Consider the following 144,179-nt stretch of genomic DNA (forward strand, 5'->3'; position numbering starts at 1 on the left):
TCCTGGAGCTTCCAAGCTCTAAAGTGCCAGGGAGCACCACACAGTTCTGCAGTTGCTAGCAGGATTGAACTCCATGCTGCATGAAGCTGACAATGCAGATGTGCTTAGGGTGACTTTATTTCCCATCGCTGTCAACTGCCACAGTTGTATAGCTTTACAAAGAGACCGTTCTCATACTATTATTGTTTGAAATTACTCTATTCCAGATCTGTTTTGTTCAGCTCTCTGTTTCAATTTCTGGCTCTGCCTTCAGCATCTCATGTCATGTTTACTTACTGAAGCCAATCCTAGTCCTGGTTCACTATGAGGCTAGTGAAGTGAACCCTTTCAAAGAGATAAGGGGAGAAAGATCTCAATGTAAAGGCTTGAAGCTTCCCAAGTTACATATGTGATTATTTATTGGGTTTGAAAGTTATTTTCTTGGAGTGTGTTGGCAGAGATCGTGGTCTGAACTGTTGATCTGTTAGGAGGAAGGTGAGCTGCTGCCTCTGAACACAACTATGTCACAGTTGGCCACAAGTGAAGCAGGGATCGGAGGAAGCCAGCAGGTGATGGCAGAAGTTGGTTTGTGCTACAGGATTCTGTGCCCCTTTCTTAGGGTGCTACTGGCCTCCTTTCTCCCTCTGGCTTGCTATAGGAAAGTGTGCCTATTTAAACGACTTTGCTGATAGAAGCTAGGCAAGTAGACTCTTCTGGATTAAAAAAAGAGAAACTTAAATAGAAGTTAATAGATGGTTAATAGATGTTTTTTCCTAATAAGTGTAAATCTTCATGGATCCTGGTAGCACTTCAGCATCATTCACAAGCTAATGAGCTGCTAATTATCAGCCCTACCCAGGCTAATTAGTTCTGTTAAGGACTCTAGGCAGAGTTCTGAACTAATGTAGCTCTGCTGCTTCTAGGACTTGATATGGTCTCTGACTTTGGGCTGTGTGTACAGGCTCTAACTGTAGTTTCTCCCAGCAGCTGTGAGAGCTGTTCGCCCCCTAGCATAAATCCCATCTCCAGCTCCCAAGAGCTTGCATGCATTTGACCGATTTCCCCAATTTAGACATACCTGCCATGCACTCCCCTCAAGCATGGGGCATTAGGAATGGAGCTTCAAGAGGGAGAGATCAGAAGGCAGCAGACTCAGTGTGACAAAAGTCAGCCACGAGTCACCACCTTATTGCACTACAAGGTGTAGAAACCCCTCTGCCTCCTCACAGGTGTGAGTGCAGGTGGGTCAGTAAAGCTCTTAAATAGTTCTAGCCTTAAAACCCTTTGCTATTGTGATTTTTGGCCCAGTGACTCAACAGCTTGGATGTAAAGATCTGCAGATTTGTGCTGGTGCAGGATATGGTATAATTTGTTTTGCTGCTAGGATGTATTATCATTCTGGGGCTTAGGTTGTCACGTGGTTTCACATAGGTTCCTGGTGATATTCTAGAGAGAAACTCTATGTGCAGCACTCTGCAACACTGATTTATTGAGTAAATACCATGGTACTGTTTATGCAGAGAAGTAGGCAAAGTAGCTGCTGTGAAACTCATGTTGGTTTGCAAAAATGTGGAGTGCAAGCAATCTGGGATAAAAATGTAAACTATTTCAGGTTGGTTGACCTATTTTTCTAACCCTTTGTTTCTCAGCTTTTTCTTACAGCCCCATGGAAACCTGTGCTAAGCATTCCCTAGGTTATTCCTTAGGCATTTGATGCTGGTCAGTACCACCTCTCAGTGCTGCTTTCTAAAGCTTGGATAATAAATAGCATCACTTTGCTTTACCTTTATCCTGCTCTCTGCAGTTTCCAGTACAAGAAGGGATAATACACAGAGTCACAGACTGTGAACAACAGAAACCTCAAATGGGTTCCTCATGCACACTAACATCAGTGTCAGATTAAGAAGAAAGTAAGCTCAAGGGGAATGTGACTGTGAGAGGGCTGATTTAATTAAACGTATTTATCTAGGGAAAGGCCCTTTTATTACTGACTTGATGTTTTGCTTTGCTTTACAGGTACTCTCCATCACTGTGAGCTTATTTCATAGAGCGACTGTAGCCCACTTGAATGGATGTTAAGTTTCCCATCTGAAGACAAGTTGATTTGGTTCCTTTCTACCACTTAGGATTGTGGTTGGTGAATGTATTTGCTCCACCACCTCAAGTTAATCATGTGCCAAGGACACGTGCAAAGCTGCTCTTTCTCTGGATATTAATGGTGGTATCTTAATGCATTGTGACGCCTCAGGCTCACCAGCAGCACAGGATATGGAGGCTCTTGAGGTTGATGACATTAGCCCTGCCTTGGAGGTGACTGAAGAGTTTTTCAATAGTTTTGATACTAAGCTTGAAAAGATTGTGCAGCCCTCTGAGGTGTATGGTGTACAGGAGGTCCCTGAACTGGTTGGGCATGAGGTATTTGATCAGATAACAGAGAGTAGGAATTTGAGGAACGTCACCTCCTTAGCCAAAAGTAGCTTCCTCTGGGATCATTGCAAAAATGGCCTATTGGAAACCAAAGCTCAGACAGCATTCCCTGCCAAAGACCAGCACGTGATGCAGAGGGGAACAGCTGCTGACAGCCTTGGTTGGGCAGGGGAAGGGGAGACAGCAGCTTTTAACATCTTCAATATCTGCCAGCGGAGAAGAGACAGGCCTCGCTCAGTGAACGACATCCTGGTGCAGAACGATGAAGCCTCCACATTCAAGCCAGGACACCACAGATCACGCTCTGATATCAGCCATGTGAACTGGGGAGTGGTCTTCACAGGCACCTACCTGCAGCAGCCACCTGCGCCTGGTCAGGACAATAACTGTGCTCTACTCTCTTACCTGGCATTAACCAAGGGAAAGGACATCCAAGGAAACACAGGTTTGTGCTACTGCTTTATTATTTCTGGTTTTAATATTTATCTTGAAAGAGAAGTGGCATCTTTTGGAAAAAAAAAAAAAAAAAAGAAACACACCAAAACCCAAAACCCAAAAAATCCAACTATGAAGTAGGTCTTAAGAGGATAGAAATCATCATGGCTTTGTTGTCTTTGATACAGCTCTGTTTGCCTGTCTAAAGATCTGTTTTTAAACCAATCCTGACTTCTGTTCCTTTCATGCTTTGAAAAAACTAAGCTTGTTTTACATTTTTTCTTCTGTTTTGTTCAGTTTGACATAGGTAAAAAATAATTTATGTATTTTTGATAATTTCCTTACCTGATTTTCCTAAACTAAACTTTGAATGCTAAAGCTTTTAGGAGAATGGCAAATCCAAACAGGAGGTTTTCATACAAGTTAAAAAGCAGCCATTAAAAAGAGGGCATACAAAGCTTCCCTATGAGACCTGAAATCTCTGCTGTTTCTTTAGGAAATGATGACTATTCAGTCCATAAACAATTAACCCAAAAACCCAAGCATGCAGTTTATACTTGTCAATATTAAGGCATCTCTGCCAGCTTTGTATGGGGTACAGAAAGTCTTGTTAATCTGATTGAGGCAGGTGTCTGCAGTGAGCCGTCTGAAGTGATGTTTCAGCAAGTGATGCTTTTCCTGTCTCAAGCACTGCACTGGAAGAGGTTGTGTTCAGGGCTTTGTAACTGATGACCCAGTGTCTCCATCTCTATGATTTATTTTGCAGGTGCCAGAAGTGGACGGGGCACTTATGGAAAAGCAAAGCAGTTATTTATAATCTTTTCTTAATTTAACAAAAGAATTTAGAAATCAAAAGGGTATGAGAGAGTGCATGTGGTAGGGTAGCTCCAGTTATGAATAGGTAGCCTGTTTAGGGTTAAAACATGCCTTTGGGGTTGGGTTTTCCAAGTGAGTCAGGTATTTTGGAGCCTGAAAAGCAGATGCCTAAATATTTGTGGATGCATGCATATATAAATCTATCTATATATAATATATAGGTATTATGTATGAGGTTATTGTGTTATGCTGTGATATAGATGCTGTATCCCAAAGAAGGATGCTCTTGGTTGACAAAGGCAAGTATAGCTGCTGTTACTTTGCTTAGGCAGGTATATTGCTTCCTATAGAGTGAGGTCTTTGTTGGGTCCTTTCCGTGGAAGGGGTGCAGAACGGGAGCACACCTAGAAGCCTAGAGATAGAACTCTCAGTTTTCATCAGCTGTATCCTTGGCATCTCATGGGTTTAACTTAACTCTCAACACCTGTATCTGCCTACAGAACCATCATTAATATATACATATTAGAGGTCAATTTATGTCCTGGTTTGGCCAGGGCATGATTTAAGTGTAATGTTTTTGTCTCAATTTCCCCACACAGCTCTCAGAAAAGGGACTTCTGTTACTTACACTGTTTATAGTAAGAAATACCTAAGCCATTCTGTGTTTAAGACCTGTTCATGGACTTACTCCATGGGTTTCCCCAGCCTGCAAGAAGCAAGTCACCAGACCAGCTGCTGCTGAGCAGCAGAGTCAGAGGCCAAACCAATCTCCCTTCTGTCATGGGGGTGTACCCTAATGCATTGCACCTCTGGCTAGGGTGAAGCAAATTACATTCCCCTCTCTCTTACACACAGCTGCAAGACAGTGTGATGCAGATGTTCATGAAAAGAAGCAGAACAAAAAATGGAAATGGTGTAGGTTTTTGTTCCCTTTCAGGCAACCAAGGAAATTTTGTTAGGAACTGCAGTGCTGGGATGCCATTGCTTCCAAGTCAGGGGCTGCATACCATGGTCTCTCCCTCTCCTCAGTGAGCATCTGTGCTTTCAGACGTGAGGTTGTCTTCAGTATTGTCCTCCTTCAACTGTGGCTTCCAGTTCAACTGTTCCACTTTGCGTAGACACAACAAACCCCAGGGGGAGATGCATCAACCCTCTGGAAGCTGACCTTGCTTATCCAGAGACACTGGAGCTGAAATGAGAAAAGCAGAACAGTAGGTGTTGCAGATATGTGTATCTGGGATGGGTCATTATTTTCCACAAAACACCAAAAAATAGATGTTAAGGTTGGCTAAAAGCTGATGGAGTGGTTGAAGGGGTTAACATTACCACAGCCCGTGGAGGCATCCCTTTACAGGGCTTTAATACAGATTAAATGAACACATACTGGGACACTGAGAGCAAGTTCAGCCATGCCTGTCAGTCCCCAGTGAAGGACTTCCTGGTGGAGCCTGCAGAGGTCTCCCAGTCCTCCTAGGCTGTTTACTTGCTGCAGAGATCAACTCTTCACAGTTTTTTGTCCTTATTTTCATAGTGTATTTATTACTATGAGCTTATCTCTTCTTGCTGCTTGCTTGTTTGTAATACAAATAAAATGAAACAGGATCCTTCCCTGTGCTGTGAAAGAAAAGGATCTGTAAAGAAGCTGTGCCTTTCAGGGCAGAGTCTAGGCATGCTGGCAAAATCGCCTGTGTGCTAGAAATCAGCACTGTGTTGGGGAGCAGCAGTACATGGAGCTAGCTGAGACAGAAGTTGTAAGCAAATCCAAGGCAAGCTTTTGTATTTCTGAGCATGTGGCCTGGCAAACAAAGGGAGAATGCTGCTTCTGTGGTATCCAGCAAAAGCTTGCTTAGATGATTAAAACACAGTGTGTGAGCAGTTATCTTTGATAATCATGTGCATGTTTTCATTCAGACACAGCCACTCCCCAGAATGTGAGTGCTGCAGTACTTTTCCTTGGTAGCTGTTTTCTTTGCCTGCCATGCGTGTGAGCTTGGGGAACTCTAGAGCTGTCATTGTGCTGAGCACCTGCACACTGACAAACTCTCCTAACTGCAAAAGGCTGGCACCTTGTGCCCCCTTCCAGCAAGCAGCTGTGGAGATCGTCAACCTCATTGATTTTGCACTACACTTTGTCAGGAAGCTGAGCCTATGGGGTGTTTGCAGCACTGTGTCCTGGCAAAACAGACATGTCAGAGAAAGATAACTGCCTTAAAACTTCCCAACAGGCCCAAATTTTTCTGTGTCTGAGGCCAGGATTTCACCTCCTTCTTTAAATTAACTGGTTTTAAAAATGCCTTTTCTTCCCCACCCCTCTCCATTCTCTTCACATGTTTTTATCTGTCTGGAAGCCTAGCCATCATTTGGGACACTTTTGATCTTGCACTCAGTTATACAGGGCATGTTTCAAGCAAGGCTTGGGCCCCTCTTTATATTGCTCTTGTATGTATTACATACTTTCCTAGTGTTTTTTTGTAGAGGTAAGACCATCTAAATATGTGTTCATGAGCAACACACCACTAATTCACAATATGAGGACTGGGGGTGATCCTTGAGTTCTGAGGAGTCATTTTACAGTGCTGCATTCTCTTATTCTAGCAACCACACAGACTTTATGTCACTTCCTTAGTTTGCCAGATACCCTCACCTTTGGCAGCAGTAGTGGTGGCTGGTACTAGCTCTATGCCTTTGATGTTGGCTCGTGCAGCATTTAGGTGTGTGCTGAGCAGGTTTGTGGTGAAACGTCATCAATTGCTGCTCTGCTCCTGCTCAGGGAGGAGTTGCAAAGACAGCTGGAAAGGCGAAGTGTGGCAAGTACTGGGGCTATTGTAGAGGTGGCCATAGATCCAAATGTTCGAAGTGTGACATGCAGCCTTCCAGTGCTGGCCAGGTGAAGCCTATCTCCTGTCCCATCCATCTACTGGGGAGGTTTCTGAAGCCTAATTGCCTTTTGAGATTTTGCAAGATGCCCCTGTAGTACTGTCTTTCGTCTGTGGTATGTAGATGCTGCATAGCCAGTGCAGACCAATAGGCCATTAATTGCCACTGGGATGGCTGAACATTATAGGTCTGTGTACAGAAGATGATGTTGCTGTCATCTGAGAGGCAGGTGTGTGGAAACAACAGTTCTGCACCTTCTCTGGAGAATAAAAACCCTCAAACTACTTGGAAATAATCCCAGAGGTGTCAAGCCACTTGGAGAACTTCCCCTGTAGTGGCAAATTTATTTTCAGCATTAAAAGGTAGTCAAGAAACAGGTAGCTGTACTGTAGAGATCTGAGGGGCCAAAAATGTTATTTAAAATAGAAAGTGAGTTGGATACCGGGAGTCTCTAAGCACCAATGACTGTCTGCAAATCTAGCAAGAGACAGCCCCTTCTCCCGAGAGATTACGTGTTAGATACACCACCACAGTAAGGGTGAGTAGGGACAAAGAGAGGTGAGGTGCTTTGCCCAAAATCAAGTGTTAGTATAATTTGTAGAACCTGACTTCAAATTATCTGGGTGATAATTTCCCACTAACCTCTTCAGCTAATTCAGGGAGTGCAGCACTTGTTCCTTGCAGGTTCACTCCAGTTCACTATTTGGATTTGGGCACTGGACCTGCAAGGGCCAGGGGGCTAACAGAGAGCAGCAGAAGGGAAGGGGCTAGGATGGTCAGCTGAGAGGAGGGAAAACTGACCTACTGCACTCCCTTGCCTGGGAGGCTGTGGGAGGGTGCCCTGTTGGAGAGGGGAGTGTGGTGGGAGGCGATAGGAGTGGCTGACATACAGTGAATAAATTCACAGTGCAGGAGGATTACAGTTAAGCAGTGAAGCTGTTCTTGTAGGGAAGGTTGTTTGCTATGGAGATTTTTTGCTCTGGAGTTACAGCACTCCGTAAAGCTAAAGAGCCACTTTTCATCTCCTGTGGCAGTACTGATTCCTTCCAGTGATGTTGTGATGACTTTCACAACTGAATTTTCAGGTTAGTCACTATTATTCCCTTAGTGGTGTCAGCTAACTCTCCTAATGTGAACTGACCCTGTTTTCATAGCATTGACAGTCACTTTATACTCTGTCTGCCTTCTTTCTAAAGCCGAATTAAGCAAATTTGTAAAAAAATCATCAAATCCATCTTTATTTGGTATTCTTGCTTCTTTTGCACAGTGTCAGTATGCACAGGGTGCTGGTGCTCAGCAAACACTATGCGAGTATTCAACTTGGTACAGAGGAGCAAAAAAGATTGGATGGAGTGGCTGGGCAGCTGGGATCCTGTGGGCTTCAGCTGGTTCTTAGATGTTTCTAAGAGGCATGTATACAATGCCTCACTTGAAGGGAAAGACATAAAGAATAATGTGTTCAATTTCTTTATACGTCTGTGTAGGCAGTTTGTTCAGTGAAGGGCTTATTTTTGGTGAACAGCTAAGCCAGTCTTGCTAGCAATACACAAATCTAAAAGTAAGAGTTTGCAGCTTCAACGTTTTCGAAGCAGGTTTTGCTTTCCCTAAGCCTAAAGAAAGATGGAAAAGAGTGCATGTCCTGCTGATGGGGAGAGATATGGTGGTTTTTAATATAAATTAATGCAAGCTGCTACCTAGTTACAAGTCCTGATGCTGTAGTGGTCACTTGAAAAGAGGTGGCACTGGGAGAAGAAGCCAGATTTGACTCCAAGATAACCAGCTGCTGGAAATTTGTGGGTAAATACCAGGGCCATTGTTTCAGGACCAAGTGGAATCAGAAATACTTGCTTGAAAGAAATATACCTACAGAGCCATATGGGAAAATTGATGGGAAGACTGTAGTTTTAAGTAGAAGAGAAATGGACATTGTGGGTCTGAGTCACACTGGCTAAGGCACAGTTTGTCCTTAATCTAGCAAACCCCACCAAGCAGGTGACTACCCCATTTTAGATCTCAGAGATTGCTTCTAAATTCTATGGAAATCAGAGAGGATGACTACTAACGAAAACTCTGTAACTTTATCTCTTATTAAACATTAAAGAATTCAGAGAGGAGTGCTACTTCAAATGGCAAGCCTCTCAGGAACTAGGCTTCTCTGCTTCTCTTGTCTTCTCAAAGTTACTTGGTATTACTGTCACTAGAAATGCTTATGGTGGAAAACAAGGCAAGTTCTACTGCCAAACCAACAGGGATGCAAATACAGTCAGTTGTTCAGGACCATATATCTTATGGACATGCTGAGACAACATTTGGGCCTCCTCTGCTGTGGTGCTGGATGCACAACTGCCCCCAAAAGTTGAGAGGGTTACATGTATGCTTGCTGCAGACTTCCTAGCTGAGACAAGTGAGCAGTTGCCAAAGGAGAGAAGAGACACTGAGGAAGATACTGCCCTGTTCCCAGCTGCTGAGTCTCTCTTTGTTTCCCTCTGTCTTCTTCTCCCTCTTCCCTTGAAATTGTAACTCCAAATGGCTCAGGCGTGGGCCATTTACTGTGATTATGTCCCTTTTTTCACTCTTCTGCAATTTACTCTCCCTGTCCTATAGGAGGAAAAGAGCTGCAGTTTGTTTGGAAGGTGGATGGAGAGATGGTAGCATTTGCTCTCTGAGTGGAAAGGTATTATCTGGCACACTGTGCATCAAGGAGATGAAGGGGCAGAGGGCTGCAAGGTGTGTGTGTATGTGTAGCATATGGATTCAACCTGTCTCTGCCAGCATCTATTACCCTGACCTAAACAATATGAGGCATTTGAATTTTAATCAAGTTGGCTGCTGTTTCTGTCCCAGTTAGAGCAAGAGCCAGTGGAGCTGATTCACAGGAGCTTGAAGGGAAGGAGTGTGATTGAAGGAGAGAGAGGGAAGTGCCTCTATGAAAGGCAGGAAAGATAGCCTTTCTCTAACTTAACAAAAGACAGCAAACCTGTGTGCACATGAAGGAGGGGTGGCTGGGGGAAGGTTACGAGTTGTCTTATTATGGAGAAGCTTGAACTGTCATCTGTACTTGATGGAAGCGAGAGAGATTGCAGTTGGAGCTGCAGAAACAGTGCATCCCTGACTGGCTTAATAGAAAGGGAAGATGACTCTAGAATGGCTGCCCATTATCTGCACTACAAAGAGATTAGTGTGGGTTTCAAAGAAATTAATGGCTTTGGAGTTAGTGCAGAAATACTAATGAATGGATGGAGATGTATGGTGAATAAAGTTGGTTCTCTTTTTGTGTGTGTGTTTCTATCCATTTGGGCTATTAAAGTGTGCTTTATCTCTACCTTTTTGAGGTTTAAATTGGGCTTTCAGTTTTCATATTTAGCTGAAATACTCTCGAGTAGCTTCCTTGTACCCAAGATATAGTTATATTGATTTATTTGCCACCTTTTCAGACGTAATGCCAAAGCAGCAGTTTTTTAATTGTTGTTATGATTTTAGTCTTGTAAGCAGGAAATTTTTGTAGGTAAGGTGTAGAGTACTCTGAACGTGGTATTACATTCCGGCTCCATTATGCGTGTGAGGGTGACAATGGAAAGCTGAGGCTGAGCTGGCTAGGCAAATTTAAGGATATAAACCAGTTATTATGTATGTTCATGAAGTTCAGCTGAAACTTGTCTGCTTAATCCTTACAAGTCCTTAAAGTTGGTCTTCACTGAAAAGCTAAGCCAAAGCTTTTATGCTGTTACTGTCCTGAATCCTCCTCCTGCCCCTATGTGAAACACAACCAGCTACAACGTTTTCAGCCAAGGGCAGGAGTATCTCTTTAGATTGTAGGTTACAGCCCAAGTTCTCCTTTCTCACCAACTGATATCAGCAGGCCCTTGAACAGTAACTAAATCCCTCAAATATGCATATCCCTGACTGTCCTTGTGCCCCTGGGAGGCTAGACAGTCTCACCCATTAGCCAGTGGCAAGAGCAGCTTTGCCAGCAGTCCTAACCGTGTTATCCTCAGTGCAAATGGGGATGCAATAGCTTCTTACAGATTCCTCTCTGTTTCCAAGCTCCATCAAGCCCAGGTGGTTCTATTCTCACAGCTCTGAACTGAAGACATCCTAGATATACTCAGAGGTGATCATGTTTAAAACTTGTCACAGCATGGCCTGTTAACAGTAGTAGCTGGTTAAGCTGAAATGCTGAAAGTATTTTGTGCCTCCAGCTGTCTAACCCTATTACTCTTTCAAAGCTTGAGGGCAGAAACCATAAGTGAAACAGCTCCTGTATTGCTGCAGTTTGTAATGCTGTGTGTCAAAGTCAATTGAGTTTGGTTTGACCTAATTGTGCTGGGCAGTGGATGAGGAGCTGTTCCCAGGTGGCTACCTCGCTTCTCTTTCAGGAATAGCAGTGTGCAAGGGAGATGGACAACTGGAGGCAGAAACCCCTTCAGTTGTGTCTGTTAATTCTGTCACTGTTCAGCAAGTCAAGGGCCATTACAGATACCGTTACTGGAGAGGTGAAGTAGAAGTCCAATGGGAGCAAGAATGTGCTCCTTAAGGCTGTGTTGTTTTGAGGTGCCAAAACAGTGAATGCCACTGAGTTTTTGCAGGGACCAACAAAAATTGCTTAGAGCTATATGTCGAGCCCAAGGTGAAAATACAATGCTTGCATGTATTAATGGTGGCTGAAGTGGTACAAATCAGATTGGAACAAATCTTGTACAGATATCTTTTTTAAACCCCAGATATATTTTTGATTAAATTTCTTTTACATTCATGTCCATTTGGTGCCCTCAGTGACTTGTGTATAGCTGGTTTTCTGGGGAGAAACAAAATTCCCTTCAACTTTCCCTTGGGCCTGGGTTTGTAAAAGGGTCTGCTCCAAAGCACCTGAAATGCTGAGGTGCTTTGATATGCATGGTTTCCTCTTGCTTTTCTCTTTTGGTCATGCCTGCTGGTCCTGAGACTAATTTTCACAAATCAGCAAAGCTCCTCTCTAGTAAATGGAGCTGTGCAAAATGTTCTGGGTCATGCCAAAATGTGGTAAGGGTCTGCCACAACTGGGAATAGCTCTCCATTCTTTGTGTTGTGGTAAGTCTGGGTGCCAGGTGTAGTGCCAGGGTGTTGTATGTGTTTCTCAATGTTGAAACCTATTTTAGTTGGCAATAGATTACTTGCTAATATTGTTCTCTTCTAGACTGGGTTCTGGGAGACTCTGCTGGTTTGAGGCCAGCCAGAACATCTCTTGCCCCGAAAGGGACAAAAGAAGCACACACGCAAACGGATTGGAGAGTGATGGAGAGTTTAAATGGAAAAGCAATTGGTGAAACTACAGAAAAACTACACAGCATAGTGGCAAAGAACATCCTAAAGCATACAGAGTCCCTTACATAACACCCAAAGGCTTCCCAATCCTTCCCTCCTCCCACCTGAGGGTCTACCCAAATCCCCAGGGCTCTTCCTTCCCCCCCTTCCCACTGCTAGGCAAGTCTCAGGCTGGCCAGGTCTGAGACTGCCCCCCCCTCCATTCTCCTCCTGGCAATAGGCCTAGCCAGGCCTAAGGGGCCTGAGATACTCCCCCGGCATTACCCGATAAGAGAGGACATCTCCCGTGGGAGCAGAGAGGGAAGAAAGAGGAAGAGAATGACTCTGCAGATGGCCTTATAGGGCACAGGATTTATGGGTAGAAATACGTCGTTTCCTGTGTCCACCCCTATTGGGTGGGCACCCAGGACACCAGAGGTGTATCTCATGCAGCAGTGGCAGGGGGCACCCAGCCTAAACTGCCACAGAGACTTGCATTGTTTTATTGCTCTGTGACTATTCTCCTGGATAATCTTGGGAAAATTGCTTTGTTTGTCTGTCTCTCTTGTTTCCCTGTCCCCTTTTTGTAAGGAGTTTTGGTACCTCTGGGGAAAAAAAGTGCTGTGTTCTCATTGGGTCAAATGTACAATCAGTGCTTGTGTTTGATAGTTGTAACCTATTGGGTGAAGGCTATTCCTGTGATTCTATCCTCTAGGAGTATCGTGTATGGGCAGGGGAGATGCATAAACCAGAAAGACAGAAATTTGAAACAATTATTTTAAAAGAATTAATGGTAATGTTCTCATTTTGTTTCCTCCAGAACACAAGCCAATGTTCCCAAATATTCTGAAGAAGGGATACTTAGAAATTAGAAGAGACAATGACAACTTGTGGCAAACCTGTTATGCTGAGCTCTCCCCATACAAACTGTACCTGTATTACTTGGACAGCAGTGGCAACCAGGCTCTTCCCACCGTGTACCCACTCGTGCATTTTCAAAGGGTCACTGTTGCTGGTTGCATTGAAACAAAGGTTGTGGATGCTGTCATGTCAGACAACTCACAGCTGCAGCTGAAGGCAGAGTCCGCTTGGGAGGCTTTGGACTGGGGACAGAAACTCTGGGAAGTAGTACGTGCCTCTGTGCCTGCTTTTACAAGACAGCAGGAGAAACTGGAGAATGTGCCAAAGCCCGAAAACAACAGCGACCCTTCTCAAACCAATGGATTGTTAGAGAAGCCCATGGAGCTCTTCTTATCAATGAATTTGACTGAAAACACTAAAGACTACCAAAATATTCTCAAATCAGGGACTCTTTATAGGTTAACTGTCCAGAATAACTGGAAGGCATTTACTTTTGTCTTAAACAGGTCTTATCTTATGGCATTCCATCCGGGTAGGCTTGATGAAGATCCTCTGCTGAGCTACAATGTCGATGTGTGCCTGTCAGTCCAGACAGATACTCAGGACGGCTGTGACTCTTGCTTTCAGGTCATTTTTCCTCAAGATGTCCTCCGCCTGCGTGCAGAGACTCGTCAGAGGGCCAAGGAGTGGATGGAGGCACTGAGAGCAGCAGCCAATACTACTAGAAGTTCAACTCTGAACCCGCAGGTTACACTTAGGAACAAGCCTGGAGATCGGCCCTCTGGAAATGATCTTAGAAAGAGCAAGCGCCAATCTGTGACCACCAGCTTCCTGAGCATCCTGACCACGCTGTCTCTAGAGAGAGGGCTCACAGTTCAGAGCTTCAAGTGTGCAGGTAAGCAACCAGGCTGCAACATCTGCACCCACTTCTTTTCAGCAGGTAAAGAAAATCACTTGGAAGAGCGTGTATGTGTTTTAGCAGCACCTAGCTGTTCCCTACCTCTCACACTCTGGTGTGCTAGCTGTTCCTTGCTTCTGTAAAACGTGGAGAGGGCTGGAGCACCTCTCCTGTGAGGACAGACTGAAAGAGTTGGGGCTGTTCAGTCTGGAGAAGAGAAGGCTCCGAGGTGACCTTATTGTGGCCTTCCAGTATCTGAAGGGGCCTACAAGAAAGCTGGGGAGGGACTTTTTAGGATATCAGGTAGTGACAGGACTAGGGGGAATGGAGTAAAGCTGGAAGTGGGGAGATTCAGGCTGGACGTGAGGAAGAAGTTCTTCACCATGAGAGTGGTGAGAGCCTGAAATGGGTTGTCCAGGGAGGTAGTTGAGGCCCCATCCCTGGAGGTGTTTAAGGCCAGCCTGATCTAGTGTGAGGTGTCCCTGCCCATGGCAGGGGGGTTGGAACTAGATGATCCTTGTGGTCCCTTCCAACCCTGACTGATTCTATGAAAAGCCTATGGGATATTCAGGGATTCACCTGCATTTGGTGAGCAGCACTGAAACATTAGATCCTGCACAGAGAGCACTATGTAGGCTGGGGCTGTCTTACCAGGTGGCTGAACTGTTTCCTTGATTCAGGACACTGGAAAGGTGTTCCAGAATCAGAAGTGTCCAGAATTCTCATCCCTTTGATTCTGGACATGATATAACTTTCCAGCTTCATGCACTTCTATTTTCTTTTATTACTGTGTGTCCTCCAGGTCATTTTTGGAACTCAGTTTTAGCTCTGGGCTTTCTGGGAAGACTCCTCAAAGCATATATTCTTCTCTGAAACACCATCATTTGACAACATCATTTGACTAGCACTGAGGTTTAGGCATGAGCTTATCTTCTGGGTTCTTCCCTTGAGGCAGGGGTGAAAACATCACCTTAAGGCTCTGCATATAACTGTAAATTTCAGTTAATTTGAACTGACTCTAGTCCTAGGCAAGATCATGATTCTATTTTAATTTCCTTCCCAAACTGGATAAAAAGGACCCATGTCAATGCAGTTCATTATCCTTTGTGGAGCAAATTTGGGCACCTTATGCCTAAACTACACTTTCTGTCTGGCTTCAGTTACACTCCCTTAGACATTGTCAGATATATCAGAAATAGCTTTTCTGGAGGATTTTCTTTGAGGGTCTGCCTCTTCCCCACTCCCGTCCAGAGAAAACCTGAGCCCCAGAAGTACTGGATTACCCTCAGACCTGATTGTGGGTGCAGCTGGGTGTGTCTCCTCTCATAGTCACCCACAAGTGGTGTTCCTACTCACTTCTCCACAGTCCATTGCACACCTGGTAGCCAGATCGTTGTAAAGGCTGGCAGTTAATGATTTGGTCACAGTATTTGGGCTTCTGTTCTGCGCCACAAACTTTCTTGGCTATGTGTCAGGTTTTCTTGGGAGTGATTATGTGCTAAGTGACTGCTGAAACTGATGATGCCTGGGTCCTAGGATAATTCTTGATTACTTGGACACTCTTGGACAATGGACACTCTTGGACAATGGCCATGTCTTACTTTTAAGGATAGTTGTGAGAACTGTGGGGAGGCTCTGGAAATGGGTCAAATAAGTACCACCAAGGTGGATCCAGCCCAGTGTGTTACCCAACAGCCTTGTGAAACTCTAGAATAGAGCAGGATTAACAGCCTCATTTTAATATTAATGCCCCAGGTGACATAAAAACTTTATTCCTCTCTCTCACTTCTTTTAATTCAAAGCTCAGTAGAGGAAAAATTTGTAATTTTGCTTCATCCTCTGACTGAGATCCAGGAGAATTTCAAGTGAGCATTTCCAATGACTTCCTCAAAAATAGGAGCAGGCCCTGGGATAGCAATTATGTGATGTCTCCAATGTGAAACAGATTTTAGACATGCATGATGTAGCGTGGAGCAGACTTTTCTGTGAAAAGGGTGAATTTCTTCTCCCAAACACTGGACAGTTCATCTGCACTTATTTACGTTTTCCCTGCAGAAATACGATGCTCTGATTGTGTTAGAGTTGCATGGAATTTTCTCCTGATACTCAGGAAGCATTCCCAGTGCTGCTGTGGCCTTCTTTTAGTTGGCAAAACTGATCAAACACTCTTTTATAGAGAAAAGTGAGTTGTGGAGAGTCCTGTGAGAAACCAGCCACAGGGATTGCCTGTACTGGGGGATGGGGATAGGCAGCACTTACTGTGGGAGCATACCCTTAGTGGTCTGCCTGAGACCCTTGGAGCACGTCTTGGAGAGTCGACTGAAACTTGTAGCTGTTACCACGGTGCAAAGAAATTAATAATTGTAATTATAACAGGGAGAAGCTGAGGAAAGTTGCCTGGCTCAGAAAAGTTTGTGCTGATGAGACTTTGGAGGCACACCAGCATGCTGGGACTCCCCTTGTCCCTCGCTCCCTGCAGGCAGTTTGCTGCTCCCCGGCATGGGCTGCTGTGTAAGCTGAGGGGCCTGCTGCTGGTAATTACAGCTTGCGGGCATTGAGAGCAGTTTTCCCCAGGGCTGGTGGGAGGGGTGAGCTTGGAAAAGGATGAAGGGGGGTGGGGGGAGAAAAGTTCTGCTGTGAATTCTTCAGCCATTTAGTGCAAATTCCTGTAATTACCGTCTTTGTGTCCTGTCCCAATGGCACATAATACAGCAGAAGCCTTTCCTAATTGAGACCTTACAGGAGGTACAAATCCCTCCTTTGTTCGGCTTGACAAATTAGTGCCAGAAAGTGGCAAGGTCCGAGTGGGAATCAAAGGCAAGCAACACAAAGATGGAACTTAAGGCTACAGTAATAACCCTCTCTACTCCTACAGGGGTAGGAGGGAAGGAAAAGTAATGACCAACGAAAAATGAAGTTTTTTTTTTTTTGTTATAAATTCCCTTGACATGACAGCACCTCAGGGCTGCTTTATTTATTTAGGAAAAGTGATTAAATAGTAATACAACAGGGCAGACCATTGTCTCTCTAGCTACCCCCCCTTCCTACAGACCCCTGCTGCCTCTGCTAATTGATTGACAATGAACCTCTGATAAAGAAGGTTGTTGGGAGGACCTGATGGGGACAGGGTTGTTTTTTTACTTTTTCTCTTTGCAGTCTTTGTGGGGTTCCCCTCCCCACAGATTTTTTTTCTGTTTGAAATGCCCTTTGCATCCCCATTTACTTCCCTCCCTCAGTAAAAGCTTTTCAAGGGGCTGCTCCCAGACAAACAGCTGACACTCACAAGCAGGTAGAGGAGAATGTGAATGTCTGTGCCTGCTACTGACAAGTTTATCTCTGAATCCAACCAGCTTTTTTCAGCTTGTGATACAGGCCAGGTCAGACGTAGTCATGGGGCAGGGGGACAAACTGTTGATATGCTGGAGTCAGAAGGGCAGTTTGAAAAAACCTTTTCCTCACATTTGTCCTTATCTTACCAGTGGAGCAGCATGGTTTTTATAGTTAATTTTACCTTTGCTACCATTATTTACATTTTTGGCTTGGAACAGCAACACATTTTAGAACATGGGGTTAACTAGAAACTGCTGGCGCTGGAATGGCAGCCTCCTCTGTCCTTTGCACCTTCTGTGGTGGAGCTTGATCTTGCCCGGTTGCTGGGGTGTAGCAGTGTTCCCCTGGGAAGTAGAGGGGGCTCTGAGCAAGAGTGGCATTTGAGACTATCAATCTGCTCTGGTGAGTCTTTGGAGGGACCTACCACTTGTCTTCAGATGGATATTAAGTGAGAATTATTTGCTATTCCAGGCTGGTAAATACAAAGTTTTATGATTTGTTCTTTAATATGTGGGAAAGTGGGAGACATAAAATATGTTAGCATGGCCTGGTGGCAGTGTGTGTTGTTATTTTTATGTCTTCATTTCACCTGCATTCAAGAGAAATCCCCAAACTGTTTATGTTACAAATTTGAGATGGCTTCCGTCAAAACATGCTTGGCAAGTGCAGCGTCTTGCAGACAGTGGAAGCTGGTTGTAAGTACTCTAGTGGTTGACTTGTTGGGTCTTCTATAGGCTCCTGGGGAAAGCCAGGTGTTTCTCCTGGAAGTCTGTAAGAATCAGAGGTCCTCGATCGCCCTTCGCTGTTGCTAATCCCTTGGCATGTGTGTTCATATTTCAGTAGGTGGGGAATACAAATGGCTTCTGCCCTTGCATCCTGCTTTTTGCATTCTTTTGATGTCTCTCTTTCTTTTCACCTTTTATTTTTCTCACCCTGTCCTTTGTTAACACATTTTTTTTTTTTTCAGAGAAGTTGGTTGTTTCTGCCAGGAACTTTTGCTGCTTGTGCACAGTCATAATGACTGTTGGAATTTCTGCCTTCTGCAAGATGTGCTCTACAACCTCTTATTTGTCTGTGTGGCTTTCCTTGCTCTTCTTCTGGGGGGCCTTCTGTGTTTTCCTCCCTGCCTTGTTCATGTTTCCTCACTTGCCAGAAGAATAAATACTGTTATTAGGGCTTGTGTCGGTGTGAGCTCAAACCATCACAGGGCTCCACTGACATGGCTGGCTCACCTAAACACTAGGTGTGGAGAAGCCAAGATTAGTCAGTAGGGTGTTTTCCTGAGCTTGCAGCCCTGTCAAATTGAGCAGCAGGTGGAAAACTGTTGGCTTTCGAGAAGTCATTCTGTCTCTAATGCTGTGATCATGTGTGTGGATGGGAGAACAGTCCAGTAGTGCAGCATGCCCAGTTTGTGCAGCCTTTGCTCTAGCAGCCCCTCCTGTGGTAAAAATGAAGTTCCTTTCTTCCCTCTCCCTCCCATCTCCCTCCCTCCCTCCCAGCAAAAAACTAGTATTTACTTAATAGCTTGCAAGCCAGAAAGCATGATTAAAAAAAAAAAAGAAAGAAAGAAAAAAAAAAAAAGAAGAAAAATTAGCCAGGTGCAATATTGACTTCGTTCAACTTCTCCAAAAACCATATAGTTCTCAAATCCAGATAGTTGAAAAGCATGGGTATTGCTTCACTGAATTTAGCAAATACTTTGTGGACTGTCATCACACTCAGCAACTATTTGCAGCATGCCACCAAAATAAAAATACTAGGGGACAACTCTTGTCAAACATACTACAATAATAAAATACCAGAAGATCCTTTGGAAGGCTGTCTGCACTCTTGTCACATTTTTAGTATCCAGTAACAATTGTCCTCACCTGTCCAGGGCTTTTAGGATTGTGGTCTCTAAGTGCTGTATGTATTTTGTGCTTGGTTTCCTTTCAATTGATCTCTTTGTTCCAGCAGCTTTTTGCCTTCCCTATATTTAAGACTCTGCAAAATCCCCTGAGAATGTGTTTTGCTCTCTAAAGGTTTTATCTAAGTATCTTTACTTCAGACTACAGTCTTACAGTCCTGTCTGTGAGTTGCAGGCCCTGTTTCTATTGATTCCAAACTCAGACTTCCACTGTCAGCAGTGGTACTGCTAGCCAAAACTGAAAAAAACTGAGATGAAAAAACATATTAGTATTTGGAAAATACGCTGTGTTTAAGCAAGGCCACTGACTTGTTGGGAGAAGTGGGGGGAAGGTTTACAGACAAGGATGACTTTAATTTGTGCAACAAGGAGTCCTTAATTTGTAGCAGACCTACGTGTTCCAAAACAGGAGATGGCTGGTCTGCAGTGCTTTGCCATGTGACAGCTCTTGTTTGGAGAATGATCAGAAGATACTGCGTGGTGTCTTTTATGCTTGCTTGAGTTGATTAAGCCTGTTATCAGTTATGATCACAGAAGCCATTTAATCTGCTGTGATAAAGTGAGCTCTTCAGTTTTAAGATGGCTTGATTAGGGAAAATGGCAGTGAAAACTATTAGCTTTGTCTAAGGTGGTAGAAGTTAGGTCCTTCATCTTCCTGGGACTGGGCTGGCACCTTTGCAGAGTTGAGATTTTCCCTTTCACAGGATTTGGTTTGGAGTTGGCCTGCTGATGCCCAGAAGGGTAGTTTAGATGAGTATTTGGCCATTTCAGTGTCTGTCCTGCACCCAGATGTGCACTTCACAATCCTCAGCTGTTTTACTGACTTCTTTGCCTCAGCCCTGCAGGTGGAACACCTGATACAAGTGGCTTGGCTGATGAATCTGCACAGGCCTCCTGGCAGGTTTAGAGGGTGCCTGTGCTGCCTGTGTGGGGATAGGTGATCTCACAAGCTCTAATCTGTCTCTCTGAATGACTCTGCAGCTTTTCTGTATGTTTTCTCTTTTTTTCTTTTTTTCCTCTTTTTCTTCCTTTTTTTTCCCATCACAAATAAAATATTTGTGCTTATTTCTTTTACTTTTATGAGCAGAAGTCTATTGTATGTGAGCATGTCTCTACCCTCAGCATGGGCTCTTGTTTGTCCTTGGCTATGCTGCTATTTTTCCTGGCTTGTGGGTATTAGGTATCAGTTCCACTGCACCCAAAGAACTCTTGGTTGCTTGAGGATTTTTTTGGGTCCATTTATTGTCTGAAACTACTTTTGATGAATCTTTTGGCATAAAGAAGAGAATGCAAAAACCAGGGAGTCTAAATGTCCACCTCACCCCTTTTTTGCGATGGAAAAAGCTATATCTGGATGAAAGGAAGCGTTTAAAGACCTGAAAACTCTCAGTACACACACATGCCACTTCTGTAGAGAACTCAGTGATTCCTCATGAATTGCATTACAAGAGACTGCTATATTTGTTGGGCTATCATCTTTTAAGTCACTCAAGTCAGCTTTTGCTAATAAAGGCCTCGCAGTCACAGAACAGCACAGGCAGGGTACATCTGCACGACACTTTTTCTGCAGTTGCAGTTTATAACAGCTCCCTATAAGCACGGCTGTTGAATCTATGTGACTGTTTTAACAAAATTTGACAGAGAAGAGGTAGCAAAGATGTGGGAATCTTAGAGGTTTCACAGTAGCCAGTATCACAGGGAGGCCCTCTGAGTGCTGCTCTGGAAAAAACCCACAGTATGTGCTGTGTGTTTGCTTGGCATCTGTGTCAAGCACAGTGTCTTGCAGGTGTACAGCCTTGAGGGACAAATACAGAAGGAAACGTGCTGCTTTAGGTCCACTACCACAGAACTAGGGCATTTGTGTACATCTTAGCAGGGCACCTCCCCTTCTGTCACATACCAAAGCTGTGTGTTATTTGCAGAGTGATTACATGTGGATCGGATAGGGGGAATGTGAAGGAATTTAACAGAACAAACCACAGGCCAACTGGTGGAAAGGCTTCAGGTTCCAAGTCTGGCCTTTTGCAGCAAGTAGACTCTGATACATGCTTGTGCTGTGTAAATCTGAATAGTGCACGTGCCCAAGGTAGTGCTGTGCTAGTGCAGCTGAGAAGAAATACAGCCAAACAGAATTGGCAAAAGTTGGAAAAAACCCTACACTTACTGCACAGTTGTTTCTCATGTTAAAAGAAGTTACAGAAACAGAGCTGATTGTTTATAGATGTGTTAATAACTGCTGTATCAAGTAAACAAAACTTATCCTTGTAAGTAAATGCTGAGCAGAAATGAAAACTGACTTGAGACACTTTTTGCTACATGACTTGGCCACAGCTGAGGATGCTGGCACCAGTATTTGCTGTGATCACGCTAATGGCTGGCCTGCTCTTTGCCCTTGTTCTACCTTCTCAGTTTGTATTTATGCCTGTCTGACAGACTTCAAGAGCTGGCCCAGAGTGTGTGTTCAGTTTCTGTCCCTTACCAAAGAGCTGATTAATTACTGAGTCCTGCTAATAGGTCATTCCACAGGAGCTCCCATTCCCTTCTGTCAGGCAGTGCTTCAGAGTCATAATAAAGCACCAGAAACTGCAGAGAATAATGCTTATAAGGGCATGGGGGGAAAATAGCAAATTAGGTTGAGGTGTATGGTCTTCTTCATGTTGTCCTGGGAATGGGGAGAAAGGAGTTGAAAGGATGCAGTAAGAGAATGCAGACTAGGAGAATGCATTGAAGAATTCACAGTGCATGAATTGTGCCGTCATGACTGCTCATAATTCCCTTAGAGCAAGTTCTCTGGGAAGGATGGCACCTCGTCCCTTCTCAGCATTGACACTAAGGGTTAAAGAGCCTATATTCTGGTGAAAGTGGGGAAATACGAGCAAGTTGCAACCATTTGACATACAACTAGTATTTTTTGGTCCCAATTTACTGATAAAATGTTCTTCTTGATGAATGTATGCAAAGTGCAAGCTTACATTTTGATATTTGTGGTTTTTTCAGTTTACATTTGCAGGCTTAATTACAACTACTTTTATTGGGGAGGCAGAATTTATTTGTGGAGCCTGCAGCACACTTATGTGCTGTCTTCTACAAAGGATAAGTGTAATACAAACACACCAGGTGTTGCATATGCACATACATGTCCTATCACCTGGCTTGTTTCCACCAGTGATTGGGTTTTATCTTGATTATTCATCATCTTGAAGAGAGTCACAGCTTTGTGTATTCAGCTTGACTGATGTAAAGGCTGTTGTTTACTTCACCTGCCACTAGCAGTGCAAATTTTGGATGTGTGCACTGATGCAGTCTTCACTGATTGGAAGAAAGCCTGGGTGTCTAGGGGACGGTTCATCTGAACTGCCTTGGAGAGATGCTCTGTGACAGTGTGCCTGTGAGACATCACTAGGAGAGCAGGCTGGGTCACCCTGTAGAGTAGCCTATCTGGCCAGCGCAGGCTTGAGCCCATAGCCAGCAAGCCTAGACTGGGTAGCTAAGTTAGCTTATCTGGATTGTTTGAGACAGGAAAGACAGGGTTATGAATTATATCTTCAAATGGCACTAATTAAAATGGGAAGGCTGTTAATTTAGGTCTTAGCTCTAAGCTCCAGCTAATAGTCAAAGTTTTCATTGATTTGGAACAGCTGACCCATCCTTTGGAGTCTGGGAAACCAAAAATGAGCCTGGGAGTTGGGGACTAGTGAACCGTTCTTTATTTCTCGAGGACCTGATCTAGATTAAAATTAAACTGTGATCTGTACATTGCTGACAGAAATAATGTGAGATTTGTATGGTGCTTAGATAACTGGAGAGGGTCAAATCCACATGGCTTCAACAGGAAATAATTTCTGCCATTACTCTGTTAAGGTTTTGTTGTTATTGTTTTTTTTTTTAAGGCCATAAGAAGCTCAAAAAAAGTAGGCAAGGTGAGTAAAGTGCCACACTTTGATTGGAGATTTATGAGTTTGTTATTATTTCTTTAGAAAGATAATTGCTTTGAAAAACAAGTAATACTGGGAAAAGGATTGTGTGTAATGCAGATTCAAACCTGGGCAAGTGTGAGGGCAACCTGAGCTTGTTAGTGTGTCCTCCTTGTGAGTTTGAGTTTTTCCCATGGCGAAATGAATTGGAATAGGTGCAGAGAAATTCAAGGCCAAAAACTGAAGTAATTCTCACCTTTTTCTGTTTGTGCTGAGCAGCTAGAGCAAGATTGCATGTCTGATGTAACACTGAAAATTTGTTGCTTTGCTCCTTCTGCTTAGTCTACTTTATGGCTTTATCAAGCTAAAAGCTTTTGAAGTCTTTGGGTCATTTTCTTTTCTTCATAATGCATGTTGCTTCTAAATGAATTAGCTTCTCAGCTAACCTGTCACAGATTTAATTGTGGTACGCAGTTGTGAAGGAGTTGCTGATACTGAGCAAGGAACTTTACTGAATAAGGAAAACAGTTGTGTACTTAATTCTAGTTTGGTCTTCTACTTTCTCTGTTTCCCTGTGGAGCCACTCCAATATTTTCTTGCTAAAAGATTAAAGAAAAAGGTATCTGCATTAAAAGAATAGTTGTATGTGTCTCCCTTCACTGTTAGAATATGCAACACCCTGAAAGTGACAGAAATTATGTTTTCTGTACTTTGCAAAAGAGGTACAGTATTTAAGTATCTTGGATTCCTCCTCCATACTGTCCTCACTACCACCTTAAGTCAAGCAGGGAGACTTGTTACAACTTTCTAACCTCATCTTCCTGTACTCTTTCTTCCCAAAGTCTTAGCACTTGGAGATGAGCATCTTTATGTTAGTACTCCTGCTCTGCTCACAGACATGTTGTTGAGAGAGGTTCATCTGTGCCCAGCAGCACTTTCTTGCTACTATTTTTAATAACCCCTATTTTCTTTGCTTGATTCTAAGGCTGTTTCGTTATATTTTCTGTGATGAAAGATTTGGGATTACTCTTTCTGTCACTTTGCTAACAGTATACCTGCAGCTACGCTTCTTCCTTCTGTAGCTTGCTCCATAACATCCTTTAGGTAGGGATGATTTGGGATAATAGTAAATATCACATTATTCTCCTTGCTCTAGGCTCGGAGTTTACCAGACCTTTGTACAGGTGTTACATGGATACTATTCAGTGTGAGCATTGCAAATAGGTGAGAGAGGCTACTAGCTATACTTCTGGTAAACATAATGGCAAGTTTATATACCTGAATGTTCAGGTGCAGAATCCCCAAGGGCATTAAGCCACAAGCTATTCTTTCCTCCTCTTCTTTCTCTCTCTTGATCTGTTTTTTTCCATCTTAAAAAAAACAAAGTAGCATAAGTGGTCTATGCCACAGAAATATGTTTGTCACACTACATCACTTTGAACTGCATAACATCAAAGAAAATAAGTGCTTTGATAACTTGATTTGAAAGGATTGTAGAAATAGCCATCATTATGAATCACAACAGACAGGAATGGAAAAGATGGTGATTTTCAAACAGCAAAGCTTGTAAGGTAAGGGAAAATGTAAGGTAGGTGCCAGTGCCATATTCTCATCTAAAATACCCCAACCTTACAACTCTTATATAGCTTTGCAGAATATAATTTACGTGAGGATATGAAGAGGAATGAGAATACTCTGTCTAAAACTATGCCTCTGAGGAAAGAAAAAAGACATGGGCTCATAGAAGAATAAGAGAGAAAGCAATGCAAGCTATTTGGTTAGGAACTTTATAAAACCACCCTTCTTGAAGGGGAGGGCATTCTAGGTTGTTTGATGAGACCCTCCTCATCCCAGAGACCTTCGGTTCTTAAGGGTTGGACACAGGGAGGAGGAGGAAAGCCCTCTGAGTACTTCTGTCCTTTGTTATTCTGCTCCTGAGGAAACTCTCTGTGAACTGGAATGAGTTTCTGGCTCTAGGAAGTTGCAAGTCATTAAGCCTTAATATGGTGGCTTCTCAACTGCAAATGTGGTTTAGAATGATGGCAATTCAAATTGGAGTTTACCTTATTCTTGACTTCAGCCTCGTGTATAGGAGATGAGGCACTAAGACAAACTAGCAGCCTGTAGGGTGGCAGGAAGTGCACAGTGACCATTAGGTGAAATCAGTGTGTCCTGCTCCATCGCCATCCTCATCTCCCAGACCAGTAAGTGTGACTAATGGGAAGTGTTTATAATGGTTTCAGTGGCCTTGAGTTGGGAGACTTCAGTCTCATTCAGACATAGATTTACCCCTGGGACTTCATCAGCAGGTCCAAACACATTGAGCTAGAAAACACTGCATGTCATTAAACAGTTTCTGTTTCATCCAGTGTGAGAGGTGTGTGTAACGAATACTCAAGCTGGAACCAGTTGAGGTGAAAAGACAGATGCTTCAGTGATTTTCATTGATAGGAAGGTCAGCAAGACTGGCACAGAAGAACGTGCTGTACTGAGGTACAGCTAACATAAACATCCTTTCTGAGAGCCATTCCCATTTAGCTTGGGAAAAGGGGGGGATGCTCTCTTTCACAGACCACTTCATCTTGATATATGAAGAGAGGGGTGGGCATACTTCTGTTTCCTTTATAGAGGGGCAAGATTTACCTTTGTTGTGCTTTTTGAAACATGGGCTCCATAGCAACAATGTGAGTACCTCCTGCATGTGTCTTCCAGGGCTACTAGTCAGGTGAACAGGACTGGTATTTCATCTCCTGTTAGCTGTTGAAAAGCTTTACCTTTATGAGTGAATGAATTTTTTAAATTGAAAGAATAGTTCTGTATGTACTGCAGAGCACTGGTACTGGGCTTACTACCAGGCATGCCTGCTGACTTCACCTGTAACAGCATGATGAAGCAGGACTACATGGAAATTCTTTCAACTGATTGGTCAGAAAACTGCTTTTTAAATAAAAGCACGAGAAGGGAAAGGAAAGGCAAGGCAAGACAAGGCAGGAAAATGTGTGCTTTGCACTGAGGGAAATACAGAGATGCTGGATTCTAAATCCTGATCCCAAGCCACAGTCATAGGTTGACTTTTTTTTGGGATCACACTGATGGATTACTTGAATGTGCTTTATCCCTATAAAAGGCATACCTGTATTCTTTCTGCCCTAAAAATACTGCTTTGCAAAAAGTTCTGTTATTTTTTTAACATGCAAAAATTATTTCTACAATTAAACATGACTGTAAACTATTATGAGTTTTCTATTTGATTACTAGCTGTGATCATGTTTTTGCAATATGTATATTGTTATACCACTTGAGAGATACGTTTATGCTTATGCTCTGATCTTATGAGTGGTAAAGGAGGAGGCATTAGCAGAAGTATCTCTTTCATCAGCTGAGCGGTTTGTATGTTTGCCTTTTTCAAGAAACTGCATATCCTCATTTCAAAAGAAAAAAAAAAGGGAAGGAGGAGAGAGAGGTAGTGACATGTTATATCCCACACTGATGCATTTGATAGCCATATGGCTCTGGAGCATGGAAGAGGTGGAAGTGAATTAATTTTGTTGGTCAGGTTATTCTAATTATTTTGATTAAAGCAGAAGGAACATGATAGCGTCATCTAATGGGTAGAAGGAGTTCAATTTATGCCTAGAGTAGTTGATCTGCAACCTCTCCTCAAATCAGGATAATTTGTACTGGAGAAAATAAAGATGTCTTCACTAGGGGAAATGATGTGATTATACTGAACACAACCAGTTATACTCACAAAAGCAGTCAATCAGTTGACTTCTGCCTGAAATGTTTTTATTTAACTAATACTTTTGCTGTAAAAGTGAATGTACAAGGATTCTGTTAACCATCATTACTAACCAGCTCTGAGACCATCTAAGCATACAACATGTGCCAGAGTGGGGCTCTGGTGCTTATTGTGTCTATAGATGTACATTGAAGGAAAAGCAGAAATATCATTATGTGTGCTGTGTTAGAAAGGTGTTAATAACAGCCAAAGACATGTCATTGCGTCGTATTCAAATATTTTTAGCCCTACTTCCTGAGCAGGTTGTTTAATGTGACTGTGCTGTCTTCAACTCTCCACTCTAGTATTATTTCAGCCTGTTGGCTTGATTTAGCCACAGTTGAAAGACAGAGGTGTCAAATACGGAGAGTTTCTATGTATTTTGTGAAAATAGATGGTCAGGTGAAGGAGAGCTCTCTGTATTTGTTCTTTCCAACTAAAGCAGTAACTTTTGCATATGCTGGTTTACTCTGAGGACTCCATAAAAGACAGCGTAGGAAGAGACAAGGGATCCAGCTGTTAAAAAAAGTGTCCTTCAGACCTTGTAAGACAGAGAGTAATTCAATCAGGAAAAAAAAAACACCTGCAGAAAACTGAGCTGAGTCACTTCTGCTAGTCAAGGACTACTTGTTCTCAATGTGGCTGTTGCCCACAGTTATTCATGGTCTGTCAGTGGTTTGCCTTGGCTGTGCTAATTCTGTGGCCAAATGACTTCTAAATGCCCAGTGTCTCATAGTTGGTCTTCTGCCTTTGTTTCTTGAGAAGTAGTAAGTATCCTGTTCTTTCTGAACTCTTTGTCGTAGGTGCCCAGATTAGTGTATGCTTGTTCAACAGTAGTCCAAGATTGCTAGTATTTATTCCTCTATTTCTAGGGAACAAGAAATGGCTCATTGGTAAAATAAATAAAAATTTTAAAGGGTCTCAAATGGGGAAATAATTACTGCTTTTCTTACTGCATCCTGAGTGTGTACCTTTGGATGGTGTGCAAACCTAGACTTTTTCCCCTCTCTCTTTTGCAGGCTGTCAGCGCTCCATAGGCTTGTCCAATGGGAAAGCCAAGGTGTGTAGCTACAGTGGATGGTATTATTGCAGCACCTGCCATGTGGATGACAGCTTTCTCATCCCTGCACGAGTGGTTCATAACTGGGACACTTCCAAATACAAGGTAATCTCCCTGCAGGTCAGCTTGGTAGCCAGTGAAGTGAATTGCTTTTTCAATAGAATCACAGGCACTGCAACAGGTTGAAGGTTACGGCCATTGACTGCTACTCCTCTCATCTTTGTCCCTCTTGCCAGAATGAGCCATGCTGTCTCAACAAGACAGATGTTCTCATCACAGTTTCCTTATCCAGGCCTAAGGAATTCCTCCACAGAAGCATCCATGCTCTTCTTCTTTGATGGCATCTTTTCCGTCATTGCTTATCTAAACGCTCAAGAGACAGTGAGGGATGGAACACTGAAACCTCTCCTGTAGCCCAAATCTTTGCAGTTGTTGGGCTGTTGAGGAGTACCCTTTTTGTGAGCACTAGGACTATGGATTGGCACTGCTTAGTGATGGATGCTAAATTGTGAACACTCACAGGAAACTGACATACTGAAACATGATGTTTGCAAGGCCCAGTATGTGCTATCTCTTTGCATGACCATTTTGAGGACACCAGGAGAACATCGCAGTTGTTTGCACCAGAGACCCAAAAGTAACATAAAGAGAAAATTCTACAGTTCATCTGCCACACAAGCTGCTTTTCTAAAACTTCTGCTGTTGGCTAGTCTGCTATTGGCTGCTGCCTTGGTGGCTGGCTGCTAGAGCCAGGGGTAACTGGTTACATGTATCAAAGCATTATGCCAGCAAACATGGCAGCAGTGTTGTTTTGCCATCTCAGGGAGCATTTGCTGAAACGATAACAAACTCATAAGGAATCCAGACCATGCTAGAGCTTCAGACCTAGGAGACACTGTTGGGAGAGGCTGTTTGATGTTTTATGTTTTATGTCTGCGAATATTATTATTATGGGCTATTTGAAAAGACAAAAAATAACCGGTAAGTGCCCTATTAGAGGAAAAATATCTTTCTTGAAGATGAAAATCTGTCAGATGGAGGGATTATTAAAAAGTAGCCAGAGCCTGCCATCAAGAAAATTACAGTCTTGCATCACGAAATGCAAGATTCTTCATAGCTACCAAGCTCCTGCTTGTGGAGACAGAACCCCTCTCTATCCTAAAAACTAGGAATAAATATATGAGTTGTTTCTTTGGATGCTTTTATCAAGGACTAAACTTGCTGGCCCATGGTAGTGTAAGTGGCCCTAATGTTGGGCAAGTGGATGGTAAGGCAAAGACCTCATATCAAGATGTCATTAATATTGCTAAGAAAATAAACAGGTTTGTTTTCTAAACCTGCAGGGTTAAAACTAAGCTCTATGTCCTGATTCTTGTGGTCTTGGCAGAGGCAGCTGAAGCACAAAGAGAAACAGGATTTTCAAACTTAAGCATTAGTTGAAACTTACTGTAATCTTAGTATAATAGTGAGAAATTATCAATCTTCACTTTTCTATGACATGGCATGGGAGAAGAAGCAAATTCTCTGTGGATGCTTTGTACCAAAGTGCTCAAGGAGATGGATTTAAGAAAGGAACACCGTCCTTTAGCAAGGAAAACACTACAGCATCCCCAATTACTACAGCAGACAATAAAGCAGGGGAGGAAGGAGTGTTAACAGAAAGGATCCTGCAGGAAGCAGCATATACTGCATTAGATGGTGATAACTGAAACAGGACTTCAGTCTTCAAAAGCCTCTGTGTTTCACGCCATCTGAAATGTGCCTGACAGTCCACCAAATGGAATCAAAGTGAATGAAGAGTTTGAAAACTTGCAATCCTTCCCCCTGCCTTCTTTTCCCCACCTCTGCAGGTGTTTCTGAGGTCTGTTCTCTGTATCTTTGGCAAAGTAAGCAGCAATAGATACTCAAGGACATGAGCTTTTCTGATAATAAAGTGTAATTGGGCATGCTTCCCTTTTATGTTTCATGTATTTCTAGACATCTGAGCAAGACCAGCAAACTGTTGAGTCAATCAAGTTTTTCAAATGGGGAGGTTCTTCTCTGCTTTTGGCAAGATGAGTCATGCAAAAAACCAGAATCAGTGTTTCAGATTTCTGTCTATAGAGTTGTGTCTTCCCATATGTAGGATCCTGAAAACCAGCAATGCACTTAGCACCTGAAAGCACAAGAGTATGAAAAGAAAAATCACCTTGACTGCAATTAAAAAGCAGTTAGGCACCTTTCTTCTGTCATAACCAAACCAGCATCACTTTTTTTCCCTGTCTCTACTTTTTTTATATTTGTGTTTTCCACATGTTTTTTGTGAAGGGAACAGAAAAGAGGCCATCTTGTGAACATACTTTCTTCCTTTTACTTTGGCCAACTGATTTCCTGTTTGTATGCAAAAATCAGTATTACAGTGTGGTTCAGATGTCTTCCAGCCTGAGCAAAACGTCAGACAAACACAGCAGGAAATGGACTCCATGTGCCAGAAAGCTTCAAGGGAGGCTGACTTCTGGTAAATTGAATTCTGAACTGTAAGTTTGCAGCCTCTAGAAAGAAAGGTCTGGAAATGTTGGCATTGATCCTCTTATGACATTTAAAGCAAGAATCGTGTTGCACTTTGCATCTTCTCACACCTTCTGGCTCATTTAATAGGATTGTCTGGTGTGCCCAGTAAAATCAGGTGACTGTAAGTACTAGAATATTGTCTGGTAGCAAGCTGACTTTATGTGACTGCTGACCCTTCCCATTACAAGACAGCATTTCAGCTTCTTTGCTGTGGTTGGCAGTGTGAGTCACTGTTTTATGTGACTTGTGTGCCTGTGTCAGGCATGCAGAGTGAACAGACACCTACTTGTCAGGCAGTGATGCTGGGCAAAGCCACTTTTCCTGTGACCACCACTCCACAGGTACATTGTATTAGTAAGGAGAGAGAGAGGTTTGCTTTGCTCCTTTCTCTTCAAAGGCTGCATTCAGACCATACAGCACCAGAGCCACATAGTATTGTGGTCACGCAGGTGACCTCAATTCTGGCATTTTTTGTTTCTGTAATCTTCATGTGGCGGCCTCAGAGGGTTTGCCCCATAGAGGGTGCAAGTGTGTCCGGGGTGGAGGTGTGATACTTAGACAGTAGCTGCCCTTTGGTTCCCCAGACAGCTGGGCAGGTGGATGAGGAGCCCATCACTTCAGCAAGGGTTTAAAGCACAGAAGTAAGGCCACAAAGACATCATTGGGCACTATGTCCTCCTGGTGGAAGGCGCTAGATGCTGTGCCAAGAATTCCTATGCCTCCTAGGGAATCACTGAATATGTGGCTTAATTTGCCCATTTGTGAAAGAGGAAGATACAGTAGTCAGGGGATTGCTGAGATATTACAGCCAAATAGCTTAAAGATTGTAAAAGCAGGTTATTTAACTGCAGTCTCTTTTGTGCACTGCAGTTAGCATGTCTAATGAAACATCAACATTGCTAGTGCTGGGAAGCTTGGCATCTTTGAGATCTGTAGAATTTTGTTCTGCAAAATCCAAGTAATTTGTGCTGCTCCTTATACAGCACGTTACTTGTGCTTCCATTCAGACAGCACAATTCCTTGTATATGCATTTTTTTAAAAGAGTATTTAATGAGTGGGATGTGTTTAGTACAACTAATTGAAATATTCAGTACAGCTTCAGGGCCTGGGAAACCTGTGGAGTTATGGTCTGCTATATTGAAATTATATATTATATTACCTGTGTAGGTATTAGCAGGAAAGCTGGCCTTAGCATTATTGGTTTTACTTGTATTGTGCTTTGTGAAAAGGTTACATTTGGGGCTAGCTTTCCCTGTAAGTAGCTAGTGACTCCTGCAGCTAGTAACTTGTGCTGATTTTGGAAGTGGTGCCATTTATAAGGTTGAATATTGCTTTTACCTGCTTCCTATCATACAGCACCAGATTGGAAGTAACATTTTAAATCTCAAGAGGCTGTGGTATGCCCTTTCTCCTTTTGTTAGCCTAAGTCATCCCTCCCTGGATGCAGTGTAAACAGTGATTTAAAGGTCCAGCAGGACTAATTGAATTGTGGAACAAATAGTATTTCTATAGCACAGTTTGAAGTGATTTCCAGATCGTTTCAGATAATCCCATCTTCTCTTTTCCAGCTGTGTTAAAATGCGGAAATAAGGAATGAGAGGGATTTTGGCCTTCTTACCTCAGAAACAGGAGTATCTTTTCTAGTGAGGACAGAAGTTCCATTAATTTGTCAGGATTACAGTAGCTATTTGCAGGTGGAGGCAGAACAGAACACTATCATGAAAAAGGCATAAACAACATTTCTTTCAGACGAAACACTGGGAGTGAATAATATCAATGAAATTCAACTTTATTAGTATTTAAAAAAATAACAACTTGATAGATATGCTTCTGATTATTTTTACATGACTTTAACTGTATTGGCTGAGCATGAAACAGATGGGAATAGTACTTTACAATGGAATTTTATATTCTGGGATGGCACAGTATGACTGGATTTGCATCATGTGTGTTTCCTTTTGTAATGTTGTTCTCTGGCACTTCCCTAATCACTTGCTTGTTGCCAGATGGAAAACAGTGAACAAACAGAAAAATATTAACAGGGAAGAAACTTGGTAATCAGTTTTTAGACCTGAAAAACATCTAGTAAGCTATGTTACCCTGTGGTGATAACATGTGTGGCTGCAAATACTGCTGTACTTGGTGTAAATAAGCTATTAAATCTCATACACTGACGCAGTTTGACTTAGCTATAATCAGAGATGATTGAATCTCTCTTAGGTATGTCTTTTTCTGTGATTGATAGCAAAGTAAGTTTTCAGATGTAGAGAAAAGGTGACAGATCACAGAGGGGAAGATCTACTTTAAAAGATTGGGGAGGAAAATCTATCTAAACTGGTCGCTTTATTTTTCAGGTATCAAAGCAAGCCAAAGAGTTCCTGGAATATGTTTATGAGGAGCCATTGATTGATATCCAGCAGGAAAATCCCATGTTGTACAAGCATGTTGAACCTCTGGCAACTGTTGTCCGCCTAAGACAGCAACTAAAGTCTCTCAGAGCTTATTTGTTCAGCTGCAGAGCAGCAGTGGCTGAAGATCTGCGCAGAAGGTAAGAGCTACAAACATACAACATGAGAGTGTAGCTTCCTTGTCATGTTGCTTTTGTCCTTTTATTGTTTTTCTTACAATCTAGTTCTGAAGGTGTTACTCGTTTAGAAAGATACTGTACTTCCCTGGGCAGCAGGGTTATCTGCTGCAAGAAAATGGTGTTACAGGGTTTGAATATCTGAAGTTGTTCTTGACAACTGTTAGCCCAGGGGGCACACATTGTGCTGTGCATCTTTTACTCCTCTGACAGCGTGTCTGTGCCCGAGTGAAAACACCCATGCACAGCCAGGCTGTCAGAAGAGTAAAAGGTGCACACCACATTGCATGCATTGCAGTGTGGTAGCCACGGTTGGGACCTTTGAAACACCTCACAGTATGATAAAGCATGAGAGAGGCTGGAGTTAACCACCTGTCCAACACTTTTGCCCTCTTCTGCTATAGGATCTCACTCAAAGGCAGAAGCTAGCTGCAGTCCCCAGGTACATGAACCAACATAGGATTTATGTGACATCCGAGGATTTTGTGCTCTTGCTCAGCCACAATATGGCTGTGCCAACTGTTTTGTTTGTTGGAAAACACCTGGTCACAGCACAGCAGATGTTTCAAATTGAGTTTTCTATGGTGGAAACAGTATTTTTATAAACAATGAACTTCGTTTTGCAAGTGCTGTATCTTAGTCCATTCAGCTGCTGCTGCGTTTTTTTAACAAGGAAAAATGAATAATCCTATTAAACCCACCAAGCCACACTGTTTACCTTAAAAAAAACAAGTGACTTTCATCATGGATCTCCAAAAGAGATGGGGAGGTGTCTCTGCACATGCCATACTGTGAGCTGAGTGGCTCTAAATGCATGCAGCTGACGTGATGGTAAATGTATCTGTAAGCATTTGCAGGAGAGGCAAACAGGAGAGCAACTGCTTTGGAATTAGGAGCTGCCAAAGGGAAAGAAAGCAGATGACATTAGTGACAGTATTTTGGGCATGGTGTTTTAGAGATGGGTGGCTTGAATGCTCTGGGAAGGAGGGAAGGCTGCACCTGCGTCTGTCTCAGGTAAGAATTGAGGTGGTCTGCTATTCATACGTAAGCTGTCTCAATGTTTTGATGAACTACTTAGAATAACTAGTAGAAAGGGATTTTCAAGACCTGTCTGGATGTGTTCCTGTGTGACCTGCACTAGATTATATGGTCATACGGTCTTGCTCTGGCAGTGGGGTTGGACTCAATGATCTCCGGAGGTCCCTTCCAACCCCTAACATCCTGTGATCCTGTGAACAGATTTCTAGAGGGCACTGCTGAGTTCTTGTGTCAGACCCATATGTGTGTTAATATGCGTTTGTGTCTTACTGCTCGGTCACTATTGTTTGATAGTGTGGTGGGTTGAAATTACCTCCCAACTATTTGGAGAACTACCCCCCAAAATAAAACTGAACAGACCAGGTCAGTTTGGGATGGAAGCAAATGAAACTGTATTTACAAGCAAACTAAAATCTGGCAATATGAAATGCAATGAATATGTACAAAATATACAATATTTACATATATATTTACAATTTATGAACAACACAAGGACCCGTCTGGGCAAAACCAGTGGGTTACCAATAGCTTCTCCCTCTCCGCCCCCCTTCCCTCCTGTACTAGAGGAAAGGGAAGAGAGAAAAGCAGAGAACAGCTTGTTAGTTACTTAGCCACAAGAAGAACACAGCCAAGGTCAGCAAGAGCCAAGCAAAAGCCACCAGCTAGTATCTGCTAGAGCAAAGAGCCAAGAAAGAGAGAAAAATAATTTGTACAACTAACTTTGTTAGTTATCAGACCAATGGGATTACTGAGACCTTACCATTATTTTCCCTTTACATCCAATGGTAATTTATTTACATTCTACCACTTTCTACTCAAGATCTTTGGTAAGTTTCCTAGGCATCAGCCTAAAACTGCCACAGATAGGACAGCTTACAGCGTTTTAAAAATTAGGATGATTCTTCTTTTATTCTAGATATTAGAATATTTTATTCTTTTTTCCTAGTTATTAGCTTGCAGGCCTGTTTTGCTATTCAGCTATCATTTCCTTATGCTGCCATCTTTCATTGCAACTAGAGTGAAAGGAGAGTAAGATCTGTTCAGGAAAAAAGTGGCAGGCAAGCAATTATCCTTTCTGATTAATGCTGAAGGAAAGACAAATGGACTCTGAATGTACTTGGGTAAGAGAATGAAAGAGGAGAGACTAAAGGAGGCCTAGGCAGAGAAATCAATGGACTAGAGAATTTGGGATGAGGGAAAGTCAGGAGGAGGAGATTCAGCGAGGGGGAGAGATCTCAGGAAATTAAGAATTAAGAAGAAACCAGGACAAAGGGGAAGCCCAAAAACCTACCTCCAAAAAGGAGAGCTGGGAAATGCTGAAGAAATGCAGAGAAGAGTGAATGGACAAAAATAAACACAGCAGTTTGATGGGGGGAGGAGAAAAACCTCTGCATATCAAAATGAAACATCCAGGATGGCAGAAGGGGAAAAGGGGAAGTAATCCCAATGTGCCCTTTTCTTATCTAAGGATTCCTTCACAATGTCTTAAATCAAAGTTCTCTGGTGAAGAGGAGAATGCCAGACCACGAAAGGTACTAGGGAAGCAGTTTGGTAGGACTTGTTAAACAAGTGCTGTAAAGGACACTGATGGAATGTACAGAACACACCTTAGAGTTCAGCTCCCTCTTGGTCTGTGAAATCTCTTTTAGGATGGGTTTTGGTGATCGGTTTTGGTCCCTTGGATCTTCCCTAAGAGATGAAAAGGAAGAAATGTTCATTTCCCAGAAGGAGTTACTTGCTGCTCAAAACTGGCTTTGCTTTCTGCATGTGGTGTCAGAATGTGCCAGCAGTCTCTATGGACATGATGGCTTTACAGTGGAGCAGTAAAGGAGTCCACAATTTAAATTTCCGTTTGGCTCATCACATGGGCAAGTTGCAAGGAAAGGAGGAGTTTAAACAATACGGTGAGACAGCATTCCTAAATTTAGTACTGTTTCTGAGCTAGAAATGAGAGGCTCAGGGAGAGAATCCAGTTATCTGTCCTGCTCTAAAAATACTCTTTTTCTGCTTGGTCTTCACCTTAGAATTTGAATGGCTATTAATCACAAGGAAGTGGACACGGCATCTTGAAGACCTGTCAGACCTGTATAAACAGACTGAAACAAACTGTTACTATTGCTGTCTAGGGAGAACTAAAAACAGACTGATTAATTGTATTGGCACCTTGCTGCCTTTGAGGCACTGATAGAGCCTGCCTTATTAGGAAAAAGCAGATCACTCTGAGGTTTCTTTTATTAATACTATTTGCATTATCATCTTCTTTAAATCTATACCTTGCTCTTGAACCCAGATTGCAAAATGAAGATGGCAATGAAGTTGGAAACTCTTGGTGTCCTCTGGGAAGACAGAACTGTTTACAGTGCTTACAAGTTACTGTTTCTGAAGAATTCCAGATGGCTATAAACCAGGTTAGCTCAGGATTCAGTTGGTTTAATGTAGGGATGTTATTTATAATGCTTGGTGTGCACAAGATAGGTGTTTTGGGAGCTTTGAAACTTGGCATCCAGCAGAGATCTCCAGGCTAAACCACATTATGAACTTTGAAGAAACGAGTGATTAATTAGGAAGACAAAAAGGAAGAAAGGAAAAGATGCAGGAGAAATCCTAAAAGTAGCTAGAAGGCTCACAGTAAAAGCGACCTTCATCAGTTATAATGATTTGTTCTCACCTATTACTCCAGTGTATTCTAAGCTCTTTTTATATTTGCAAAGGGAAAAAAAAAGGAACTGAGCTTTGACTGGGAGGAGGCATAAGGCCCTCCACTGGTGCATATCATCAACGTTCCTCTGAGATTAGCCAGAAGAGACTTCAAGCCTCTTGCTGAGCTCCCTATTTTACAAGGGATTTTGTTATGCCTCGTTTGCTGTATTTGTCACCTCAGTATTGCAACAGACATAATTTGCCTCAAGTGTCCTTACTCAACAAGTTGTTGCTTGTTTTCATTGCTTTGCTTGCGTGGATGTCTTATCAGCTCCAGAACAATACATCAGTTTTACCCTAGCACAACTCCAGTGCTGGATACATTACTTGGTGTCTTGCACGAAGACCAAGTTAGAGCTTGCTGCTGCAGCAGAAGCTTAATGGTACACCTCCAGTGCCACAAATGTGTGGTCCTGGCTGAGCCTGCCAGTCCGTCAGCATGATGCGAAATAAGCCCAAATTCAGTTATGCTGAACAATAGAGTCCTGTCACTTCCTACAGTGAGGCCTTAGACATATCACTTCTGACACAGGAGCAGGTTACTTTCAAAATATTTGTGTGGCAGTTGGGGAACCTGTCTAAACACATCACAGGAGTCCTGATTGATCTTATGCAATCACTATAGCAGCAAATAACACACGTATGTGAAGCTGGGGCTATGTCATCTTTCTGACCAAGGACAACAGAAGGTCATTGTCATGTCCAGGCTGTCAAAAGAGACTTTTTCTCCATTTTCTTTGCAATGGGTAGGCCATTTGGACAGTGAAAAATACAAGAGCAGGAGAACAAAGACACAACTTGTGAGAGCAATAGACTACAAAAAGGAAGTTTGAGCAGGAAGAGAACAGAAAGGTGTGGTTTCATAGCACTCAGAGCTCTGATTTAACAGCAAGACTAAGAGAAGAAGGAAATTTGTTGCATTAGTGTTTGGAAAGAGGGTGAGAGAGAAACTCATTCAAACTAGGAGGATCCGGCATTAAGACCCTAAAGTGAGTAAAGGTGAGAAAATTCTAGAATAATTAAGGTTGGAAAAGGCCTCTATAATCATCAAATCCATCTGTCAACCCAGCACTATCATGACCACTAAACCATTCAAATAATTCATTTCAGGTGAATTAGGGGATCTAAGATATTTGATTTGCAAGAGAAAACCAAGGAAGAGTTTACCATGCCACATGTATTTGGGATGACTGGTGGTTCACCAGTCTGTACTTTTTAAATCAAATAGGAACTCAAAATGTGAACTCTCGTCAGTGAGATCAAAGTGCACACAATTCCTGCCCATGAACTATGCACACAGCCACACTGTTGGTGGTGCATGCTGTAGGGACTTCCAGAGGTCCTCTTGTCTAGGGGGCAAAAAATAAAGAAACAGTGGTAATCAGGATATGTTTGCCTTTCAGCTGCTTTAGTTTGTGGTGTGGTGCAGTAGCTTAAAAGTAAATTGGTAATGATGTAAGTTGTAGTGCCAAGGTATGAACTGTGCTGGCTGAGGAGATGGACTTGGTACCTGTGGTGCTGTGCCAGCTGTGGGTGTAGCAGCTTCCTGAAAAGGGGTGGAGAGGACGTCTGAATGTGGCTGCGTGCTAGACTGGTGCATCTGCATCTCCCGCAAGTCAGAGTTCAGTCAGACAATTCTCAAGCTAGTCAAACAAGACACTCCTGACTGGCACATGAAATCATAGTACCAGCTTTCCCTCCCCTTTCTCCTCCTGTCCTAGGTTTCAACAGGCTTTTTGGTACAAAAGAAACTTGGTTGTGCCCATCTGCCAGCTAACTTGATTTCTTTTGATTGTGCTGTAAAAAGAAGAGTTCCCTCTGCTTATTACGTTTGTACTTTGGTTATAGTGTCAGGCATGGGCAGATTAATTGGTTGTAGCTTTAGAAGAGCTGTCAGGGTATTTAACCCGTTGGAGAAAAACTATCTAAACTGATGATAAACAGGCTTTAAATGCAGAGCAATTACTTAGTGCTAACGAAGCACCATGACTACAGACTTTGTCCAAATGCAAAAAGCAAAGACTTATCAGCGGTTCTGTTTGCAGAAGGACATGAAAAGATAACCTTTGTTTGTGCAAATACTTACCTGATGTGATCATCTGAAAGGGAATGGATGAAATTTCTGCTTCTATCTTGGCTGAAGGTTATGCTTCAGATAGTATCAAACAAACAAACAAACAAAAAAAAAACAATCACAAACTGACAATGTTCAATTCTTTTTAGTTTTTCAGTCTCCGGTGGTGGATTTCTTTCCTGCTTGCATTGATTGCATTTATATTGAGCACATAACAGCAGTGCAATTTAGAGACCTTTAACCAACAGGACTTTGGATTTTATTGTTCACAGGAACTGGCAAAGCTGGAGGGCTGGTTAGTATTGAACTTGGTTTGTTCTTTGCAGGCTTAATCTTGACTGGTAGTCAGGGTTTACAGCACAGCAATCCTGTGAGTCACAGCTTCTCTGTTCTGCATCAATGGTGAAACTTGTTGGGGAGTTTCCAAACTTCAAAATCTTAGGAGGTGCTTTTAGATATTGTTGCCTGCTGAAAGGTCACAGGTCACATTCTGAAGTAGCAGTGGTTTGAGTTTTTATTGTGATGAGACTTAACATCTTGTGTTTGACTTAATCTAGCTCACTCTAGGTTTTTTCTGTTGAGATTTGACTGAAAGGACACTGTTTATTGAAAGCTTTTAATTGACCACCTTTTAAAACAAACAAACAAACAAAACCCCCCAAAAAAACAACAAACCAAAACTAGTTTGTTATAGCACATCAATCAAAAGATTTACAAATAACTTGCCAGAGATTTCCCATTTGGTGTTTGTAAAGGACCTTTTCATCAAGGAAAAAATAAAATGTTCTTTTTGGATCAAGGCCTTATATTAACCCAAGCACGCTCAAAGATCCATCTCATGCAGAAAGTAAATATGTATCTTCTAGTGAAATGTTTCTAAGTGTAGTTATCTTAGCCTACTCTGTGGCTTGTGCTGGATTTTTAGACATGAGTGTGATTTTAGATTTATTTGAATGCCATGTTGTATGAAGACTATGCAATGGCATGGTGTTTGTGTAAGCCCCACCTTCCCTGCTGCACTCTACTTACTGGCTTTGGCTTCCTTTAGCCTATTTCAGTTGCAGTTGACAGGGAAACAGAGATGGGAAAGACATTATGTTCCCACTGGTTACATGATAGAAAGTGTCTGAGCTGAGAAGCCAGAGACTCTGAGTTATTCCTGTGTGCCCCCTGCTGTGAAAAAGACTATATAAGCCATCATTTCTTCAGGCTTGAAGAACCTATGCAGACAAGCAAGCTGTTGTCAGAAGCTGGCTGTTGGAAACCAGACGTCGTTCGTTTTCTTGCTCATTGGACCACTTGGTCTGTGTGGATTGCCTGCCCCAACTGATCTGCTTCTTTTTGTGGTGAGGAGTTTTCTATGAAAATGTATTTGAGTTTGATATTCGTGTGCCTCCTAAGCTCTGTTTCATGCCTGCTAGAGACTGACAAAACTGGCAATAAAGAGATGCATTTTTGGGGAGGTGACTTCACAAGTTAAGTTCAGGTAGCTGTTGAGTTCTGGGTTTTCTGCCCAATATGACTAATAGAAGTTTTCTGGAGGAGGTTTTAGTTGTAGAATTATAGAATTATTTCAGTTGGAAAAGACCTGTAAGGTCATCAAGTTTAAGCATCAACCTAACACCACCATGGCCATTAAACCGTGTCTTGAAATGCCCCATCTATATTATTTTTTTAACATCTCCAGGGATGGTGATTCCACCACCTCCCTGGGCAACCTATTCCAATGCCTGACCCCCCCTTTCAGTAAAGAAATTTTTCCTAATATAAAATCTAAACTTCCCTTGGCTCAATTTGGGGCTATTTTTCTCATTCTGGGGGAGAAGAGACTCAGCCCCATCTCAATACCACCTCCTTTCAAGTAGTTGTAGAGAGCGAGAAGGAATCTCCTGAGCCTCCTCTTCTCCAGACTGAACAATCCCAGTTCCCCCAGCTACTCTTCATAAGGCATGTTCTCCAGACCCTTTACCAGCTTTGTTTGCCCTTCTCTGGACACCTTCCAGCTACTCAATGTTAATCAGACATGCAGCACAGCAAGATGTGTTTTTGAAACAGCTGCTGAGCTCACCACAGGTATGGTGAAGTGTTGGGAACCATACAGGAACTGGTCTGGTTGCTTTGTAAGAAATTTGGTAAATGCTGTTGCACATGCAAGCTCTGGCTGCTCAGCTGTTTTTCTGTGGTCCATCATAACCAAAGTGTGATATTTTTGAGTGAGTAGAAAGATTGCAAATCTGAAGCTGGACCAGCCTTAACTTACTGAGGGGTTTTTAATGCCTCAGTTTCCATAGCAATGGAAGTAAGCACTCCTCTCACTTGAGTGCTGGGTAAGCATGTGTATGCATGTGTGTCTTGTATAAGACTGAGAAGGCAGTACATTTTTTCCTGGAAGTAGATTTGAAAGGAGGAGGAGTGTTGGCTCTGCAGAGCTGATGATGCAATCTAATATATCTCAGGGAGGGGGACAGGTACAGGGGAAGGATGACTGTCACCAGAGCCTGTGCTGGCTGAGACATCACATCCCCCACAACATCTCCTGAAGGAAGTCCTTCAATCATGAGTTAGCTTTTCATCTGCACACTTAGGAGTTAGAACTTGCAGGAAATCAGATGCAGTTCTTGAAGGCAAAGGAACGTGATGTTAGTTATCAATACTAACTCTTGACAGTTTCTGCATTATGGGCTATCCAGGCTATTTCCTGAAAAAGGAAATCTTTCATTAGCTAATTATTTTCTTTATCAGTGCTTTAAGGACATCAGCAAGTAGCACAGTTCCTGGCAAAGCTACTGTGCTATTTAGTGCTTCCCTGTGTGAGCAGGGGAGAGTGATGGGGAAATTCTGTCAGATCTGAAAAATACTAATGGATTCAAATTGCTGCTCAGAGCCAACTCCTTAGAAATCAGTTTTAATAAATCTTCTATGTGCAAATGATGAATCCTAATGTGATATGTAGTCTGTTGTCTGGGTTTTGACTGTTTTCTAGTGGTCTTTGACATTTTGCTAAATGTATTCCGAAGACGTGATGCAGCAGGGCCACTGAAACATTCACCTCTAATAGAAGCAATAGTATACCCTACAGAGTGAAAGGGGGAAATGCAGTATAACAGTGAAAATGCAACTGAGAATTAGGTGGGTAGGGCAGACACGCTTGGTGAGTTAGGAGAAAGGCCACAGCCTTTCTCCAGAAGAGTGCTGTAAAATTGGCAGTGCCCAGCTGTCACTGCCTTCCTTGCAGGATTATTCCTTTCCCATCCCAGTAAAACTTAGGGTTTTTTTTAAACAGTAAAGAGGAGTGTCAGACTTTGTACCACTGAGTTCAGCAGCAGTGATCCCGGCTGATCTGTGGTGTAGCTGTTGTCATAGCTTCTAGCAATCTCTTCTTTCAGTCTCAGATGATCATGTAAGGTCATAATAGGCTTTCGGCACCTTTGTTTTTTCTCACGTGTGCCGTGATCTTTGTGTTTGCTTGCCACTCAGTTCTACCATTACAAACCAGTCTTTGCCAGACCTCTGTTTGTGCATTTAATAAAGTCAAGGATTTTCTTTCTGTGTTGCCTTAAAACTGCATGATTGTAATGTAAGAACTGAGTTCACAATTTCTTCTCTAAGCAACATGTAGTGTAAAATAATTGTGCCTCTTGAGATATTTGGTTGCTTTTTTCACAAGAACGACATGATTCTCCACTCCTCATGACATCTTAGCATGGGGTTATACTTGTTCTGTGTGGATGGAAAATAAAGCTTGTCAGCTGGATGTTGATCTGTGCACACTAAGTTTAATTAAATGCACTTTTTTTCTTTTCCTGACATCATTATGGCAGATCCATGGGTTTTCATAAACTTTTCTTGCTAATATCCACTTACCTTTACAAGGTCCATTTTTCTCTGAAATGCTGCTTTAACCCAGTTTTCCATTTGACTGCGAGTCACTCTAATTAGGTTGTCTCTGTTAAGGTTTCATATTATAGCTTTACTGAACAGCTGTAATGGATAATCAATGGTCTTGCCTGAAACCTTAGTTTATGTAAGGAAAAGATGCCTTTCTCAAATAAGTCATTATAAAGTCTATGCCAATACATGTATTTCTGTATGCAGAAGGGAATTGATATCAAGCAGCTTCATGTTGGAAGAGCAGTATCTGCTTGACATTTTTCCCAATAAAGTTATTACAGTTACAAACCAATAAATCACATCTGAAATTAACTGTTACAGCTTTCTAGCAGACCAGGAATCTTGCACTAAAAACCATAAGAAATATTTGTAATGTGTTGTTTGGGTGACTTGTTTTTATTACTGTGTTGCTTGTTTAAAGAAACACTGTCTCTGCTCAGGATAAGCTTTCAGTGGTTGTAAATGTCATGGTACATGCTTACCTGCCACTTGGAGAATTACACTGGCACAGCATTCACTTTTATTGTGGAACTGTTGTGTCCATAAAAATGCTGTAGAAGTAGCTGGTGCTTACAGAGTGACATAATTCTAGTTTCTGACAAGCTCTCTCTCTATCATCATTGTTCTGCAGTCTTTTGATAGGGAAATTTTTGTTTCCCAGTCAAAAAAGTGTGACAAATATCCATTTTTCTCTTTTCCAGGATCTTTCCCAGAGAGTATCTTCTCCAACAAATCCATCTTTATTCTCTTGCAGACCTTCAGCAGGTAAGTTTTTTCAGCTCATTCTATCTGTTACACATCAAGCCTGTTCTCATATTCAGTGCTAATTGTACATTCCCCTTTCTAGCTAATCAGAGCATAAATTACTTCTAAGCTATCTCCGTGGTTTATAGTTTAATATTAAAAAAATGGATAAACAGGGGCACTGATTAGGGATGAGAGGGGTGGCCTTGGATGTTCAGTGTTGAAGTGGGGCTGGAAAGAGAGCCACTGCAAAAGAAGACTATAGTCTGCAAAGACTATAGTCTGCAGTTTGCTGTGAAAATTTTTTTCTGGTCTGTGAAGGCTTATTTAAGGCTCAGTTTACAGGTGACAAGTAGTATTTATTTCTTTGCTTGAAAGAATAGTTATTTAGTAATTTATGAGTTCACACAATCCCATGCTTAGTTACAAAGGCATTACCCCGAGAGGGGGAAAAATAAAATTAAAAACCCAACAAAACCCAAAAATGTTACTGACACTGTGAGCTGACCTGGGTGCATCTGTGTTCAGGGTGCATCTGTGTCCAGACTCTAATGCTATTGTCAGTGATATGTAGAACACATTATTGTAAGCTTCTTCCACTGATATTTCCTTTATCTGGTGGTGAGTTTTCTGAGGGATTATAGGTAGCATAGTCAGTTGAACCAGATGAGATCCTTGAGGTCCCTTCCAGCCTGATATTTTATGCTTCTGGGTATTCAGCTGACACATTTAAGTTGAGGTAATTCAGATGCCCCTTAGAGGTGGAGACTACAGAACTGCAGGAAGTGTGGGTTTTGTTGGCTGATAAAGTCACAGGGTAGAAATGATCCATATATAAAATAAAAAGGCCAATCATCTGAGGTCTAAAACTGTTTCCACATCTTTTCAGCATGTCCTGCTATCTCATCTTTAATAATCAAGCCAAGAAAAAGCAAGCTACTTAACTCCAGAGCTGCAGTGTCCCTGGTGGGCCTGTCTATTAGCCCCCAGTGCTTTGTAAGCTGCTTAATCAGTTCCTAACATTGGTAGTAGAAGTTTTAGAAGCAATCAGCAGCTTATCAAGCACCCTGTGGGAGGGAGGGTAGAAGTCAGAATTCACCCATTGACATAGCAGTTCCCTTAGTGTGTTTTATTGTGTTTGCCAGGACACCTTCTCTTCCCCTGAGGGCCCTAGCCCTAAACTTATACTTAAAGGCAGTGTAATTTGATTGCCATTTCTGCTAGGGTGGGTTAAATTGCATTTTCTTTTTAATCTGTCTGTGTCCTTGTTGTCAGCCTGGAGAGGGTTTTCCACATTTCAGAAGCTCCGAGTTTGAAATCAGACTGCCTGGTTTTGTTAAAGTGGAAACAGTGGAAAGTGAGGAGACCCCCATTGAGAAAATGAATCTAACAGAGAGAGAAATACAAATACCCTCTTAGCCCTGCCACCTCCCTGGTTTTCCCCTTGTCACTACTTTCTCCCGATTGCTCAGCATTTTCTATTGAGCAGTTTGGGTATGTTTTAATCCTAAAAGTTTTCCCTGCATTTGATTACATTGCTGCCCATTTCCTCATATCCATGGGCTGCTTTTGCACTGTATCCTGCTGTCATGTAGTTTGCATGTGTTTGGGGAATTAACTAAAGATTTTATTAAAGATTAATGGAAAGATAAGGCATGGTGAGTGAATTAGAAAAGCAGAGAGGGGTAATCTGCAGATATAAGCAATGGTTAGTCCCAGCTCAATTCTGACTTGTTTCCAAGCCAAGTTTTCTTTAATGAGTCTAGAAAATAAGGGTTGTTTAATACTGAGCAGGTGAATTTCAAAGATATTGTATGAGGGTCTGTTCTTAGGTGCAAAATAGTCAAAATGCCTATTTGCCAGTAGATGAAGCAGCAAATAATACTATTCTGAAATGAAACCCAGTTTAATTCTTTTTCCAAGCTTAACAGAGCTCCATGCTCACATCCATACCTTGTGGATGTGGTAGAGTATGTTCTTGAGCTATCTGATGGTCTGGGGATGGTTGTCACTTGGATCCACTTGAACAGTGCTCTGCTGGGGAAGACTAAAATGTGAGGATTAAAGCAGAGTGGAAAAAAATGAAACACAGTGTCCTAATCTCTGGAAACACCAAATCCTGGTGATGTCGTGGGTTTGCTAGTATTTTACTCATTAACAAATGCTTGTAGTGCAGATATGAGTAGACCTGACCTTTAGCCAAAGAGGCAGGAAGTGATGGTCTTTATTTGTATGTGTGTGTTTATAATCACAACCACACATACCTATGTACCTCAGCCAGGTTTCATGGCAGACCAGGGCCCCGAGAACTACATTAAAGTTTGCAACAAGTCTATGTATGGGCATTCCCATGGGGTACGTGTTCTTAGAATCCTCTTATTGTCATTGGAGGTGTTGGCAGATGAGATAACTAATTAGGTACATTCAGATTTAACAAGCAGAGACACAAAGTGTGACAGTTTGCCTGGTCTGTTCCATTGGCTGCACTTACTTTCCTGTCCAACTCTCCCATGCATCATCTACCCAAAGAGCAATCTGTCCTGCACCACCCATAACACCACTGCATCTCTGTTAGTCAGCTTATCCAAGGCTATTCCTGCCACTCAAAGCTTTAAAAAGGGAGATCTCCAGTTGTTAGGAAGCAGGTATTCACTCCTGAAGTTGCTGGCTTTACCAGACTTAGTACACTGGAAAAATGGTTTACTCTTTCATATATACAATATAGTCTTTGATGGTGCAGGCACAGTCCAGGGCAGCTTCACATGAAACCTGATGGAGGTGTGAATTCTGTGCTCTGCTGATGTTACTAAAGGGTATATCACTGGGTTTTTGGATATGTGGACGCAGTTCATGCAAGTCACAATTAAAAGCTGTCCATTCATTTTATGTGACTATCGGGCTGCTTTTGGTGAGACTGACAGTTTTTACACTGTTAAACATTGATTTGGACAGAAGCTGACTTGGAAGAGGTTTAATTTTTTTTAGGAAAATAATTCTTTCTTCATACACTAGATTCTTCATTGATGGGAGCTTTTAAAATAGAAGTCTTGAAGTGGCTATTTTCATGAGTTTAAAATTCAGGTGCTTAATCCACACATAGAGGTAACTAATGTCTTACCTGTTTTTATGTTAAATAGCAAGTGTGCAAAGATTATTACAGCGATGGTCTTTATTGTAGAAACATTCTTAATCATTATTTCTTAGTCCTGCTTATACTACCTCCAAAAGATATGATAAAGCTAAAAGGATCCATTTAGCAGCAGAAATGACTGGATGTCAAGGATGGAAATTGTGAGCAAGATGGGAGATTTAGAAAGATGATGATTTGAAGACTTGTCTATGTGGGAACACTCAGGGGGAAAAAAAGTGACAAAATATGGGAATTTAAAATAAGTTGAATTACATTGAATCACTGTGTAAATACTGTTGTTCAAAATATAAGTGGCTTTCATTTGGTTTATCTCCATTTACTTTGGAAGCAAAGTGAGCTAAATTGTATTAGGGCCATTTTCATTCTGAGTCTGTATGTCCATACGAGGATTTAATGTAGTGTAATTTATCCGTTTTAATATTATAGATAAGGTAATCTGTTAAAATTTAATTAAAACATCCATTTACTTCTGGTCAACTTTCCTGACTTTCTACCTGTAGGTGAACCCACAAGCAACGTGAAGAACAGTGTAGAGAAAGGATGAACAGGAGATCCCTGTTCTGACAATAATATAGCACAGATCATACAGTGAATATGAGTGGCACATAAAATTTCTTAATGGAAATGCTTCTTTGCAGAACACACAGCAAGCATGAGGAACTTGATGCAGCATTACTGAGGCCAGAAGTTTATCATCCTGGAGAGGATTAAGTACCTATAGTGAGAATGTCCACAGTTACACTATATAAAATAAAATTATTATAAGGCTTTGTAATAGGCGTATTATTTACTGAGGGGATTAGGGAGATACCTTCCATATTGACAGATTGATAATTTTCATTTTCCTCTGATGTATATAGCACAGATTACAGCATCTCATAGAGTTTTGGACCAGGTGAATAGCTGGCACAATGGAAGTATTCCCATTATGAAAATGTTAACGGTTCTGTTCAAGATTTTGTGCATATAAAGTTGTCTAGCAAAACTGTGATGAATAAAAATGAACTCCAAAGGTAAGTTCTATGTAATTTCAGCCTAGTATATTGTATAGATCAGGAAGCCTTAGAAGAACAAAGAAATTATTAGGTCTCATTCACTTTTCCAGATTCTAACCGATGCTGTACTTTCATTGCACCTGCTTTTCCAATGTCAAAATGGGGTCCTCCCTATATTTTCCTATACTGAGATGGAAGAGGAGACTGAGCATGCTCTTTCCAGCTTTCTTCCCTGAGCAAAACATTAAATTGATTTAGAAAAGTTGTTTTATGTGTCCCAACAACAACAAAGACTGCAAGGATGGGTGGAGTTTCTTTTTTCTTTTTACTTGCTGACTTTTTCAGAAATAAAGCCTCTTTTCCCATCTCAGTCCTCATAACATTTACTGAGAAATGCTCAGATTGGATTTATTACATACAGCCTGATGGCTTCCAAGCCCATCAGTGGTGGTGGTATCCTTGCCCAGCAGTTTGGTTTTATATATGCATAAAAGCGGTTTCTAACCCACGTGCCTGTGCTGGTAAAAGCAGTAGTGTGCACGTGGCGATATTGATTGACAACACTGAGTTTTGGCTAACGTACTTGGGCTTGCCCTAGTTTTAGAAGTGTTAAGGAATAAGTGCATGACAAACATCCCTTACCCTCACTTGTAACAGATATAGTCATACCTGAAAATGTGCTAGTGTAAACCCAGTTTTATCAATGAGAAAATATTTTACTGCTATTTGTTTCATTCAGTGACTCAATATGAGATGTATCAGCTTAAACTTCTAATTACCAAAGCTGTACCAGCTGTCCATGTAGCTGTACCAGCAGATCCTTTTAAGCTTAGGCAAGCCCTTTTTTTGCTTGAGGGGTAGGAGGTGGCAAATGAGAAGGGGACTTAGGCATTTAGCAGACATGGCTGTGTTGAGATGGCTGAAGATTTGTCTGTTGCAGTTCTCTGTGGGAGTTCACTGTGCTTAACAAGGGCAGCAAAATGCCAGGCACATCCCTGCCATTGTTGTCACAGTTCAAAGCTGAACCCCGTAGTGAAAACATTGATTTACATCCACAGCCTCCCAAGCAAGGATTATTGACATAGCATGTGTAACAGAGATGCAAGTCCTGCAGTGTGTTACTACCAGGATTAATCTAACCACAGGCTGGAAGACATGGCTCAGAGAACACTAGTGGGTTTTAACTGACATGTCAGATTGTGCTGGGACAGAATCATAGGCCAGATTGTGCTGGAACAGAATCATAGGCCAGACATGGGCTGCAGGTCATTACCAGTTTGGAGTCAACCAGGACAGTTGACTGGAGTTGGCTCACAGGTGTATCCCAGACCATTAACATCACCCTTAGTATAAAGGGGAAAGTCTTCTGAGAAGAGGAAACTCTCCTCCTTGGCCTTTTTCTCTTGCTTGGGCTCCTCTTGACCCTGTGCCTCTTCTCCTGGTCTTGAGGGCAGCTTTCCTGTTTAGTGTGACTGCTGTACCTTTGCTGGGCTGAGTATAACTTTGGGTACCTTGTACTGGCATTGATACCAGTTTTGTTGTTCATTAAGTCTGTTTTCATTTCAACTCATGGATCTTACCTCTTTCTTCTGATCCTCCTTCTCTACTGGGGAGGGAGGGGTCGTTGGGTAGTAGAGCAACTGCTGTAGTTTACCCCCAGATAGAGGTTAAATACAGACACAGGTAGAGCCCCTGCTCTTAAATATTCCACAGGAGGTAGACAGAAACAGATGGTTGTGTGGGAGGATGAGAGATGTACACACTGAAGATTTGTACAGTGGTACAGTTCTCATCCTAAGGCGTGTGAGATCTGGACTCTCTTGTCAGCTCTGCTGCAGGTTTTCTCTGACACGCTGCACAAGTAGTTTCTAATGGGATTATGGTAAAACGGGTCCTGCTTTACTGCATGTATATTTAAAATTGACATCCTAAGCACAATAAAGTTCAAAAGAGGGAAGCGAGCCCTTTGGAGAGGTAGTCCAGCTGACCTAGTTTAAGTATTTGTGCAGTTTTTAAATACGTGAAGATTCTGAGGCACGTAGATAATGCTGTAGTTGAACTATATAAACGTTCATCTTGGACCATAATGACGTAATGCTAATAGCTGTCTTTCTGTCCTTCCTTTACAATCTGTGCCTGTATGACTGTGGTAATTGTGTTAGCAGAAGAATATGAGAACAGTCCTAAGATGGGAAAAACCTATGATGCCCATTTTCATAAATATTTGAAGGTCTGACAGCAAACCAGCAATTAAACAGCTTGTATGCTTTCCTGTGGCTATGGCTCCTTTATCACTCATTTCTGTCACTCCCTGGGTTTTGCTGGTACTGAGCTGCCTTTCAACAGAACAGGAAACTTCAGGTTAACTGATAGCCCAGGTGTGTGTATAATTCCCTAAAGTGCTGACAGCTCTGATTACAATTGGTGGTAATTGCAGTGATGTTACTGGTGTTTCCTTTTTACCACAGCTCTGCTGGGGAAGGGAGGTGCTGTCATCAAGACTGGTTCCTGGTCAGGAGGAGAGCATGGCAGGGCTGGCCAAGCTTGTAAGGGAAGAGATGGCCAGGAGTGCTTTGGCAAGTGGCAGCCAGGAGGACAAGTACATCTCAGTTAGGTGTGTTGAAATCTTTGAGGCAAAGTATGGAGATACAGCAAGATTGTGAATAGATATTTTTAATAGCAGAGATGGGTTTTGTGCTGCTTGAAACCAGAGTTTTCAACAGGACTTATTAAATATATGTGAGCTTTTCCATGTGAATATATAAATGTCATCTAGGCCATTTGGGGTAAGTGTGACCGTTCAGAATAAAACTCTTCTTCAAACAACCCAGACATGGTACCAATGGCTCACAAGAGCTTCTGAATTGAGATCTCTATACATACTCTGTTTTTTTCAGTCCCCAGAAGAGGCAGTAGCAATATAAGCTACTCCTTTTCTAATGCTTTGTGCTGACTAGATTTCCTCTGTTCTTTTTTTTGCTGTGCAGAATGGAAGGCCTAGTGCTGGAGATGAGGCTTAGCAGTATGAAAAACTGGGCTCTAACCTCATTGCTGTACCTCACTTGAAATGTCTGTTCAGGAGAAAGAGCTGGGCACATCTCAAGGAATAACATGCTGAGAAACCAAATTTCCCTAGGAAACAAAACAGTGTTTCAGTCAGAACTATCTGCTTGAATGAAAGAAGAAAAAAAAAATTTAATAGATGTTCTTAAAATACATTTTGTAGTTGCAGAGTCTTTTTCATAGTAACTAGCTGCTTTCTTAGTATGTTGCTAAAATCTTTCAGAATACTTTTTTAAATGCCCTGATCATCTTAGTCAGTGGGCATACCTCTGCATGCAATTGCCTGCTTAATCTTAAACAAAAGAGTAAAAAAAAGAAAAGGGAATGGGGGGAGGTGAGGAGCAGGAAAAGGCACATATATACTCTCTGCCTGAATGCACATTTACACACATATGTGTATTTCAGGTCTCCTATACATATAGTTTTAAGCTATGGAAAGCTTTCTGTTCTCTACCAGCCAAATTCCTAGTATTCTTTCAGACTTGTTTGATTAAAGCAGCCTTTAACCTTTGCTTGAATACCTGTTTTTTTAAAACAACAAGATTAGGAGAAGTTGGTGTGTGACAAAATTGATGTGTAGCTGCACGGAAATCTTGGGGGAAGGAGGAAGGAGTAAAGACAATTGAAACAGTGAGTGTGAAGGCAGAAATTGTGGGACTGGAGTCTTTTCACAGGGCTGGTTGGGGAGCATGCACAAGTGATTTCCAGACATGTTCACTGAAACAGTTTCATCTCTCTCACTCGTGTCAGCTGTGGAAATTTCAAACTTTTCTTCCTTTTTGTGAGAGGAGTGGGGAAGGTCTTGGAGGGGCCTTGTCATCCTCTCTGCTTTGTGCTAAATACATTTGGGCTGTCATCAGTTTGTTGTTCTACCTCAACCAATCTAAAGCTCCACCTTCACCTTGCCCCCTGCTTATATGTTCTCATCACAGATTAGCACCATTTGCTCTTGACCTCATTCTGGTTTTCTTCCTCTTCTCAATGCCTGTTACGGTTAGTGGCAAATTTGTGGAATATCACTGTAATACCGAATTAAAGTGCAACATGCTGAGTGGTCTGCTTTTGCTTTAGAAGGCTCTGACGTCAGTGCAGACTGCCTGGTACAAAGAAGTAGAAGATAGCTTATGATTTCTGTTTATTCAGATTCTCACTCATTTCTCCTTTAGTTTGATTTATTCGGTGGTTGGGTTTGTGTTTTGGGGTTTGTTTTGGTTTGGGTTGTGGGTTTGGGTTTTTTTTGTTTTGTTGTTTTTGTTGTCATTGTTGTTTTGTTTGTTTGTTTTGATTGGGTGGTGATGGTGGTTGTTTTTGTTCTTTGCAGTGTGTTTATCACAGGGTTTCCTGTCTAGATATTCTCTGCTCTGTGTGGGTGATGAGTTAGCACCACACAGTGTGTGACTGTGTGATGTTGCTTATCTGTCAAGGGTAACAATGGCAAAATGAGGTCACGTACCAGAGCCAGCACCTTGTACTGGTGTCAGCAGATGAATGGAGTCCCTGGCTTCACCAGCTCCTGTCCACCCTGCTGCACCCCATAGGCTAAACTGGCCTTTGGAATGGCCAGGGATCTTCTGCAAAGGCTGTACAGAGAAGAGGAGAAGAGAGGAGGGGGTGATATCACCCTTACAGTTGGGAGCTGGAATTGTGGCTCTAATCATGGCTGCAGCAACAAAAGATGGGACTCTCATGAAGTTGCTACTGTGTTCTTTTAAAATTTGGTTTACAGCAATGTATAGTGATTGTTTTCTTCTAGTGTGTGCACACAAATATTAATCATTCTTCCCATAAGTCACTTGCAATTTGAATAAACAAGTCAGGCAATCTGAAAGAGGTGACTGAGAGTCAAAAAGGACAAGGAAAACTGACCAGACCAGTATATTGCACAAAAGATGGGGCAGAGCTGACATCTGGTATCTGCCTCCCTGGGACTTTTACCTCATGATCATCCTTCCTCCTTCCATTTCCCTTTCCTCTGAACTAAAGATTAATTGTGCATTGAAATTGTAACAAGAATTCGCGGTGTTAATTTGGTGAACGGAAGGGAAAAAATCCTCAAGGAAATTAGCAGTCCACAAGCATTGTCTGTTCCCTAGATATAAATGACTAGGAACTTCCTAGCCAAGGGAATATGTTTTCCCTTTCTTTGCAGCTTGCATTATCCTTAGCTAAGCATATTGTAGCATTCTTGTCTCCAACTCCATGTTTTCATTTTAGAAATCCTGACCCTGCTGAAATCTGTCATGGGGTGGAGATTCCATTTACTCTAGGTGCTTTAGTGATCAGTCTCCACAGTTAATGAAGAGGAAAGTACCTGCTTGTTCTTCAGTTAGCAAATAGGTAAAGGCAACTGTTGTAGCTTTCCTGCACCCCGATTTGCTTTTGATTTTCCCAGTTTGTGACAGAGATCATCTGTGACAGAAAATGATTTCTGAAACAAATCAAACAATGTAAGAATAGGAAGTAGAGTAACTACTGCAAAAGAGATCTGAGGTAGGCATTGGAAAACTTTCCAGATGTTTTGAGCACTGGAAGGTTGTGGGATCACTGTGGTAAGAAGTTGTAAAGCAAATCAGTCATTGTCAGCTGGTGAAGATTACAAGAGATGTTTATTCTAGCCCTATTCTATTATATCATGGGTAGTTCTTTCAAAAGCATATTTCTCATCTGTCTTGAAGGTGAGGAAAAGTGAGGAAAAGGTGGGGAGTGTTTAGTCCTCCTCCATAAAGCCTTCACCAGTCAAAGGGGTAATGAGTGGTGAATCCAAGCCTGTCTGCTCAAGAGATTTTATTTTCCTTTTCATTCTCTGTAGTACTCAAGTCTAGATGAAGCTGGAGCTTCCCTCTGCGATTATTAGAAAAAGGCTTGATTCAGGCTAGCTGTTTCTGGAGAGGCAGAAAGAAAACAACCAGGAAGAGGTAGAAACCTTGTCTTTGGAGGATGATGGAAAGCTGTGCACAATTGTTGACTGCTCCTGCTTCCTTCTGCCAGGCATGCTCATGACACTCATCTCCATAACAGAAGTACTTTCTATCCTTTCAATATATATAATTAGGGGTGGTGGATGAGCTTTGTATCTACCACCCCTTCTATTTTCCAAGTGCCTCTTTTCCTTTTCACGTCTCCTGCATTGCGTCAGTGCCTCCTGGCAAATTCTGTGTCTGTCTCTTAGAGCCAAGTGTGTGTCTGGCCTTGAGAAATAGACATAGATTTTTGTTCTGCCAGGGGGAGAGGCCAGGACAATCCATCTGAGATCTGAACCTGTAGTTCAAGGTGTTTTAGAGATTTCATTTCACTTAACCCATCCCCTCCAGGCGTCACTTCTGTCTGACTGTAAATCAGATTGGAGAAATAAGTGGAACTGATTGCTTGGTGCTTCAGAAGAGGGTTATGAGGCAAATCTGTGTCTTTAAAGACAGTGCCTTCTAATAAATGTTATCTGGAGAGAAATACACCAGCCCATACATAAGTAGTTAATGTTACTGCTTCATTGTTGGCTTATAAAACAACATTATCACCTCTATGATGATAATGATTAACAAGCTAATTTAAAAGGGTGGGGTCACAAAGCCATTTGGCAAATTGAGCTTTTCTCATGGTTACAATTTTTCACCACTTTACCTGGCATACCGAACCCCTGTGGTGGGTTGAAATTACCCCCAAAACTGCCAGACCAGCTCAGCTGGAAGCAAATGAAGCTATATTTACAAGCAAAATTACAAACTAGAAATGTGAAATGCAATGAATATGTACAAAATATACAATATTTCCATATATTTACAATTTATAAACAACACAAGAACCCCCCTGGTTGATAACTAGGGGGTTATCAATAGCTTCCCCTTCTCCACGCCCCTGTACAAAGGAAAAGAAAAAAAGCAGAGAGTAGCTTGTTAGTACTTAGCCACAACAAACAAGTGCAGCCAAGGTCAGCAAGCCAGCAGAAGCAACCAGCTAGTATCTGCTAGAACGAAGAGCCACGAAAAACAAAAAGTTAGTTTATTTAGACCTTATAATTATTACTCCCTTTACATCCAATGGTCATTTATTTACATTCTACCACTTTCTGCTCACCATTTGTGGAAAATTCCCTAGGCATCAGCCTGAAACTGCCACAACCCAGTAGGGCTCTTGGGCAGAGCAGTAGCAACGGATACCCCTCTGTGAGAATAGTAGTCTGGGTTTCCTCCTTTGCTTCCTCTTGGCTCAGAGTGCAGATCCCTGCATGACAAAACAAATTTCTCTTTGAATCCAGTAGACTCTCCTGAAGAGGTTAGAGGTGCTGGGCAGCCTCATATTTCATATTGGGTTGTTGGAGCTTCTTTTCTGCCAAGGTATCTTGGAGATGAGTGGCATCATTGAAATGATGTGGCCAGCAGGGCTAGGGCAGTGATTATCCCCCCGTACTTGGTACTGGTGAGGCCTCACCTTGAATACTGTGTTTAGTTTTGGACTCTCCTGTGATGCAAGACTGAGAGAACTGGGGCTGTTTAGTCTTGAGAAGGACGAGAGAGGATCTAACAACATCTATAAATAATCTGAAGGGTGGCTGTCAAGATGAAGGTGCCAGTCTCTTTTTGTCTGTCTTGGCTCTTCGTTCTAGCAGATACTAGCTGGTTGCTTCTGCTGGCTTGCTGACCTTGGCTGCACTTATTTGTTGTGGCTAAGTACTAACAAGCTACTCTCTGCTTTTTTTTCTTTTTCTTTTCCTTTGTACAGGGGGGTGGAGAAGGGGAAGCTATTGGTAACCCCCTAGTTACCAACCAGGGGGGTTTTTGTGTTGTTTATAAATTGTAAATATATGGAAATATTGTATATTTTGTACATACTCATTGCATTTCGCATTTCTGCCAGTGACAGGACAAGGAACAATGGGTACAAGCTTGAATACAGAAAGTTCCACCTCAACATGAGGAGATGCTTCTTTATAGTGAGGGTGATGGAGCACTGGAACAGGCTGCCCAGAGAGGCTGTGGAATCTCCTTCTCTGGAGACTTTGAAAACCTGTCTGGATGTGTTCCTCTGTGGCCTGCCCTAGGTGATCCTGCTTTGGTAGGGGGATTGGACTCAATGATCTCTGGAGGTCTCTTCCAACCCCTAACATTCTGTGATTCTGTGAAATTCCAGGTCAAAGTCTGAGGGTTCAGGAAAGTTGGAGACATTACTAGCTCCCTTCTCAGTGTTTATTCTCTGACCACTTAGTCAGAGTGAAGTGACAGTGTTCCTAGACATGCTGTTACATGATACTTGTGATTGTTGGTTGTTCCTTATATCAGAACTGGCAGAATATGTATAGATGGGGGTGTAATTCTCTTCCATCTCTTAGATTCTGGATAGTTTCTGTTAAAATATCCTTCATTTGTTGATTCTCTGTTATCTTGGACCTTAATATAAAAAAATGACACTTTTTTTTCAACTGCTTTTGATTTTACTTTCATTATCATATGTTCAAAATTACGCAGACTAGCAAATTTAATCTAAGTTTTTTTTAATACAGAAACCCTTGGCGTGGTTTGATATACTGTGACACTTTTCAGAGTTTGGACTTCTTAACCTTGGCAGCTCCTCACATCAAGCTGAACAGTGCAACTGAAAGCTCAGCAAAGCTATGCTCCCTTTACCACCTGTCTTGACAGTCCTTATGTAGGTGATGAAGGGTATTTATGATTTCCATGCTAGGTGAACATCCACTGCGCTTCTTGAAATTGGAAAAAATGCACAGATAGCATAGGAGATTGGATGGCCCTCACTCAAATTCACAACATAGGTCTCTATCCCTGCAGGAGTCTTAATCACTACTTTTTAGTTGTTAGCTAGTGTTGCTGACAGGAGCCCTGCCCTCAGAGCAAATACTCACTGCCCTAAGAAATGTCTCAAAACTGTACTGTTTTTTCTCACCTGTCCAAGAAGTTCATCCTGTCTGATAGATTTCACTGCTGATTTATGTGGCCGTGATACAAAGGTTGGGTGTTTCTGTGGAGCTGGTGTAACAGGTGGGAGGAAGACTATGGAGGCATTAATTAAAGCAGTAGTGGATTACAGCAGACTCACTTTTCCTTCTGTTTCTAGACATTCCCTCTCTAGTTTCCCCTAAAGTTCTTAAAATCTTACCTCCTCAGGAACAACGTAGTCTGAGTTTGGTGGTGAGTTCCATGCTTCCATTGTCTAAGCAATCTTTGATTGCTTTTTAGAGACACTCAGAGGTTTCTATTATATCTGTTCTAATTGGAATGATTGGAACAAACTTAACTAATTTTGTATTGTGGGGGGTTTTTTGGTGGGTTTGTTTTGTGGTTTGGTTGTTTTTTTCTTTCTGTTTTCCAAACAACATTATCAGAGCTACAAGTTTAAGTTGCTGTCTCTGTGGGCTAGAACTTTCAACAGTTGAGAGATGAGAAGTTCTGTCACTGTTAACCTGGCAACTTTTCTATTTTACCTTTTAATATGAAATCATATATATTGCCACACCGTGCTACGTTGCCCTCCTGTGGAACCCTCCTTCATGCTGGTAAGTATGTGCTCATACAAGAAGTCTTTGATGACTGAAAAGGGAAGACAAAGTGACTTGATTTCTCTCTGCCATGTGTAATGGTCTGGGGTTTTTCATAGAATAGAATGTTTCATAGAATGGTTTAGGTTGGAAGGGGCCTTAAAGATCATCTAGTTCCAACCCCCTGCCATGGCCAGGGACATCTTCCACTAGACCAGGTTGCCGAAGGCCTTATGCACCCTGGCCTTGAACACCTCCAGGGAGGGGGCATCCACAGCCTTCCTGAGCAACCTGTTCCAGTTCACCACCCTCACTGTAAAGAATTTCTTCCTAATATCCAGTCTAAATCTACCCTCAAGCTTCAATCCATTCCCTCTTATCCTGCCACTACAAGCCCTTGTAAAAAGTCCCTTCCTGGCTTTTTTGTAGGCCTCCTTCAGGTACTGGAAGGGTGATACAAGGTTTCCCCAGAGCTGCCTTTTCTCCATGCTGAGCAGCCCCAGCTCTCACAGTACTCTGTACTGTATTGCAATGGGAGAAGGTTTAGGGGTGAGACTAGGGCTGAGGAATGAGTACCTTCAGATGTGGACTTCTACCAGCATTGTGCTCTGCCTGGAGAGCACAGGTACAGCTCTGTCCTGATCGTAGCTCAGCATGTATTGGAGGTCAGGGTACTACTTCTGCTTTGGTGCAGGGCAGCATTGTGGCCTTAGAAATGTCTTGTGAAAGCAGGGTGCAGGGATACTGGTGAGATGGTACTGAGCAATGTGTGCTGCTCCTGGAAGTTGTCTGTGAGCAGCGGCCCTATTCTGTGCATAGTGGGCCACTGAGGAGGATTTCTCTGTGAAGGATGCTGTGCATGGTGGGCCCCTGAGGAGGATTTCTCAGGAGGATGCTGTGTTCTATGGCCGTTCCACTTATTCTCTGGGGATAGCTGGCTGCCTGCTTGTTTCTGAAAACAGAACTTTGCTCAAGTGAGGGAACTATGAATAAATTCTAGTCTTTGGATAGAAAGATCAGGAAACCTCTGGGGGCCAGCAACCCTCCAACAGGTAGTTAAACTTTGAACTGATCACACATTGCCCTCATGATCATATTAATGTGATGTATTCAAAGGGATTTCAACTTGTACCGCAGCCCCTGCTGCCTTTCATCTTCTCTGTCTTCCTGCTGAATCAGGAAAAACAACCTAGTGCATGTGCATTGTACTTGCCTGCTGCCCAAGGCTCTTGCAGACATTGCCAACATTGGTTAGTCTGCTAGTGTTTGGTAGTCCCCATATGCATAGAGAGCATAATTGTTTCTTTGGATTTATACTGCTACCCAACTGAACAATAGCACAAAGATATACAGAATAAAGTTTGACTTCCCTTTATTTGTAATTTTGATTTTTGTGAAAAACCCTCCTTGAAATCATCTAAAGTCATTTTCCCAGCACCCTATTGGTGTGTATTCAGATACTTTGTACCCATTTAGTTTGTCTTACCACTGTAGACAAGTCCTTGCCTTCTCCTGCTTGCCAGTACCACCTTAGTTTTCCAGAGCCAGGCATTGGAGACTTGGGCAGTAGGGTGGGTTGCTACTCGTGCTGGCTTTCTTAGCTTCTTCTCTCCCCAGCAGCTGCAGCACCTGCAGCACCTGAAGCCATGCTCTGGCCAGAGGGATGCTCTTGGCAGTATGAGCAGGGAGCCTGTATGAGAGGCTTCCCCAAAGCACAGCTGGTAGGAGGTATGTGGCAGTTAGTGTAAAAAGCAGTGTTTGCTTTGTTGGTTTAAACTGTGAGTGCTTAGAGGCCAGGGCCTGTCTCCTATGTTGTGTACATGTGGGTGTGTATTTTTATACCATTCCTAACACAAGACACAGTTAGGTGCTGCAGGCTGCCAAGCCATGGCTCTGTCTTGTGCTTAGAGAAGTGTTTTTCCAGATCTGCAGAGGCAGACAGTGATTCTGATCTGAACTCTGGGTCTCTCCAGAGACACAACTTGCTCTGGGCCTCTGAACACAAATATTTTCCTCCTGTTGCCACCAAGCAGCTTACCTCAGTATATTACAGGTGCAGCAGTGGTAAGCTAGCTGGAAGAGCATGGCCGCATGCCCAGAATCCTTTTGGGATGGGTTCCTTCACCAAATTAGGAAGAGAAAGCTGTATTGCACCCTCCATCAATTGCTGACCAGAATGCCATCATCAGCCACCTTTTACCCTTCATTTGAAGAACAAAACATCTGCTTCTACTACAAAGAATCTGGATTAGAGGACAGACCTTTCTCTTCATGTGTGCTAGAGGTAGAAGAGAATCTGAGCTCAGCAAAACTTAAATTTGTTTTAGGCTTGATGCTGTTTTTTTGATTAAGAGGTAGGAATGTATTTTTAAGCCTTTTCAGGTGCATGTTGAGGCTGCATTCTGTTACAGGGATAAGTCACTGGTGAATTTCTTGCTTTCTGTTCCTATTGACATACTCTTAACTTAGTTTTTTGCTAAATTTCCGCATTTCTTATGAAATGTGAGGGAGTGTTCTGCAGCTCATAGTGTGTGATTTTGTAGTTTCTCTGTTTTGTAAACTGAAATTCCTTAGGAAAGGTTTACTTCAAAGTTTAGGAGTGACTCAAACAATGAGAACAGATGTGGGCTGGGTTAGAATGCATGAGGTCTGTCACTGAAATGCTTTAGTAACAGATACAGCTGTAAAGAATGACATAAAACGTTACTGACTGACAAGATGGCCTCTTAAAGCCTCTTTTTCCCAATAGCTGGATAATGTGTTACATTTGTTTAACATACTTCTATTTTGTAATCACTTGTGTTTCCTTGAAACTCAAGACCGGATTCCAGCATTAACTGGGAGAACAACCCGGGACTCTGCCATTGTGACTCTGGGGTGTCTAAACTGACCAGCCCTGGAGCTCCGGCTGTCATGAAAGAGTGCTTATTCACTGCAGAAATTTTGACACCTTTGTTTGCATTTCCTACACTCCTTTTCCCAAGACAATAAAACACTTACTCGGGAAGTGTTACCATGAAACTTCTCTTGAGGACAGCAAGTAGAATCTTCCTTTTTGCTTGCCAGGGTAAATTAAAATGAGGATTTTACTCTTATTAGCTGCAAACATGAATGAAAAAAGGCTTCAAGGAAAAGTCATATCCTGTGCACAGCCTTGAGGTCTCTGATGAAACAAAATAACACAAAATTTACAGATGCTAAAAACAGTGATAACATCAGTTTGATGTTGCATTTTGTCTTCCTCCTATAATACAGTAAAATGGCCTGTAATTCACATTGCAAAATTGGCACGATCGGCTCTTTGAAGATATCATCTTCTTTGTATGTCTGCATGGCCAGAGTTACAAGCCAACCCACTAAAGTGCTACAACAAGACACACAAATAAACAGAGACAAGTAACACCAGCTCCTCAGGGCAGTTGCATGCTCTCAATCTGTCTTGCTTAGGTTGCAAGCTCTTCAGGATAGGAAACCTTTGTTCACTGTACAGATATAAATTCACTCCTGGTGCTTAGGAAGGTAATAGATTATGTTGATCTTATTTATTATATTACACGAAATGTAATTTTAATTCAGGGATTTAACTTTTAAGTTCTTGCTGACAGCGACAGTAGAGATTTAGAGTTTGTCTGCAGCTCTGTCTTCAGCCTGACATTTTAATCTGAGCTCTTGTGGCCTGTCAGAGGTGGTTGCTGTATTGTGAAAATTCTTTGGAAATTATGTATGTACCGTGGTTTATTGGTAGTTTTTGTATGCCTATTTTATCTGTTAGTGCTAAATGGCTTTTTGGAGGATGATTGTAGCCGTGTCACTACCTGAGTGGCTTCACTGTTTCTTTCCTCCTGTTTATTGAATACTATCAGCTTTGTCTTTTCCCTACTTCCAGCTTGCTTGGCTGTCAGACCTTCTGTAATTCTGGAATCTGCAAACAAAAAATTTCTTCTTTTAAAAAGTAAAACAAAACAGCGTAGAGGAGCTAAACTAGTTTCTGGCCACCTGTTAGAAAGTAATATCACAACCTTGAACTATGGCTTCATTTTCATATTTCATGCAGCAGCTTCTCTGCATTGTTTATATTCTGGTAGAAGGGGATCTTCCTATACCAGGATGCAATAGGAATGTCATTTTTCCTCTAACATGAGCAGATGTCCTATCTGCAGTGCTAGCAATAACATTGCTACTTCCTGTTGTTGCAGATGTTGTTAGCAGGCTAGAGCTGCAAGCACAGAGGGGAGGTCATTTGAGCCTGTACCATTCAGTGGCATCAGCATCAGTGCTACCTACGCACCTCCTTTTCCATGTGTACTCTTTAATAGTGGCCATCTCTGCTAGTGATCAGGAAGCTGCCCTGGAACACAAATTAATTTTGTTTCTACTTTACACAGGGAAGGAGTGCTTCCAAAATCTCCATTGATTTTTTCTGCCTTGACCTTTGCTTTCTCTAGATTCATTTGTGCTAAACCCAAATTGCAAGTGGTATGTTACCATATTTAGGGAAAGGGTGCCTGAACTGACTCTCCCCACTCCTGTGCTTCAGGGCACAGCCCTGTTCAAGTCTTCAATCAGCAATTATTGCATTCTTTTTACTTTTTATAGGAGGTCACTATCAAATGCTGTGACACATTTCTATCACTAATCTGGCGGGCTGCCATTCAGACCACAGGAAGCCCTGCAGAGAAGAATATGCACTTAGGGCCTTATTCCATCTTCATTATTCCCTGCACCAGCAGAATTCCTTCAAGTCTCTGGAAGTTTGATCTGAATGGAAAGTATTTTGCTTGAATAGCACCCCTTATTGAGACATTGTCACTGAGCCACAAATTTAGATGAGTGTTGTGGCTAGCAGTTCAATCTATACTGCATGGCTGTTTTTTTCACACCTACACAGGGAGTGCTAATCACTTCTAATGGTCTAGCAGGATTGTCTGGCAGTGAAGGACTTCTTGATTTTGAGAGCTGGACACTGAAGGGGGAAAAAAGTTCCTATTCAAGACTTTATCTGAGAATTTTTTTCATTTTGGCACTGAGGGGTGTTATGTATTTTAATGGTTTTCAGTGGGAAACACAACCTTACTAAAGAATGAAAGCTAGAATGAAATGTGCAAAAAAACTTGGAGGAAAAGCAACAAAGACAAAAATGTGATTTGTGTATAAAAATAAGAAATTAAAATCGTAAATGTAAGGCAGTATCCGTAGCTGCCAGTTAGATGATAATATGGAAGCCTTAAACTCTTTTCCTATCTACTTTTCTGTGCCTTAGTATATGAATGCATTGCTATACTTCTAATAACTATAAATCTTGTATGCTGTTGCTATATGGAGACTTACAGAGACAGTAACTTTGTTTTTACATTTGGATCATTGCCAATTCATTGGCAACTATTATCAGTGGTGAGTTCTTGGAACTGTAATTGTTGGGTAGTAATTTTTCTATTGTTTTAACCAGCAGCACCTAGCTGTGTTTCTGTAGTAATAAATACTGCCTCAGTCCTTCAGGGAGATTGGTAATTTTTTGTGTGTGTGTGTGTTCATGCAGTATTGTCTTCTCTTCATTTCAGGTTATTGAAGGAAAGCTGGCTCCTTTCTTAGGGAAGGTGATCAAGTTTGCCACCTCTCATGTGTATAGCTGCAGCCTTTGTAGTCAAAAGGGTTTCATCTGTGAGATTTGCAACAATGGAGAAATCCTTTACCCCTTTGAGGATATTTCTACAAGCAGGTACTGTAACGTCAGTCATACATTTGACTTGCATATCATATCCTTGTGGATTCTCAGCTTCATGAACTCTTATTTAAATAACTAGGAACTGGATCCCACTAATTCACCTCTTGGGCAGCTTCATGAGATCACGGGTCCAGGGAGGCCCACCACGAGTAGACTTGGAAATAGATCACAATACTACTTCCCAAAGCCCTGTAAGTGTCAAAACAACTAAAAGGGAAAAATCCCCAGTAGCATCACACAGTGAGCCAAATCAGACCTGGCAATGCAGCAGTATTACTACTCTTTTTTTAAAATGTTTTGGATTATGAGTAAAGGAAGGTGGGAATTTCTATTTTTAGTTTGTTTTTAATTCATCAAAAAGACAATATATCTGACAGCACAGCATTCATCCATAGGACTTTTCTGGCTATTTCAAATACAGTCACTTAAATTTGTCCTCCAATGTGTTCCATTGAAGGGAACAAAAATTGAAGACCCACTGCTGGAAACAATCAAGGTCAGCCTGTTAAAAGGGCTTTCTTAAGAATCTGATTCCCCTATATGCACAAAGATGTTAAATTATGAGTAATCTAAGACTACTCTTTGGAGATTTTCAGCCTGACCTGTGTTTCAAAGACTGTTTGCACATTCTTCTTCCAAACTCGTTTTGTAAAAAGCGTGTTCACAAAGCAGTGGGCATAAGCTGAACAAGGTGTGCAGCTCAGCCCTATAAACAATCTTCAAAAAAAGAATCACAGAATCACAGAAACGTTCAGGTTGGAAAAGACCCTTGGGATCACAAGGTCCAACCAATAACCCTGCTCTACAAGGTTCACCCCTAAACCATATCCCCAAGCACCACGTCCAAACAACCTTTAAGCACATCCAGGGTTGGTGACTCAACCACCTCCCTGGCTTGGTGAACATGTCTGCCAGCTCCTTCAGCACCCTTGGGTGTGTAGCCCATCCAGCCCCATAGGCTTCTGTGTGTCTAAGTGGTGTAGCAGATCACTGACCACTTCCTCATTTGGTGTGATGACCTCATTCTGATTCCCCTCCCTGACTCCTAGTTCATGAGGCTGGGTGTCCAGGACACTGCTGATTCCAGCAGCATGTATCTAGGGTGCATGGTGAGATAGACTGAGTTAAAAAGAGAAGGACTGAAATTGACATAAAACATAAGATGTTTATTGAGACATACCGTTGAAGATATTCCCAAAAGATTGATGAGAACATGTGAGAGTATTTGGGAGGACAGGTTTACTTGACACGTCTGTGCATTTGATTTGTTGGGGGGGATTTTTGATCACCAAACCATTGTTGTTGGGTATATTGTTACCCCACCCTTCAGCTGAGATCAGACCTACCTTGCAATTACAGAGTTATAACCTTCTGAAATCAAGTAGTATGTGTCAGCAGTTCAGTAAAAGCCAAAAGAAGCTGCTCTAGCAACTATCTTTACGTGAATGAGAAGCCAGAAATTACTTTTGTTTGTGTTGCCCAGATGTTAAGTCATGGTTGATGTCATGCCAAAGACAGTGGTCTTTGTTAATGATTTTAAATAAAACGCAATCAGCATGAAAGGTTCTCCAATACTTACCTTCCTTATTTTGTCAGCAGTCATTATGCTTTTATTCCCAGTGTTTTCCATTTCCCTTCCTAGTTAGTTTTCTCATCTCATTACTACTTGTTTGTGCACATGCACCTTTGTGAAACTAATCAGACTATTTCAGTTCCATATTTTTGCTCCTTCCCACCTTCAGGATGGAGTCAAGTCATGCCGGCAGAGGAGCTTGTGTGTTTTACTGTGCAGCTCCATCAGCTGCAGAGGGAGTAGTGAGGGAAAGCCAGGCAGAGGGGGTTTGTGTTTGTTTCCATTTCTTACAGATGAGATTTCTAAGGTGGGTGATCTGAGCACTATGATGAAGAGAGCAGTTAGAAAGAGGTAGATGGATAGCATAACCTGTGGCAGATGGAACAGCAAAACACAAAAGGTTCGTGTGAAGACTTGCAGTTATACCTGGAATTTCTGATGACGTGTTCAGCTTTTCTCCTTAGTTAAGTGTCTTACAGAGCTCTGAGCAAACAGCTAGCTCTCGTTTGTGATTTAATTGTACTCTTCTGTGTCCACAGTGTGCACTGAGAATTGGTTACATTTCCCTTTCTTTGTCCTGGTTTTCTGGAACTTCTGTCTACAGCACAGTCTTCACATTTCATAGTCCATAGTAGACTGCCAAATACTGTGGCTGTGGCTCCTGAGTTATGGAGGGAAAAGCAGCTGAGCTCTGAAGACCATGTGTTTTTTTCCTACTGAATGTTGCTCATTCACTTTTGAGTGTGCTACTAATTCTAGCAGCAAACTAGGCTGTTAGGTTAGAAATATTCAACAGTGGATGCATGACAGCTATTGCAAACTTCACCTCTCAGATGAATGCTTGAAAATGAAGTCTGGGGGTGGGTAAGGGCTATTTGTGCGTGTCTGTGCTGTGCTGGCATTTGTTTTTCTGGCTAACTCCCTGACCTTTCTTGCTCTTTGGAGAGAAGAGTGACAGCTGGCAGAGGGACCATTACAATTCCAAGGTGGTTCTCAACTGGCTGCTACCTTCCATCTTCATGGTCTCTTAGGTCAGCTTTGAGGTGGAAAGGCTGTTTCTCTCCACAATATCCTCAGCATTTTGTGGAGCAGTCTTCAACAGCAATTCATGAAGGATGGATCTTCTTTAGATAACTAGAGCTTGAGAGAAAAGGAGCGGTCTCTTGAGTGCTGGAGTTTCTCTTTGGTCAGGTTATTTGCCTGAGAGTCATTTCTGTCGGTACTTGAGCAAACAGGGTGAATACCTGGGTTATGCACTCCTCAGGGTTTGAATACACATATTGCATACCCTTCTCTCACTAATCAGCATGACACATTCCTTTGTTGGCAAACAGTTCCAAAGCAAACACAATCAGTTCACTTAATTAGCGGGTCTGGGGGCTGTGTTTGGCAGGCTCTTTACATCCTGCTCAACAATACAGTGCAACAGTTTGCTGCCTTGAATATAAGGGTGGGCCTCACAAAGTCATAAGCTTTCTACTGACATTTCCTTTCTGAGGCTTTTCTTGGGAGGTGGCCATTCTGCACAGAGCTTAGTGATAGCTGTGATTCAGTGGTTAAACGATTTCTTCAAAGCTGTCGTGTCCTTTTGGATGCCTCTTCCAGTCAGTTCCTCTTTTCTGTCTTACCTATATTTGTATAACAGTTCATCAGAATTCTTCCTACATGTCACAATTTTGGCATCTTTTTGAAGGCCTTTAAATCATAAGAACTGTAGTTAAAGCCTCCTGAGTTAATTGCAGATGTCATAGACCAAATTGCTTTTGCTGGAGCTCTGGCAACTTCCCATGAGCATCTACCTCCCAACTTTGGACCAACTGGGTTTAATTTCTTGGACCAACTTTGCCAATTTTTGCAAGTGTTGTGAAATGCATTGAAATATCCCTGGTTATAAATTTGCTTCTCAGAGCTATCCTTGCCCATTTGTTAGCAGCCAAGCACTGCCCTTCAAGTTGTTCTGATATTATTTGTTCTTCATTATCATAGTGAAAAGTCATTTGTTTCTTTCTCCAAAAATTAAAAAAAAAACAGATTTGAAAAGAAAATACCTGTGTAGTGGTACTGTTGTCTATGATGTGTGGCTGTATTTGCTTTTTAACCTAGAACAATTTTTAACAGCTTTTAAATCTTGAGGAATACTGAGAAAAAAATACCACTGGAACAAGAATAATTTTAAAAGGCTTTCTGTCCAGTTAGATAATTAAGTAATTATAGTTACGGTTAAGATTATTATAAGCTGCCCAGTTAATAAAGTGTTGGTCTCACCTGTGTGTCAGCATCCTAGTGACTACTTTCACAGGCAGTTTGTGGGGTTTTGTTGGTACAGTTGCTTGCTTGGTTAAAAACTATTAAGTCAATTCATTGCCTTTTATGTTGTGACTGCAGATGTATGTGAACCATGAGGAGTTGCTCTTTTGTGTCCATGCTTATTTATCAAAGCTAAACTGTTTTCACTTTGTGAAGTTATTGTGTTCTGCAGATCATTTAAGACATGTAGACCTTTTAAGATACAAACCAGAAGACCCAAGTTTAAAATAGCTGTGTCACAGAACCGGCTTGACTATATCAACCAGCTTCAACGCTTCCATAATCTTTGGCCACCATCCTGATAAGACTCAATGAATGTACTTTACACAAGTATACAAGGCAAGAAGTCTTACTAGAGGCTGTATTTAGTTTTATGTGCCTACCAGAGTCTTTTCAGCTCTGCAGCTGTTATGGATGCTGCATCACTGCACAAAAAAAGTTTTGAGCTCTTGGGAGAATGTTAAAGATAGGTATTAAGTGGAGAGACTGAAATGTAACAGGGCATAGACATCACTCTTAAGTGCATCATTGTCCCTCTTGCTTTGATCAATTTGGTTTGTGCTAGACAGCCTTACCCAAACCCAGTTCACCTGGGCTGTGCTAGTACTTAGCACCTAATTTCAGAAAGAGCATAGCTTATCAGATGTCCATAGTTGGTTCAAAGCACCCTGAAGTGATCTGCTCAGCACTTCTTTAAAGAAACTTAGCACCTAAGTAGATGCTAAGTTCTCTTGATAATTTAATTTCACCTCAATCTGTCAAAACTGGTCGAAGTCTTCTGGCTCAGATCTTCTGTTTTTGTCTGCACAAGGTAGCACAGTAATGTTATCTAAAATATATGAAGAGATAAAATACACTTTTTCATCAAGCATTTTGGAACTAAATTAGCTTTAGAGGTCAGTTTTACCTGCCTTATGTCAGAGTGGTATTAACTAGAACATTCAGTGTAAAGGCAGATATTTATTTCAAGTAGGAAGATCTCTGCAGTGCTGCTGTGTGCTCTTCCCTGCTGGCTGAACATGGCAGCCATTTCACTTTCAGTTTTGAGTTTTGAAGCTTCCCTGCTATGCCTTCTTTCTTACTCTAGATATTTTCAACTGACAGTGAAGACCTTTTAATTCCTCCTCTTCCTTCCTCGTGCAAATTTCCTGTTAAAGGCTTCTCCATCTACCAAATATGGTTCCTTGTAGTCCAGACAACTGCTTTTCAATTGCTTTTTAGCCCACAAAAGCCAACACTGCCAACACTAAGTGCTCAGAACTTCCAAGATTACCTTAAGAATCTCATTGTTTATATACTTAATTTTTTTTTTTAATGATAACTTCCTTTTTTTCCCATATTGGGTTCAGATAGGCATGTCTTCAGCATTATAGCTCAAAGTCCAGATGCCTTTGCCTTTCTCTTCTATTAAAAGCATATATCCTGGCTTAATCACAGGATTTCCAGAAATTTTGGGCTCCAGCCCAAAACAAATTGTGTGAGCACCCAAAACAAAGGCCTGTTCTTCGGTTTCTCTGGGTATAGTATTGGAGAAGTTGACACAGAGGGTCAGCCCATTGGTGATTTTTCTTTCCCCTCTAGTGAGCTGCCCATTTTTCCCCTCATTTGTGAGGCTTTAGTGCCTGACTGCTTTGAACATCTGTTGCATGACAGTCTTGGTGGTGGGTGCTGGCACGACAGCATGAGGAGCAAGAGACGGTGCATTTGGGGAGGCAGTCAGTGACAAGCCCTGGATGGCCAAGGCAGGGCAGGAGCTTATTCATTAATCCTTTCCCACCTGCCTGGGGCACTTCTTCAGCATCTCAGTCTAATTCATGCTGGGTAAAAATGTGCAGACCCTGGTCTGGCAATTTTCATGCACAGACTCCAGTCAACGTGACAGCCATCCTGCAGTGGCGTTACTAGAGCAGCAGTGGTAGTTTTGGTCACAGATGCTGCATGCAGTTGTGCTTGGGTTGGTCTCTGTGGCTGTTGCAGAGGTACAAACTCCAGGCACTTCACCTTACAAATAAGCTTTTTCAAGTTCTGCTGGCATATCAAGGGTAACCCCCATCTGATGTGCAGGTATATGGAAAGGAAAACACGATTGTGCTTTGCATCACGGGCTCCCTGAATTAATCAGTCGTGTAACAATTTGAGGGCCTGGGTAGTGAGCTTTGTCTGGGGGGTGGTTGACCTTTTTTTCTTTTCTTTCTTTTTTTTTTTTTTTCCTTGTCCAGAGGCAAATTTTTCAGAAGCAAGTCTGAAGTATTAACTGGTTTTAGGTATGGTATTTTAAAACACAAACCTGTGTTTAGTAAAGATCTTAAATGTGTTATACAAGACATTATCTTAACAAGCTCTTATTGGGACAAATCAATGTCACATTAGTACCAACTTTCTTCCATTCATTTACTACATGGCTATCCTTCCTTAGGCAGGCTCCTTGTGTTGGTTCCTAGGCAACTGTAATAATATTACTGCATGTGTGTGTCAGGCTTTGTGTGATTGCCTTTGGGGCTTTTTTTTTGTGTTGTAAGCAAACACAGTCTAGTTCATTTTCCTTTTCTTTGTGTTCTACTAAAGTCTCTGGGAGTTTTGAAGGGCATGTCTGTGATACTCACAGCTGAGCAATTCAGATATACTTCCAGACAGACACATATGCTTAGTGTGGGATAGTGATCATGCTGGAATGCCTAGACAAGGTTTAATTTTAGCACAGCTGAGTTACAGGTGGCTTAGTATTTTGGATGCTTGGTGGATGTATAGCATCATCTAAAGAAAACATAATGTTCTATCTTGTTTTCAGTCTACATGAAGGGAAAGAAAACAAATTGAGTTCTAGTCAATGAAATCCTTACTGAAATCCCTTTCAAGGGATTACTCACTTGAGGAAATGTGTGCAAGGTCTGGTACAGAGGAAAGCTGGTTTTTAAATTAAAAAATTGAAGGTAATGCATAAAATAACAAGAGAAAGGATGGTGGTGAATATGGCACTGTGCTGAGACAGGTGAGCTATTTGCCCTTATCAGCTCTTCTGATTGCTCCTGGCTGACTTTGAGCAAGCGAGTTCACCTTGTTTTCCCATTTGTGGGCTGGGAATGGCTACATATCTGTCATCCATCAGTGCATTTCGGGGATAAACAGCATAACCATGAGCTGCTTTGATTCCCCACTTGGTGTTTGTAAGCCAGACAGAGACAGCTCATGTGCATGGTACCTAATAAACCTTGCTAGTCCCAGCTTCATCCCAAGGTGTTGAATCAATCATGCTGATCATTTTGTCAACCTGTAAGATTTCTAGGAGACAAATAAAACTGTCTTTCAGATGACATCCTGGGTCACCAGTTGATCATCCCTTGTTTATTTTGTCTGCCTAAGGTAGAAGGCCTTTGAGAAGGCTCTTTATGTTGCATCTGCCTCTTTGGGCTCCTGATCTTATCCATGATCTTATCCTAAATGGTGGTGCAGTACAGAGGAGAAGTATGAATATAATCAATTGGTTGTGCAGAATCTAGAGTTACTTGAACAATAAGCCCATGAAATACGTGTGGGAAGCATAAAAAGCATTTGCCAGAATTTGCAATTTACCACACATTGATATGTATACGTTTCGAACGCACAGACTTAATGGGAGATACTAACATTGGCATTTCCTCAGCATACAAGGAATGATTTTATGCTTTTAAAGCAGAAAGGCTTTTCTCTTGTAAGTAGTAATGATAATAAGAGCATTATAATGCTTGTCTAGCTGTGAAGAGCTTTGCCCTTTCTCTTTTACAGTTTTCAATGTGATACAAATTATTTAGAAGATTGACTAATTCTCTGCATTTCTGTTACTCTGATGTTCAAACAAGTAAAACATCCTTAAGACATAAAACAACCCCTTACAGTCTCAACAGAAATCGAGTAGGTCAGGAAAGAGGGAAAAAAAGAAGAAAATACTGAAATAGAGAGGAAACTATTTCAGATGCCACCTGAGAAGACTGAAAGTCTGTGTGAAAACAATACACAATGTTCACCAGTTCTTCAAATAGTGTTTGAAAAGTAACAAGATATTGTTGATGATATTTGTATCATTTATTAAAGAAGGAAACATGAAAGCCTTGAATGGCTATGGCTCTTCAGCTTATTACTAGTGATATACAGAAGTCTCACAAAAGATACAGAGACTTTTGGGCCTATAGCCAAAGAAGTCAGGATTCAGAAAGGGTACTAGAACTGTGAAACTACCTATGACAACAACTTGGATTAGGGGAAAGGTAAGAAGTGTGGAGAACTACTGGGTGAGCCTTTTATAGACTACAAAAATATTTGGGGTTTGGTTTGTTTGTTTGTTTGTCCTCCAGAGGAGAAAAGCTTTTTGGAATATCAAGGCTTCAAAACAATAGTGAAAAAACCTGTGAAACTCACATGTGAGGATAAAATTAGATGTCAGGATTAGATAAGCAGCTCTCTGTTTGTAATATTCTAAGAAGTAGTATAGTTTTCATGGGGTATTTGGTATCACTGGAAAATTTCCCACAGTGAGATTAGGAATGGTCAACCAGTTGACATTTCCAGAGTCGGTTAAGACTGTACCTAATATTATGAAAAGCAGATTCCTTGGGGTAGTATAACTCCATGACTTAACCATTTGCACAGAAGTAGAGCAAGATCAGTGTTGCCCCCTGGCCTTGGTAACTTTCTTTAGCAGTGAGGGGATACGAGCATGCAGAGAAGGTTGACCCATATAATCCACTCTACTTGTCCCTGTGGAGAGCAAGAAGCAGTTTTGTTCTCAAACTCAGAGGCACTATTCTTCCAGGCTGCTGTTTTGTTGTCATTGTTCCCCGTGGCTGGGGCTTGCAGTACCTCAGGCTTCACCTGGGAAAGCGGAAAATAGGAATTCAGAGAGTGGCATTCAGGGGTGAGGACATGGGAATGGAGCAACAAAAGTCATGATAGCTGTCAGTGTAGTGGACTGTGAAGTCTGGGGAGATTGTTTGCACTACCTCTGGTTAGCACCTGATGGTGTGGGGCCCTGGTCAGAGCTTCAGCTATTGCAACAGTCCTAATAAATAACAGTGCAGACATTTCTTCTCTCTCTTTTGGTTCTGAGTCATGTGAGAGAAGTTTTTTCCATTAAGCATGTTTCTGAAGAATGAATTCATAATAAACACCATCAATCTTTGTTTTCTTTGCTGATGGCCTTTGACTGTGGAGAGCAGATATGCTGACTCCTTTCTCATACAGCTCTGTCCATTTCGGCAGCAATTTCCGATAAGTTTTGCCACCTCCATGCATACTGTGGAGAAATACTGAGCGGGTGTAGGGAGTGGGAGTGTGAGAGCATAAAATTACACTCCTTGTCAATCATTACCCTCTAGCAACGTCCAGTGTACTGTAAATTGCTGACTAACAAGGCAGAATTAGCTTGATAAAATCACCATTAGTGTCATTTCAGAGTGATGTAAAGTTTTAAAGACACTACTGTCTTCTCTCTCTCCCTCATCCATTAGGGTCTGTCTGTGGAGATCCCAATCCAGCCAAGCTCGGATCCCAGTCCAGCAAAGCATCCAGCACGTGCTTCATTGTTGGCAGATCAGTAAACACAAGGAAATCACTGGGATATGAGTCCTAAGCATGTACTTATGTGCTTCACAGGATCAGGGACATAACACACAAACTCTCTGAGTGCAGAAATGATAAATTGTGGGCCAATTTCTTGATTCAGAACCAGATTCAAACTCACTAGCCAAACTTAGAAATACAACAGTCAAGTTTTACTGCAGGAGAGCATAGAAGTTACTAGATTTACAGCACTGTACTTTGTCTCTTTAAACTTCCTTATTTGAGTTTTACCAGTTTATGCTAGCTAGAAATGTGCCTCTCCAAACCTTTGCATAGCCTTCTCAAAGCTAAGTAATTTCTAAAATTTAGAGCATGTTAGGATTCATGCATAAAAAAGTGCAGACAGTTCAGGAACAGTTATGCAGGTGAGATGCAGGTGCAGCTAATGTAGCTAATTGTGCTGACTTCAAGTCTTGAAGACAAGAACCTTACTTCTGAGAGAAAGGAAAAAAAACAATGGCAAACAACAAAACAACCCACAACAAAAGCAAACAAAATAGAGGTATGACAACGGACACTTGAATTTCTCACATAGTCGTTTAACTACAATAGCTGCAAAAAAGGAACAGTGCAAGGCATTTCAAGACTTCTCACAGAATCACCAGAGTGTGACCAGTGGCCCTCATTTGTATTTTAAAATTGCTCTGAAGTTTGATGTTTTGTTGCTTTCAGGATTTGATTACCCATTTGGAATGTAAGACTTTGTACCTCTGACACTGTCATCCTTTTGGGTTTTTTTTCACTTGATTAAAGAGCAGTAGTGATTTAACTCATCACTACAGAGGGTTATTTGCATTGAAAAGCTGAGAATGTCCAACTGTTTAGCTGTAGCCCACAACATGAGCCTGTCATCTTGTTTGAGCAGTTAGTTTGTTTGAAGTCATTTGAGAACAGAATATCACAGTTTTGAATGCCAGAAGCTCTATGTTGATCTAGACCAATCTTGAGCAGGACACAGAGCAGAAAATATCACTTACTTCTGTTTCATTTTTTATGGTGTGGAATGACTTCTGCTGCTGCTGAACAGCTGACCACGGAACTTCAATGAAGAAAATGTTTTCTTGGCTGTTGTGAATGCTGAAATGGATATTCATGAAAATTAATATTGTTAATCTTCATTTGCAAACCAAAGCAGCAAACTTGTCTTTCATAAAACAAAATTTATATCTGTTCTGTGATAGACCTGAATGTAAGTTAAGAAGATAAATATTAATAATTCTAAACATTTGTCTGTAAAGAAGTGCTGGGACAGATTTTTATCAACTGCACATGGATGCAAGTCAACTTATTTTATGGTCCTGAGTTGTTTTACACCAGCAGAGGTGTGGGCAAGCCAGTGTCTTTTACACCTCCTCTCTTTTGAAAACATATGCTCTTTTTGCTACCAGAACTGTTTGAAGGAATGTCTACTGCCCACAGTCCGTGTGAACTCCATTGCATGCTCTGGTCTTATTTTGTCTTTCAATTTTGACACTAATTTTTATTTGCAGGTGTGAAAGCTGTGGTGCTGTCTTCCACTCTGAGTGCAAAGTAAAGGCTGTGCCATGTCCCAGGTGTGTGCGTAAAGAATTGCAGAAGAAGCAGAAGTCCTTCTGGAGGCGACTGAATATGGATGAAAACTTTGAAGAGTCTTGCAACATGTTTGAGTTGTCATATCAGAACACATGAGACCCTTAAGGCAGTGGCCAACCTGAAGAGAATCCCTTTCCCAGCTGCCAGCTCAAGCAACTTGTCAGCTTAGCCAGGCAGAAATCTTTTGCAAAATAATATCCGATGTTCTTCATCTGTGAATAGCAGCTGCCAAAGTGGCCATAAAGCCTTGTTGGCTTTGAAATACCAATGGCTAAACTGCATTTTGCTTTCAAGTCCAGCAGCTAACTGTCATACAAAATGTGGTTTACTTGAAAAGCTTTAGGTTTACCTAATTATCACCTAACTTTTTCTTTTCCACCTCTGGAGAAGACTTTTCCTCAAGGCAGAAACTATTTGCTGCCATGACTGCATTATTTTTTTATGTTGTTAATTTAGAATTGATGAATCATCTACTTATTTATGTGTTTTATTTATTTATTATTAGCCTTGGCAGAGTTTCTGCCAAGGTGTTTCACAGAACCTGATAGGACAGGGATGATTTTAAATCCTTATGTGGCAGATGGCTCCGTTTCCTCATGTTTCAAGTGAGCTGTTTTTAAAGGATCAGTGCGTTTACACATCACACCTCCCTGAGGAAGTAGAAGTATCTCCCATCAAACTTTATTTGGGTGCTTGCATACCTAGGATACAGAATATTTCCTTCTTCAGCTATGTTTATATATTTATAACCACCCCAGCGAACTACTCCATATGCAGGTAAGCAGGGGACTGGTTATGTTCAGGCTGGGTGTTTTGGTTAAGCTCCGTCACAGAGGTGCATTCTCAGTCTTTGTGAGGCCTTGTCCTCCTCTCCAGTAGTACAGTGTTGGTTCTGACCTCCTGCTAGTCTCATGTTTTAATACATTTTAAGTGTCCACATTGGTTTTGATTTTACTTCTTGAATTTTACTTTAAATGTTTATCCAAATTGAATCTGTTAGACTGATAGTTAGGAAGGTGGTCTTGCCCACGTTAGTTAGAAAATATCTCCAAAATGATGAAATGCTAGTTTGCTGTGTTCATGTAAAAACTTGTGCCCTGGGTTCTCTCTGCGCTCTAATGGATTTTATACTTCTGTAGTGAAGTTCTGTAAAGAGTGAAGTTCCTCGAGGTATTTTCTTCTCCACACATTTGGAACACAGGAAAGTATTAACCACAATGAATTACACATATTGTGAAAGGGAAGTACGTGGTGGATTTAACTGGGGAGATGTCATCACTGGCATTGTTTGATTCATTGCAGTTTAACCTTCAGTGAGCACTTGGGAGATTGTCCTCCCTCCAGTGCACATTCTAACTCTTTTTCCAGACCCTTCAGTAATATGTGTATTACATGAATTCACATATACACACACACATCTCTAGATACAGAAAACAAGTATGGTTTCAGGAGAAAAAAGCCAGTCACATGCATGTGTATTCCTCCTCTTCTCTCACATAGGCTTGTGGAAATGCAGACTACTTATCTTTGCTTCCTATATAATCTGCAGTCAGAAAGCAGTCTAGCTCATTGAAACACTTCATTAACTGCTGAAGTATTTTAAATAAAAAAACCAGGATGCATCATGCTTATGTTAAAAGGTAGAATGCTACAACATGTTACCTTGTACTGGAGTATAAGGGGTTACCTTTTCCAGCTTCCAGTCAAAGAAAGTAGCTGAATCTGAGCTTTCTCAAATTTGAGTGCAATTTATATATGTGTGTGTGTATATATATATATATATATATATAAGCATGTTTATATCTGTATACATTAGACAACCAGTGCCTTTCTTTTCCAGAAGTCCTTCTCTCAGTGGGATTCTTCGGAAAGAAGTGAGGGTTTTTCCATGTTCTTAGTAAAGTAGTATAGGGATTCCCATGTTTAATAAACCCAGTGAATCATGCATCTTTGTCACCAAAATTACTGCTTTCCCTACACAACGATGTCTCTGTCTCAGCTCACCGTTTCTCATGTGAAATGAGTTGCTTTCAGCTATCATCCTTAAACACATAATGTTCCTTGCAAGTCCATTCCCACGTGAAAAATTCCCTGCATGTTCACAAATGCAAACACTGGGGAAGCATTGTGGAATTAGTCATGCAAACAGGAACTGCAGTGGTACTGGCTGAATAAACAGTACGCTCCCATGTTTTTCAGCATGTGTCACTACAACTAGTCTTGTGGCAAAGCCAGTAGCTCTGAAACTGAATGTGTCAAGTACTATTTCTAATTAGCTCTAGACATAAAGGTGGGTCATTAATGAAAAAAAGGTGATGTATTTCATATCTTTGTGCTCTAGTATTTAAGATACCTCACAGCACTGTTCCATGTCCGGCTTGGTTTAGGGAAGGCTGCTTGTGTGCACTATCAAAACCCCTATGGAGTTAGAGAATCAAGGTTCAGGCATTACAAACTATTAGTTACTTTGACAGATGTCCTGATTTCCAAAGTACCAGTCATTTGGGTGGTTAGATTCTCTAGCTGAATTCTGGAATGACAACATGGAGAGCACTGGCGTTACCCTGGGTTTGTACAGGTATGACAGAACAGTTTTTTTGCTAATGGAGGTTTACAGAATAAAAAGAGTATGATGCCACCCAAACTGCTGGAATTAGTCATGGGCCTATAGGCACTGCTATTACTAAAGGCAAAGAGCAGAAGTGTGTTGTCATGATATGCTCGCAGTGTGCGAAGCTTTATGTAAGAGTTTGTTTTACAATACAGATCTAATTAATTTATTTAAAATCTGGTGGTGTTGTAAATAAGTCAGTTTCTAAAATGGGTATGTGTTCATTTCTGTTGGAAAAGTAATGTAGCCTCTCACAGTAGTTACAGGAACACAGATAATGTGGAAGATGCTTTCCTTTCAGAGCTCCTATCCAAAAAAAGTAATTCCATGTGAACAGGTAAGGTAAAATCTTCTGTCACTGCGTTTCATAAGCATAGTGAAAAGCTTGATCCTGCCCTCAGAAGGTGCAGATGAGGTGAGAACAAACCCTGGTCATTTTTCAGGACTGCAAGGCAAAGCATAAACAAACTACTGCTCATGTTGCTAATTCTCGAAAGACCTAACTCTAGAAGGACAGTTCTCCTGCAAGAGTCATCTACTGGTAACAGAGACTCAGCCCAGGGCTTTGTAGGTGGTTTGGGTCTCAGGCAATGCTGTGCCCTTATGTGGCTATCTCTGCTATACTAACAGTGCTGCATGCTGGTCCACACTGCTCCTCTTTCCCATTCTGCAGCCCACAGCTTGCACATGGCTCTGTTCTACAGGCTTCTGGGTGGGCATCAGGTGGAAAAGTACATGGGATCTTTCCAGTTTCACAACTCTCTATCCTGGCGCACACGGGTGAAATGGTGTATTAATACTTCTAGTCTCATCCTACCTATGCGTGAAATAAATTTGAAAATTAGAATTTAATTGTGAAATAAGAATAAAATGTGCTGTTTGTCTCCTTCAGACAGAAGGTGCATTCATAGCTGATGGAGGAGGAATTGATGTGTGCATCTAGTTGCTACTTTTGCTTTTACGGAACTTAGTAGAAATAGGGTGTTTCATTGCAGTGGACTGTAGTTTGACCCTCTACAACTATTTAGAAACTTCTCATCTCAGTTTAGTTATTCGGAGATAATTGTACTCTAGGACACTGTTGAGATCCTTTCTCAAGTCTCTTCATCTTTATCCTGACCCTCTAGCTGTTCTTGAATGAGAAGCAGGGCCTACTTAGGGGATGCAAAGCACAACTGTTTTAAATACCAATGACAGCAGATAACAAATACCAATAAAAAGAAAAATTTGTATCTCTGATTTAGGAATCTTTCTGCTGCTTTTTTTGGTCTGTTTAAGGTGATGAAAAATGATGGGGTAATGGTGTGACAGTATACTATGAGCTCATTAATGGGATGATAGTAGTTGTGAGTGTTTCCTAGATAAGTGAGAAGGTACTTTTTGGAATGGAGGTTGAGTTTTTCACAGTACTCCACAGGTTCTGATGGCCCTGTTAGGAGTGAATCATGAGCTCTAGAGCTACTCTTGTCAAGGCTACTCTTAACATCAGGATACTGTATGTATTATAATGGATTAATGATAATGTCCTGAAAGGCTTTATAAAAAAAAAAAAAAAAGTCAGAGGATGTCTGCTCACAATGCAGTGGGGAAGCTGCAGTTGTGTTTTGGTTTGTCACTGTAGCGAAAGCCACCAAGTTTCCTGGGCTTCCCAAGGTCACAGCCAGGATTGCAACCAACTGTTGATCTATATAAAAATAATATAATCAAGTAATAATCATAATCTTTCCTCTTTTTTCTGTTGTTCTGCTGCAAGCCAGTCCCCTCTCTCTCTGTCTCCTTCCCTCTCTTTGCTCACAGTGCTGTGTTTTCAGCTTAGACTTCGAGCATATAGTTCATTGTGTTGCTTTTGAACCAGTTGAGTCTGATCATTCTCTCCTTGGTGATTTGCCTTCCAATTTTCTCTTCCCAGTAGGAGTGCCTTACAGTACTGTATATTAGTGTCTATCTCTCTGTTTTGGATTTCCTGATTCAATTTGCTGTTTGATTAACTGGTAGGCTTAAACGGAAACCTTCCCGTGGCTGCACATGCTCTTTGACAGGGGCAGCTCGGTAAGATGGTTTGCTTGATCTCATGAAGTAAGGTCTACAGGCTGCATGTACCAGCTCTGAAGACACCAAGCTGCATGGAAACCCCTCACTTTTCTTCAATTTGGTGCCTTAAATTTTCAGAAGTGAACAATTTTGTCAAGAGCACCCTGCTGTGATGCAGAGTGTTTGACATTAGAGCTCGAAACCCTGGCTCATGGCAGTTTCCATCTTGCTAGGACTAATGATGATAGATTTTTTTTTTTTTTGCTATCTATTCTTTGAGAGGGAAATATGAGAAAGGATAGCATTGAGATGCTGTTTGGTTTTATTACCTATATTTTGGAGACTAGCTGGTCTTCTCTTCAGCCAGAAATGCGGTTGTGCTTATGTAAGGCATTTAGGAGCTATGCATATGTAGTAACAATAAGCACTGAGCATTAAAAGGATCATGTCACATGCAGCTTTGCTCCTTCTGGAGCCACTGGCCAGCCAACAGCACGTGGTGAATGGCTTCAGTGCAGTGCTCCTTACCTGCCTGCCCAGCTGGGTCCAGTGCTGTGGGATTGAAGGCATTTCCCCAAAGCTTCATTTTTGTGCATTCTAGTTCCCTGAAGGCTAACCCAGTGAGGGTTGGAGCAGCATTACCTCAGAGAGAGGCTTAACCTGCTTAGATTTTAGCATTATTTGCTAAATTACGTGACTAACTCTTCAGCATGTCTCAGCCCTAGGCACGTGTCCATACTGACTGTGATCTTTTAAGTCCACAGTTGACACTAGTAGCAGGAATCCTGTTTGACAAATGGTGGTTGGTGTCCCTGTATTTTAGCAATGTGGTAAGGAGGCCACCTGGATGATAATGCGCAAAGTTCTTTACTTGAACTCTAGTGTGCACATACTGGCTTTGGTTGTATCTTAAAATGCCAATTTCATCCAAATTCCCTAGGGTGGCCATTTATCCAAATCACAAAGATGCCACTTGTGGCAGCTTCAGAGAAATCCAGGCCTAGAAAGCTCTCAGGTCTCTGGGTTCAAAGCTTGTTAGGCCTCATCTTCATGCACAACTGTCAGTGGCTCAAGTGTTTATTCATGTATAATACATACATTAAACCAATACAAATCCTTGAATACACAGCATTGCTTTGGTGGGGGAAAAAAAAAAAAAGGTTTGTTTCAGTTTTACTTATGCACAACAAAGTTGATTTTGCTTAAACTGGTGTACATTCAGACTGTTTTTTTTTAATGGCATTGATACCTGTGGTATTGGTTTAGTTGCTACCAGTTTTCTCTGTACTTGAGCTATGCAGAAGTAAGAATTCATGAGCAAAATGTGTGTTTGAAGGGTTTTAAGAGATAGAGGCAGCTTCCAAATCAATGTTATTGCAGTCGAGGCAGTTAAAAGGTGAGGAAAGACAGGTGTGAGCAGCAGATTGCAGTGACTGATGCTGTCCCAGGCAGCCTGGACTTTCCTTCCTGCTGGAGCACTAGCTCACCTGCGGTGCTTGCAATGGACTTTAGCATCGCTGGCAGAGCACCCTGAGGTTTTTGGAAAACCATTACACGTTTGTGCTACTCTCTTAACTTATTTGCAACATTACTGTGTGTGTTTCATTGTTCTTATGTTTGTGTTGTTGGTTTTGGTTTTTTGTTTTTTTGGTTTTTTTTTACTTTTGACAAAGATTTTTTTTAAATTATCTGCAACTACTAGGCAGTAGTCTTAATTTATTATTGATCTGTAATAACGTTATAATTTAAATTCATTGAGTTGAATTGCTTGTTGACACTTGGAGAGTTTATTTGGGTTCACTTTTGACAGCGTCAGAGCACCAGTCCCTCATGTATAAAGGCAACTCTCAATAAACACTGAAAAAACTTTACTTGTCCTTTTTAATTTGCCTTGTGCTGGGTACTGCATCGTGGGTAGGACAAGCTTTGAAAGAGTGCTAGGTTCCTTAGAAATGCTAATCTGCTGGTGAGCCTTCCAAATCTAATTATGATATTTAGTGTTCTTGGTCTGAGCCTGGAGGTCTCTCAACATAACGTCAATACCTGCATCAGGCTCTGTGGGTTTGGGTTACCAGTTTAATCTCTTAAGCATTTTTTTGAAAGCCCATGTTTTTAATGGCACTGACTCCCAACAGCTCCCAGGGGAGCTTATTGGGATATAGTGTTGTCAGGCACCTTTGGATACAGAGCTCCAGAGGCAGCTCTGTGTTGTGTGGCTGTCATGTGGACCTCTGCCAGAAGAGTCCAAGCTCAGGGCCTTGAATGCTGAATCAGGGAGGGAGGCATCTTCCAGCAGGTCTGAAGAGACCATTGAAGTACTGATCCAAGGGCTCAAACCAATGGATGTAGGAGCAGGCATGATTGCTTTTTTTTCTTCTTCCACTGCACCAGCTGAGGAGCTTCTTCAGCTCCCTGTAGCTGTGAGTTTGGTGACTGTAAGTATTGCAGCACTGAGCCATGGTGGAGCTCATTGGCCTAAACCCCGTGCCTGAGGGCCCCCAGAGAAACCCACACCTAGACCCATGCTCTTATGGCCTTCAAAGAAAATTACATATCCCCTCCCTCACTGTCCTCCTGCCCCTCTTAGAAAGACCACCAATCCACAAGGAATGTCAATCCTGTCTCCTGCAGGAACCTTTGGACTTCATCCTTGTGATGAAACCACCTACAAGCAAGGAGTTAATGTTTGACCAGGACCACACAAGCTGCACAAGAAAACCGTGTGCAAGACCTTCTCTTCCTCCTTATTTGCTTTACAAGGTGAGCAAATTCCATTATGACATCTCATTCCCCTTTCACTGCCACCTCCCCTCCTCACTTCACCCTGTAAGAGATGGTGGGAAAAAGCATCAACACAGAGCAGAAACACTGGAGTCTAGGGAGCACTGGAAGGAGAACTTTGATTGTTTTTCTGCGTTTCTGTGGCTGTATTTACACAGCTTCTTCTCTCCTTGCCCCTTCTCAGCCTCTGTGTTGTTCTCTGCTGCAGTGTATGAGCTGTCACTGAAATGAGCTGCTGAAAGGACATACTTCAATAGCTGTCATGGGCAACTTGAGGCTGGAGTCTCAAGCATCATTTCTTTTGGTTTCCATTAGGAGCGAGTGGTGGGATTTTTCTCCCTGTTGCACATTGTCATTACATGAAAGCTGTGCCCTCTAGTGAAGTGGCAGCCTTCAACTCTTGCACACACACTCCTTTAAGACCTGCTTTTAGGGTTGTTTGGTTAGCCATTGGTGTTCATTTATCAGATAGCCTTTAATGCAACAGGCCATAGAAAATACCAGTCAGACTGTGAGTGGCAGTGCCCCCTCCATGTCCCTTGGGGAAGGGTAGCAAAGTGGCATCTGTTTCTGATGCTTTAGCAAGGAGGACAAACTGGTACAGAATACCCTCCCACCTTGTTCTCTTCATGGTTGATACACCTTATGCTAGTGGGACAAGTCAGTGTTTTATAACCATGTAAGCTTATGTGTTTGGGAGTATCAGATCATAGGCAGATCTTACAACACCTTAGGTCTGACTTCCAGTCTTTTGGATTTTGTACTTTCATATTCCTGCTGCTTGTTAAATGCTTTATAATGGGTTGATAAGGAGAGTTGTTTTATCTCCTGTGGCCAAGTCCCATGAGTGGAACTTGGTTCATACAATGATTCATACAAGCATACCAAACCAAGCTCCAGGTCATGAAGGACGGGGCAGTTCATTTTTAAAAGTTACCCTTGCAGCTCTTGGAGCAAAATGAACGGTTTGGTTTAATATGGGAAGCTGACTGGTATTCTAAAAGGTGGCAGGGCTTGAATGCAGCTCTTCTAGGAATAAGTGACAGTGTCCATAAGTTCATGAAGTCCTGGGACATAGTCTAATATAAATGAAATGGTACAAGCTCCTTGTGCAGAACTGTGCTCCAGGCTCAAGGAAATGCTGGGGTTTTTTCTTTCAACTTGTCCATAATATGTATGATCCAATTCCAATTATAGTACAGGAACAGATTAATCCAAATTGACCTCTTTCCTTCCTTAGGGATAGAGAGAGGGATCTTCCAGGTCTGAGGTTTACTCTACCTTTTCAGTGAAAGGCACACTGAAGGCAAACTACAATATTCTTGAGTATGTGTACATACCTCCAGACTGTCTTTTATAGTTCTCGTTCAACTAAATACTCTCCAAAATACCGGTCCCATCTAGAGGCCTAAGCATTACCAGTATGTGAAGGTGGTGAAAAGCATCTCAGATAACCAGGTGTCGCAAGTAAAACCAGACAAAGTCTCCAAGGCAAGTGGGAGTAAATTCCAACCATTTTAAGCATGGACAAATATAAAACTTGGCATTAAGGCTGTAAACATGCTAAAAGCTCAGTCTGCTAGTTGTAGTAAATTACTTTTTCTGTAACTAAATTTGAGCCATTAGCCTCAGATATTAAAAACTAAGTTGTGAGGCTCGTTTGGAAAGCAAGAGAAGTCAGATAAGAGCTTGAGTTAAGGGCTGAATTTTCACTGACTTTAAAGTTCCCAGATGTTTACAATGTAAGTACAATATGGTAGGTAAAAGATGTATAGAAGTGTTGCTGAGGCACATGGTTTAGTGGTGACTTGGTAAGTTAATGGTGCAAGGTTAATGGTTGAACCTGATGTTCTGAAAGGTCTCTTCCAACCAGAATGATTCTGTAAATCTCTGATTTACAGGTGAATAAGTGTTGTTTAAAAATAAAACATAGAAGTTACTGAATCTGTGTAACATTCACAGATGTAATAATGTGCATACCTAAAGTGCAGCAACCAAGTCGTGAAACATGATGGTGTCTCTCCACTGAATTGTGCCTTGCCCTGCAAGGTAGTCTCACTGATCTCTGAGAGTAGGGGGGGGCACAGACTTCCATAGGAGCAAGGTTAGAGTGGAAAATTGTAGACCCCAGCACCATTCTGTCATCAGACTTAAGCACGCAATTGCTTGTGATACTGGTGGATGTTGTTTGTTGTGTACATATTGCAAAATGTCCTGTTCTGGCTTGGACTCTGCACTTCTGAAGAGCACTCATGTCTTAGTGAAAAACCAGAACTGGGTTCTCAGTGCTTAGGGGCGTGAGCTGTAGCGGTGTACAAAACTGTCAGACTCTTTGAGAAATGTAGGTGCATCTAGCACAGAGTTAACTCTGGGTGACAACAGGTAGAAGAGGGCAAAAGCATAATGAAATATGGGTCTCCACTGTAGGTATTTACACAGTATTGACATTGTTAGCTGTGCTTGGAGATTTAAGTCGAGTGTTACTGTGCTGCCATAAAACAATAAAGTACTTCTGTGGAGAGCTTAGAGCAAAGGGAAGGCAGAGAAGTCTCACTATATAAGGCCCTCCTCCAGCACCCATGGTAATTAATGTGAATGTTTCCATAGCCGTGGACAGGAGCTGTGTGGACGCCGGCTGTGGGAGGGTGAGCTGAAGCAGCACGTTTCCTTTGTTTAGAGCAGGTAACTAGTGATTTGACTCAAGGAGGGTATTTGCCACTACCAAGTTTTAGGAGCCGAACACAAGCAGTGGAGAGAGATGAGTGTTCCTCCTGGGAGTAGGGATGTGTTTGAACTGAATTGTCCTCTGGTGTTTCATGGTAATGCTGACAAGGGCCCATAAAACCTGAGAGATGACATGAATAAAAATATTGTGCTCAGGCTGTCCATGAGGTGAAAAGAGCAAGACCCAAGTGTCCCAGGCTTTCTACATGGCATGCCCTGGACTCAGCACACTTTCGGCTCTAGGCTGTTGCAGCTCCACTTCTCACACTGAGCTCAGAGTAGACTTCCCCTCAATATTTTGACTGGAGGATCAGACTTTGCAGCTGAACTCAGTGTTTATAAGTAGAGGACCAAACTGAAGAGCCAGTCCACATCAGTCAGAACACCCGGAAGTTTAGGCCCAGTCTCCGTAGGTCTGCACTACAGTTTGTCCTCCCTACACATAGTCTGGTCTTCATGAGGTTATGGCAAGATTTATTCTCCAAGCCATGTTCATACATGGCACTTTTAGCCTTGCTGCAGAAAAATATGGCTCTTCCCCTAGAGGTGGTCTTGTGTGGCTGTTCCCTCTTTAGATGCCACTGCAGTCTTTTTCTTTCCAGATGCAGGAGATGATAATTCTTTTCCATCAAAGCACTTAGCAGAAGTGTTTCCCACCATAGCAGTTCCACAGCTGTTCTGCAAGAGATAGGAGAGTTACCTCCTCTGGAAAATGCTTCTCAAAAACCAGCCATCTTCAAGAAATGGAGGCATCTCTCTTGAGAAGGGATGTTTCAGAGCCCTTTATAAACCTGAGTGTTGCTTCCAGCTTGCCTTTATTTCCCTGTCAGGAGCCAGAATACTCCATACCTGCTGATGTTCTATGTTCTCTGAGGAAGATGACATGTGCTGCTTTGGGGGTATTGAGTGCTTCAGCATCTGACCCCACATCTCTCAACTGCCTGAATTAATTTTGAGCTTAGGCAACTGGATGAGCCTTCCATACTTGTTTCCCGGAAGCATTGCTCATACCATTTCCTGTCTGAGTTTTTATCTTAAAAGCAAGTAAGTAGATCTGAGGTATGTTCCTCACTCATAAGATACATTAGTCTCTGAACTGCAGGACTAACTGGAGCAGCTCTTCAGAGTCCATGGGCTCACTGCAGATGAATCTTAGTGTGAGACTGGATTGGTCCCTCCCCTGAAGTCCTGGGTGGGGCCACCGTGGCAACAAACAGTTTTGGTCCCATAGCACCAGATACCCTTTCATTCCTCAGCTGATACTGGAATGTGGCCGAGGTGTGTTCCCCTACTCCAAACATCACTGTAGGTTCCTACTCCACACTTACCCCACTGTGGAACACTCTGTCCTTGGATCCCAGTGTCCTTGTGCAAAAAAAAAAAAAACAAACCAAAACTCCAAACTTAAGCTCAGTTCAGTAAGGTGATCACTCTCTCTCTCACACACACACTCTGTAACCAGAACAGAGTAATGCAGCACCATCATCCCCTTGGCTTTGTGTACGATCTTTTCCCATGAATATCTCAGTGGTGTCCTCATCACATGAGTTCTCCAGCCTGAGACAGCCTAGGAGACTGAGGTGACTCAGAGTTTGCACATCTCTTGCTCTGCAGAGCCACCCGTTTAAAATTATTTGCTTTACCCTTCTCAGCAGGAACTTGAGGGGCACCTTTGAGCAAACTTCTTGGGATTGGCAGAGACACGGGAGATACGAATCAGAGCATGTTTCTAGCTCCTCACACTCCTCTTCTTGTGAGTGTGTGTGTGTCCGGCCCCCTCTTCCTCCCCAGCAGCACATTTGTCACCGCCAATTAGTGCATTGTTAGGGCACACAATGGCGCTGTGGCCACTGGAATGGGCTGCTTTTGTGCGTCTCCAGTCGGCTGTAGGGGCAGTCAAGATTCATTTAGGGCCTTACACAACATGGACAGAAAATACTATCAGAAAAGCAAAAGGGGGAAAGAAAAAGGGGGAGAGAGAGAGGGAGGTAGCAAGGGGGGACCGAAGTTGCTATTGAAGGGTTAGCCCAGCCTCATGAAAGGCCCAAGAAGCAGTGCCACATTGAAGACGCCCCTTGGAACACAAAAAGGAACCAGTGCTTAATAGTAATTAGTGGGCAAACTGCAAAGAGTGCTGTGGCTCTCCAGTGAATTGTTTCTGCACTTACTGCCACCTCTGCCCCTTCCCCCTTCCCTCTGGATCCGGCCAGGAGGGGAGCAGCTTGGGGATGGGAATTGGCAGCCCTTCTTTCCCCACCGTGGTCAGGGAGGCCTCATCTAGCTCTTCTTTGTGGCAGGTAAATTGGATTTCATTCTTTAAAGCTTGTAGCCAATTACAGGAGGTGCTTTGCAGCCAGAGCAGGGCACAGGCCTATGGTTTTGGGATCAGCACTGTGCTCCTGTCAAGGACCTTTAAAGCAACCCTGTCCCTTTTTGCAGCCTGGCATGACACACCTTGCAGCTGGGCTGTTGGTCTGTGGCTTCTCTGTCTTCCCCCAGCAGAGCCTAGGAGGTCACTGCAGTTGTTCTCTTCTGCTTTCGTTATGTCTCTCTTTGCCCATATAATAATCACCCATACAGGTGTTTATGATCTGTTTAGGGCAAGGCCTGATAGCAGCTCTGTCAGCTTAGTAGCGGTGATGAATCTGCTCAGGGTGAAGATCAAACCTTGCCCTCCCTTCTCCACGGAAGTCTGAAAAATGCAAACAGCACTTGCATCCACCCCTCTCCTCCTATTTCAGTGCCAGCTCTCAGGCATGCTGAAGCCTTCATTGATACATACAGAATTTCTTAAAGCCCATTTTAGCCCATCACAGCTTGGGCTTTTCTTGGGTAGCTTCATTAGTGCGCAGCTGAATTTTTGTTTAATCTCTACTCTGTAGAGACCAGCTCATTGCTGTTACTATCCTCAGCTCATATCCTGAACTACTTGTACTAGGTTTAGTCAGGAGCTTATGTGCCTAACAGGGTTAGCTGTGTCTCAAGAACATGCCAAGTTAAAAGATCCATAAAGATTTGACCTCACATAAATGTACTTAAGTACTGAGAAATTCAGGGCACTTTAGCCCAAATGGAAAGCACACAGTGACACAAAATTATTAATAAATCCTTTTATGTTGCCAGGGAATCTAAATAAAATCTATGGAGGAAAGCTGCAGGGCCGAATGGTTAGTTTGTTGGCTCTTCTCAGCTAATGGATTAGTGTTTTGGCTATCCTTGGAAGTGCTGGAACAGATGCTGATCTCAAGCACAACCACACACAACTTAAAGTGGGCTCACATGGAATCAGCTCAGTATAAATTAGACCAGACACCAACTGACCAAATGTAGTAGTTTCTGCTGGAAACATTTCTGAACTTCAGCATCTTTAAGTGATACATGCACACACACATACCCACTGTCTCTTGTCTGTTTGAGACTGAAAATACCTCCTCATTTCCTTTGTTAGCTACAGGTACAACACTCTCCTCTCTCTAAGATACTTGAGCAAGCTTAGGAAATGGAGTTGCTGCTCCAGTACCAGTTTCTTTCCACAACTTGGAAGCCACAGCCACTCTGTATGTCTACGCAAAATAGGCTTGATTGTATGGAAACAATGAAAATGAGATTCACAACCAAGACTTTTGATCCATCCAAAATCCCATCACGGGTTTCACACGAGGCTGAGGGCAGCACAGCGGGCATCAAGGACTCGGCTGGTGTTGCTGGAATGGCTCCCACAACACAAACACGATCAGGGAGCTCACAGCGTATGTCTCACGGATAGAGTGGGTTGAAGGCACTGTCTCGCAACACAGAACGTGTCTGTCTCTCACCAGCCACAACACATCCTCTCTCTGCTAATTAGCAACATCCCTGGCAGAGTCTCAGCTGAAAGGATTACACTGTTTTCTCACCTTACTCCTGTCCCTTCCTCTCCCAAAGAGGGATGTTTAGTCCTATCAGGATGCAGCCTGACTAGCCCAGGTAAGGAATCAGCCTGGTCCCTCTACCAGAAAGGGATGTTATCTCCAGGACAATCAGTCTGGCCCTGACTGAATGGCCAGCACAGCCTCCCATCCTTGCAGCTTAGCACCAGAGGTTGTCAGCCTAATGTGCTCTAATGGAACAGAAATAGAGAGCAGCATCTGCAACAGGAGCCAGAATGGTCTTTTTCCAGCTCAGGACTGAAGGGTTGATTTCCCAGCTCTGTGTAGCCATAAGGCAAATCATATAACTTTTCTGCTGCAAGAGCAGGGAAAATTACTTCACTGCAGGTACATTCATCACCTAGCACAGTGAGGGACAAATAATGAAGTTGTGTGGTGGAAGCTCACACAGTAATTTCTCCGCATGCACCCAGTGGGATCCTGTCTGCCTCGTGATGGTATAACAGCTGGTGGTCTGGCAGTGCCAGCCTTTGGGAGCCAAGGGAGCCCAGCTGCTCCCTTGTCCCAAATAGTGAAAAAGCTCACTTCACCAGCATAAGGGAAATGCATACAGAGAGTGAATATTGCTGCAGCTGGACAAACTTCTCTGAAGAAAAAGCTGAATCAATTACTCCACCATTTTCATGTGATAAGGAAGGTGCTGGCCTGTGTGAACCCCACCTTTGCAGTGGTCCTGCGACCTTTTTTGTCACCGTTTTTGATACAATCAATTTGATTGTATCAATTTGGTAAAAAGAGCTTGTAAGAGAACTATGCAACCTGGTCAAAGATTTTTGACAACCACATGCTAGCACTTACAGAAGGATTGAAAAATATTTTGAAGCACTTTCTTGCATCATCAGGACGTACCCCAAGGAGAGTAACATTGTCTGCTTCATGGTGCTGCACATAGCAGTGAGGTTCAGGATTTAGAGAATGGATTCCTTGTTTTGCCCAATGTCTTGATGTGCTCCAATTCTGTAACACTACTCTCTGCTAAAGCTGTTTCTGTTTAAGAGTTAGCTCTCTGGATCACTTGCAAGTGTTAATTCTTGACATCTAACTAACGCCTGAATATGAAGGTTGCTCTCAATATGCTTTCCAAAATCACTTTGACCTGTCTGTTACATTATCCCATGAATAACTTGCAGAAGGAAGTAATCAAAACAGTATAGTTCCAGCTAGTGCTAATTGCCTTTTCATCTGTTTCTGTCTCTTTTTACTTGTGTCCAATACATGTTGATTATGCAGGGATTTAAATCTGCATTGCAACATAATTTGATTCATTTGATATGAATGACATGACCCACTAAGCCTCAGCTACAAGTATTTCTCCTGCCCTGTGTCAAGCACTTCAAGGATGTCAAAAGCAGATATGGAGAATTTGAAGTGCCTGGTCTTAGCAAGAATGCCTAAAAGGTCAGGGAGAGGACATCATTTCAGGAGGTCTTTAGCCTTGATGCTTACTAGCTCATGGAAACCTGAAAACACAGTAGGTCTGTGTTGCATATGAACTTTCTCCTAAGGTGATGCGTAGGCATATGGGACAAAGCTTTCAAACATTGTGTGATTTTTGATTGCCTCTAATCTTGGCTGGGCAATGTGGTATGTCATAAAGGAGTCCAATTTCCAGAGGACAGGTCTGTAATAATTTCTTGAAATGAAGATCCCCTAAGGTTGCCTCAAGAGAGTTCAGAATCACTGCATCTGGAAAACTTTGATTGCAGCATCTTGAGAGGTTAGTAGAGAAAAGCAGTCAAAGCAGTTTATGTTTCAAAGCTATTCTGATTGTATGAAGCTTCGTATTTTCAGGAAAGGCCAGACTGAGCTTGGACTATTCTGAACACAGACTGAAATTGTTCTTAATAGTGGCAGCTCTTATCATATGTTTTTCACAAATTCATAGAATTTTAAGACTAGGAGGGACCACCCATAACCCTAGATGTTCACACCTGTAGTAGTTTCTTTGTAAAATGATGATTTGGCTTAAACAAAGTTTGTTGGGAACATTTCTGTTCTGCCTGACCGACTTTCTATGAAAGCCAGGCGGGACTGATGGGGCAGCTGCTCACTGGGCTGATTCGTGGCTGAAATCTGGCCAGTTTTGCAGCAAGCTCCTGGAACTCCAGAATTTCCACGTGTATCCCTCCAGGACCTCTCCCATCCTGTGCTCCCAAGGCATCCTTGGGCAAGGGGCTTCCAGGAATTTTCCACACTGGGACAGGAAACCTCCTAGCTTTTCCTGGTGCTGCAGGATTTCTCAGAAGTACAGGTAGTTTGCCCTGTTTGGCACAAACTGCTGTGTTTTGCATTGTTTTTAGTGTTGGAATTTTCCACAAAACAGTAATTGCAGGTTTCAACCAGCTTCAGTTCAGGATGCTTGAATGCTTTCTCAAGAGAATTTTGCATTTTGGCCATTACAAACTTGCATCCTAACTCCAAAGAATTTGCTAAAACATTTTCAGCCAGAGATTCCTCTTACCTATCTCTCTCTTTGCTGGACTAGAAAACTGCTTAGTACTTTTGTCCCTGGAAATAATGTACTGTAGCAGGTAACAGTTTAATTTTGGTGTAAAACAAGCAAAACATGACAAGTTCCCAAAGGTTGTGACCTGAGGCAGGGCAGGAAAAGCATTGTGCCAAAGCTGAACTGCTTTGAGCAGTTTCACTTTGAAGGTATCTTAAAGCAAAGGAGAGGGTAGAAAAGGGAAATACCTATTTAGAGGTGGTGTTGGTCATAACAGCATGGGTCTGAAGATAAAGCAATCAGTCATTAGACTATATTATTATTAGTTCATAGAGGCATTTGATAACTCCCATTTATGAGTTGGGGCTTTGTTTCACTTGTGGTCAGAGTCAAAGCTGGTGCATGCTAGCAGCAGTCTTTGCTGGGCAGTGAAGCTGTGCTGCCAAGAAACATGGCCAGGGGTTAGGCTTCTCAAATTTACATCAGTGTTCAGAAGCCAACTCCTATATTTTTGCATGCTGGCCCCAGGTAGGTTACAGACACATGGTGATGGTCCCACCTTACATGCACATAAAGGGCCAGATGTGCCATGATGGAAACCACAGCTTCAGGCTGTTAATGCCACCTTTGTTGGACAGTCAGATCAGACAGGGTTTGTGGGAAATGCTCTGCTCTCTCAGCTGGGAAATGGCTTGAGCTGCTCAGAGTACTAGAGTGGCAACCACTGGCCCCTTGGGTTAAGAACAAATCTCAGATTTCATGCTTCAAGTTTTCTCATTTGGCAGCTATCCTGAGAGCTCAAATCACTTACAGCTATAAGCATACAAATGTATGTGTGGTACAATCACCCTGCTTGGACATCCCAGTGGAGCAGAGTATTTAACTCTGAAAAATACTTGAAGGACCTTCTTTGCAATGTATAGAGCAGCAAGCATTCCAAAAACAATCTAGCTGTGTGTTTAAACAGTCATTACTGCCTTTTGGGTAAATAATACATGTTTTTTAAATGGTCTCTGTACACAATAGACACTAACACAATAAATGCTAATTGCTCTGAAGGACCCATTAGGCTCTATCAGGTCAATACATAGTGGAGTTTTTTTGAAAGTCACTCACCCTGTTGTTACATAAGCCACGGTTTGAAACTCCATAAATAAGTATTTGCCCAATGAAGAGTGAGGGCTTTGCCAAGGCCATAATTTATCATGTCAGCTTCACTATAGGGAACTTTCAAGGGTTCATGTTTAAAAAAAAAAAAAAAACAAACACAAAAAACCCCAAGTGCACAATGTGGTATGTTTCAAAAACTACATATCTGAAAAGTTTCAGGCTGCAGTATGCCTCCCCAAGAGAATCAAATGCCTTCTCCTTATCTCAGCAGTACATGAATCGCAGCAAGGAGATCTGAAGATCTGTGGCTGTTCTGCTGGTGGTCAGGCTGTGGCATGGCAAAGACCCTTCCTTTTCTTCAGTGACCTGCCTGTGCCTTTGAATGAGGGCCCTGATCCTGCCTCTGCTTTCTGCGTGCTGTGGTGGTAGCATCTTGGGACAGGAACACCCCTTTGGTTTACCAACTGTGCTTCACAGAAAGGGGTCCCAGTCTCCAAGGGAGACCAATGGAAACTAATTCTGTACATTTTATGTGCACTTACATGTACAAATATTGTTAAGTAATAATTGGTGAGTCTGGCAAGTTGCGAGTGCAGCCACTCTTCCTGATTTTATTTTAGCCTTACTTATCTGAACTGCTGGGAGCATTTTATAAACTGCAGCACTTGTGTCAGGTGTCACTGTTAAAAATCAATTTTTGCATTAATTCACTCAGAAGTTGTCTAATTCCATGTAGCTTTTTGGATGCAACTGTGGTTTGGAATGGTTTTGTTTTCCTATTATGTTAAGGTGTGTAATTGCATGGGTATGTATAAAATCAAGCAGTACTGATGTAGGTGAGGGCTGTCGAGGGAGTTTCAACAAGGCATCCGTGGTGAAAAGCACTCAAGTGATTTAAAACTGAATTCCTGTTCGCAGCCCACAGCTTGTAAATCATTTGGGCACAGGAGAAAAAGGATTTGGGTTTTAGGGTCCCTCTGCAAATGCCATCAGTGATTCTCATTCTGCTGTGCCCACTTGTGAAGGGCTAAGAGCTACCTGTCTCCCTGCCTGCCAGATCCCTCCTACCTGCAGGGCAGCAGGGACCTTGGTCTCTTATTTAGGAGCCCCTCTCCAGGTCCAGTTATACAAGGTCAGTCTCAGTGCCAGGATTTGCAGTGCTGGCAACCTTGTGAGAATGGTGGGAATGCAAACACTTGCCACAGGTGGAAGGAGAAACATGCCTGTCTTGATGCAGCATGCAACCATGTCCTGCATATAGGGGAAGCATTGATCTCCTTTTGTAACAGTACTGTGGTGGAGCTGGCTGGGGACTGCAATGTGATGCCAGACATGATGGGTGTCCATCCATGCACCCATGGCAGGCAGTAAGGCACAGTCATGCCAGTCTTGTGCTGCTGCAAGCCACTCTGTGATCCCCAGCACCCCCTTGCTGATGCAGTTCATTATCAGGGGCCACTGCTAATCCAAGCAGTGCCTGAGCTAGTGCAGCCTCCAGCTGGGGTGACTGGCAGGCTGCCTACCAGCACCAGTAGCCCATAGTCACCTGTGCTGGGCTCCCACTGCTCCCTTCCTGGGAGCTGAAGACTTGTCAGAAGTGCAGACAAAACCAGGATTTGCTACTCCAAGCAGTGAGGGTCGAGGGCCAAGGAACAGCAGGCTGAACCTACAACAAGAGGGGCAGAAGGTTCCTGCCCTGCTTTGGTACAGGCAAAGCCAAGAGCCAAGATAAGTTCTCCCTGGCTTTGTTTCTGTCCAGAGCCTGGGCTGAAAAGCTCTTTGCAAAAGTTCTTTAACAAGGGCAACGGTAATAGCTAGTCTGTACAAAAGAAACTCACTTAGTCCTTTTTCTAAAGTCATTTAGGAGTCACAGTATCCTTAACAAAGGCAGTTTGTTCAGGTAAACAGTCCTGACAATATAGCTGTGAAAGAACCAAATACAGGAATATTTACCATGTTTTTAACTTCCTGCTTCTACCAGGAACCACTGCACCCCAGCTGAAGATGCCTCAACAGGTAGAAGGTGTGTCCGTGAGGGCATGTTGTCAGCCCATGCCCGTATCTTCTGGGCTGGAGCCAGAAGCAAGGACCAGATGGACCCTCAAGCAGACCTGTCTAGCATCGTGGAACGTCGTGAACACCTCTGCACAGGAATTAAAGGTAAAGCGATTTCAGAGTAATTTTTAACATGTTTTAAAGAACACCAAGTTCCTAGGGGCAGGAAACAGTTTCTCTTTTGTCTCCAGGGTTTGTCGGGGTAGGTTCTGTCTAAGCACAGCTTCTGTCACTAATACTGCTGGATGCACATAAAGCACTGTGCTCTCATACTGTGCTGTAGATGAATAGGGCTGTTCTGGTTGCTCTGCTATGTATTCATAAAAAAAAAAAAAAAACAACCAAAAACAAAAACAAAAGGGAAACAGAAGCACAGAACAAGCCAACAGATGTCTACCTGGCTCTTAATTGGATTTTATGTGTCCCCAGTGTAGCAAACACAGCGTTATTTACAGCCAGGCTCTAAGAATTAGATACATCTGGAGGAGTGGTGAAACCTGAACCTAGGCTACAAGAGATGATAGATGAACTGATGAGCTGCCCCATTTCCCCCTCATCTCCTCCCTTTCCACCTATATATACCTGTTTCCCATTTTGTGTTGAATCAAATGAAGATATTACCCAAGGAAATGTGTATTAAAAAAAAAATAGCAGCAAAAAAAGGAGAGAATTTCTGCTCTTGTGGACCCTCATCAGCATTTTCTAATTGTACAGCAATGATGATAATAAAAAGGCTGTCCTCTGCTCTCAGCTATAATTTGGATAATCAGCTGAAAGCCATAATGAAACTGTCCGTGATTGCTTTCTGCTGGGCTTCTAGTTCACAGAAACTCATTGTTGGGGAGAATTAAAAGTTGACTCCTGCTACAGGGCTGTGCCACCATGTTCCAAAGGAACATGTGACTTGAAATTCTCTTCACTGTGTCTTTATGACAGGCAGAACTTAGAGCATAAAGCAGAGGTGTAGGGACTGTGGAGATATTTTGTCTTTTTAAAAAAGAGTGCCAAATGATATCCTTGCCTAGGCTGGGTGGACTTGTGGACACAGAGGATTTTGGAAGTGGTAATGAGGTCTCTGGCCTTAATACTCCTCAGGACTTCAATGCGTGGTAGCAGCAGTTGGTGACATGAGAGGTGGTGGCCACAGATTGATAAGCAAACTAGATTTTACCTCTGGGAGGAAGGCAGGATCTAAGTCATGCTTTTAGTCTTTGCTTTTTGTCCTCTGGATGCATCTGGAGATATATTTGGTGCATGGGATTCAGCACCAGGCCTGAATGTGAGCAGACCCTGTGGGTGGTGTGCTGCGGATATGTCTTGACTAGCTGATCCAGTGCCGGGGTGTGAGTATTGTGGTCCAGGTTGCCCCTCTGTCTGCATCCAATGAGGAGTGAGGAACTTGTGGTTCAAGGGTTTGGGACCAGCCTTTCTCCTTGGCTAGAACATGAGCACTGCCAGAGTGGGTGCAGCCTGTGACCTGCTTCTGAAGCAGGTCTGTTCGCCTGCGTGCCCTGAGCTTCAGGAGCAGTGGAGGCCGTTGAAAAACGGGCTGATAATTTAGGTGTTCGCTAGCGCACAGATTGCAGTTCTTGACGTTGAGTAGCTCCCGCGGGAGCCCGTATTTCTCTGAGCGCTGGGAAGGGGCCTTCGGCAAGAGTAGGGTCTCTCGAAAGAGCCACCTTGGTCTATTCGCCAACGGCTTGTGAGGAAAGCGGTTTTGAACCATAACCCCGCGGCTCCGGAGCGGCGGGCCGGCGGGAGCCCAGGCCAGCAATGTGCTAGCGCCGCTGGCCGCACTCTGCCGGCTGGGCGGGCACAGCCCGGTCCGGTTTCTCTTCCCTGCCTCGGCTCAGCTTCCAGGGAGGCTAGAATGCTGCCCCGGCTGGCAGCAGGGGAGAGACTGCAGCGGAAGGTGCTGCCCGTGACCCTTGTACCTGGCTGATGTGCGGTTGCCGGAGCAAGGCAAACGCGGAGCAAGACCCTGCGCGCCTTCCCCAGCCCCCGGGGTTTCTCCCCTTCCCCGCCCCATCAAGTTACGGCGGGATGAGGACCCGGCCTCTTCCCACCGAGAGAAGCTGAAGCAGACGCCTCCTGCTTTCTCCTCCTCCTCCATCCGCTGTCCCTGTCCCGCTTTGCTCTCCACGACGACGAGGTCACGCCGGCTCGGGCCGGCGCTGGGGAGGGGATTGGTCCTGGGTCTCGAGAGGGGCCCAGGGGCCGAAAGGGAAAGGAACCAGGATCCGTCCAGGCTCCTCGCCGTAGGCAGGGAGCCAGGGGAGAGTGCTGCGCGGCTAGTGGTCAGTCATCACCGTCACTTTTTCACTGCCCCGCTTCCCCCCGGGTCGAGACCCCTGCGGGTCTCCGAGCGGGACTCTGCCAGAACGCCTGCAGCAGGCGGGAGCAGCGCGGTGTGCCGGTGGCGCTTCGTCTCGCCGCACCGGGACTAGCTGCCTGGGCGGAGGTGGGCTCGGCGGTGGGCCACCGGGGCGGAGGCGGGGCCCGCGGCCGGGCACCGGGGCGGGGGCAGTCCCGGGGCGTTCCTGGGCGGGGCTAAGGGCGGAGCTCGGGCGCGGCTCGGCGCGGGGGCGCCCGCTCGTAGCAGAGCGCGAGTGGCGGCGGAGGCGGCAGCGGCGGTCCTGGCGCGGCCCCGCTCCCAGCGCGGCGGCGGCGGCGACAGGTCCTCGGGGCATGCGGCGGCGGTAGGACGCGCGGCGGCAATGGGCGGCCGGGGGCTGCCGGTGCCGCTGGCTCTGGTGCTGCCGCTGCTGCTGGGGCTACCGGCGGCGGGGCGCGCCGCCTCTAAGGCGCTGGTGTGCCAGGAGATCACCGTGCCGATGTGCAAGGGCATCGGCTACAACCTCACCTACATGCCCAACCAGTTCAACCACGACACACAGGACGAGGCCGGGCTGGAGGTGCACCAGTTTTGGCCGCTGGTGGAGATTCAGTGCTCCCCGGACCTGCGCTTCTTCCTCTGCAGCATGTACACCCCCATCTGCCTGCCCGACTACACCAAGCCGCTGCCCCCGTGCCGCTCCGTCTGTGAGCGGGCCAAGGCCGGCTGCTCGCCCATCATGCAGCAGTACGGCTTCGCCTGGCCCGAGAGGATGAGCTGCGACAGGCTGCCGGTGCTGGGGGACACCGAGGTGCTCTGCATGGGATACAACCGCACGGAAGTCACCACCTTGCCGCCTTTCTTTGGGAAGCCCACACGCCCGGCCAAGGACGCAGCCAAAAACCTGACGCCACTCGATGGGCAGCACCCCTCAGGGCTGGACTGTGGCCGGACTTGCAAGTGCAAAGCGCCCCTGATCCCCATCTCCAAGGAGTCCCATCCGCTGTACAACCGCATCAGGACTGGGCAGGTACCCAATTGTGCCATCCCCTGCTACCAGCCTTACTTTACTCAAGATGAGAAGACTTTTGCTACCTTCTGGATTGGCCTCTGGTCTATCCTCTGCTTCCTCTCCACCTCAACCACTGTGGCCACCTTCCTCATCGACATGGAGCGCTTCAAGTATCCTGAGCGCCCCATCATCTTTCTCTCTGCTTGCTACCTGTTTGTCTCCGTGGGCTACATCGTGCGGTTGGTGGCAGGGCATGCCAATGTGGCTTGCAACTCAGAACACCACCACATCCACTATGAGACCACAGGCCCTGCCCTCTGCACCATAGTTTTCCTTCTCCTCTACTTCTTTGGCATGGCCAGCTCCATCTGGTGGGTCATCTTGTCCCTCACCTGGTTTCTGGCTGCTGGAATGAAGTGGGGCAACGAGGCCATTGCTAGCTACGCTCAGTACTTTCACCTGGCTGCCTGGCTCATCCCCAGTGCCAAATCCATCGCCGTACTGGCACTCAGCTCTGTGGATGGTGACCCAGTGGCTGGGGTTTGCTATGTGGGCAACCAGAGCCTGGAGAACCTGAGGGGCTTTGTGCTGGCACCGCTTGTGGTTTATCTCTTCACTGGCAGCCTCTTCCTGCTGGCTGGCTTCATCTCACTCTTTCGCATCCGCAGTGTGATCAAGCAGGGCGGCACCAAGACTGACAAGCTGGAGAAGCTCATGATCCGCATCGGCATCTTCACTGTGCTCTACACTGTGCCTGCCACCATCGTTATCGCCTGCTACATCTATGAGCAGCACAACCGGGAGGCATGGGAGCAGGCACAGAACTGTTCCTGCCCAGGGGACCCCCACCGCCCCAAGCCCGACTATGCTGTCTTCATGCTCAAGTACTTCATGTGCCTTGTGGTGGGCATCACTTCTGGCGTCTGGATCTGGTCTGGCAAGACACTTGAGTCCTGGAGGCGCTTCACAGCCCACTGCTGCCGGGCCAGGAAACCCCCAGGTGCCTCTATGTATGGTGAGGCCAGCCCAGCACTGGCAGGCAGGATGGTGCTGCCCAGCATGGCCTCCTACCACAAGCAGGTCCCACTGTCCCATGTGTGACTGGAGGGAACCTCAGTGACCCCAGCCACAGGGAAGGAAAGGGTTGCAAAGACCCTGGGCCGCAGAAGGTGGGTTGGCTGCTGAGCCATCCCCAGCATCCTCAGCTCCACCATTGTGGTGCTGCCTGGGACCAAGCTTGTGCACCTGTGGGGCACAGAGCAGCCACAGCTCCAGGGAAGGCAGGGAGAGGTGCTGCTAGCAATGCAGGGCAAGAGGGAAAGGGGAGGCCTGGAGCCTGACACCACCGTATATGCCCCATTTGGGTTGCCCTGGTTGAGGTCCTGGTTTAGGTCCTGGTTTGCCTTTACCTGCATGCCAGTCAAGTGGCAGATAGCCCTCAAGTGCTGATTTGTGTTCTACAGTGAGCCTCTGGGCAGGGCTTACTGGTGCTGCGTTGAAGTGGTGAGCTGCAGTAGGCAGGGTGGGTGGTGGCCCCTGACCCTGGGTGATGAGCTGGTACCTGCACCCAGACACTAAGCAGAGAGCAGGAGAGAATTTGAGGGGACTGGAAAGAGCTAGCAGTGGGGGCTGTGTCTCTGTTGCACTGCACCAAGGGCCTCCCAGGCAGAATGATGCTCCCAGGGCTGCTGGAGTCCCAGGACAGAGCTGCATGTAGCAAAAGAGAAGACTGGGTGCCCTGTCACAACACTGCTGCTGCCTGAGTGGGAGTTGCATGGGCTGTGGGCTTCGGGGGTCGTGGTGCTGTAGGAGGAAAGGGCTGTGGAGAGGAACTGCCACCTGGCCCTCGAGGGGAGCAGGGACAGTGTCCCAAACTGTCTTCAGCATGGGCGAGGACCAGGTGGTGACCCCAGAAGTCCTGTCTTACCAGGCAAGTACATGTTGGCTCTCCCTGGGTCTGGTGCTGGTGGGGCTCAGCTCTGTGGCACCAACTCCCAGGTTCAACCCACCACTCTGCAATGGGTAGCTAGCTCTGCTGCCTGTGGAGCAATGTGCTCCGGAGAGCTGAGGGGCTGCTTGAATGACAAGGCAGCACGGGGTTTGCAAGGAGCCCAGGGCACTGTTGGCTCTGGCACTGAGAGCAGCCTCCTCCTGAGCTGCCTGTGCTTGAGAAGGGGTTGATGCTGCTCTGTGCTTCTCACCTCTGCAGCAGGGTGAGTTTTTGTGTCTCCCTCATGCCTTGCAGGTTATTCTGGATGAGATAGGCAGCCCCAGCACCCTGCCCGCTAGTGACACAAGACACAGCAGCTGAGCGTGGCAGCACCAACCCTAAAAAGGATGGTTGTACTTCTGTAGTGGGTAGTGTGAGCATGGTGGTGGGGGTGATCCAGGCAGCAGTCTGCCGTCCCTGGGAAGCAGCTGGGTTTTTCCAGTGAGCAGCTTCACTACTTCTTGCTACTTCTTTCTTGGAGACAGTGCCAGGTTTGAGAGTGAGCAGTCAATTTAGGAAAACTCAGCAGAGCACTTATACTCGCTTTCCTCCAGCTTCCAAAGCCTTTTCCAGGTCAGACAGCAGCACAGCACTGACAGAAGTGGTGCCTGGCATTAAGTGGTGGTGACAGCTGTGTTTCAATAAGTAGAATGATGGCAGGAGGGCTCTGTTGTCATCCTCACCGAATGCAGTGAGGGCCAGTGGCTCCAGCTGCGGCACAGATGGTGAGAGGCAGCTGCCTCTGGCTTCATCCCGCTTGTGAAAATGCCTGGGGTTTTAAATTTTTTTTTTCTTCCCTGTCCTACGTGGCAATCATTTATGTTCCCACCTACCCATTACTCAAGGTCTTTTTGCCCTCCTGCAAGTGTGGCAACATGACCTGGCTGCTGCTTGAGCACTGGAGAGCAACTGCTGGTTTTGCTCTCACTGGACTGCAAGGATCCGAGGTTGTTCTCAACACCTTTGGACCACTTCAGTCAAGAAGGTTTCCACTTCATTTTAAAACCAAAGCCTGGGAAGTGGAGGGACACTCAAGTGGCATATCTACTGATAAAGGTACTGCCAAGGTACCACATGAGTGTCTCCAGGGCACTGTGGCCAGCAGAGTCAGTGGTGCAAGGACAGAGGGCTCACAGGGACTGCTTTGCTGCACATATCAGCACTCTTGTGACAGAGTGTTCGCTCCCTCCTGCATGCTGCAGCACTTCATTGTGGACAGAATTGCACCATGGTGTGTTACAAATTGTAAATAGTTGTATTATAGCCTGCTTTGTACATAGAGAAGTTGTAGTGACCTTTGATACGGGTTTGAGGCAGGTGTGTTCTCAGCAGTGAGGCAGGTAAGGTGCAGAGACGCCGTGGGTAGTCTCATTTTGTAATCCAGGGCATTACATGACTCGAAGCTGCTCCAATCCATGCCTTGCTGGACTCTTCTTTTTTATAGTGCCTTTGTAGATACAGCTAAACTCACATCATGCAATAGAACGAACAAAACCATGTCAAAGTTGGTATTTGATTTGTTTTTTGTTTTCCCTAAAGTGCAACTGCCTGTAAAGCTTTTTTTGTTTTTAAGAAAAAAGAAATGCACCAAGAGCTACAAGCTTGCCCACTGCAAAACGCAAGAGCATCTTCAGCTTTGATCTAAGGGTAGGTTCATACAATCAACTTGTGTCTGAGCCTGGCTCCTCAGCAACAAGTGTTCTGTTTGCTGTAGCCAGCTTACATGTTGGGTTTTGCCTCTTACATTACTGATGCTGGTCAATGTTGTTTGAATAACTGTACTATAGTTTGTGAAAAGATGAAGAAATTTTATTCAAAGAGAAGTATGAGATCAGTTATTTATGGGGACCAAAAAAAAAAAGCAAACCACCACCACAACAACAAAAAAAAAGTGTTCTTTTCTTTGCTTCTGTTAGAATATTAATTGCTATGAAAACTTACAGGGAGGCCTATGCTGGAGGGTTGTGCAGGGCTCCTATCCCTGGGGAGTGTGGGGGAACAGGGGAGGCAGCCATCCTTGCATGGTACAGGAGTAGTGGGTTCTGTGTGCACGAAGCCCATGCAGCACTGACCTCAGCATGGGGCATGTCACTCAGTACTTGCATGCTGTGCCCCAGCATGGGTGTCATAGCTTGGCCCTGCACTAGACAGCAGTTCGTCCTCAGGGGCTGCCTGTCTGGCTGCTGCCTGTGACGTTTTCTTGACAGGCCAAGGTCACACCTTGCTGGTAGAAGAGGGTTAACTATCAACTTTTATTGGCATGCTGCACTTTGCACACTATCAGTCCTTTGCCCTGCACTGAGGTCAGGCCCTGAAGTGGTACCCTTTGATACTTGTCAGGCCAAGCAGATGACAGCTCTCAGCCAAACAGGAGCTGCACTCTGATTTGAGTGTCCATGTTGCCATCTGCTGTGTGCTCTCATGTTGGGAGAAGCACTTTAGGAAGATCAAGAAGGGGTTAAAGGCTGGCTCCCTGGTGACTAATGGTGCAAGACTTCGCTATCTAGTTAGGTGTGTAGGCACACATCAGGTCCCACTAGATAGGATCTCTTACCTGGAAGCAGCATTCCAGCACCCAGCGATAAACCCAGCAGCCACACTGACTCACCCGGTTCCTCAGTGCCTGGTGATCTGCCTTCCCACTGCTTAAATACAGGCAAATCGTGCTGTCAGGCACAGGGCAGCCGTCCTGGAGTGTAGAGAGGACATGCACCATTTCAGTAGAAGGTTCTTACTGAGGAGCTGTGGATACTCCCCACGTGCCTCTGGAAGTAAGTCCCAACATCTCACTAGTAACCTTGTCATCCTCATCAACCAGGAAGCCACTGTGTCCTCAGCTCCTCAGTAAACAGGAGTTGGCAGAACTGCCATCCACCACCTACTGTTTCCAAGCAGGGGAAGGGCCATTAATGTAGGCAGCTGTTTGCAAATCACCTGCAGGACCATGCCTGTGAGCACATGCATGCTCACACATACAGAGCCCAGCCTAATGCTTATGCTGCTATGTCAGTTGTGTTCCCTGTATCCCATTTGGTCAACTTAAGCCATCCTTGAGGCAGTCACTGGCTTCTTTGGGATTTTGCTGTTTGCTTAACTATGTGGTGGCATGGGGAATGTCAGTGTCTAACACTACAGGTACTATGCAGCTTTTCAAATAATTTTTAATGGCACAGAGTAAAAGCCAAAGTACTAGTTTCACCAGAAAAAAAACACAAAATAAAACAGCCTACCTTGTCCACAAAAGCAGCCTTAGGCTGTTCTAGTCCTGTGACAAGTCCACATTCAGCTCTTTCTTGAGCTAGACATTTGGAGGTGGTGGCAGGGGGAGGCATTGTTAAGTGCACTATAAGTCACTTTGGAAGCACCCTGTAGTTCACTGTATATTGTCAAGCAATCTCCTCAGTGCAAGTCTTTTCCCAGCTAACATTATGGAAAGCTAGTCCTGCATAACACCACTGTACAAGTGTCCTGTGGGAAATCCAGTGCAGGCTGGGGGTGGCAGCCACCTGGCACTGAACACACCCACTCACCCTGCCCCCTGCACACCTTGCCAACACCCTGTGCAAGCTCTTGCCTCAACTGCTCTTCTGCTTGCTTATATTATGCTTGATGCCTATACTCTTATCCAAAAGCGCTGGTCTTGACATTTATTCCATCCCTGAAGTGCTTGTCCTCTTAACTGCCAAACCCACACTGAAGTAGTTCTTGTAAAATTCCCTTAGAAACAGATTACACAGCCCCTGTACACAAAGAGAAAGGGCTGCTGAAGCCCAAGGCCATCACAGAAGCTGACAAACATATCCATGACTTCCTGCCCCTGCTTACCACTGATATATGCTGAGCTGAAACATAGCTATTGTCTCTGCATATGGTGTTTACTGCTAAATGGGGAGTGCTGTCCTGGAACTGGATGGAGGTAGAGGTCCCCTCAACATATATTAAATATTATTCAGCTGTTAAGGGAAACAACGTACACTGGCCCTGGAGCTGGTTGCTCTTCCCTGGGAACACAGGTGGGCAACAATCTCTGCAGCTTGAATAGTCTATTACTGTAATTTTCCTTCTGCCTTTTTGAGAAAAGTGCTGCCAACAAATAAAGAACAGTGAAAATTACAGTATATCTCTCCCCTGTCTTCCATCAGAACTCCCCAAAACCAATTCCTTCTGATACAGTCACTGCTCAGCCCTTCAAAAGGGAGCTGTATGTTTACTTTTGTGCGTTGTCCAGGACCTAACTCTTTTAGGGGGACCAGAATGTTAAATGAAATTGCTATTTTTCTTAAGATGCTGAGTTATAGTTGAGCTCTGTTTAGCATCAGTAAACAGATCAAAATCCTATTGACAACGTGCTCTGGGCTATGCTACAGTAAAACTAAACCCAGTTACGGTTTGAAGCAAAATTAAGTTGGGAGCAGCAGTCTCCTGCAGGATATATTGCAGAAGCAGCTGTCAGCTCAAGTGGTCATTTGCCTGCCATCCAGATCAGCAGGAAAAGCCTCAATCTTATTTAGCAGAAAAGGTAAATGACTGCCCCAAGTTTCTGCTGAGCACTTCACTGCTGAATGGCTGCATGTGCAGAAGCCATGTGCTAGCCCACAGCAAAGTGCATCCAGACTGATCCCACAAAGTTAAAGGCATCTGGCAGTGCTAAGGAAAGAAAAGTGGTAAGCAATTAGGTCACAAGTCAATCCAGGAGCTGGTCACTTGTAGTTTCCAATTTAGTGCCTCTCAAGAGAGGACTTAGAAAACATCAAATCACCTCCAGGGAGACTGGCTCTACTTAAAGGCCATTTAAGTGCAAAGAAACTGGGAATAGTTACCTGAGCAGCCTAAGTCAAATTCTAAATCCAAACAACATGTGGGAACAGCCAGGCAGCTGCACAAGACTTTACCCTGCCTTCAGCTGAAGCAGGCTGCCAGGGCCTTGCCCCATATTGCCAACCAGGCAGCTCGCAGTTGCCACATAACCTCTGCTGCTGGCTCCCCAGACATTCACAAGTCACTGTGACAAAATGAAGGCAAGGAGCAAGTACAGGGAATGGAGGGGCTTTAAGGCTTACCACTGGGGGGTTTTCTTTCTTTTTTCATGCTTGAGAGAAGCTGCACAGCACCAAATACTTGTGAGGGGGAATGAAATCGGACAGCTATACAGAGCACACGATTCACCTTTAACTTTAATTAAAATAGAGTTTATTAGCTTTTCTTTTAATAGAAACATGAGAAAGGAAAACCACCTGAAGATGTAGTGTTATTTTCAAAACTGAATTGTGATCAATACCTGAAGTGCCAAGTTCCATGGGTTTGGGAGCCAGGGGCTGGCATGTTTGCATACCACAAAAGGCTATATGCATCATTTTGAGAGCTGAGTGCAGCCAAACTGCTGATTGCACTCAGACAGCCCCACTCTCAAAGGCACATGGACTTGCTATTCAGTGTAAGTTTCTGGGCCTTGGCTGGAAGAGGAAGTGCACAAAACCCATGCCTTTCAGAGAGAGATATGCTCCTAGGACAAACCGCCTAGAATCTATTTGGATCCAAGAAGGGAAGATACTACAAAAGACTTGTAACAGGAAGAGTCTAATAATACTTATCCTGTTTAGACTTTAGTTCCAGAGTCTGAAAGTAAGCTCCATTCCAAAGTCTCAGAAAGAGCAGAACCCAAGCCTCTAGAGTAGTTGCACAAGATAAAATTCACTTTGAAAACCAACAAAACTAAAAAAAAAAAAAAAAAAAAAAAAAAAAAAATCTTTATAGAAAGCTTTTTGATAATTCTCAAATGAATACAGTATCTTTCAACCTACCATGTTAGGTAGTCAAAGATTCTCAAACTGATTATTATCTCAATATGAATGTAAATCCCTCCCAGGAAACAAAAACCTGAGGAGAGCCAAATGGATGCACAATATCAGCTTTAGGAACTCCACTGTATATAGCACAAGAGATCTGCAGTAGAACTCAGACAAGCGGTGCTGCACACACACCATTCACCACTGGATTGCTACACTGTTTGGGATGGTGGTGATGTTTCCAGACTAACTTTCTCATTCAATGCCTCAGAAAAATATACAGATTGCATCTCTTCCAGAGCAATATAAGTATTAGAAAATGAGAGAAGCACCATAATTCACAAGAAATGCAGCATGGACCCTATACATTTTAACAATACATAAAACCGTATCTCTGCCTGCAGTCAAAACATTCAAAGTCTTCTGACAATCTCTACTGGAGTGAAGTTGTGGGTGCTGAGTTGGAATTCCTTCCTGCTAGGCAGTTTCTTGGTTATGAACAGATCACCAATAATAGCAGCTTTTAGTAGCCAAACCAGGGAAAAGCTGTCAACATATGTCTATGCTACTGTTTTCAGCTCCAGAGTGGCTTTATACTTTAAGAGTCCCATGTTTTGTTTTGTTTTTGTTAACACTGCATCAACCTGAAATACAAATGCAGCAAGACTCTGGATGACAGGGGAAAGGAGGGAAGAACATTATAACTATAGTCATGTGGTTAGTGTTTAAATTCTAAAATTTAAAACTACTTTTACTATTCAAAACCTCAAGAGTTCACAGCTATAGGCCTACATAGTAAGCAAACATCTGTGGGGGAGAGAAGGAGAAAAGTCTCGTTTTTGCACCTCTGGATACATTAGAAGGAGGAGAAAGCTGATTTGACAAAGGTCTTGTCTTTTGCACAGAGTATGCTCCTCAAGCTCTGGGCTCCATTGGCTAAGTTTTCTCTCCTCTCCTCCTCTTGCTGGAAGACACCATCACCACTGGCCTGTGTGCATGGAGTGGTGGCATTCCTTCGACTCATCTGGATGCTGGTTTATGGTGCTGCACCTTTCTCTCTCCTCAGGAGAGGATGGCATTAGAACGGCGGATACCAACTAAGTTATCAGCGCTGAAAGATCGTCTCATAGCAGCTTTTGACAAGTCTTTGTATTTGTCTTCGCACAGCCGGGAGATAGCCTGCACACCGTGTGTAGATACAAAAGAGAAAGTACACATTAGGGAAGTCTGAACCTTTGAAGGGAGGTTTTGCAAGTGTAACACCATCACAGCAGGCACTCTGTAGCAGTTACACTACTGGTTTTTTACCTAGAATAAGAGGAAATAACTACTTTGGAGGGAAAATATAAAAAAGGGTCTGTCCCCATGCCAGCAAGAATCCTATCCATCAGAAAGTTAAAGGTGAGCAGTTTCCATACCCAAGTACCCTCATTCTTTTACCAGTCTCACTGTCTAATAGAAAACTTGGATCCATTTCAGACATAGGAGTTTGTGCAAGTTGTTTAAAATTGCACCTAGTAGCTAGGACAGGTGCATGCAATAGCACAAAAACTTTGAAACATGCAAAAATGCACACATTTCTATGCAGAAAAGGTTCAAATCGAAAATGTCTCTCTGCAATTCCTTGGGCACCCTGCCCTTGGCCACTCAGTGCAAGTGAGCCTAAGAAATCAAGTTCTACTAGGATGTCTGGTTTGCCTTCTCTATGTCCTCAGCCCCAACATGCTCTTCCTGGGATCAGGCTCCTGAAGAAGTCTTAGAAGGGAGGTCAGCCCACTGCTTGATGGCATGGCACTTTAATACAGCTATTAAATATCAGGACATGTGGACAACTTAGTATTTAACCTGCTTTTCCACCCAATTATTGGCTTGCCTCTGCTCTACTTCCCTAGCTAGTCAAGCAACCTTTATTCTGGTGCAGCTATTCTAGTAACAAGCCTAATTATTTAAATCCTAATAACACAATGTTGCCCAGAAAACAGTGTGTCCTCCTCTGTGCAAGGCCCATTTCTGATTGGAGCCTTCAGGCATTATCAATGCAAACAAAGAAGGATACCTGTAATAAAAGACTGAACTGAATTTCAGTTCTGAACATTAACTTCTATTAATAATTTACCATCTATCACCAGATGAACTTTTAGAGCAACCAGCTCCAAGCCTACACCTTCCCTCTAAGGCAGCACCTATTCAGCGCAGCCCCAGTGTTCTGGAAGTTCAAAAGGTGAAAAGCACTCCAAACATGAATAAACTTCTGAGTATGTTTTAAAATAATTATTTACATTTATTTCTGCCAACCTTTTGGAGGCATGCATTTGGCTCAAGAGTGGCATTCTTTGAGACACTGGCTGCATGAGCTCCCAGTGCAATACCAGACAGACTCTCCATCCTGGTTTAATGCTAGCACATCAATCAAAGCAATCTGTGTTGACACATTTAGCCACAGTCACCTATATGGTGTAAATCAGTTTTCAATTCCTGGAATACTAATTCACTGCTCCATACAGGCTCCTATCAACTGTTTGTGTGCTTCTAACCAAAATGTCCAATTAAAAAAAAAAAAACAACAGCAAATGGTTTAAATATTTATCACTTTTTAGAATTAAAACCAGAATGTCCTGTATATATGCAATATTAAATGCATTATGGCAAATCATAAACTGTACTAAACATTACTCTGGTTTTAAATACCAAGCCCCCAAATGCTAGCAAAGAAGAAACAAAACAGGCTCACAATCTGTAAATCATCCACTCAGGCTGGGCACCAAGCAGTTCAGTAAACAGTTTCCTGTGGAATATGAACTGCCCTGCAATCACATTTACAATTAGTGACAGTGTTAGCTTAAAGTGCAAGTAGAAAGGGTGAGACAAAGCAGGAAAGTTGCACTGCTTAACTTTAAAGGAATTCATAGGCACGTCATACCTATCATTTGAAATGACCAGGAGGGTCACACTGATTTCCAAAGTTCAGACACTTCTAGCTGCGATAAAATAAAAAAAAACACTGGCACTGGGGCAGAATTATTGGGGTGGACAACAGAACAATCTAAGCCAAGTACAGTATAGCACATCCCTCTTTGAAAGGGCCTGCGGTATCCGTGTACACGGGGCCTGTGGTAGTGCCTTTGTTGAAAGGTCAACAGAACATGCAGAGTCATCAATTAAATCTGGACAGATGAAAGGTTGCATTGATCCAACACAAAATTTTGCCTGGGAATCCAGGTAATTCAGATATTTTTGAAATCTCTTACACATCTCCAGCAACTAGTAAAACTGACTCTGCAAAAGTTCCACTTCTTTAAAATGTGCCTTCACGCCAAAGAAGACCACAGGGACTCACAGATGGGCACTCTTTCTCACTGAGCACAAGGAGCCAGGACTCTCTATTTACACTCCTCTGGACATCCTAAGAAGTGACTAATCCAAAAGTTAATCTTAAAGCAATGCATCTTTGGAAAGGTGAGGTTCTAGAAGTTGTGAAAAGAAACATTATTTCTGCAGCAGTCCCCAGACAAATGGTTTACTAAGCCAAGAGAGCAGTAAGAGTGCTCCCTCTAAATAATCTAAAAACAGCTGTGCAGTGGGATACAGTGGGAAACCTTCAGCTGGTACTATTTAGAAAAGTCTGAGTGTGACTGAGGTGCTTGGAATACAGACTGTGACCAGAGAAGGACAGACAATCCACTACATATGATGCTAATCCTTTCAATCTTAAGTAGCCTAACAGAGCTATGGTTCCCAAAATAACATCCATTTTATTTTGCAATCTGCTAGACTTCCATAATCTGTCCTTTCCTCAGAATGCTACCTGAGCTTATGTGTGGCTTCAGAAGTGCTATCTGTAGTTGTAAAGGGGTTAAATCTGCCATTAAGACACCAATGTAGAAACTTTCTAGTTCTTCTAACTGCCACTTATGATTAGCAGCGGATGCTCTTGCGAAACATACAGATAGCACTCCCTATTCAGCCAGTCTCAGACCATTACCTCCAGTTTCTGTGCTCTCTCTTTACTGAGAGGCTCCAGCAGAAAGCTCAGGTTATTGTCGTCTGCTAGGGAGCGAAGATCGAAGTAGTATTTGGCGTAAACACTGGCAGGAACATTGATATTAAACTGCAATAGCTCCAAGAAGTGTCTTTCCATCTCATTCCTAGGAAGCATATGGGAGAGAAGACAAAGGAAAAAAAAGATTGTATTAGCTGGCTGAAAACACTGAAGAGACTTCAAGCTTGTTTTTAAACCCAGCAACTTTGAAACAGTCATCGAGAGCTTTGCATTATTAGTTTTGAGAGACAGGTCATTCATTTGTGCTCAAAACAAGGTGCAGCTTTTGAGTCCTGGCACCTCCAGCTCAGAGAGAAAGGTAGTGCCCTGTCATGCACTTGCTTGGCTGACTGGGGAGGTTCATTCTTCGGAGTTCCATTAGTGCAGCTGTACAATTCATGCACCATTCTCACTCTCGTCCGGCCCCACACTATAGTGATCAGATGAAAGGAATGATGTATGCTGTTTATTAGCTCTGAAGAACTTGCAGACATTTTCACCAGGCTGATAACAGGAAGGGGGTTTATTGAAGTAGAGGCGGACTAACAAAAGGAGTAGGCAGATCACCACGGCAACAAATGGATCTATGAAGAGCTGCTGCTATTATCTCACAGAAAAAAGGCTCTTGAAGCAACATGGATTCATCTCCAATAAATAAATAAATAAGGAGCATTAGGTGGAAGAAGGAATTTTCTCCTCAATAGCATTAGGCAGGATAACAAAGTACTATGTCAAGGGGCATTGTCCAGTTTTTACTCACTGGGCAAAATATTTGGAGGAAAGTGAGGAGAGTGCCATGACATGAAAAAAGCTGCTTCTGCTACTGTACCATGGTCAGCTAAATCAGAGATCCTCTACAGCAGTAAACCAATGTTTTACAAATGATCCTAAAAGAAACCAGTGGTACCCAAAACAAGCAATTCAGTTCCACATTGAACGATTGTTCCTAGTGGTAGCAGACCTGTCAACAGAATTTAGCAGCTGTATGGGTCAACTGTGAATACACTAGAAGATAAGTTGCACAATTCAGTTCCAAGGCTGTTCTTGCTTTTGGCAAGGTTTTAAAAATGGATGTTTTGCCTATCAGAGGGGGAGGAATGAATTAAGGATTCATCCAGGTTGTGTCCTGTATTGGATGGTGGGTCCCAATATGAATAGTGGCTTTGTGCTTGTTTCTAGCATAGTGGACTTGAGTATCATTGAACTTAGTGCCAAAATTAATTTCCTGTTCGTATGGTCATAAGCCTATAGAAATGTAAATCAGATAACGTTTTGATGATCAGCTGATCAGAGCTTGATTTACCCTGTGAATAAACGTCCTCTTTGTACTCGCCAGGCTAATACATTTTAATTGTGTAAAAATACAATTCTTCATTGGATTAACAAGTCAGTTAACAGTGGTTGAAAACCTGAAAAGGACAATGCCCATGTGTCTTCTCTGTCTTATTAACAAATAGATGTAGCCAAAAGAGTGAACAGCATGCGTCTCCTTACAAGCAATCATAGTGAGATTAGCAGCTGCACAACTGATTTTTTAGTGATTATGGCTTCACACTCAAAGCAAGTTTTGACAAAGGATGACTTCCTCTTCCTTGTATTCCCCCCCATCAGAAATCAGTAAAACAAAAAAAAACTCTAATACCCAAAAGCCAAAAGAAAAAAAATCCTTTTAGCAAAACATCCACTTTTGCTTTGGTCAAATAAGAAATGGCTTGTGAAAAAAAGTAAGATGAATGCTTTACCTTTGCTGAGTAGGAAGAAAATAAGGCAAATAAACTCATCTGCCAGTTGCAAAGCTTAAATCACATATCTTTTAATAAACTTTAACCTACGAGCAGTTTCTGTGAAAGCTACAGAGCTCACACTTACAGAGTGGCAAGGTGGGGATGCCAAACAAGCACTAAGGAGAGCATGTTTGGTGGGGACAAGGCGCACCTACACTGCCTTCAGAAAAGGTGCCTGGCTTGTACTTATCCATCCACATGCATGCATAGATTTGCACACTGGGTGAACTAAACCTGGTGTGAAACCTTTTGGGGTATAATTCTCATGCTTGACTTGCAGTGGCTCAACAAAAGTATCCATCAGGTTAGTGAGATCATTCTAGATATGGACCAAGAAGCAGATGCACCAAAAGTTCACAAACTAAACTTGCCACCAGTCCTTACAGATCGGCCTTTACTGTGCACAGGAATGACCCACCCAAGGAGCGATATCTGGTTGAGTCATGCCAAGCAATCTTTAGCTGGGCAGCTGCTGGGGAGTTAGGTGAATTTTTTGGGAGCATCATCAGCCATTTCCAACATTAGAATACAACTATGCCTGAAATCCTTTCCCAATTGTTTTTTTCTCAGTATTACTTGTATTCAGAATACCCAATACTTGCCATCAGGTAACTAGTTTGAAAAATATTTGAATTACTAAAGTTCACAATTAACTACAGTACCAACTATTAATTGAAAGCAGAGTTATAAACTTAAAGCTCAGTTTTGCTGCCTATCTAAAGCAGTTTTCCAAGGTCCTCATTACAGTGATGTTATCCAACCCAGGAGTAGTGAAGGCTGCCAAATTGCAGCAGGGTGGGGCCTGGGATGGAGACTCCTGGACCACTGTCAGGAAGGGGCTGCCTATTTTGCCTATACCTAAATTCAAATGTCTAAGTAATTTGAGGTCAGATGGGATCACAAAAACGCCATGTTCAGATTGGAGGAATAAACAAGCCTAAATCTAGCCTATTTTCCTTACTACCATCACTGTTTTGAAAATGTAAGTATTGACAATTTCAGGAGATCCAGCATCAGCAACAGAGAATAAACATCCTGCTTGTTTCATATATTTTCAGTGCTATCAGTTTGATTTGTCTCAAATAGGGCTAGAAGAAGAGACATCAAAAAGAGCAAAATGTATACTCCAGCACTCACTAGCATCACTGACCCCACTTCACTCAACCTCACAGTTATTTGCAGCAGCACTTCAAGTATGTTCCTCAGATAGATGAGCACTCTGAGCCAGGTTGATGAAGATGTATGTTGTGTAAAATCACTAATTATGCTTTCCTGAAAGCAGGGCTGGCACAGCCCTTCATTTGGAGACTGAGAACACCCAGCAAAGAGCATGTATAAAACAAAGCACTACGTCTTCTCTTGCTGTTTGCAATGTGAAACGACTTGAACAACAAAAACTATTTTGGTGCAGATAACCCCCAATTTTCAGAAAAGCTGCCCCCATCTAAAATAAAGAAAACTGCATATTTTTGCTCACGAAATGAGTTCCAGATAAGTGATCTGATATTGTACTTAAAACATTAGCTTCAGGCTTGAATCCAGGGGAGAGAGCTTAGGGCAAGAACAGACCCTCTCACATAATGCAGCCTCCCAGTACCGTGTGCAAACCTCTACTACCTTGATCTGTTCCTGTACTAGAAGTGACTTTTAACTGTAGAGGCATGGACACTCATTCCATTACAACACAGCAGTGTGAAAATCAAGCACACAAACTGTTACAAAATTTATTAACGTCAGAAAGCCTGACATTAAGTGAGCCTTTTAGCATTTCTACCACTGGGATAACAGAAATAGGGGAACAAGCTGTAGATATAGTTAAACCAACAATGCTGACATCTCAAAGCTCTCAGAGAGAGAACTTTGTGAGGAGGAATTTAACAAAAAATCTTAATGGGCCCAATCCACTCTACATAAATACATCTCCAGCCCATAGTGTGCACCTGAAGCCACAACTGTGAACATCCTCAAACTGCAGAAACTGTGTGGTTTAAAGTTGAGTACACCAAGAAAAGAGAGCAGATTCAAAGTTTCTGGAAAAAAAATGAAGTCTACAGCTGAGACAAGAATATATACAAGGATCAGCTGTAAACAAGCAGAAGTAAGATTGAGAACCTTGTTCTCAGCACTGTAGGTGAGTCTAAGAACTCACCCAAAGAAGATAAGCTGTAGTAGTAGCTAGATGTTACCACAGATACACAAGTGGCACCTGTCATGCAGCAGCAGCAGCTAGGAATTCAGACCTGGAGATATTTAGGCCTTAGCTAGATACCAGAGCGAAAACATAAGCCGTAAGATTACCCTTCAATTTTTGAAATTCTAAATGAGAAAAGGCAGGAAACAGATTTACTACTACTTTTTTTTCCCCCTCTCCCCTCCAAACAGGACTTTTGGTAAGATTTTTAATTGGGTACTTTAGTGTTACACCAGTACAAAAAAATTAATGTAAACAGCTATAGTTTGTTACTGGGGAAGAAAGTGAAGAAAACTGACTTTGAAGTTACTCACCTAAGTAATTAGAAATACTACTATAGGTTTGTCTCAAAGTTTCCTAGGTTAAAAAAGGGAATGAGGCTCGACACCAGGTATGTATCATGTACATATAGCGTAGCACCAGAGACATTTTTTCAGTATGATCACTGATGATGCCATTTAAAAAAAACACCAATCAACACAAAACAAAACAAAAAACACCAACACAAAAAGAACCCCACAGCAAGACAAAAAGCCCACCATGGCAAATTAGCCAAACCTTGCCACTTACATGTCCTCAACAGTAATGTCCTTCAATATTTGGCAATAATCCACATTCCACACAGCCTGATCATCCCAGACTTTAGAAGCCAGCAGAATAGCTCCCAGGACTATCCTCTTCCAGTTACTAGGGCATATGTCAATCTCTGCATAGGTTAAAAGCCTTTCCAAATAAACCTACAAGAAAACAAAACAAAACAAACAAAAAACCAAACAGGACCTGGAGCTGAATTCTGAGCAGCAAGCATGCCTGTCCAATACAACTATTTCATCCTATTAAGCATGTCAAAATAAATATCAGTAATTACTACTTACACTTTAGAATCCAAACTTACAGGTGTTACAGGTTCCATTTTTATTGTAACACAAGAACTGGACCACCAAGGCATGCAATAAAGATACTGAAGAATCATTTCTGAGCAATAAGCTCTGCGGTTTCTTTTTGTCACCAGTTCCCATAGTCACTCAACATCACACTAGCCTTTCATCATGGTTAAGGTTCAGCAGTTAGAGCTTAACAGGAAGTACTAAAATCTTCACTGTGATTCCTAGTTGTGGGACAAAGATGCATTAATTGCTATCTTTCTCAATGAAAGGCATCATAGTGCAATTTCTACTTCTTCTACAGTCTTCACTCCTTCATCTGCAACAGTTTCATCTCCTCTTTCATCTACATCATCAACTGCATATCCAAGGCAAAGATATGTCTTGGTCTTTTATGCGTTCCTCCCACATAGTCTTAAATCGGCCCAAAGATGTTGAATCATTCCCTTCCTTGAAAGTTTTCTGGTATTTCACACTCCTATAATGATCCATGAACTAAGTAATTTGCACCTTCAAATTTGCATATAGATAGTTTAGGGAACAGGACATTAACAACAAAGTTCAAGGTCCTAATGAAACTTTAGATAAACTAGTGGGTGCAGGCAGCTGTTATACAAGTCTAAAGGCAGAATCAATCTTTATTACTAGGGGTACCCTGCACCTTAATCCCATTCTTTGCTTGTAGACTAAAAGTGTTGCTATAATAACAGAGCCATCTAGTGGTAAAAGTCACTTTAAAAACTATTGCTGCTATTTGTTGTGAATACCTTGGCTGACTAGATTGGCCAGGGTTAGACACCATCTTGTTCTGTCAAAATTGTTTATATGTCTTTGGAAAAGGCAAAAACCTCAAACTACTTTCAGAGTTTCAAAAGCTCTAACTAGCTGACCCTTTTATTACTAATTTCCTTATTAAAGGGAGTCCTTCAAGTTGAGGTTGCTCAATTGCCACATTCTTTTGGTGACAGTTCTCTGTTCTCCTTTTAGACTTTTTCAGACAGAAGCCATAATGAAGACTGAAATCTAGAATTCAAATTGCAGTTTAAGAGATTGCCTAATGCAGCCATTATGCCTTTTTTTTCCTCCTTTCTCTGCCTACACATACATGTATATATACACACACATATATGTGTGCATATAATCAGTATCTTGTCAATTTTTTCTATCCATCTTGCTTTCTGAAATCAAACAACAGAATAAGAGATTTTCTTAAATCTTGTTCTTCAGTTACAAGAAACTCCATGTCACCTGGGAAAAAAATTATAGCCTCTTTGGTTTAACATCCTTCAACAACTGCAGGATGTAATAACAGGAAAGTTCATCTCATGGAGTTCCTGTAGTATTGATCCCTCCACCTGCTAGGCACTGTTACTTGCACTGTTCTGATTAACAAACTCAAAACTCCCACTTGCCCTTGCTCACAACCAAAATAAAAGATGTCTTTGCATATGGTCTTCCTATATCCCACTGTTCATGGTGTCCCACTGTTCTGCCTTTCTGAAGCTTCTACAGCGAGTTATGTATTATGACACAAGTAATTTTTGATTGGGCAAATTAAGCATTACATATTCATAGATAGAAAGGTAGGTAAGTTTCTTTTTAGTTCTTCTGTGACTATTCTAATAACCTCACTTGCATAGTGTTTTCATTATTAACATGGCTTTGTGAGATACTGTAACTATTTAAATGCCGTTTTAGCTCAGTTCAGTCCTTGATGGGAGGAAAAGCCCTTCATTATCAGTAATAAGGTATCTCTTACCAGTGTCACTATTGCACATTCAGCTGTCAGCTGTGCAGCACTGAAAAGTGTCCGAACAAACCGGTAGATGTGCTTGTGATCAGGGTCATGCTTGTAGTAGTCATCTGGAACTTCTTCCCGCTGAAAGAAAGTTCTCTGATTTACTGAAAAATCTTTAAAGTCAGTATTAAGTAAGACACAACAGCCACACAGAGTTGTTTCTTCTCACTAAGTAGAAGTGTATACAACCATTCCCTGTCATAGAGGCAGGACAAAAGTATATACTGAAAGAAGCAAGCAGCCTTGCAGTACACAAAATACAAAAGCTTTATTTGATTTTTTTTTTAATTGAAAACTTTATAAATCTGCAATGCTTTGACTATGAACTACTATCATTATTGCAGGTGCTAACTATGGCCCATGGAACATTTTACAGATTAAAAGAATTTTCTTAAAGAAAGGTTTATCTCTGCAAGAAAATCACAGATACATACACACCAGAGAAGCACTGGCTCGTCAATAGGGAAAATTAAGAAACTTTGAGATTTCTCCTTACAGCTGAGGAAGAGTCAGAGAACATGTGTCAATAATTCTGTCACAGGCAGAACTGAAAGTTAACTTACACTGTCTTCATATGTGTTCTTGAGGGATTCCAGAAAGACAAAGCTAATGAACAGCTAGATTTAACTCTGACACAGTGCTAAACTGTTTCTAAACACAGGGGAAAATAAAAGCTTAGAAGTAAACATCCTATAAATGCAATTCTAAAGTGAATGTTTGAGAATTCTGACCCAGTTCCCCTAGACATTCTGATATTCAGCACTCTTGCTGGAAGGATGAAATGTCAAGAGCTCCAACTTTACACACTGGTTCTGCAAGACTCGTACTCAGGTTTCTATCTACAGTCCAAGTTAGACCTATAGTATAGTAAAGGGACCAGGGGGAACAGCACAACTGCTTGACATTAAACAAGTAGTCATAAGGTAAGCAAAGCAAGCATTTTCATATGGTTTTGTAGCTTAAAATAGGCAGGTAACAGTGTCAAATAAAATGAAGAGGTAAGTTAACTTTCTACTCTCCTCATGGCCTTGTAATACACCATTAATCAATGGAGCTTCTCTCTTCAAATTGAGCATGAAACATTAGGAATAATGTGAGCAGGATCCCCCTTGCACAATTCCTGTGCTATGAGCAGTACAAAAGCACATCTGGAAGTACATTTTTCTGATGAGGAAAGGACTTTCAAGTTATTTCTGCTACTAGGGTCAATAGAACCTGGATTTGGATTGCTTGTGACTGAATCTTTAGAGGACAAGGCATTCAGAGATTTCTTAGAGCTAATGAAACTTTAAAAAGGAACTGTAGGCAACCAGGCATCACTATCAAAACAAGCCATTTGTATCTACAGGCATTACCATATTTCTGTCTGTATACTGCAGTAAGGTTAGAGGCCTTTAATGTTCCCTAAAGGACATGATTTTCCTCTATTCATACTCATTAAATATGAGGTAGGATCTACGAAAGGAGCAAAAAGATGTCAGGTTGTTACATAATGAAAAGAAATTGTCTGATGAAGTAGAGTTTATCTTACATAAATAATTTTCAATGTGAAACAACAGATTCACTATTAAAACAGGGACCAGACCTTTCTATTGAAGTGGCATAGTCCATCTTCTACACAGCTCTTTTGAAGTTCATTGAAAAAAACCTTTATTTATTTAGGTGTACAATTCCATGTTTAGGGATAAAATGCTAAGAAACTTACAATAATTAGTTGTTTTTAAAAACTGTTTATTAACAAGCCAGATCTATGAGGCAGATTGAGCTGCACTTACTCAGTTAAGTCTCAGAGCAAACTGAACTTTTAAAGCTGCTAGAGCTTTGCTAAATTAGCTTCAAATTAAAAACAAAGGAAGTGGTTCTGTAGGACAGTCATTAAGCTAACAGTGTTCAAACCAGACATAAGAAGCACACATTACGGTCTTGAACTTGCTTGTACTAGCAGGCTTTGCATCTTAAGACTGTCTCAAAACATGTACCAGGGCCAGTCACATTAAAATCACATGCTGAATACTCCTGGCTGTTACTGCAAGCAGCATTAAGCATATTTGCTTTAAAATTCTGCCTTTCAGGTTTTGTAAAGACCAAACTCAGTGTCTCCTGCTTTGTGTGAGGCTTCGTGTGTTATGTTGTCCTGTTTGCAGTCATTTAAAAGGCTTAGTTACAGATCTACTAGCCATGTCTTCCTAAATACATAGGAAAGACTTCTAAAGTAGTGTTGAGAGGGGAAGAAAGGAGTCAGACAAAGTTCAGATACGAAGTATGCAAGAGTAGGCATGTGCTTGCTTTCTATACAGAAAACTAAACATGTTTTGCAACATTTAGAAGGACTGGGTTCTATTCATGATTGAGCTGATATCAAAAAGTTCAGAGAACAGTTTGCACTGCATTTTGTATGTAAAGATACAAAATACGTACATTGATAAACATTGAGAGGATAAAAAAGCTATACTTACTGTGAGAGGATGAGATTTTTCATCAAAAATATCCAATGATCTGTCAGAATCTCTAGAAAGCAAAAATCTCTGTTTTATCAAAAGAGGTTAATAGGTAATGCTATGGTCCACTAAAAAGTACAATTCATTAAAGAAGATAAGGGACTTATTTTAGAGTTCATCTTTTTCTAGAGTATGTTATGAAGCTATATTGCATTTTTGCAAAACATTTAAAGATGAGATCTTACAACTGAATACTTAAGAAGCTTAACAATGAGCAGCCACCTGAGTTCTCATATTATGCTTAGTACAGTTCTCCCTTAAAACATGAAACTGTCTCAGTAATAGTATTTATTTCAAAAAGGGTGTTGAATTTTGAAGCGTGTTATGTACCTGGGACAGAACGCTCCTGTGCCCATAAAAACTAATGTGTAGCTCTGTATTCAGGAAAAGCTAAACAAAGCCCAAAGGCAAATTTGTGGCAAGTTAAGTATATTTTTCTAGCTCCCTCTGTTTTGACTTTTTATGCTTCATTCTTGATGAAACATGTGTCTTGGATGGATGTATTACTGACCTTTCCATATCAGCTCAAGAGGGAGTACAAAGAAGCAGCAGATACAGCACGAAGTGCCAGATTTTTCAACTCCTTTAAGTTATACTAGCTGTTACTGAAGTGACTGAGCCATAGCCTTAGCTCAAAATGAACGCTGTTGTATTTCAGCAAAGCTGGTTCACTCACCTGTTCTTTATATGGTAGAATATTGCTAATGTTACACTGAAAAAAAAGAAAAGAAAAAAAAAAGACTTAAAAGAATATTCCACTGTAAAAGCTGTTTCAGAATCTGGTAAGTACTGGCTTCCTCACATGTTCTCAAGTGCTTTGTGTCTGAACAGATACTGGACAAATAAAATTTGCTAGCCAACTACTTTTACATTCATGGTACAGGTATTTGTGCCATGGAATAAGGGTTATACCACATTTTAAACACACACCACTTCTATTGCCTGATTAGGTGACATTTATTGAAAATGTGGACTATTGACAACTGATATATAATAGAAGTTCTCCCTAATGATACATATATAATTCTAGAGATGCTGCTGTTTTAATTCTGTACCTCTGGCTGTCTAATTTAGGACCTGTCTGAAAAAAAGAGAATAATCAAGATCATATTATGCCAGCATAACTCAACAAAAGAACTCAGTCTCTGCTAAGCCAAGCAAGACCACAGATTTCATTCATACTGTGGCCAAATTTCAGATAATTTACTAGCAGTGTCAACAGGAACACCGCCATCACAGGAATCCATCATGATCTGATCTGTTGTGAGCTGTACACCACTTCAAAAGGGCACTTGGTTCCCAAATGGAATTTGTAGGCTCTTTCTTCTCTAGAAAAGGAAGAGTGATGTGCTAGATACTTTTGTCTGAAACCAAATTTTAAAGCAATGAATAGTCCTAGACATTTTTTAACTCTACGAAACTGTTAAAACAGTAAAGCCCTCTGGGCCTGAAGCTACTTTGCCTTCCTTTCCCTTCAAGCACAGTAAAACTCAGAATTCTCAGCTAGTGTCATCTATAAGCAAAGAACTGTGTCTGTGGTACCCAGAACAATAGGTCAAACAACTACATCCATTGGAGAACCAAGAAGACCAAGGAATTATCAAACTACCTAAAATAAGAAACACTAAAAAAAGTAGAAAGGCTAGAACTAAACTGGAAACCAGCAACATACTGTTATCCACAGCTAGAGGGCAGAAGAGCACCACTGGCAATTAGCGAAAGGCAGTCCTGCAAGCTTTACCTGCAACTCCATACAAAATCCATTTCAAGTTTTCCCAGCTTGGGAGTTTCTGGATTTTGGTTTCAATGTGAAGCCTTTGAGCTTCCCACACCAACACACACCTTAAAACCCAAAGCGTTCACACACTTCTGCACTGCCTCAGATTCTTAAGTAAACTACTTTGAAATACAACAGTACGTTAACTCTGTAACTCGATAGAAACAATCTTGCTTCAGCAGCCATAATTAACCAGACCTCTCCAACCCTCCCACGACAGGCCTGAATAAGCAGTGCTGTGGTCGTCTCATTCAAGTGTGCGACTGACTTTGTAACAGGCAAGATCGCCACAAAATCCCCAATAAATCTTGCAATGCTACTCAGCCCCTCGTTGACAATAAATGGTTCTTACCATTTTATTGTGCTTCTAAGGTTAGGCTGACTGACAGTGCTGTCATCTATAAATATTGTTGAGCACGAGCTGTATTTTTTTGTAAGCTGTCCAGGAGAAATCTTAGGGAAAAAAAAAAGAAAAAACAAACAGAAAAACATTGGTTTACCACACTAAATACTGGATTTACATCTCAACTAGCTGCTGCATAGGTCTTTATAGATGACTGCTCCTGCTATGTGAGCTACCCTATAACCATCAGGTTCCTAATGATACCTGTTGTGTAACATAGGTTTTTATATCATCCTTTGTAATATACAAAATTACATTACAGTAATCTACACAGTTATTGATGAAATTTCATCTTTATATATTTTTTTGAAGTGTCAAAGCCAACTAGTATTTGTGGAAGAAGCTCCAAGCATATTTTCAGATATTAAACCTGATGATTTATCACTTGTTTATCATGCTGATGATAATGTTTCTTTATCATTCTCTATTCACACTTGATACATTTCTTACAATAACTCCTGTAGTAATGCTCAAACAGTAAGTCATTTAAGACTTGTCATCTCAGCTGAGAAATTAATTCAGTTTTATTTCTGTCTAAAAAAACTACAGACTTAGATTTTCTCCTCTGCTGTTCTGAAATGCTCAAGACTGATACAACAAGAACAAAAAAAAAAAACATTCTTTGACTTTCCACGTTCTGTGATGCTGTGCCTGTTTATTTTTTAAGGACAGACAGATAATTCAGCTTTATCTTGCTAAGGACGATTTGAAACACATGTATACCTAAGAACTACTGCAGTTGTTTCTTGAATTTGTCTCAGCATGCTAATATTATCTATAAAGTGCACTAAGAATTTGTTTTACTTACATGATTGATGTGGTTACTCTTTCTCTTCTCTCGCACTAAAAAGGGAGAAACAGTGTGAACTGAAAGGCTTCTAAAAAAAAAAATCCCAATTTATATTCAATAAAAGTAATTCTAGAAACCTAGTCTTCCCAAGTGCATAAGTATTACATTTTCAAATTTTACTTTATGCATCTGAAAAAGTAGTTTGAGGAAAAAATACTACTTCCAGCTTCCCACATGCAAATACATTTAGGAACTGGTCATAAAAAACCTACCACTGCTTGAAGCTTGAATTACACAAGTGAAGAAAGCCTTGCTCCTTCAGGCTACTAGGATCTATGCTTTTGAAATCTTCTGATATTTAAGTGTTTAGAAGAACAAGTGATTTTAAGCGTTAAGTAAAACAGCCTATGAACACGTTTGTGTCAACATGCAAATTATTAATCCCTATGCTTTGAAAGAATTAAAGCAATTTAAATGTTCTCAAGTTGTATCATTAAAATGGGCTGTTATTTTTCTCCCACCTCTTTTTAAAATCAGGAAAAAAAAAAGGAGCTTACCATCTGTTTGCGACTTGCTCAGGAAAATTGTGCTTGCTCTGGGATGATCAGATGGATTAGATTCCAAGGCTAAATCTGAAACAGAAATGACAGAAAAGGAGAGACCTTTAACAGAGGAAGATGGTTAGTGGAACAATTCCCACACAGCCTTAAAATGCTCAAGCAGAGTTATTGACACACTATCAGAAACACACAGAACAAGCTGTCTCTAAAGCAACATCTTACTTTTGCCAAGTTAAATACAAATCTAACATTTTCCCCACTGGAGGAAAAAAAAAAGATTTAAAAAAAAAAGCAAGCCTGTGGACTTATTCCTACTGCCATGAAGCTCTTGAGTAGTTTATAGTTTCCATCAAAACAAAATCTGCAAAGGGAAATCTCAGAAAACAACACACAGCTTCAGAAATCAGTATGCAGTCCTCCTTGTTAGGATAAGCTGGATGTGGAGCCTGTGCTCAGTAGAGGGCAGAAAGCCTGAACTTCAACAATAAAAGTCAGGAAATAATCTCTGTGGTCTTATAACCTAGTAACTTTTACAGTGCTGATAAATATCAAAACAGGGATCTTACACTATTCTGTTCTTTTGGAATTTCAAGCAAAACCGTGTCCAGCTAATATATAATTACTGAAAAACAAAATTATTGCTTTATTCTTTTGCCACAATGAACCACTGATGACATTAGATGAGGATACATTAATCCCTTAGATTATGATGGGAGTGATCACTAAACAAATCAATGATGAAAACTGTAAACATCATAATGAAATTTTGAGCTGCATTAGCATTGTGAGAACAAACAGCTGTTCTGAGGAAGTCATACTACAGACGCTGACTTTTGTGAACACATGAACAGAATAACCTAGCACTGTCATCCTGTACATTCTGGAAAGAGCAAATTCACATCCATTTACATTTGTCAGTCTGACCTTTCTGTATACTACTCATGCCATGCTAACCAGTAAAGTATGCAAGCTTGCATGTTAGTGGTTCAGGGTGGTGCACCAATGCAGTTGCCACACCCTTAGAAAACAGTCATCTGAGATTCACCATCAACTTTTAACAAAACAAAATTAGTCTTAAGAGCTTTTTATGCATTCAACCAACAGAACTCTGGTTAAGCAGTAGCCAAAGTATGCACAAACTGTCTTGGTGCTGTAAATCTTAGCTATGTGAATGCTTTTTGCCACTGCACCTAACCCATAGCACAGCCACAGCCCCTCATGCGTCAGCAAGTGACTGTAATTGCACAACTATGTGTGTTTCCAAGACTTCTCATTCCAGATTCCCACTGGTACACGACATTGGTATCCAGACCTGGATGTTTTCCAAGTACTTGTCTTACAACACCAGTGATCTTAGTCTAACAGTACCACTCTGAAATTGGTCCAGGATGAAGACCACTAATTTTGAATCTCTGCTGTATAAGCAAGGTAACCAACATCTATTTGGGAACACAAAAATTGTTCTGTCAGGAATTCCCTCCCCTTTCAAAAAGGGCCAGTCAGCTACAAAAGCAGACCACCTCAACCGGTTTTTAAAAACTAACTTACAAACCCAGTATTTCTATTTTCACCTTCTTGTATTCATTCATGGTACACAGTGAACAGATGCTTGAATTTAATCGTGTGGTTAAAAATGTAGGAAATCTTGGTTTAGAAGCTCTAGAATGGAATTGCTCATACCTTAAGTACCACTAATACACCAATTCTCTGAAAAAAAAAAATCTAGCACACAACAGTATGCCATACTGGCACATTTTAATCACCATTTGTAATGTCTCAACAAAAACAATGTAATTGTTTAAAATTTCTAACACTGATCTTGCCTTATCACTTTTAAGTGACAGTATCTCTAGAGTTCAATTCTAGTTTCTAATGCTAGCACTCTATTAAAAAAAAAAAAAAAACCAACAAAATTTGACAACAGATCAAGGAGTTCACTAATAATGGAAAGTACTAGATAACTTTTTAGATTTGAGGGAAGAGTGATTCAGAAATGGAAATATTGTACTAGTCTACCTAACAACAGAACAGGACTGCAGTAAGTGGCTGAAAAATACAGATTATTATTAGCAAGTTATGATGCAAGCAGGGCAAACACTTCAGAATGTATTTTTTATGGTTCAGCTGCACTTTTTAGAGTAACTGGGTAAATCAGGTTAGAAAGGACCTCAGGAGGTCTTTAGTTCAAACTCTTGCCAGAAACATGGTCAGCTATGAGCTGAGCTAAGACCTAGGCTGCTCCAGGGTTTATCCATCTGAGTTTTGAAAGCCTCCCAAGACTGTTCACAGAGCTCAGATCACCTTTCCCACCAAGGGAGAATAATACCTAGGTGTTACCAAGTAACTCCTAACACAGGACTGTGTGTTTCTCCTTGATGAATTTCACAAGGCTCCAACCTATCTAGCAGCCTTCAACATATTGACTGTCGCCCCACAGGGTGACATATGCAGTTTGGGTGCACGCCATTACCTCCTCCAGGTCATTTAGAAATGTTAAACAGGACAGCTGTTTTTTTTCCCCCAGGGAAGAGACAGTATAGCATAATGCCCATGCTCCCTCACCCCATGAAAAAACCCACCAACGTCTTAACTTCCCTAAGGTTTTTATTTACTTTGAAACTGTATGACTTAAAGCTTGCTTCACATATGTTTTTTGCCTCTTTTTGTGCTCTGCCAGCCCCTCTATCCATGCTTCTCAGATGCCAGAAACCAGGTGTAGTGCTAAAAGCATGACAATAATTACACACATGCAAATACAACCAACTGTCATCCCAGACAAGAAGGGTCTAAGATCTGCAGCACTGCAGGATGCACCAAGGGACATACTTTTGACATGGCTACACAAGGCCTTCCTGAACCCAAGCAGACCCATGCATTTGAGAAGAACAACAGGAAAGAAAAATTGACTTTACTGGCTCCAGTTCCACAGTGCTTTATCCCTTCTGCTGGATAAAGTAGGTTATCAGCATCCATACCTCAATACAGATCCACAATACAGATTATACAACCAGAGTTATGGTACTAATGAAGTCCAAGACACATTGTACAGTCCTCAGCACAAATCCAACAAGAAGTGGTCAAGATCAACTCTAGCTAGGCTTCTTATCCTAGAGCAGCACGGCATTAGCAGAAACACTACATCTGCTTTTGTATTGCGAGAGACTGCAAAGATTCATTCAGCAGACTGTCTCCCTTCTAACCAGACAGAGAAGTTTAACCATCCTTTCTGTGCTCTTCTCCCAGGACAATGCTTTTTTCCAAGCAATGGAAAAATTAGTCACACAGTTTTCTCTTCTTAAACTGCCAGTGCTGCTCATGAAATACCAAAAAGCAACAGCAATACAGCTGATGAAGGCAAGAGGCAGATAAGGACATGAGAAGAGGCAAAACATTAATGGGAAACACAGCAAAACAAAAGCCAGAGGAGAAGACTAATCTGCCTGCAAGCAATCTGACTCACGACCAAGCATAATTCCAAATACTTGATCCTGGTAGCACTGACAAGTCCAAACCCAAGATATCTAGCCTGAAAATAAGGGTAAGTCTTGATTAGGAGCTGCATCAGAAGACATATGACAGAAAGTTCAAGCTTCACAAAGTTAAGAGCAAAATAAAGATGCATGGTATGCCACATGATGATCAGAAACAATGGGAATTAAAACATGCAAATGAGAGAAATGAGAGAAATGACAGAAGCAACAGGATGATATAAAAAGCAACAAAACAACTTCGAAATATTTTTGTCCTAAAGGCTATCAATAGAAGTCAAAACACATTTTCTGTTGGACCCTCACTCAGGGTGAGGGGGATTCCCACAATTAAATCTGTGGGAGCAGCACAGTAATACTGTGATGCTTCAATGGCCTTCTATCTCTGAGAATTGCATATTAAAAACAGTCTTTCCCCTTATTTCTCAGGATCACTCCCTGCCATTTATTCACATGGTACTAAGAAGCCTGTCAAATCAATCCTGTCTCCAGAGGGAGCGTAGAGAAGCCTGAACTTGCTTCCGTCTCTCATCATGCTCATTTTAAAGAACCCTTGCAGACTTTATACCCTTCAGTCAATCCCAGCTACCTCTGCTACTGTGCACCCCATGGGCTGTTAAGGAACATACAGGGCAGATCATCCTACTTTTAAAAGCAAACCTCTGTCCCTAGCTCAAGATCTTACTTCCCTTCCTCAGCACAAAATCCACTCAAAAAATTACTTTTACTCATCTATGTCATATAAGAACGTGTGTGGGTTTTAGAAATTTATAATGCTAGCTACTTGTCTACTTATTTACACACCTTCATGGGTGATTTCTAAGGACATTTTACACACTGCTTTGTGCTACATATATTATCTCATAAATAAAGTTGACAGTCAAAGATGCCACTGTTACTAAGAAGCAGTCCTTTGATGATTTCACTACTTTAGAACAATAAAATATTGCATTTCCTTCAGTATTTTTAGCCCTTTCCTCTGCTTTACTAGATAGTAGTAGCATTTTGACACTGCACATACCTAAAGCATTAAATAAAATCATCTCTTTGCTGTAAATTGAGTTTCTTTCCTTGCTCCAAGCTTTAATGCTTGAGCTCCCCTTACATTTCATTACCTTACAGTAAGATGAAAGTTACTTAATGCTCCCAATATGTAAAAACTAAAACAAATGAAAGTATGCCAATACATTTCAAAAAGCCTGTTACTCCTAACAGTAACTTCATATCAAATTATTTGTCCTTTAAATCATGTTATTCTATTTCTATTCCTAAAAAACTTTCCCAATGGTTACAATTCTGATTTCTCAATTCAATCAGCTTCTACTCCTCATCAGTCACACTGAATGCACTACAGAATCCAGCATACCTAAATTGTTTTCCATTTGTCTTCTCCTGTTATATTCTTAGTTGTACACAGGTTACTCTATCCTTCAAATATTCCATGGGCAGCTTCTTCCCCAGATCTGAACAGAATGAAAGCACCTGATCTCCCAATTATTCATCTTCAACAGAACACATCTCTCTTCCAGAAAGGGATGGACTCAAAAGGCATGAAACTTGCTGTTTTCATAACTAAACCAAGCAAACTTAAATACATAAAGGACTAGCTCTGCTGTGTAACAAGTGCTGTCAAACAGAACCAGTTCTCAGAAAGGAACAGTTTTGAGGGAGAATCTTGGTGAGAAAGCAATCTGAACCAATGCTTGCATATGCACAGGTCCCTTACAAACGCCTCCTAACCACCCAGAGGAAATCAAGTCTTTATTTAAAAAAGAAAGAGTGAAAACCAACCCACACAGTTGACCTTTGTTCACAGAAAGACAGAATCCTTGAGGCTGGAAGTGACCTCTTGAGATCACTTACGTCCAACACCCTGTTCAAGCAGGGTCAGCTAGAGCAATCTGTCCAGGATTGTGTCCAGGCAAGTTTTGAATACCTTCACAGAGACCTCACTACCTCTCTGGGCAGCCCCTACTAAGGGTTGACCACCCTCATTGTTAAGTGATTACTTTTAAAGATTGTGACTTTACACAATACACACAGAAGGACAGTGTAAAGCTATTTAAAATCTGACAGTTCTTTAATAGAACTACTATACTACTATGAGAACAGCAACATCATTACTAATACCCAGCACATATCTAAGTGCACTGTTATCCTTTAGAAAGTGGCAGAAATTACTTCAACATACAAGCTCTCTTAATTCATAAAGAACTATGATACACCACTCTCCTGAACTGGGCTGGCTCAACAAGAAACTGACACAGTAAGCATTTCAAGTTTGCTACTAAAAATCAGGAGAATTTAGAAAGCAAAAGTTAAATATTTTGGGCTATCCAAGGTTTAATTTAATGATTAATTTCTATGCTTTTTAAAACAATTAAAAAATAAAAATCAATATAGTATTATCTCAGATTTCTTGAAGTGTAGAAGGATCCACATTGTTATGCTCAGCTTCCGTAACAAATCTGAACTTGATCCCATGTGCACTCATTGGGGAAACATACAAAGAGATATGTTTAACCATACACAATACCTAGCTTTTCTGGGACTGAATGAAATATGCTTCTATATATTTCATTAGGTATCTGCCAGGGCTACAATCACTTCTGCTACACATTTTAGTTAGGTGGAACAGCCAGATGTCAGAAGTGTCCTGAATTCCACAGTGAAGGGAGGACTTTAAAACCAGAAGCCCCTAGGAGTAGTTTGTAAGCTAAATCTTAAATGTAACTAATGTTTTGCTAGAGATGTTTTTCTGCACTGCATTTAAGGCAGGACCATTGAAAAAATACCAAAAATTGGTTCCATGCTGTCCACTTTTTATTTCCCACACAAGCCTTCACACATAACACAATTAACTACCATGCAAAAATAAAGTAGAACTCCACAGCTGTATTTTTTTTAATTGATAAGCTAAGCCAAACCAAAACTACATTCTAAGTGCCCACATTAAAGACCAGCCGTATTTTAGAATTCTAGATCCATGCTAATCACTGCAAATTTAAGGAAAGCCTTCCGGGTAACAACTCCATAACTGTCCTCTGCCTCGCTTATCATGAAGTCTGGTTCAGAGGGAGAAAGAGGCCATTACCAGAAATCGCAGTCTCATCCAGTGTTCACAGATAATCAGCACAGGTGGCATTTGACAGCTAGCACCTTGACTGACACATGTTAAGCTTTCTTCTTTTCTTCCAATTCCTCACATCAAATGAAGTTTGGGCTTTTATGAAAGTTAACGGTGTCATCAAGTTTTGTGCCACCTCAGGCATAAGCTCAAGGACAGTCATTCTTCACAGTGGCTTTCTGGATTCTCAGCTTACCTGCATTTTTTTTTTTCCTATAGAAGAGGAATAATTATCTGCATTATAAAACATGTCCAATAGTTTTACATGATAGTTTTAGGGTTTTTTTTCCTTTGAAAAACTGGCATTTAACAATTTATTATCTGAGTCCAATTGATACATTTGATGCAAGGCAGTGTTACTTTTCATACTGGAAAACACCCAACAACTATGTTTGATTACTGTAATGACTCAAGACCCTTCTCAAGATCTCTAAACAGAAGTAAAGCTGTGCTATACACACATAACTCATATGCTATACAGACATCCAACACTGCAGAATACTACCTGTTTGACAGTGGGGTTTTAGCGTATGCTGTTGAGGTAAACCTGGTATTTACATCACCTGCAAGTATGATCTTCAGTTTTATTAATGTGGCTTTACTACACAAATAGCACCAAGCTATTTCCATCACTTTCATCCTTACTTGTTTGTCCCTTCAAGTCAAAACACTCAAGAATCTTCTGAAAACACTGTTTTTCTAGTGAGTGAAATAAGAGTGGACATTTAAGCTCTAGCTATAATTAAGAAAAAACAAATAGATTTAGAAATATCAAGTGGAGCTTGTTGGCAAGGATCTGCAGATGCAAGGTTTGGTAGAATTTTCTTCCTGCCTCCCAAAGTCACTTCTTCCTATATGTGGAAGAAATATTGTTAGAAACCTTCATTTAATGTATAATGCAAATTTGGGAGGAGTAGGCTTTTGTGTTTTGTTGGCTTGTGCAAGTATTTGTCCCTCTGTTAGTCAGCTTTTTAGTATGACCTCATGCTTGATAGAACAGACACTTCCAGCTACAACATCTACCTTGGCAGGTAGGAGAGAAAAGAGTAAGCCTCCTAATGAAAGCCAGAAGTGGAAAGGATCCTAGAGAGAAGTTACATAGAAACAGTGAAAAAAAAAATTCTTAGTTCCGTAAGTTTTATCAAAACCCTCAGGTTAGCCATATTATTTCCTTTCAGTATTTCTCATTTTATGAAAATCTCTCAGTTATAATAGCTGCTATACTGGAAGCCTGAAGAAATACACTCACCTAAACAAACAAATCAGTTTCTCTATGAGCTTCATGTATGTATATTCCATATTAACTGTTCTTAAAAACCTAAGGCTTACACTAACTTGCTCACTGCAGAAGTCTCCAAGATTTATTGAAGAGAGAGAAGGATAGAGGATTCCTTAGCTGTCAGCAGTACCCATGCCTAGGAACAAAAATACAAATACTATACTGTGACAATTACTTCTTCTATTTCCAATTCCCAAATCTGCAATTCAATTACATCACTATTTCTGAACAACTTAGCAATTCAGTCACTTCTACTACATGGAAACAACATGGAATGTGTGTCAGGCTTATAGAGTCAATTCTTCGACACTGTCAAGATCCCATACTACTTGTAACTGCTACAATTATCTCTGTAATTCATTCCTAGTCAATTATAGGAAAAAGATATTGAAAGTTCTGGGGAAAGAAAAGTGAATCTAAAGAAAAAAAAAAAAAAGGAGAGGGAACACCCTTAAAGGAACCAAAGAATCTGTTGGTTTTCACCCCAGCTTCATTTTGACTGACTGGACAACGATATTTGCCAGCCTATTCAGCTACAGATTTTCAAACAGCAAGGCACAAACACAAGATGGCTAAGCTTTTCCTGTGCTGAAAACTGCTGGCACAGAAAAGCTGACTCCTTGCATCTAACTGTTTTTTTTTTTTTAATCTAATTTACTAGCATTTTAACCAGGATATATTAAACAAAAAAAAAAAAAGAAAGAAAATTAAAAATACATCCACCCTCATGCCTGCTTGAAGTAAGCTGATGTACTCTGACAGAGGAACAAATGAACCTTCTGCAAGGACATATGAAGACAAGCTGTTGGTGAAATCAGTTCTCAGACAATCAATACATTAGAGTATCTGTTCATCTTCAACACTGTTTAATAACTGTGGCATGTAGGCAACTTGAAGTTCGCCCCTTTCAGTATGGCATAGATTCTAGAGAGTCAGGGGCCTACTGAAAAAAAAAGTAGGCTCTGAGTTGCTTGAAGAGTTATTCTAGGCATGACTGTATGAGCCTGTTCAGGTAAATCTCACTTACTTCATTCTCTATTAACTCTCCTCTTCAAAGTCCCCTTCAGGTTCTTTTCCCATCTAATCTCTGTGTGATGACTGTATCCCACTCAGCACCTCTCCCGATTCTCATCCCTGACTGTCTTTTCCTTTGGCATTCTCCATCACCACCCCCTGCAAGTTTTCCAGACAATGATACATCATTCATGTAAATCAGGCAAATCTCTGCTCAAAACTGCTGAACTCAGTAAACAGTAGTGGTGGAGGGAAATGATGTTTTCAAGTACAAATGAGAAAAGTATGTCAAGCAAGGCCTTGTTCTAGTTTTATCCAAGGATCAAAGAACTTATGAAAAATTAGTCTGTTTAAACATAAATCTGGCAAGATAGTGTTAGCAATAAGAAGTTCTCTCCCAGACAACCAGAAAAAAAAATCACAGGAAAAAATAGCCCAAAATAAAGATTAGCAAACACTTATTTGGAAAACAAAAACAATAAAATAAAAATAATATAAAAAAAAACCCAACAAACCGAAAAACATTAACCAGCAAACAAACACAACAAAAACACAAACAACTGAAAAACAGTAAGGAGCACACCCCAACTGGCACATTAAGATCAAAGAGCTGTTATTTTTAAAACTAGATGGGAAAGCTTTTTTGGTCAAATTAAACTGCTTTGGACTGCAGCTTGCACACTGAAGAAGGAACACTTAATGCTCAACTGGACAGTCTTCTAGCAGCTTCAGGTTCATTTTAGCTTTTGATATTTAAATGTTAAGAGTAGGCATGAACCTATTTGGAAGAAATTATTGTTTTCCCAGTTAAGTTTATTCCATCTATTTAATAAAATGTGGCTTACCATATCATGCCACAAATGCAGGCTCATTTCTCATTCTGAAAAATTGTGCACTGAAGAGATTATGGCTCAGGATCTTGAGAACCATAAAATACAAACTCACCTTTTTAAACTGTCTCTTAGCAGTGGATCTGCCAGTCCCTTCCCATTTGAATTAATTTTTGCTGAAACATTACACTTTCAGTTCACAGTATGTTTATTTCCATCCCACTTACCACTCCTTTTTTGTCTCACACAAATACCACTTCATAACTTACACATTTTAAGAAAGCGAGATTTTTCTTGTTTAATTCTGATGTGATACAGATAATCTAAGCAGTGCTGACTGAAAAGTAGTATGATGGAGAAGCTACAGAGTAATAGTCCTTAGTTGAGAGCACAGACCTAGGAGGACCACATTCCACTTGCTACAAAAAAATGACAAAATGCTACAAAAGAAGTCCAAAGCTCACTTGGTAACTTCTACATTCCTGATAAAATCAAAAGATTCAATTTTACCAAAACGTGCAAAAGTATTAAGATAGGCTTAAGAACAACAAACAACTAAAAGAGAGAAATGTAAGGAACAAAGCATCTCAATCACATTTGGATGGTAGCTTTCTGATATATTTAGCTGTGTTCTTAGCAACTCGTAGAACTAAGCAGCATGTAACAAAAATAGCTAACATGATCTTGCCTTTTTTTCCTTACAGCTTTTTCTCTTTTCCCCCTGCCAAAGCATTCAAGAAAAGGCCACTCAGTAGTTCTCAACCTTCTGATACTCACAGAAGTGGCATCTTAGTAAACCTATGATACTATACATTAATAAATAATAGAATTTAAACAAATTATAGTATTACTTACTATTACAAATTAAACTGCTGGACTACTTACCACTGTAGCAACAAACTAATGCTCTGTAGTAGCCAGCAGGACAGAAACATGTAGGCTGCTTTCATGGTTTGGGTATGCTAGCAGCTTTTATACCCTAGAGTATAAGAGGGATAAACATAGCTATCTGGTATATGCAAGTGCTATGTTTACAGATTTATTATTTTCATGGAAGGTCTTAAATTAAACAGAGAGCAGTATCACTTAAGATTTCATTATAATGTGTTTCCTAACACTTCATTTTAGACTTCACAAATAATGTTTTACGTTTTGAACTGCTTCAATCCTATCCAGTTAGCACTTCAGTGTTTGAAAATGAACACATTAACATTGACCACCCAGAACTGGATTTTCATAAAGATATCAAACTTCGATGCTTTATGAAGACCTAAGCAGTTATATCAATCAGAAAACCGTAGACAAACAGCATCTGTCATTTGTAGCAGATCTCCTGAGGCCATGCAATAGTGAACCACAGATCACTGTAAAACAGATATTTAAAATAATCTAAAGCAAATACTAATTACACAGTTCTAATTTTACGCATCTCCTGCCTCACGACTAAAGTTTACATAGCCACAAAAGTAAAATTTGTGATAGCTACTATCCTGTTCTTGGACTTACACTTCTATTTACGTCTGTGAATTCAAAAACTTAAAACACTTCCCTACTTCAAAGCCAGTTTCGACATCTGGATTTTTTAATTCACAATTTTTTAAATTCACAATTAAATCTAGTTACTTAGCACTGCTGACATGATCACATACTAAAGACCGAAACACTCTTATTCCTGAGATTTACTTAGCTTAGGCATTTTTGCTTGGCTTGGCTTATTAGAATCTTTAGGAAGTTTAGCTCCTCCTACCTCTTTAGAGTATGGGAAAGTTGAGAGACTTCTGCAGTATCTTCTCACAAAAAAAAAAAAAACCACACACCACAATTATCCTAGATAGTAAATATAATTTCTCCTACTGCTGTACTACACAACTCCCTCAAAGCTGACCGTTCCAACTCATTTCAGTAACAACTACACCATATGGTGCTGTGCAGAACCATTCAAGTTTAGTAATTTCATTTCTAAGAGTTTCCTCACGCTCTTCTGCAGTCAGTTTCTCTGAAAGTGCAAATTTTTTTCCTAAATTCACGACAAACATGGCAGGCCAGTGATAATTGTTATTGTATGCACCATACATTAAAGATGTCAGATCATCTTTTTTCAACTGACTATATTCCATGTAGGTGTGATTATAATTATGAAAAGGAATAGCAAGACACTTGTTCATTGAACTAAGTTTTGAATATCATAAGCTATTACACTGTGCCGTACACTTACAGTATCACACAAACATACAGACAGGAACATTCCTAACCTGTTACCTGTTGTTTGGGTAACTCTCACTGAAGCACAAACCTGCAAGCTCTTCCTAGGCATGTCTGAATAGGAGAAGCAATACAGAGCAAGTCTGTGTGACACCAGTGCTCCAGGTATAACTGGAAGGAAGCTGAACAGCATACACGTACTTTCCCGTGAGCTCAAGGAAAGCAAATGTGAAACACCGAGAGCTACATAACAAAGAACTTCGGTATAATGAGTTCACAGCTATAACAGAACACCCTGCATAACTAGATTACAAATGACCCACGTCCAGCCACGATGATGTCATATGCATACAATCTTTGTGAAGTCTTAATTCTCTTACTCCCCACACACCCTCTTCCTTCCTCCTGTTCAACAGACTGGAAAAGCAGCAGGTTTTACTAACTCTTTCAATGCTACTACTAATGACTGCATAGTTAAGGAGAAACAAGCAGCCAGACTTCCACCTCAAAAGTGAGCACCCAGGGAGTCTGTCGTGATTCCTTCAGGCTCCCCAACTCTTCTCCGCAGCGGGCTGGGAGCGGCCAGCGGGGCAGCCGAGGACCTCGGGCACTCCCCGAACGGGCGGGGAAATCAGCCACTCTTCTGCCCTTGGACGGGTTACTTGTTAAGCAGCCGCTGCGGAAGCCCGCCGTCTTGTACTTCGTGAAGAGGTACCAGACCCGCAAGTAGATTCCCCCGTCCGGCGGCTGCAAGACCGGAGCCCGCAGAAAACCCCGAAGCTGTCGGCGCGGTGACAGCCGCGGGGAACTTTGGTTGGGGCGCGGAGTGGGGCCGGACGGTGGCACCCTGCCCCGCAACCCCCGAGGGACTCGCCGGACCGCACGCTCCCCCTGCCGCCGGGACAAAGGGGGCGCGCAGAGAAGGAGGAAGCGCCCTGGGCTGCCAGTCCAACCCCACCGGGCACCCACCCGCGGCGGAGCAGGGCTACCAAGGGGAGAGCCGCCGGCGGAGCGGGAATGTGGTGCCCGGCGCTCCCCGCTGACCACCGGCCCCACCGCTCACCATCCGGGAATTCCCGGTCGCTGATGTGCTGGAGATGGGGGCCGCCGCTGCCAGGATCCGAATCTGCCGACTCGGCCTCCGCCGATCCCGAGCCGCCGCCCGCCGCCGCCGCCTGATATGCGTCTGCCCAGCGGTCGGGCCCCGCCGCTGCCCCGCCGCTGCCGCGGGCCCGGCTGAGCTTGGGGCTGGCGTCCGGGGATACGCAGCAGGTGACGGTGTTGCCCATGAAGCTCACAGCTCCCCCGCCGGGCCCCGGCTAACGCGGCTCCCGGGCTGGGGCGGGGGAGGGGGAGCCGAGGCGCCGGGCTGAGAGAAGGAGGGACCGAGGGAGGGGCGGGCCTCAGTGCCGCATCACCGTCACCTCCTCCCCGGCCAGGCCAGGCCAGGCCAGGCGCGGCCAGGCCAGGCGCGGCCCCCGCCCGCCCCAATAGCCGGCGCAACCCAGCCACCGCCTCCTGTGTGGGGCGACCGACGGACCTCGCGCGAGCAGCCACCTGCCCCCTGGCCGGGGGAGGGGCGGGAGAAGGCCGAAGAGGGAGCGGGAGGGAGGCCCGGCCCCGCCTTGCTCCCACCCAATCACCTCCCTTCGGGATGCCGCATGACGCTGCTCCGCCAATGTCTGCGGGGTTCATCATGCGGCCGCCACTGCCCCCTTCCTGGACTGGCCCTTTCCTTTCCCACGCGCACACGCAAAGCCGGCCACAGCCCCTACGCCCCACCCCAGGCCAGCCCCGGGGGCGCGCGGCTGGCACTGGCCCGGGGCGCACGTGCAGCAGGAGCAGTAGCAGCGAAATGGTAAAGCGGTAGGAACGGCGGAATTACACACAAGTGTGTCTGTAAGTAGGGACACTGCTGACACCCTGCCTGCCTGCCTGCCGTACTCTCTCTCCGTAGTGCTTGCGTGCAGCCGCGCAGCTAGAGGCTTCCGTAGGGCTGCGGGTTGTGCTTCCAAGCTGAAAAGGCTGGGTTTTGCGTGTCTCGCTGGCTCTTTTGTATCATTATTAAAGTTTTTAAGGGCTTCTAGGTGGGTCCGGAGCGTTGTGCTCTCCTCACCCCATGAGTGCTAAGCAGGCAGCTCCTGTGCTGGGTTAGAGGTTGCAGCAGCTGTATGGGAGCTCTGTGGTGGGTTCTGATGACTTTATAGTGAAGTCCCTCAAGCAGCTGAGTGTAAACCGTACTACATCCTGCCGCTCGCTTCTAGCTAAATCTGCTGCTTTGCGCATTGCCTGCATGCAGCCTGCGGAGGAAACATTACACCCAACCCAACACGTGGCTGCTGGGATTCCCAGGGACTTGTTTCCCTGACTTGAAAGTCTACAGCAGCAGCGTTTTCGTTTGATGGGTCTCAACTACTCAAGAGCTTCTCAGAGGATTGGAATGTTCAAATGCAGTCCAAGGAAGATGGATTAGAGAGCAAGATAACCCATAGCAGTCAGAGGCCATAATAAGCACAAACACGTCGTTCTGCAATGGATCATCTCACTAAGGCTACAAAAATTTAACTCCAGGCTCTGATAAGAAGAATGGCCCTGCAGAAGACTTAAGAACACACAAAGTATTACAAAATGCTGCTATTATGATGGCAGTTATTCCAAAGGTAGACAGGCTCAGAGTTTTACTCCAATTTTGCAGGACAAAACCCAATTTTGTCTCTTCCTTGTGATTGTAGACAGAGTTTTCAGATAAAACCATGCCTACTGTCTTTGAAGAGAGGAAGTCACAGATGCTGCATTTCTAGAATCTGTACAACTTAATCCCAGGCATGATACAGGGAGGAACTAAATGATTTATATGAGGATTACTCCCTCAGACTGATGAATTAGACTTTTTCACTTGCTGGCAAGTGTTTGAATCTGTTAGCTAAGCCTCTCTACACGCTACTGACAGTTTGTAAAGCCTTGTTACTCCAGAGAAATCTGACCTTGCTGTGGATTACACAGGAGCCTCAGAGAAGATTTACTTTCAGCGCTTTTGGAGACACTTCAGTGTTCCTCCACAGACTGCTTGTACTCTGCTTGGAAAGCTGGAGGACAGCAGGTCCTACTTTCGGGTCTAGGAAGGACTGATGGGGACTTAACCATTGGATGAGATTCCCTTGGCTCAGGGAGATGAAAAAATGGGTTTCACACAAACCAGTCATTCGAAAGTTGGTGGGTTTTTCCCTCTGGTATTGCATCCACTGATTTTTGGTGAGGATGATGGGGGAAGAAAAGAAAGCCGGTGTGGTTTAGTGCAGTAATTAATTCTCAAGCAAGAGTAAGAGCTGGCTTGCATCTGTGCTATTTAATATTAAACCTGGCATAATTTACCCTCTCACACCAGAAAAGCAGTACTCTGACTTGTTTATACCTGGCTGACTCTATTTTCGAAAGCAACAAGAGCAGATGAGGAAGCTGTGCTCCTGCTGCACTGCGGGCCCTGTCCTGCTAGGGCGGTTGTAGGAGCCACAGGCAGACCCGCACATCTCAGACAGGCAGCCATGGTGCCAAGTGGCTGCTTCTTAAACTACGTCCATCCTGTTCCTTGCAGCCATGCCAGTGCATGTGATAGGGCTGCCTGGCTTGAGTGGAGTGGGGTACAACTGCAGCAAGTACCTTGTGGGATCCCAGAAGCAAGCTGGACTTCAGCTAAGTTTGGGCTTCAGAGCAGCCTCAGGGAGCCCTTTGCCAAAGCTTCAGTTTGGGGCACTGGAAAATCTTTGACCAACGGTAAAGAAGTGAACGAGAATGGCTCAGCTGAGCACCTTGGACCCAGCCATTGAGGGCAGCTGCCAAAACCCCATGTACTTGTCCCTACAGATTCAAAATGTTGGGAACTCTGAGTGGGTTGAAGCATGTGATGTGTCTTACTGCTATTTGGGCATCAAGGTTTTGGTTCCTCTGCCTCCCAGAGGCTGAAGTTTCCCAGTGGTGTCATACTTGGTTTTGGCGTGTAATGCTGCACAGGAAAGGAGAGGATGGCTGCTTTTCGCTTGCACTAGCACTGTTGTAGAGCATCAGGATTTATACAACCAGGCAGAGGGAGGAAAGCAATCAGTAGTCTGTTTCCCTGCATAGCCTTATTCATGTAGGTTTTAAACAAGAGGAAGCTGACTTTAATCCCTGGAAATCATAGAAACAGCAAACTATCCCACCTCCCCAGCATTCCAGGAGAATTTAAGCTTCTACTTCCATGTATCTTAGCATGCCAGTAAAGAGTATTTTTGCATACCTGTGCATGTTTTCCTGTAGCTGCAGTAATGAAGAATAATAATTTTCTCCTCCATGTTTGGCGAAGTAACTCTTAAAATCTTAATACAGGTCTGATTTATCAGGGTAATATGACAAAATCTGTTGCTCTGTGTATTTTCTGCAGACTAGGCGATCCTGCTAATAGGTATAGCCTGAGCAACACCCTGCAGAGATGAAACACATTATCTTTTATTTATGCAGCTTAGCACTCTATTGACTTACTGCTATAGCAATATACTGAAAATCACCTACCATGATTTATTATCAGTCCTGGTTCTCTTCCTATTTTCCATCTCTTCTTTCTACTGTTTTGCTTGATTTACCCCAGTGAATTATCATGCAGTTTCCATTATAAGGAAATCAGTTACTTTGATGTACGACAGGCAGCACACACCTAGTTCCACATTTTGGATGGCAGATAACAAATGCATAAGTTGAAAATAGCTTACTACCAGCCATTGAGATGAAACCTCTTTTCCTACTGCTATGGGAAGAACGGTCTGTGCCATGAGAGTCTCTGAGCAGGCACCCAGTGGGCAGCAACCTCCCCACATTTACAGACACTAAATACCATGCTTACACATAACCCATTTGACTGAACTGTTTTTCCAGAAATGCTAGAAGCATTTCACATTACTTGCAGCATTCAATCCTTATCTGGTTTCAGGGCTGTCATGGTTCATCAGGGCTGCAGTCAGGACAGGGCAGTTGTCAATGTAGATGACAGTGCAGGAGGATGGGTCAGTTTTATTGAGCTCTCCTGATTACAGAGCTGCCCCATAAAGATTAGTAAGTCCTACTGCGCAGTAGCAATCACAATGTTCCAGGTAATGGGGAGCAATCACTGCTATTCCTGGGGAGGAGCTGATGGTAACACTGGCAAGCACCAGTCCCACTGATGGCAGCGTGCTGTTCCTGCACCTCACTTGGGAAGGGCACTCCAGCTTTAAGGTGAAAATTACCATGAAAGAGAGACTTGGAAGTTGATGGAAATGGGATCCATGGGAGTATTTTCTTGCTCACTTAAAGCCAAAAGCAGATATTTTGGAAGAAGCCTGGTCATGATATATGTTCTGTTCTGAACAAGGTGTGAACCTGCCTGTTTGCAGAAAAAATGCAAATAAATGAGAAAGAATTTGTGTCATCCACTGCACTGGGCAAACACTAAAATGTTGAGAGCTTTTTTTTTTATAAGACAAGAAAACAGTTTATCACTCAGCTTTAAATGCATGCTGTATTTGTAGTTTGGATTAGCACTGAGCATTCTATCTCAATTTACCTCTTTGAGATTACATCTAGTTTCATTTGAACACTGCTGCATTTAACCAGGGTAACTTGGGCAAGGATGACACAGATCGAAGTCCTGGATTTTAGGTGTAATCCTCAAATGAAGCCATTCTGGGTTTTGTAAGTCTGTCTTCTTTCAGTTCCACACCTAGTTTCAGTCACTCACTAGGAAAAAAAAAGACCAGCTATCAGTGTTCTGAAAGTTGGCATGCTGTCTGGGCTCCGAGTACAGAGTAGGGTGATGCAGCAGGAGCTGCCACTGCACTGCAGCCAGTGACTATGCACTGTGCCAGGCTGGGTTTAGGGAGATCTTCCCCTCTTGTACCTGGTAGTAGTGCCTGAATCTGAAGGCAAATGTTTCTTGGCAAGTGGGTTACAGCAGGTTTTCTTGTTAAGTGCAGCCCTGCTGAGCTGTGGTGGGTAGACTTGGAATGTGCAGCATTCAGAACATGAACAGATATTGTCAGGGCAGGGACGCATGCCCTACAGCTGCCAAGGGCAAGATGCACCTTGAGTAACTTCAGTAGGGTTCCTAGATCTGTTCACTGTTTCTCAAAAGCACTGTGCCTTCCAGGAACAGAGAGGAGCAGAGTGGCTTTTGACTTCTTGTGGTGTCGTAGGTTTGCCTTCTTTTTTTTCACTCTGAACCTTGCTCTTGTAAAAAGTAATTCTTCCATTTGTGTTCACAAAGAAAATGTGACCTAAATGTAACCTAGAAAGTAATAGCACAAGGGTACCAGCTGCCAAATGGATTCCCGCAAGCGTTAGTGCCAGTGTGGAGGGCACTTTATAAATTTGACAATGTCACTATTCGGTAAAGAGAACAAGTTTGTTATACAGGCCTTCATTTCTCCTCCATGTGATGGCTCATGTTTAGCTTTCAAATAATGCCTGGTGGGGAGAGAGTACGTTTGCTTTCACACAAAAGGGAAAGCAACTTTCAAAAATGTGGGAAATTAATCCTAATATAAACCCTCTGGGGAACTTGCTGTAATTGCCAGAACTCCACACAGCCTTTAAAACAAAGGCCAGGGGAGATCCTGAAGCAAAATCTAAGTCAGATTGTGATGACAGCTGAAGGAGAAGCAACTGATATTCCAGAGCTGTGGATATGAAAAAGACCTATGATTTATTCTGAACAGAGGATTCTGAACAAAGGACCAGATTCATTCCTGATGTGAGGATAATAAGGTCAGAAGATCTATGCTACCGAGGAACGTATCTTTCCAACTACTGAATGCAGCTTCTAAGCTAGAAGCTTAACTATATGTATAATTATTTGCAAGGTGCATAATAAATGAAGATTTCCAGGCTTGACAAGACTAATATTAGTGCTGCCAGCTGTTTTTTGGCTTGTGGGCTCACAGAGGAAAGTAATTCTATCTCTCTGTTTGGCCCATGTGAGCTGCTGTCTGCTTGTGTTCAAAGGAACTCCACTTCTCAGACAAGTTTTTACATTTCTTGCAATGGTTACTTGCAGGTAGATTTGTGCATGTTTTTACTTAACCTCCACTCTAAAAGCTTTATGCTTGTGTTCATAACCAAAGAACCCTCTAGTCCCTTGCTTCCTGATGCAAAACCAGGCTTCTCTTTATCTGTGAACAGCAGTATCCCTAAGAGGAGACATCTGAAACCATAGTTACCAGCTTCTATCTAAATAATGACTCTTGAAAAATTCCCAAATCCATGGGTATGTTCATACCCACAGCAATTGCAACAAGAACCTGGAAGTCTTCTAAAATGCTTGAAATGAAATTATAGGATTTTCTGTAAGCCACCCAGCTTCACAGTGACCATCATCCCAGAAATGGAGAATGGCTACTTGCAAATGCTCAGTTGCATTTCACAGGGCCAAAAATCTCAAATCCTGTAAATTCTACTATTATCTTTACCCTGACTTAGTACTGCACATGCCTCTCCAAGGCCATGTGCCTCCTTGCCTATCTGCAGGATGGTAACACCAGTTCTAGGATGCATTTGTTCAATTTCTCTCTTCTTAGAAAGTGTTCCAGCTGCAGGGGGAGTGCTTTCTGATCTTATTTTCAAGCAGTCTGTGGATAACTTGGAGAAGAGCCAGGACTTTGTCTTTTCCTGGAAATGTAGCTACCGGAAGAATGAATCACCAGGTTGAACCTGTAGAACCATCTGAAAACAAAAGCTTAGACTTCTGTGTCTCACTGTTGTGAATAATGGGGGGAAAAAATAGGCATCCTGTTTTGAAATCCACTACCAGCTGACAGGACAAAAATATTGCACGCGTGATTGTCTTTAAAGCTGACAAGTAACACAAGACTATGGCCATTTAAGGGAAAAAGCCTGAAGCAGAACAGTAGTTAGGGAAACAGAAAATTCCACTTTTTTTTTTTAAAAAAGAAAAAATAACCCGTGAGGTTATTCTGAACACACAAACTGGATTTTTAATAGCCCAAAATTTTTCACACTTTAAAATCTTCTGTATTACCCTTGGCTACCAGTAAATACATGCAGAGCAGCGTTGGGAGCTTGTGTCTCATAAGGACAGACTGCAGCACTGGTATCATTGATTAAATCTGTCCTTTTGCTTCTGCAGCAGTATAAGATACCATTACAGGCACTGCAGAGGCTTCTTGACTAGCATGCAAGCATCTGGATCACTCCTAGGATACTAACAGCACAGACATATGGGAGTTAACATTTCTTTACCTTAGCTTCTCTTCTGATCCATTTTGTCTTAAGGTAAAAGAAAACTCACTTCACAGTTATCAAAGGCTTAATTAGAATTAATGGAGACTTAATACCTGAGAATTTCAGATGTGCTGAAGGCAAGATGGAAGGCCTGCAAAGTTGTACTTGGTGTGCTTTTGGGTAGAGGCCTTCGAGAACTGCTATTCTCATGTAGTAAGTGTTTGAAATAGATGGTACTGCAGCTCATGGATACAAATTTCCTATGAGGAGATGGAAAATGCTTTCCAGTATTTTAACACAAACATTAATACGGATGTATGACTTCAATCAGAAAAGTTAAATTGCATGTGTGAACCCTGCATTAAGTTTATTTAGGGCAAACTTCTAAAGATTTAATTCCAACCCTGGGCCACTGAAGCCTGGAAGGAGGCTCCGAGGAGCACTTCCTATTAAGATACCTGGCAGCTGCTTGGATGTGACTCATTCTTCTTCTCCATTGTCTTTCAAGGAGTGGAGAAGAGAAACACTGCCCATACCATTACAAATAACACTACCCTCACACCACCACCACCACCTTTTTCATAAACTTGAATTCTGCTTGGTTTTAAAAGGCAATCTTTGTACTGAGGCAGATGCTCTTGCATCTATATGAATGCTATAGCTGCAGTCTGTCTATATAATTGCTTTTAAATTGTTTTAGTTGTTAACTAGTGAACTAGTTTTTAAATTAATACAGTGCATTGCTTACACTCTAATTTCCTCTCCAGTTATATAACACCACACATCAGAATTTTGTCCACCAAACATTAAGCTTCCAGAGCCATATTCAGACTCCATAAAAAGATGGAGTTCACAGCATTTCCCCCCCCACTGCCCCAAGACAGACACATGACAGAATGCTACCCTAGCCTTCAACTATCACCCAGCTGCAAGAAGTACAGAAGCTGCTGGTGGAGGAGGGAAATCGCAGCCCCAAGCTCAGAGGAGCACTGCCAGAGCAGCCCTTCCCGGTGCAGTCCGATGCCTGCTCACCTGTCGCACTCCAGTCCTGTCACAAGATGCTGAAGACATAGGTAAGGCAATAGGTCTGTGAACATCTGAAAGTGCAGTGGAAAGTGGAGGAGGTTTCCAGCAAATGAAGTGCAGCTGCAGCTGCAGTGGTTGTGAAGAAGAGCTTACTCATTTTGTTTTTTGTTCCTTAATTAAAAGTTCAGAATAATGCTGGCCTTCAGACCTGTAAGGCCTTTGAGAGATCAGACACATAATTCCACTAAAAGCTAAGTGATCTTTCTGTAACAAGACATTTTAATAAATGTGGTGATTATGTGTGACAGTTTATCAAGATGAGAGGCAGAAGGCATGAATGTGATGTTACTGATGGGAACTGTTCCCTTGTCAGAGGCTCTAGAAACTTCCTGCATTTCAGCTCAAGCACTTAGGAAATTATACATTTTCATATTTTTGATCACTGCTTCCATTGTTTAATGTAACTTCGAGTGTGAAGGAAATTACATGCTAGATCAGACCATATATTTACTACAATATTTAACATTGTTTTGGAAGGATCTTGCTGAAATGGCAAGTTGTAACATCTAGTAATAACCCAGCAGTTTCTGCAGAAACGTCTTTTTAATTCACCCCACTGGTTTCAGGGATGATCCAGATCAGTTCGAGCCGAGGCTGTCTTGATTCTGCAACTGCAAGCTGTCATCAGCCAAATGAATTTCTGGTTTATTCCATTGTATTTAACAGCAAGTGATTCACCACCTCATCTATCTCACCAGTGTGGAGAATCTGGAAGCTACTGGTGAAGATGAAATCGCAAAAATTGTTACATCATTTCACTGATACTCATTTTAATGGCCATTTATGGTGATACTTAGGGAGAAAAACTGCTCTATTTTCTGGGATTTCCTCCAAGTTTTGTGTTAGTTCATGTTTGGTTTTGGTTTTGCTCTTAGCAAACCAGATATTTGCCCAAACTTTATTTCAAAGACAGGTTTCATACTTCAGTGGAATGACAACCCAAAGTAGCTGCTCTTTATTTAGAGGAAAGGATTAAAAGTGTATGACCAGAAATTTCTAGACAAATGTAGAACAGAACCATTTGGAATAAGGTGTTGCTGTCAGAGGGTTATCAGCAACACAGGTTTCCAGATAGAGTTTTAAAAAGCAAAATTCAGATTGTTTCTATTTATACCTGCCTTTGCCTTGGTAACCAGAGACTTTGTGAGGGATATAGTATTTTCCCCACATTGTGGATGTCTGCAAAATCCATGTGCAGCCATGTGGTACATGCAGTGTCTGTAGAACTATCACATTGATTTCTAAGAAAGGATTTTAAATACTAAGCAGGAAAGAGAAGATTTCAGGAAGGGAAGTATGTTAGTATAGCTTCAAAATAATTTCTATTAATTTCTGTCTCATCTACATGATTTTTTTCATCTTCTAAGTTTTACAAGGACCATTGTCCTAACTACTTTTCCTTATGTACCCTACACAGCTTAGCTGCATCTCAGGATTTACTTATAATTGGACTATATTATGCCTGCTCTGTTAAGTAGTTCTTGCAACTTTATTTTTGTGCTAGTGGAGAAAAAACATTTCAGTTCATGGGAACTATTTCAGCCATAAGTCAGGAAGGGTTAGAAGAAGTCAAGTTTCTTTTTCTGCCACTGTAATACCCAGGTACTGTATTTTCTTAGAAAATAGATGTGAAAAGGGGAAAAGGAGGCAAGTATAGGCTTAGAATGAATATATGTAATCAGTGGTCTTACTGAACTTCTAGTGGGACTTGCTTCCCTTTGAATAGCTTCACTATCCAGTCATGATCTGGAAAGTAATTTCTGACGT

The 144,179-nt window shown here is 42.5% G+C and overlaps 3 protein-coding genes across 4 annotated transcripts; 2 read left to right on the forward strand and 1 right to left on the reverse strand.

Moving 5' to 3' along the window:
* Positions 1–2,244: 2,244 nt before the first annotated feature.
* Positions 2,245–73,704, forward strand: PLEKHM3 (pleckstrin homology domain containing M3). The gene is made up of 7 exons (XM_054381349.1): positions 2,245–2,851; positions 12,635–13,570; positions 27,524–27,669; positions 32,470–32,663; positions 43,104–43,167; positions 62,401–62,558; positions 73,527–73,704. The coding sequence occupies exons 1-7, from the start codon at positions 2,248–2,250 to the stop codon at positions 73,702–73,704; spliced, it is 2,280 nt and encodes a 759-aa protein (XP_054237324.1). The 5' UTR covers positions 2,245–2,247.
* Positions 73,705–96,012: 22,308 nt separating this feature from the next.
* FZD5 (frizzled class receptor 5) lies at positions 96,013–97,743 on the forward strand. The gene has a single exon (XM_054381354.1). It carries the CDS (start codon positions 96,013–96,015, stop codon positions 97,741–97,743), a length of 1,731 nt encoding a protein of 576 aa, XP_054237329.1.
* A 7,201-nt stretch (positions 97,744–104,944) lies between these two features.
* Positions 104,945–134,371, reverse strand: CCNYL1 (cyclin Y like 1). 2 transcript variants are annotated; one of them, XM_054381355.1, is made up of 10 exons: positions 134,146–134,371; positions 121,140–121,214; positions 120,601–120,635; positions 119,742–119,842; positions 118,289–118,324; positions 117,571–117,622; positions 115,076–115,195; positions 113,003–113,169; positions 108,401–108,563; positions 104,945–105,597 (listed from the first exon to the last, which is right to left on the reverse strand). In XM_054381355.1, the coding sequence occupies exons 1-10, from the start codon at positions 134,369–134,371 to the stop codon at positions 105,481–105,483; spliced, it is 1,092 nt and encodes a 363-aa protein (XP_054237330.1). In that variant the 3' UTR covers positions 104,945–105,480. The 2 variants fall into 2 exon arrangements, with proteins under 2 accessions (XP_054237330.1, XP_054237331.1); XM_054381356.1 differs by lacking the exons at positions 117,571–117,622; positions 119,742–119,842.
* Between the last annotated feature and the right edge of the window lie 9,808 nt (positions 134,372–144,179).

The sequence above is a fragment of the Indicator indicator genome, chromosome 5, assembly GCF_027791375.1.
Source record: "Indicator indicator isolate 239-I01 chromosome 5, UM_Iind_1.1, whole genome shotgun sequence".
Classification (NCBI taxonomy): Eukaryota; Metazoa; Chordata; class Aves; order Piciformes; family Indicatoridae; genus Indicator; species Indicator indicator.

What these genes read in the sequence shown, in the direction of transcription:
- PLEKHM3 (XM_054381349.1), top strand. Translation starts at nt 2,248, where the DNA reads ATGGAGGCTCTTGAGGTTGATGACATTAGCCCTGCCTTGGAGGTGACT. An exon ending in GCTGAAGATCTGCGCAGAAG is followed by an intron (nt 32,664 to 43,103) that starts GTAAGAGCTACA and finishes TCTCTTTTCCAG; the next exon opens with GATCTTTCCCAGAGAGTATC. An exon ending in GAGGATATTTCTACAAGCAG is followed by an intron (nt 62,559 to 73,526) that starts GTACTGTAACGT and finishes TTTTATTTGCAG; the next exon opens with GTGTGAAAGCTGTGGTGCTG.
- FZD5 (XM_054381354.1), top strand. Translation starts at nt 96,013, where the DNA reads ATGGGCGGCCGGGGGCTGCCGGTGCCGCTGGCTCTGGTGCTGCCGCTG.
- CCNYL1 (XM_054381355.1), bottom strand. Translation starts at nt 134,371, where the DNA reads ATGGGCAACACCGTCACCTGCTGCGTATCCCCGGACGCCAGCCCCAAG. An exon ending in GAGCAAGTCGCAAACAGATG is followed by an intron (nt 120,636 to 121,139) that starts GTAAGCTCCTTT and finishes CTCCCTTTTTAG; the next exon opens with TGCGAGAGAAGAGAAAGAGT. An exon ending in AATGTGCAATAGTGACACTG is followed by an intron (nt 113,170 to 115,075) that starts GTAAGAGATACC and finishes GTTTTCTTGTAG; the next exon opens with GTTTATTTGGAAAGGCTTTT.